The sequence below is a fragment of the Callospermophilus lateralis genome, chromosome 19, assembly GCF_048772815.1.
Source record: "Callospermophilus lateralis isolate mCalLat2 chromosome 19, mCalLat2.hap1, whole genome shotgun sequence".
Taxonomy (NCBI): domain Eukaryota; kingdom Metazoa; phylum Chordata; class Mammalia; order Rodentia; family Sciuridae; genus Callospermophilus; species Callospermophilus lateralis.
Window position 1 is genome coordinate 12899364 of NC_135323.1, and position 144179 is coordinate 13043542.

Consider the following 144179-nt stretch of genomic DNA (forward strand, 5'->3'; position numbering starts at 1 on the left):
CACCCCCTTTTGACTGAGATAGGGTCTTGCTGTGTTGCCCAAAACAGCTCTATTAACATTGATCAAGAGCTTAAAGGGGCCAGGCATAGTGGTACACTCCTGAAATCCCTGTGGTTTGGGAAGCTGAAGAAGAAGGATCACAAATTTGAGGGCAGCCTCAGCAATTTAGTGAGACTGTCTCAAAATAATAAATTGGGCTGAGACTGGGCGTGGTGGCTCATGCCTGTAATCCCAGTGGCTCAGGAGACTGAGACAGTAGGATCACAAATTCAAAGCTAGCCTCAGCAAAAGCGAGGTGCTACGCAACTGAGTGACCTCTGTCTAAATAAAATGCAAAATATGCCTGGGGGTGTGGCTCAGTGTTTGAGTGCCCCTGAGGTCAATCCGGGTACAACCCCACCCAAAAGAATTGCAAGGTGAAGGCCAGCCTCAATAACTTAGTGAGACCTTGTCTCAAAGTAAAATAAATAAACAAAAGAATGCTATATAAACTTCCCTACAAGTTTGTGATTTTTTTTTGACAGTCCTCCTGGTATGGCCTAGAACTTTCGATCCTCCGGCCTCAGCTTCCCCAGTAGCTTGGATGACAGGGGTGCGTCCTCATGCCCAGCAGGTTTATGGTTTTTGTTGTAGGCAAACTGGGACCTGCTGAGGTCTTGGAACAGGACTGATCATGATCAGAGTGAAATAAACGGTAATATACTGAAGATGAACTGCTGGTATGAAATTCCCCCTTTAAAACTTCCAAGCCATACAGGGTGGAGGGAAGCTCAGGGGGCCATGAACCAAGAATAAACCAAAAACAAAAACCTAGGAAAACCTCCCTCTTGGGAGGTTCATTCCAAGTCTCCTCCCATGTGAACTGGGAATCATAGGACCCCAGCACCAGGGCTCAAGGCCAGCATTTCGAAGCATCAAGCGACCATTGGAACCCCTGTGGTGACCTTGGGTTGGGGTGTCCCTTACTGCACATCACCAAACCCTCAGAAGGCTACAAAGAAGATCTATACACTTGCTCAGGGGTAGAGGAGCTCAGAACTTAACTTGTTACCAAACTGGTTCTCAGAACCCACCAAGTGTAGCCAGTGAGACCCAAAGGTAAAACATTTGATTTGAGGTCCAGTTCTAAAGTGTTTCATGAGAAGACAGGTCAGGCCTGGTGGTGTACAGCCGTAATCCAGGCTACTTCGTTAGCTGAGGTAAGAGGATTTCAAGTTCAAGGCCAGCCTCACAACTTGGCAATACCCTGTTTCAAAATAAAAATATTAAAAGGACTGGGGGTATAGCTTAGTGACAAAGCACTCTTGGGTTCAATCCCCAGTACCAAAAAATTACAGAAGTCACCCAACCATAATTTACCAAGCACCTCTTATATGTCAAGCAGTGAGCCAGGTCCCAGGCCTTATTCCTGCCCCTTCCTCCAGCTGGCCCCTCACACTCTGCCCCTCTTACTGTATTTCCTCTTCCACCTAACACAGCATGGTGCCTGGATGTAAGCCTTTTATTTTATTTTTAAAGAGTATCTTAGAGCCATGTAATGATCACATGGAGTGGATTCAGAAATCCATCCCCCTGAACACTTAAGTTGGTTCAGTTAAAAACAAAGTAAGCCAGGCCTGGTAGCACATGCCTGTAATCCCTGTGGCGAGGGGGGCCCGAGGCAGGAGGATCACGAGTTCAAATCCAGCCTCAGCAACTTAGCAAGACCCTAAGCAACTCAGTGAGACCCTCTCTCTACATAAAATACAGTAAAGGACTGGGGATGTGGCTTGGTGGTTAAGTGCCCTTGGGTTCAATCCCCGGTACAAAAACAAACAACAAAAGAAAAAAATGAGGCTATGGAAGAGGTTCCAGCTTTTTAAAACTTTTATTCTTCCCCTTTACACAAAACAAAGTAGAAGAAATAATACAGGATTAAAACTGCTAAAGTAGTTAATTGGTAGAACATTTATTCACACAAAAAAAATCCAGATAAGAAAACAGGCTTATTTACAATGAGGAAACACGTGTAAAATTAAGGTAGTTGTCATATGAAACATTAAAAAAGAAAATCAAACATACACTACAACGGGTGCCACTGTTTACAACGAGAAAGATGGGAGAGAACAACACTTACTCAGGAGCAGATGCACCAGAAGGTACAGGGTTACAGCATCAGTGCAATAAATTCACAAACTATCTTACAGCTAGTTCATCAGCTTAAGAATTGTTCCCAAATATGTCACATTTTTTGGCCCTCAAAGGTTTATTCCTACAGGTGTTAACTACTCTAAATTGCTAGCTACTGAGAAGGAAAGAATGATAAGCTTTCCAAAGAGTCACAAGGTCCACATAGACCAGAGACCAGCCATCACTACATGTCTGCTGTCACCAAGAGCCCTTGAATTTTTCAAAGAAATATTGAGGGAAAAAAAAGTCATCAGAGTAGAACTCTCTTCAATGCCAAACTGAGGGGGACCAAGTAATGGCCATTATTACCAAAGAAGGGAATTTTGAGGTTTACCCTTGAAGACTTTCTCTGGTCTTAAGAATCAGATTATTTTTTTCTCTACTGCAATGAATTTTCATTCAACACCGGCAGACTTGTCTTTGTTTAGCTGGTCATGGAGTAAACGTCACAGACACAGGTCTTGACCTACTGTGTACTTCAGGTCAGCTGAAAACCTGAAATGCTAAGTATGTGAAAATCCTAAATACAGTCTTTTAGAAGTCTGCTGTTAAAAAGGCTTAAGGGTTTACTAACTTGAAGTAGTGCAGAGAACAAGAGCTCTAAGCCTGTCAGATTCCCTGTGGAACAAAGAATCAATGTTTCCTAGAAATGGTTAAGTTTTGCACAAGGGAGTTTGAAACCTATACAAACTAGGGCATGGAATTAATTTCATTTTATTCCATGGGGATTCTTTTCCCATGGTAAAAAACAAACAAACAAAAAACCAGCACAAGGAACGAATCTTAATTGGTCTCTTCATCAGAAGTAGTAAACTTGGTCTCTATATATATTCATGAAGCCAGACAGTTTTTTAAAGCAGACTGTGGAAGCAGACAGTAGATTCAGCTTTTTATAGCCACAGACCACTACCTTGCAGTAGCTAGAACAAATGTCAACACTGTTAATCATACTAAAAAGTAAAAATCACCACTGTTATTTTAAAGGAAGTCGTCAAAAGTAAAAATTCAATTAACCCTGGGTGAGAAAAATCAAGACGAGTCATACTCACTAATGAGTTGTCCACTTAAGGTCAACTGATGAAAATGTGCCCAGCTATACCTGACTCAAAGACACTGTGCGCAAAGCCTTACCTGGCAAGTGTGAATTTCTATCAACTAAGGGCAGAGTGAGGCGGAGCTAGAGCTACTTCTGTAACATTTTAGTATCCAGACAGCATAGTAGCAACTGTTCCCAGGGGTGATGCAGACTCCATTAACACAGGAATAAAGCAGATAGATGCATTATTCATTTTTCTTTTCTTTTTGTTTGAGAAGCTTGTTTATCTCCCTTTTGGCCATTCCAATGTACTTCGAAATGATTCCATGTTGGTTTAGTCCAGGAAGCAACAATAAGAAAGTCACTTAAAATAAATAAGCAAACAAAATTAAGGAGGCAGCAATTACTTTCCCTAAATATTTTAAAGAAGGCAGATCCCCAGACTGTCAGACCCCCTGAACAGGAAGAAGCAATACGAAATCCATTACTTCCATTGGGATTTAACCCAGAAACTTCTGCCATGATGTTCTCCCCACCTCAGTTTATTTTTATCTTTTGTACACTACTTTCTTCTTCTTTTGCTTTTATTTTGTACACTACTTTCTACCTTGGTAATTAAGATTTTGTCTTTACTTCCCCTGATGATAAATTCCCTGAGAGGGAGGACCTGAATCTTGGTCACTTGTTGTTGTTTTCTTACTGGAGACTGGATGCAGGTCCTCTACCTTTGAGATCCAGCCTCCTCCTTTCATTTTTGCTAAGTACCCAGTCTGGCCTTGAACTTGGAATTCTCCTACCCTAGCCTCCCAAGTAGCTAGGACTACAGGTGTACCCAATGGGCCCAGCTTATCACCTTTCTGTATACCCACAGTCCTTTGGTCAGTGCCTTAAACTTAGATAAGCATCCACGTGTCTGTTTATTGACTAAGCTACAGGTAGACTTCCCTGACCAGGATGTGCCCCTCTAGTTTTTCTATGAAGACTTACCTATCAGGTAGGTGAGAAATAGATTGTGGACTTGCTGTCCAATCCAAGCAACCGCAGCAAGAGAAATGATCATGGTCATGAAGTACTAGCAATGAAAACAACAAGTATTGATCAACTCCAAAGTCTGACTCTTAAGAGTATGTTTCACCATTCCACAATATGCACATGTATCAAAACTTAACACTTTGTGAACATACATGTAACTTTTATCAAGTAAGTTTCTTTCAAAGATTAGAAAAAGAATTTTAGCCTTAAGCTGACAGAGGTAAGCAAACAGATGTTTTCTAGGTATATTTCTTTTACTTTGATAAAAGAAAGAAAAATTTTGCCCTATTAGAATAAAAAATTAAGTGCAAAATATACTTTTTAACTCTCACTGATTCAGCCTAATACACACACACATTGATGAATGTACTAAGGAGTTATCCAAATGGGAGTAATATTCAACTATAACTATTAAAACCAAAGGCCATCTCTATCATTAGATTGCAAAGATATCAAAATTAACTCAATCTTGAAAAGACAAAGTAAAAAAAAAAAAAAAAAAAAAAAATCACCATTTTAGGCTTTTCTTCCTTTAATGTAAAGAGGCGCTTCCACCATCCCACAACTCTGCGTCGGGTCTTCACTAGATTGCTGCAAATTTCATGGAATCTTTGTTGTTGTTCAGTGGTCCTAGAAAAACAATTTTCCTTTTTGTTATAAGCAAATCTCTACAGCAGACAGAAATACACTGTCCTTTTACGTGTAAAGAGTTATCTTCTAAAGAAGGCTGAAATAGTTCGGCACAGGGGCATATGCCTTGTAATCTTGGGAGGCTGAAGAAAGAGGATCACAAATTTGAGGCCAATCTGGGGAACTCAGCAAATGCCTGTCTCAAAATTAAAAACACAATCAAGGCTGTGGATGTATATAGCTCCACAGTAGAGTGACCTTGGATTCAGTCCTTGGTATCATAAAAAAAAAGTCAGTCCAAAATAAAACAAAAATATAATGGTTTACTATTATCTTATGAAGTTTAAAAAGTTACTGCACCTATCTTTAAGACACCTTTTATAGTATAGGAATAAATTTTATATAAAGAAGCTTGTGTGTGTGTGTGTGTGTGTGTGTGTGTGTAGATTAACAGCAATCTACACTTTCTAAAGCCTCATTTGGTTAATGACGGTAACAAAAGACTCATGATGCCAGGTGCCACCTGGCACATGCCTGTCATTCCAGTAGCTCGAGAGGCTGAGGCAGGAGGATCGTGAGTTCAAAGCCACCCTCAGCAAAAGCGAGGTACTAAGCAACTCAGTGGGACCCTGTGTCTAAATAAAATACAAAATAGGGCTGGGGATGTGGCTCAGTGGTCGAGTGCCCCTGAGTTCAATCCCTGTTACCAAAAAAAAAAAAAAAAAAAAAAAAAATCATGACTTATACAAGGCCATGTAGACTTCAGTAAAAATTTGACTCTAGTCCTATATTATTTTTCAGGTCCTAATACATTCTGCATTGTAGCCCATCACACTCCCACCAAATAGCTGTATTTGAGCACTCTGCAGCAAGATGGTAAATATTCAAGGCTCAATAACCCCAACTGGGCTTCATACATTTGATGCCAAGATAGCAATAAACAGTTCAATCCTTTTTTTTTGGGGGGTGGGGGGCGGTGAGCACAGTTAACCCTAGGGATGCTCTGCCACTAAGCTACATCTGCAGCCCTTTTCACTTTATTTTTGAGACAGGGTCTTATATTGACTACCCTGGCCTTGCACTTAGGGATCTTCCTGTCTCAGACTCCTAAGTGAGATCATAGGCATATGCTACCATGCCTAGCTCAAATCCAAATTCTTTATACTTTAATTTCAGTAAGGACAATTCAAGCATCAAAATAGTAGTAAAAATTCAAAAACACGGGGCTGGGGCTCAGTGTCAAAGTGCTCGATAGCACATGTGAGGCACTGGATTCGATCCTCAACACCACATAAAAATAAACATGTAAAATCAAGGTATTCTGTCCCTCTACAACTACAAAAAATTTTTTTTTTAAAAATTAAAAAAGACCCTCTGAGACAGTCCCATTTATCTTGTTTCTGATAAAAAATAAACAATTGTCTCTGGACTGTCTTTGCTACATGACACAGTGACAACTATTAAGGCCTGCACTGAGGAGTGCACTGCCTTCTCTCCTCTACTCCTCATCCCAGGAAAACTGCAGTGTCAGATAAAGCAGGAGGATTCCTACTGAGCCTAGGACTTCTTGTATACAAGTAGACCTTGTATGTTGCTCCTGGTCTAGATTAGATTGTGACTATGCAACAGTGTTTTTTCCCCATAAGATCATTCTGGTAAAATCAAAAACTAACATTTGCTATCAACAATTGAGTTCCAGCTGGATGTGGTGGCACAACCCTATAATCCCAGAGACTTGATAGGGTGAGGCAGGAGGGTGGCAAGTTCAAGGTCAGTCTCAGCAACTTAACAAACCCTGTCTCAAAATAAAATAAAATAAAAAAGACTGGGGATATAGCTTGGTGGTGGTGGTGGTGGTGGTGGCGGGGGAAGAGACCATGAGACTATCAGTGTTTATATTTGAAAGCTTTCCTCTGGGAATCATGAATTTGCAGATTAGAATGTCATTTAGCTAATAAAGTCAAGGTCAGTGATTGATTGCCTTTGTAAAGTCTGTTATACTGTATGATTACCAAGTTGTCTCAAAACCAACAGTACTAATTCAGGTAAAAATTAATTCAAGGGACAGTTCCAAAGCTAATCCATTCTGTAAGGAAAACATCTTCAGAGAAATATGCAACATACTCATCCCAGAATTTAAGCAAACTCCCCAAAATTCTCAGCTATTAAAAATTCCTAAGGCACATACTTAAAATTCTCATTTTTATAAATTTTTGTAGATTACTAATTACATTAAAATAAACAACTAAGAAGGAATGGTAACTGGTTAAAAAATCTATTAAAAATGTAATTTGGCTCATTATTTGGATCAAAAGTGAGAAATTCAACATTCTAAAGGGAAGTTAAAATAGTTTCAATACTAGTCTTGGCTATTGATATAACCGTACCTATTTGCAGATATAGCTTAAATCTATCCTGAAGTCCTTGTGCATTTAGCTAACTACCACTGCACTGCCTCAATGCCCCTCCAGTGTCCCAATATCTCAGCCTTAAGCACAAGATCAAAATATCTCACAGCACTTAAAACAGTGCGTAACATAGTAGACAATTAAATGTTGCTAAATCAATGTGGATAGAAATCTCCCATTTACTGCTTTTGTATTGATTTGAATATAGTTTGTGAAATTATATTAAATATTAATGTAAATATAAATGTGACTTTTATATAAACCTCAAGTTTTATAATCCTTTGTTAAAATATTATCCATTTAAAAACAAAAAAACTCACTTCAATAAAGTCTAGAATGGGAAAAAAGAAAAAGTCAGAACAAATAATAAGAACTACAGAACTACTGGGTGCAGTGGCGCTTACCTGTGATTCCCAGCTACTTAAAAGGGTGAAGCAGGAGGATCCTAAGTTTGAGGCTAGCCTGGGTAACTTAGGGAGACCCTGTCTCAAAAATTTAAAAAAGGGATGGGGATGTGGCTCAATGGTAGAGAATTTGCCTAGCTTGTCAAGGTCCTGTGTTCAATCCTTAGTACCCACCCCAAAACACATGAATAGAAACAAAAAACCCCAAACCCACAGAGCTATGTCCTGGAAATTCATGATTTATATCTAAAATTGGCTAAGAGATTCTTCACATAAAAGCAATAAATCTAACCCCTTGGTGTCTGATGGTTAGAGAACTGTCTGTACTTAGTTACAGCATACTAATCACAGGCATCAGGTTCAGTAGCTCCTCAGAAATGAGACTGCCAAATTATGCCACCTACCATTTATTGGAGCCAAAAATTCTAGGTGCTAGAATGGGAACAAGGTAGTCAGCCAAGCACAAATACATAACAAAACAGGAAACACCGGAGAGAACAGATGGATCTAGATAATAGATAATCCTGTTAAAAAAGGAAAAATATTAATCAAAATTAGAAATAACAGTCACCATTATTTCTAGCTGAAAATGTTTAACTATGCATTTAGTCCATAAGTTCTCAAAGATCATATTTGCTGTTTTCTCTTTAGTATTCTCACAGGTGGTTTTTCCAGAGGCTTCTTGGCATATCATAGGAAAAATGATTAATGTAAACATAAAAAGTCTAAAGCTCTTTGGGGTTCACAATACTTTTTAAGAGGGAAAGGGGGTTGAGTGTCACTGATTTATTTAGCTGTGTTAAGTTACCAAGTTTACATAAGTACGACAAATTCTGGAAAGTACATGAACTGCTTATAAGCAAAGGCATTCTTTGCGGATTATATATTACAAAAGCTTCCATAAGTGGAAGCTATGTGCTACTTGAGCCTTTATTACTAAAAGCACAACCCTTAGTAATCTAATAGCTCACTTACAGGAACACCAAGGAAACCACACCCATGATGGCAGGTGGGAACCAGGCTCTCTCCCATCGGAGAATTTTATCGGCCATCAGCATCATTTCTCCCCATCCTTGCAGCTGCTCTTCCAGATTCGCAGTCTCTGCAGCCTACACACAACCAACATTTAAAGTGGTTCACAAAAGTGGTTCATTTCTTTTAAGGCACCAGACATGTAAAAGACTTCTTAACCAGATCACTATCTTAAACAAGCTTCTGAAGTTTCTGAAAAACTGCAGTTTTGGCACTAAAGATGGAAGCCAGTAGGAGGAAAAGAACCCTATCCTTTAAAGTTCAAGCACTGGGCTACCTACTCTTTACAACCATAATGGGACATAATCCTTATAGTGCTTCACAAAGAGAGACAATTACTTGTTTTGAAATTAAAGAATGTGAGCTCTGAATGGTTAACTAATTTCACCGAAGTCATAAACTGAATCATGTGGCAGTGCCTAGTATTAATGTTAGATCCTTTAAGTTTGTTCATTTCAGGTGATTAAAATTGATCTGTTGTTTCTGTCATTTCATTGATTTAAACTCCTTATTTCTAAATCCATTAGGAAAGCCTTTCCCTGAACAGCATTCAATCTCTAAAATAGCTCTTTGTGTAATGGAATCACTTAGATGTTGGCATTCATTGCACAATTAAGGAAAACTACTTCCACTAAATTACGTGTGGCACTTCAAGCTCAAAAGCTACTCAGTACTGTTTCTCTTATCATGTATGAGGTCATTTTGGTTAGACTTCAGATTGCTCTGCAAATCTGATAGCCAAAAGCAGACCTCTAGGATGAGCTAATGTGACAAAAGCCCTTACACTGACTTTGGTAAAGGAAGAAAAAAAAGACAAGAAACCAAAGTGCCAGCTGGGGAAGTGGCAAATGCCTATAATCCCAGCTACTCACATGGGGGTACTGAGGCAGGAGGATCTGAAGCTGGAGGTCAGCCTGGGTAACTTAGTGAGACCCTGTCTCAAGGCAATAAATGAAAAGGGCTGGGATGTAGTGGTAGAGTGCCCCTGGGTTCAATTTCCAGTGTCAAAATAAAAACAAAAACCACACTCCCAGGAGTCCCTACATATTTACCACTGAAAAATACATAAATAGGATAATGTCGGTTAATTTTAATAAAAACACTTATCAGTGCCACAATCACCAAGGTGACCCCAGAATTTCTGTATATCCAACACTTAATAAAAGTTAAATAGATTACTAAGAAATAGAAACTAAGCATTTTATAGCTTATACTCCAGTTAACCCCCAAAAATTCTAAAAGGAAGGTGTTGCTAACAATCCCTATTTTATAGAAGGGGAAACCAAGATGCCTAGAGATTAGCAGATCTGAATCTAGGAGATCAAGAACCAAGGCCTTGCCCTTTTTAAAATTAAACTGCTTTGTTGAAAGGAGTGGTTGAGTTCCAGAATCCCATTTCAATAGAACTTGGGTGATTTCCTTGCGCCTCAATTAATCCTCTTAAAAGGAACCATGCTGGTGACTAACCATACAGAAGGGGTGTGTGTGTGTGTGTGTGTGTGTAAGAGTGGGGGAAGGGTGTGGGGGCTGTCCATGTCTTTCAAAAAACCGAATGCAAAATGAAAATCATGCACAACCAAGATGACCCTGTTAAGTCACTTAATCTGTCGGCATTTGGGTTCTTTAAGTACAAAGTCAAACTGTTTCCTCTTCATTTCTGGCGTGTGGCCTGCCTTTCCTTGGGGAAGGGCAATGGAGATAACGTAAGGCTGTCTCTCTTGTTTTTGCCGAGATAGTGCAAATTCATTAAATTAGTAATGAATTAAATTTGTCACTACCTCACGCAGTTTTTTCGCATCCCTGGTTACTATTCTAAAATCGTCTCCAGTCGTTCAGTGCCCCCGCACCCCAGACTTCCAACCTCCGGGAAAACGCCGAGACCTGCCATTGTCCTTTCGGCTGGACCCCACTTGGAGCTCTCTGCAGCGAGCTCGCAGCCTCTCTGCCGTTTGAAGTTATGCCAGCTCCAACAAATTCTCGGCAGCAGCCCTTTCACCCTCTACCCTTGCCCAAGTTTTAGGGGGAACAGAACATTGGGTTACGGCCCAACAGGAGGAAGGAACCGGACATGGCTGGGGCCCGGTCCCGACAGCGCTCCCAGGCCCCTGGCGGCCCTCCGCCCCCCGGCACCCCAGGCTTCTCCGCCACAGCCCCTTTCTCCACTTCCTCCTCAAACCCCATTCGCGGTGGCTAATCACGCGCCCTTCCCGCCCGGTCCCGCACCTCCCCAGGGAAGACTGGGAGTCCACACGACTGCGGACCGCCAAGCAGGAGCTCCCGAAGCAGCCCGGGGGTCCGGCGTCGTCGCCTGTCCTGGGAACTGGGGGCCGAGGGCTGGGCCCGCCCCGCTGAGCCCCGCGATAATCCGGAAGCCCGGCTCGGTTCCCTCGGGACAGGCCGCGGGGACTCACCAGCAGGTTAGTGCTGCGATTATCTCCCTCCGCCATCGTCCCTGAGGTGCAGTCTCAACGAGCGCAAGGCACCCTCCCGCTACCTTCCCCGGACACCCGCACCGCGACTGGAGCGCGAGGGAACGCCCCGTAGGCCCCCTTATATAGGTCGGGCTCTTTTCCCGACAGCCTTCGCGAGGCTCGCTCCTCATTGGACGAATCAAGCTCAGGCTCAAAGGAAGACAGACCAACCGCTGCTCAGCGCATGGCTTGAAATCAGGGTCAAAGGAGAGAGAGGCCGTGCCGGGTTGAGGGGGTGGGGACACGGGCTGACCAATCAGCGTGCCCGCTCAGGGCTGCCGGAAGCCGTTCAACTGTCGCTGCGGTCTCCGTCTCTCCAGGGTTGGCGGCCGCGGTAACTCTCAGCACCTGTTTTTGTTGGATCCCAATGCAGCTAAGTTTCCTCTATAGAAAACCGATAAGTCGAAGAATTGTGCTGCTGCGCAGTGTCAGTCGCAAGAGAAATGAACACGTGACAACCCTCCCCTGGGCTGGGGTCCCCATCAACCGGGTGTCCCTCGTCCTCCCTGCACTGACCGGCCTGGCCAAGCCCTTAGCCTGTATTTGTGACTCAAGAAGACTCTCATGCCCACCTCATGAAATTTCGAGTAAAAGGAAAAAAGAGCTACTTTCTGTGAATTTTGCTGCCTTGTATTCCTCTTACCCAGCAGGAATAAGGCTTAACTTGGGGGCGGGGCAAAAACATAGTTGGAGAACTTGGTTATAACAGGGCTTTCTTCCCATGGGTTATTTAGGGAAATTCTTTATGGGGCATTTCGGTTAAACAAGCTCCTTCTCCAAAAAGGGATGGCCTTGACAGGACCTTCTTGCATTAGAGGTCATATTAAGATGTAAACCTCAGGCAGTAGAACGCATAAGCAACGTTAGGACTATGTTAAGAAACTACCTTCTCTATCCAGAATTTCAAAATGCAACTGCTTTTCATTATTCGGTGCAAACTTTTGTCAAACACTACCTGGTCAGCCTTTTGCTTTGGCTCAATTAAGCATCGTTTTTAACTACCAATCTCATTCATTCATAGTCACCTATATTATACATTGGATTTATTTTGAATGCATTTACCAGATTCTTTAAAAACTCAGGGAATTCAGAAAGAAACATGAGAGAACATAGGCGCAGACCACATACTCCCCTACATAAACTGGCAAGGGCAGGAGTTGTGGAATTCAGGAAATTGTGTGCAGTTTGCCTTGGAGCTTTGGATGGTTGGGAGCAGTCTGGATCACGTTGAAATACAACACACCTTTTGCAAAGGAATACTACTCTTCCATGAAGTCACACTTTCGGGAATGTTGGGAGAAAAGAGCAGGAGATTTTATACACACACACACACACACAAAAGATGCAGTAGAGTGACAGAGCCTATTTGGGGAGACTTAAAAGCTGTGGAATTTGAGCAGCAACCCCTGCTTCAAACTTTTAAAAGGACTCAAGTAATCATCCCCCACATTACCATGAGCATTGAGGTGCCAGTTTTGCTGTAGGCACAGTAATATCCACTTCCAAAGGAAAGGACAGAGTTCCTAACAGTGTTTAAGGTAGGTTAAAAAAGTTCAGCGATTCCCCTGGAATTTATTATTCCCAGAATGTGTTCCCAGATCATTTCCAAATGCATATCCTAGAACTTCAATAGGTCTCTCAATAAATGTCCAAGTGTTTCAACTATTAAAAATAACTACCCTCAATGGAGCTTTCTTCTGAGCACTATTTTTGTACCACAAAGATAGGAAGTAATCTTTTATTCAGATGATTACGCAGTTAGCATAAATCCCCTTTAACAGAACCTATAGGCAACACACATCATTTTCAATGAACAGCAGGACGGACAATTTGGACAATTTCTATCTTTCATCGGGGTTTTCATGCCCCAGGGAACATACACATTTGCCAAAAGTGGTCTGCTGAAGTTTTATTTGGTAAATACTGAAAGAAATTAAGTTTAATAAATTGACCCTTAATACCAAGAACTTTCCCACTGAAATGCAAAATTTCCATTGCTGTTCAAAAACAGAACATTAATTATTTTTCTTGAGAATTAAGGTTTTAATTTTTTAAGGTAATTAGTGTTTTAAAGAGGGGGGGAAAAAAAAAAAGCTACCCATGTTCCAAAATGAATTTTTCTGGAATCTACTTCAATAAATTCAAAGCTTAAATGCTGTATCTTTTAAGAATGAACCTTTATTTTTTGAAAAACAGATATCTCATATAATCTTTGCCATGTTAATGCAAATATGCAAAGTAGGCCATGTATTTTTGTTTTCCAAAAGATGCATTATGAACATTTTCAGGAAGCTGGTGTGATTTATTCAACTTTAATCTTAAATACAATCACAAAATTATATCCATCAGGAGGCATTACAACCTTCTGTACAGAGAAGCCACTATTTATACAATGTTACTAGGACAAGGAAGATTCATTCAACTCAACTTGCTCTTATAAGGGTTAAAAACTAAATTAACAAATGAAATATGGTGTCATTGCCACTGACATTACAGGTGGAAATACAAGGAAAATTTAAACCAGAAAAATAAGTGATGCATTTACTTTAAACAGGAGCCGAAACTTTGTCAAGAAAACAAAAACAAACTATATTTAATCAGCCTGTTTTGAAAGAAAAACATTCTAAAAGTATGCATTTCAGAACAACAAGCTATTTAAGTTTACCATCTTCAAAATTCGAGCTAATTGTATATCAATTTTTATATCAGCACAACAAAGGGTTTTTTCCTAGTAAGCCCAGCCAAATTCCCATGGAAAGCAAGGGACCCTACCTAAGTGGTTGCTTTACAACTAACCCTTGAACCAAAAGCTTCTCACAATAAGAGTCAGTCTGCCATCATGTAAATAAGGATAGTGACATAGTTACCCAGGCCAAAAAGCAGGCAAAGTGCAGCAAACCCTTAGGGTTTCATAAGACAATGAATATCCCCCTTTCCCAACATTTGAAAAGTTCTGTGATGTTTGCTAGTATTTCCCCAAAGGAGGAATCTTTCTAATGCTACCCAAATAATTGAAAACAAAATCTACCTCATTGACGTGACCTTTGCATTAATATTTCTACCTCCTTGATTTAAGGGGGGGAACATCCTAATTCTAAATTATTGGCATTTTTTACAAGCTCAACAAGATATAAAATGGAACACTGGTTTTCATACTCATCTAAATTTTTGTAAAACAAAAGATGCTTAAATGTGCTAATAGTAACACATTCACTGAGATCTGATGTATATGAACAGGAGTAACAGGCTAAGAGTAATAGGCTAGTTGTAGGCGTTTTCATTAATATGAAAAGAATTGGGAGAAAAGAAGAACCAGCTCCTTTGATTTTAGTACTGCCAAACAAGTAAGCCCCCAGAGTAATTACAAAAAGGTGGAGGAAAATAGGCCAGGAAGACTTTGATTGAAAGTACTGCCTATAATACCCCAGATTAAAAAGGACCTAAGATTGCACATCAACTCTAATATTTGGCTGTACTTGCATTGCCCTGCGCGGCATTTTTTAAATGGCTCTTTCCTTAAATTTCACACATCAGAATAACCACAATTAAAAACAAAACAAAAGGAAACCACAAACATTGGACAATATTTAAAACTACTTAGGAAGCTTAAGTAATAGAAACAAGTGTCAAGGGAAAAAGTGTCAGTTTTCCTTTGTATTAGAAATCCTCACCCTGAACCTGGGGTTTGAGCTCTAAAAGAGCAATTCAGGGAAGCAGATCAAGAGCCTAATGATCAGTTCTCACAGAAATCTCTCATATCTCAAAAACAAAAACAAACAAAAAACAACTCAGCACAAGCAACAGACACAAAAGAATCTTAATAATCATCCAGTAAACTGTGGGAACTTATAACCAGAAATGGAGAAATCACAAGACACGCCAAAGAATCAATAAAAGAGAAATACCTCCATGAACTTCTAGGCCTCCACAGCTTTGTAGAGAAATAAACTAAAAAAAATAGATGATTCTATCAAATTAAAGACAAAACACTTAAAACTTCAGATTTCCAAGGGTACTTTGAATAGAAGAGGTTGTTTGTAGATTATTCTGTACCCACTGACTTGGACAGGGGAAGACAGAGGGAGAAATAGAAGGAAGAGACAGAACGACAGACGGATAGAAAAAGATCCCTGGTTTTCCACAGGTAATTCATCATCAAAAATGTGTGACTTCAAAATCATAGCACTCTAACTTTACAGTATTTTACAAGATAATCCCCAAAATATGGCCCTGTCTTCTCAATCTGATGAGGACTTTTACAAAAGTTCCAAAGGGGCAGGGCTATTTGCAGAATGACGTCACAGAGGAAGCCAAACCTTACAGACTAGGGTCTTGTCCCGAGTGCAGTGAAAAAGCAAGTGCTGAAGTCATCAGCTACTCCTGTCTGCCCTAAGACTGCATATGCCACTAGGGGACCATTTTTAAATAAAAGTGATGGACAATTTACCAGAGGCACATGTTTTTTGTTTTTTTTTTTTTAAAAAGAAATAAAGCTGTCTTGTTTTTTGCTTGGATAAGGTGCCAGGTAGTACCTCTGAAGCCTGAAAACTCACAGGCAATAAAATTCACCTATTTAATTTATCTTCGTTACCAAAGTGGAAGCAATTTCTGAACATTATCAGGACAATCAAGTGTGAACTGGTTTTATCATCATGATAAGTTTTTCCTGGTGACAATAAAGAATGTTGCTGAAGAGACTATGTAATTTTGAGAGAGCAGAGGTAATCAAGTGTTGAATGCAGTAACTCCCAAAGCTTCCAGGAAATTAAGCAGTGTGCAAAATACAATATGGCATTCTTATTCCAGCTAGGCTGTTTTGAGTGTGAAAGTAAGGTTCAAAAATCAATAAGGAAAAGAAAACTGGATGTGCTAGTTTCCTTAGCTTGCTATTGGACAGTTGGGTATTTAAAAATACCAGCTCTCTTGCAATACTTATTAAAGTATAAAGAAAGTACTGGCACTGAAATGCATTCTCTCACAGGTATTTAAGGATCATAGGTTAATGTGGCAATCAGAACACTAGAAAAGGCCCAGAGCTAGGTGCGATTTTTCCCTACTACCTTTCGTCTATGAAGACTGCCAAGTAGAGTGAAGACTGTCCGTCCTAATTTCTCAAATGCAAGAAAAATGTACTCAAATAAAGATTTAAATTGTGTTCTATTTTGTTGATACGTGATTTTAAGAATCCTAGACTGGATTTTTATTTGGATCAATAATTTAGCTCACACAGTCAGTCAGTACTGAAATGCAATGCTAAATTTAAGGAAACCTTAATCATGAATTCATTATATCACTGAACAACAAGCTATTAAAATTATGCAAAAAGTAAAGCACTTCACAGACTATTTTAATAACTGAACTTAATAAAAGATGTTGGTGGTTCTCACTTTGTCTGATGTTTCATGTACATGTCCTGAAATACCAGATAAACTAAAGCACTTTTAATTTACAAGATGTAAATTAAAAGTATCAAATAAGAAAACTGAATTAAACATTTCACTCTACCTCCACCAGAACATCACTTTATTGTTAATCTGTCATCAACAATGTAAAACTCTAATAGGTACTCTATCCTGGTTTTTAAAAAGGTAAAAGATTACATTGGATTAGCTACTTTCTATGAAAGAAACTACAGCAATCACAGAAGAAGGAAAATCTGAATGACCTCCAAAAATGCACACTATAAGCAGAGGGGAGTGTACATAAAAATCAAATGTCTGTTAGATTCATTACTTTTGAATGCACAGTGACAATTCTGGAAACTGTACATGATAGAATCACAGAAATGACTTAAATAACCAGAATTACATTTTGTATGTGATCATCAGACCTTTAAACAATCCTTGAATTTTCCATGTTATCAGTGGTTTTGGAGAAATTCCTGTTTATCTCTCCAAATATAAGTTAACAGCATGGAGATGGAGTATATGAAACATGAGGATTGAAATAAAAGTGAGTCTGAAAGATGGCTAATCTACTAGATCAGGTTAAAGGGGACCGGGTAGGTGGTGGGGAGGAGTGGGATCAGTGGGGTGGTTTTTCCCTTCATTTCAGAAGTAAGTTCTTCCAATGTAGTGTATCTGTTACATAGCTCTCCATTTTCAGTCCATTTCTGAAATTCATATCGCATAGCCTTTTTTGTACCTACTGGTCAACCCAACCAGTACTGTTGCCAAGCAACAAGTGTTTCACGAGAATCTGAATGCATCAAATCTTCCTTGGCTGTGATTTCTTCGCGGCCCCAGTTTTCTCTGTTTCTGAGCGGGGTTTTGTTTTTCCTGGATTGTACACACAGGGTCAGGTGGAATGGAGTTCCAAATCACTCTGTGCTCCGCGGTATCCCGATTTCTTTCTCAGCTAACCTCCTGACACGTTTGCAGCTGTTCTGTGGCAGAAAGACAATCTCCGTGTTCAGGCGGTGAGCTTGCTTTCTTCACCCTTGACCCTGGGGTTGCAGGCCATGGTGTTGGGCGTATCCCTGAGTGCAGCTGTCCTGCAGGATTCACTTCCTAGTGCACCGAGATTTCCTAGGTTTCCTCAGAGTAAGCCCCCAGTTGCATCACCACCGACTGTGGTGTGGCTTTGGATGCCTGAGGCTGAGTTGATTCTGGTGGATGTCTGACCTCACTTAACCAGACTCATCTACTGGCTTGCCACTCACACCCAGGCTGTCCAACCTTCATACAGCTGAGCCAAGTTATCTAGATTAGTTGCTTCCTTAATGACATAGTCAACCTGTAAAAATATGCAGGATGGTATTTAAAACCACTGAGAACTTGACATGATTCACATACAAGTTATATGAATTCAGAATAAGTATCTAATCACAAAGGACATGTAGCTGTGATGATAAAAAAGGAGATTAAGTTCTCCCATAACACCATAGATTACAAAATGTGTGTCCTGGAAAAGTCAGAACCCCTTTGAGCATTATGGATCCTTAGATGAAGAAAGCCCTACCAATCCCACTCATTCTCTTGAAATTACATGTGTGAAATACATGTTGTATATACATAAAGACTGATGAAGCAAATATGAAAAAATGCTAAAAATATTAAGAACTAGTGAGTCTAGGCAAAAAAAGTATAAAAAAAAAGTATTCCTAATATTTTTCTGTAGGCTTAAATTAAAAAAAAAAAATAACAGTAGGGTTTCAAGAAATCATCCTCAGATTTATATACACAATAACACCAATGAGTATGATGACATCAGGCAAGCACCCACTAATCCTCATGGAGGTTTATGGATACTCCTATACCTGAAACAACATCAGTTTTTCATCTGAAACCTTCAGATGGTTCTCTTTAAAATGCAGCTGAATGCCCTGCATGGTAGTACATACCTACAACCACAGTAATTAGGTAGACTAAGGCAGAAGGATCACAAATTCAAGGCTAGCCCTAGGAACTTGCCAAGACCCTGTTTTCAATAAAAAGGCCTAGGGATGTAACTCAGTGATAAATAAATAAATCTAATACAAAAATAGGTAAGTTAGAAATGAATTGGAGTTTGAAGGATGTCAAGGTTGGGTTACATCTTAAAAGAAAAATATGCTACGAGAGAAAAGTCAGAGTAACATGGTGAATATCTGACAACTCTAGAATTATTACCCCAAATCTCTGAAAACCTGTTAAGTTCTTCATTTCCTGGTGAAACACCAAAGAAATGGGCAAGAGGAACAATTAAACTTACTTTTCCAGCAGCACTAAAATGTTAAAAACTAGTCACCTGTTCAGCAACAGACATCCTCCTGTTCGGATCAACATCTCGGCCCTCTAACTTGGCTTTCACTCTCTTCCACACACTCACTGCATATGAGTTTCTCTCTTGCACAGCTACAAAGCAATAAAAACATACAATAAGACAAAACACAATTCCATATAAAATTTTAAGGCATCCTTATTTCAACTAATTACCTTTCCCAGTTTTAGGGTCTCTCACAGCCTTTTTAGGACTACAAGCAACACTCTTGCCAGTTCCTGGGACGGTGCTTGGTGGAGTATCTGCTGATGTGGCAAGATTTTTCTGAATCAGCTTTTTAGCATTCTGTGACATGACATCTGGCTGAGTCTTCTGGCCAGTGTTGCTCCGGACTGCTGTAGAGGAAGAATTGGTGGCTCAATTTATATGCAAAAAGAAAATATAGGAGAGACAAAGAAGAGAGCAGAAAATAGGTAATGATAAATATCCCAAGTTAAATACTTAACTACCACCTTGAAAATAAACTGACTTTACAACTTCTAAGTCATTCACTGACATAGACATTGTCCTAGAAAGCCTCAATGGTAGGAAATTCAGATATGAATTTATGCAATGATGTTCACTATTCACCAGATTGTGGTATCAAAAACCATAAATAGCTTTGCAATAATGGAAGATTAATATGACACAGACACGGAATGCCATGTGAAATGTGGCCATTAAGTCATTTTTAAGATTTTAATGACAGGGAACAGGGAGTAGTGGTACACACCTGTAATCTTAGCAACCTGGGAGGCTGAAAAAGGAGGATCACAAGTTGTAGGCCAGCCTGAGCATCTTAATGAGACTCTGTCTCAAAATTTAAAAAAAAAAAAAAAAATTTAAAGTGCTAGGAATGGACTGGGCATGGAGAATCACAATTAGAGGCCCCCTTCAGCAACTTAGCAAGGCCCTAAGTATCTCAAACTCTCATCTCAAAATTATTTTAAGTTTTTAAAAAATGCTGGGGATGTAGCTCAAGCTGCGCTTGCCTGGCATGCACATGGCGCTGGGTTTGATCCTCAGCACCACATACAAATAAAATAAAGATGTTGTGTCCGCTGAAAACTAAAAAATATTAAAAAATTCTCTCTCTCTCTCTCCCCCACCCCTTTAAAAAAAAAAAAAAAAAAAAGGACCGTGGATGTTGCTCAGAGGTTAAGTTCCTTTGAATTCAATTCCCTTCCCAGTACCTCCCCCGAAAAGGGAGAGAGGTTGGAGATATAGCTCAGAAATAAAGTACTCCTGGCTAAGTAGCAGATGACCACCAAAACATACAGGAAGGTTTCATGTAATATTAAATGGGGGTGGGAGGGGAATAAAAATTAAGTTTGCAAAATGATGCCAATGCATGTACACATACGCACACACGTGAACACAGAACAGTAAATCAAACACACAGTGGGTTTTACCTTTAGTTTCGTCAAAGTTGCCTAGGCTGTCCTCAAACTTTGTCTTCCTGCCTCAGCCTCCCAAATAGCTTGGATTATAAGTGTGTGCTAACCGTTCTAGCCTCAAAAGGCATGTTTTAAAATAATTTACATACTTGTTTTTATATATATAAAGTCACTTTATATGTGTGTGTGTGTGTATAATTTTGGGGGTGGGGGACAATACAAGGGATTGAATCCAAAGCCTCACACAGCAAGGCAAATGCTCTACCACTGAGCTACACCCCTAGTCCTTTTTAAATTTTAAGACAAGTTATCAATAAATTGGTCAAGCTGGCCTCAACCTTGTAATTCTCCTACCATCACCTCCAGAGTAGCTGGTATTAGAAGCATGCACCACTGCATCTGGTTCATAAAATAAATGTTGAGAGAGAATTTGAATAGAAGGTATTTTCACTCTCTCACAAGTCGTTTTAGAGACAAGTCAAAGTTTTTTGAGTTTGATATATGACAGGATTGTAGTGACTAAAAATATAGTAGACACTTATGTATAACTAAACAGCACAGCATCTATGCACAGATCATTGACAGATCTTACCTGCAGCAAAGGATGGCTGATAAGTAGCAGATGACGTTGGACTTGAACATTCATTTGTTGCATCGGTGACTAAGGGTGATGCAAAACTCACTAAATTATTATAGATACTGAAATACAAAATTCATGAAATGTTTATGAAATGTTATACCAGATAACTATTTTCAATATTTTGCTTACATTTTATAAATCTTGGCTAAAAGGCATGCTTACCTCTGACTTTGTGTTTTCAATTCCTTCAGGGTGGGAGTGATTTCCTGGAGCATTTCAACATGTTCTTGACTGCGAACCTGACCCATAGCCTGGACTAATGTAAACAGAACTGTCTGAATGTTGTCCTGCCACGATTTATATTCACCCAAGAACTGCCTAACACTGTTCTCATAGGGAACATCTTCACCATCTGCCAGAGCAGCTTCTTCATCCTATAGTCAATATACCAATGATTAGTAAAAATGGTTTTTGTCTGAGTAATTACTCTTAAAAGACAGTCATCTAAGAGAGAAAAGATATTTCATACAGTGGTATGTTTTATATTCTTAATATAGTCTAACTTCTTTTCTAAAGAATCTTGTTTCCAGCATCAAATATAAACTCAAAATGATTAAAAATAAATTCTAAAATTGAATTACAGTTTTGTAAAGATGAAAGTGAAATTTAGCCTTTTCTGTGGACTCAAGTTTCCTTACTAACTAGACTGTATAAGATACTAAAGGGAATAAACAATATTTTATTCATTTTGGCAGCAAACGAGAAGGGTTTGGGGGTATAGGTGGGGAAGAGAAAGAGAAGTTGAAAACACTCAGACTAAGTTTAATTCTCAGTTCCATTATAAATCATATGACATTCAGTGTATCAATTTAAGCCTCAGGTTTTCTATGTACAAAAATCAGAAAAGTACTCTCTACTTTTTTTAAAAAAAAAAGTAGTTGATGAAACCACAACTCAGTTACAAACAAGTTGGAAAGCATGACTCAAATTGTTTTTGTTTACAAAAGATCACTTTTTCTGTTAACCAAAATACTTGTAACTCAGAGAGAGAGAGCAAGAGAGAGAATATAAACTATGTCAGTGGTAGGGAGTCTTACCTTAGCCATTGCTTTTAGGAGATGTTTGACATCTCCAAGCTGTCGGTTATGACCGGTGAGCACAGTCTTTATATTATCAACAAGATTCTGGATGGTTTCACAGACTGTCTCTATCTGTTGCTCTTTCTCTGTCTGAATTGCCCTTTGAGAAGACATATCCTGGGTCAACTGTTTGTGAGCTGACAGAAGCCATTCAGAGCTACCAATGGGATGTTCAAGACTTGTGTCCTAAAAGAACAAGCATTTTTTTTTTTAAGAGAGAGAGAGAAAGAATTTTAATATTTATTTTTTAGTTTTCAGTGGACACAATATCTTTGTTTGTATGTGGTGCTGAGGATCGAACCCAGGCCACACGCATGCCAGGCGAGTGCACTACCGCTAGAGCCACATCCCAGCCCGCTAGAACAAGCATTTGATTTTAAGTATCAGGTGGAATAATGAGTCCAATCATCTATTGCCATTACTGCCACATGCCCTCACCAAAAGATCCACTATCAGTAACTCAAACTGATACAAGAACCTCAGTTGCTGTGTCTTGAATTAATTATGTACATAGGAGTATGTAACAATTTCAACAGTCTAGGAAATATAAAGATTTCTCACTTTCTGCATAATTGTTCAGTATATACATTTCTAAAGTTTAAGACCTGAGAAATACACTTGGAACAACAAAGATGATCTATTTCAAGGTCCCTAAACTAACTATAAATAATTCTTTGAAATGAAACCAGAACTTTCTAATGGATTACCTAAAGCCTTTCCACAAAACACGAGCACTAAACTTTTCAACTTGAAATTTCTAGATCCAACTCACCTTTCTAGCATTCATTTCCCAAAGCGCTTTTCCCACTATTCTGTGTTCAGTGAGTCTGAATCACTGCTATACACTATCTTTCTCCTTCCTTCCAAACTTACACAGTATGCTGTAGCTGAGAAGCCTTTTCACTTCTTCATTCATTACACTATTGAATACATAAGTTCCATGAGGGCTAAGAGCAAGATTTAATCACCACTGTGTCCTGCATAAGAACATCTTATATGTTTCACATGCTCAATAAATGTGAACTGAGTGAATATACTAAATTGATAGTGTGACGTGAGCTTTATCATTTTCATTACCAACTCTCTACTTCCAGCAAGACTCACCACTCTCTGTAATAAACGAAGCTCCAACTCTGAGACTGAACTGTTGAACTGTGATGCAAATGAACACATTTGTTGACACCGTTTGATGAGTTCAAATAACGCAGCATCCAGGTTTAAGGCTTCTGCAGTTCTTGTTCGTAAACTTTCAAAATGAATGATATTGCTGCAGAGAAAAGTGACCTGTGAAGACAGAAAGGGAACCACCACCACCAGGTGTGGGGGGAGGAGGCAATCAATGAAATAAAATACTGCATACTCATTTCCAGAATTCAGACTATAATTGGTTCTAAAAATGTAACTCTTTTGGAAAATAGATTAGATCCTCATAAAGTTTGAAAATTAATGTACAATTTTTGTGAATACTGTTAGGTCTGAGATGGTCAAAAGCACCTAACTACAATTAAGTAAATCTACCTCCTACATGATTGTCTTTACATAGAAAATTTACATCATAACAAAACTGCCCTCAACACTGAGCTATAACTTGTGTTATATCCAAATTTCAGGAAACCCATCTACCAGAACATTTCTCCTTTGCTTCTACTTCTGCCTCATTTTAAAATATTAAGTGGATATTTGACAGTATTAAGCATATTTTAAAAGGTGTGATTAGCAGTATTGTTGCATTCTTAAATAGTTTTTATCTGAAAAGGTACACACTGAAATACTTACAAAATAAAGGAATATATATTGGGGATTTACATATGGAATGGGAGGAAGAGTAGGGAATACAGATGAAATAAGACTTAAAATTATTATTAAATTTTGTTGATATGGACGAGGTCATCACTTTATTAGTCTAATTTCGTACCTGACTGAAAATTTCCATAATAATTTTCTGGGTTTGTGTATATGTGTGTATGTTCCCAAATATAACAAAGTTAATCCACAAATGTCTAGCAGGATACAAAGTCCTGGCACTTATAAGACATTTTACTGCCAGGTAGAAAAACTTCCTAATCTTTGAATCACTACAGTTATACATAAAAAAAAAAAGCTTAAAAAATATGGAATTAAAATCATGTTTAATTTCCAACAGAAGCTGTATCTATTTAATATTTAAATGGGAAACAATAAGGGCCTAGGGAAATAACCAGCTATGAGTTCACACCTGAGGGATGCCCAGAAAGACCTACTGATCTGGCTCTGTGAACTGGAGGAGGACTCTCCCCCTCCTTTCTCAAGGGGCATCACATGGAATTTCCAATCAGTTCTATAATCCTGAAACTGAGCACAACGAGGGTTCACATGATCATGGTACCTGACTTGCTCTTTGGCTCTCTTTGAGGACGAGATTTCTTCTTTCAGCTATTGTTGCTTCAAAATCTTGTAGTACAGGAGCCAATGCAGGGTTGGCACCACCTGCCCACTTAAGTCGCTGCTCAATACTTGCTTCAAGTGCTGCTAGTTTTTCCTATAAAAGCCAGTAGAATCTCCATGAATGTTCAGGACATTCTCCACTTCCTATCTGTCAAGCATTTTATATAATACAAGAGAAATTCAAAATAAAGAGGGTGGGACATGTGTAATTTTGAAAATATCTTTTATCAGCTTCACTTTGGGATTCATCTTGACTTCACTCTGACCAGGAGGCTAAGGCAGGAGGGTTGCAAGTTTTAGGCCAGCCTCAGCAACTTAATAAGACCCTGTCTAAAAATGAAAAAATAAAAAAGGGCTGGGGATGAAGCTCAATGGTAGAGTGTCCCCAGATTCAATTCTCAGTACTGCAAAAGGAGGTGGAGGAAATTTGGGAGTGTTGCTCAGTGGTAGAGATCATGCTCAGCTTCTAATACATGTACTATCTCTAAAGAAAATCTATTCTTACTTTGGTTGTGAAAGATACAAATCTTATTCCCATAAATGCAAAAGTTTATAAATAATGGTGAAAATCATGGCAAGGAAGGTTTTCTTTATCAAAGTTATTACATTATTTATTCAAAATTTCAGGTGGAGGCAAAGACCCCCCTTCGAGTACACATACCTCTAAAATCAGAAGGAAAGGGCAAGAGTTAAATCCTTTAAGTTGAAAAGATACCTTTTTCCTGATGAATATGCTGTAAAGAAAAGTTATTGCCTTTCTTTGTTTTGTTTTTGCAGTACACAGGGCTTTATGCAAGCTAGACTAGCATTCTGCCACTGAGCTACACCCCCAGTGTGAGAAAGATTATTTCAATCTCCAAAAGACTGAGTTCCAAAAACGTTTCATTACAAAAATATTATATAAGTGCCAGGCACCATGGTGCACACCTATAATCCCATGTACTTGGGAAGCTAAGACAGGAGGATTCAAGTTTGAGGCCATTCTTGGCAACTTAATGCTCTTGGCAACTATCTCAAGATAAAAACTAGAAGGGGCTAGAGATGTAGCTCAGTGGTAGAGTAACCCTGGGTTCAATACTTAGTACCCCGAAATTATGTAAATAATTACACTTGGTTTTACACTACTATTAACTTATATAAAACAGAAAACAAGTCAATACTGAGCACATGAGGCATAAAACATGAACACATATTTTATAACCTTCATCAAGACTAGTTTCTGACATTTAAAAAACTGACCTAAGTACTTAGCTAAAGAAAGATAGTTAATGATAATCATTTAAGAATGTTCTGTTGCCTTGGACACCACCCAATTCCATTATTCTATATGACAGAAGAAATGCCCAAGGTTCTTAGATAGTAATAATAACCAGTTGTAAATGCTTAAGTTTATTTCAGTAAACAAATATCCAAAGTTTTTCCAATCATCAAGGTCCCCCTTCATATATTAATTAATTATCAAATTCATTAAAAACCTGAAGTATTTAGTATATTTCTACTCCTGATTCAAAATATAATTACTATTTAAGCAAATGAAATATGATTGCTTTGAGATTTGGTTATCTTTGGGGGTAAGAACTTTAAAAATATAAATGAAAGGGGCTGGGGTTATGGCTCAGTGGTAGAGCACTCCCCTCGCACGTGCAAGGCCCTGGGTTGATCCTCAGCACCACATATAAGTAAATAAAATAAAGTTATTGTGTCCAACTACAACTACAAAAAATAAATATTTAGGGCTGGGGATGTGGCTCAAGCGGTAACGCGCTCGCCTGGCATGCTGGTTCGATCCTCAGCACCACATAAAAATAAAGATGTTGTGTCTGCCAAAAACTGAAAAATATTAAAAAAATTCTCTCTCTCTTAAAATTAAAAAATAAAAAAATAAAAATTTAAATATATATATATATATGGCTGAGGCTGTAGCTCAGTGGTGAAGTGTCTGCCTTGCATGTGTGAGGCACTAGGTTCAATCCTCAGAACCACATAAAAAATAAAGAAAGATACTGTGTGTTCATCTACAACTAAATAAATATATATATATAAATGAAATATGAAAGTAAAAGAAAATGATTGTGCTCCTTGGCTTAGAAACCAAGGATAAACATAGAGATACATCCGTGCGAATTATTTCTAAAAGAAAGCAGCATTGGAAGGAAGATCTGTCAAACACACCTGAACAGTTGCAATTGAAGTTTCAATTTGACTCAGAGTATGTAGCTTCTTTTTCATACTGGTTAGGATAGCAGACCGAGGGGGAGGCGTAACAGACATGGCTTGAGGTCTATTGATAAGTAGATCTTCATGTTGCCACTGTTCAAAGAAAAAGAAATGTAATCATGGGCTGGGGATGTGGCTCATGCGGTAGCGTGCTCGCCTGGCATGCGTGCGGCCCGGGTTTGATCCTCAGTACCACATGCAAACAAAGATGTTGTGTCCGCCGATAACTAAAAAAATAAATTAAAATAATAATAATAAAAAAATGAATAAGATAAAAAAATAAGTATGTGAGGTAATTCATATTAAAAAAAAAAAAAAAAGAAATGTAATCATACCAAGGGGGGAGATAGATAGACACACACCACTTAGAAAGGGAAGTGTGAATTAGAACTGGGGAAAGAGAAACAAAACCCAGCTGAAAGCTGGATGTGATAGCCCATGCCTGAGGAGGCTGAGGCAGGAGTCTGAGGCTAATCTGGGAAATTTAGCAAGACCCTGTCTCAAAATAAGAAATAAAAGAGATTGAGGATATAGCTCACTGGTGGAGGACTTGTCCAGCTAGTGTGAAGCCCCGAGTTGGATACTCGATACCTCAAAGCACAATCAAATAAGCCTCAGCTGCAGCAATGTGACTGAATGCAGGGAGAGGGAATAAAGAAACACCATAGAAGAATGGATTCCTCAGGTGGAAGAGGACGGATACATTTCTTGGCTCACTAACATGCAATATTTAAATGGTAGTTCTGAAGATTTTAGTAATCTGCATAAAAGTCTAGTTTACAATCACCCCAAAAGACAATCTCTAGGGCTGGGGATATAGCTCAGCTAGTAGAGTGCTTTCCTTGCATGCACAAGGCCCTGGGTTCAATTCCCAGCACACACACACAAAAAAGACAATCTCTAATTATAAAGAGAATACAAGGGGAGGGGAGGTTGGGGTTGTGGATCAGTGGTGAAACACTTGCCTAGCACGTGTGAGGTACTGGGTATGATCCTTAGCACCACAGATAGACAGACAGATGGATGGATGAATGAAGGTATTATGACCATCTACAACTAAAAAAAAGAGAAGGCATCGGGCTTGGTGGAAGCAGTGCCCGGGTGAAGGAAGGACGTGCAGGAGACTGGAAGAAAGTGGAAGCAGCAGTCACAAAAAAAAGGAACTCTCCAAATACAGAAGCTAGAAGAAAGGGAAGGGACAGGCACTGGCTGCCAGGCGATCAAGCCATTCTATATGTTCCAGCAGGGATACCAGATGCCCCAAGGGATAGTCGGCTACAATTTAAAACAGGGGTCAGAGACGTGTAGCTCAGTGCTGAAGAGTGTGAGCTGTGCATGCGTGCTCAAGGCCATGGGCCCAACCCTCAAAATCAAATGAAAAAAAGAGTAAAAGGCAATGTGTTCAGTTTTTTAAAAAAAAACTGAAAGAATTTTTGTCATATTTTCTATAACAATTGTCTTTTTTTTTTTTTAATTTTGGTGGCGTGAGGGGAGTGGGTACTGGGGATTGAACCCAGAGTGCTTAACCACTGAACCATATCCCAAGCCCTTTTTATTTTGAGACAGGGCCTTACTAAGTTGCTTAGGGCCACAATAAATTGCTGAGTCTGATTTTGAACTTTTGATCCTCCTGCCTCAGCCTCTCAAGCTACTGGGATTACAGGCATGTACCACTGTGCCCAGCTAACTGTCCAATTTTAAGGGAATAAACTATAAAACATTTAAAGCTTCACAGCATTAAACATTTTTTTAGAAATAGTAAAATATACCCACCCAAAAGACCCCAAATGATGTGTAGTAAATGCAATTTGAGAAGTTTGAATAAATTATTTTCATTTCTTTATGAGGTAAGAAAATAGCTAATGATAAAATCATATAGAGAAGGACAAATACTGGTTCCATTCACTTAGCTCAAATCAGCAATTCTTTGGGGGCACGCGATTAATATAAAGATACAAAATAATCATTGCTTGTGCCAAAAAAGATTCCAGAAATTTTAACTTCCCAATTATCCCAAACTTTACACAACTTGTTTGAAGCTATAGAAAATATTGACGCCTATAAATTTAAAAATCAAGAAGAAAAACAGGGGCATTTATATTGTGCTTAACATCTTACATTCATCATATTTAACCCTCACAGTCATCCAATGATTCTGCAGATAAGGATAGCAGAGCTTAGGGAAGTTAACATAACTTATATACCTAAGTCCGATTTGAATCCAAATCCATCTCACATCAAAGCCTGTACTGTTATATTGCCCCTAAATATGCAAGCACAAAAATAGCTTCTAAAAACAGCTCCCAGATCCCAGCTACTTAAGAGGCTGAGGCAGGAAAATCATCAACTTCAAGGCCAGCCAGGGCAAATTAAGTAAGACCCTGTCTCAAAAAAATGAAATAAAAATATGAGGTGTGACGATGCTGCACAGGTTGCAGCTCAGTAGAAAAATGTCCTCGGGTTCAATTCCCAGTTCCACAAAAACTCACTTCAATGAATAAAACTGAGAAATTTCCGAAATAAAGACAGATTGTTAGACCCAAAGCTATTCTGTCACATTATCAGAGCCATCAGTGAAACAAAAACTGCTTTAGATAGAATCGTAATTATATGTTCAATAACACAGGATGCATGTCTACATAATGAACAAATTAAATCATTAAAAATAAACAATTCTGGCTGAGGTTGTGGCTCAGTGGTAGAGCGCTTGCCTAGCATGTGTGAGGCACTGGGTTTGATCCTCAGCACCTCATAAAGTCCATCAATATCTAAAAAATAAATATATTTTAAAAAAAAGAATAATTCTCCCATAAAAATGGCTTCCTAATTAGAATAATTTATATTCCATATCATGTCAAAATATTCTCTACTACCAAGAATATCTAAAAAGAAGAACTTTTTAAAAAATATATCTATTTATTTATTTAGTTAGTTATAGATGGACATATATCTTTATTTTCTTTTTACGTGGTTCTGAGGATCGAACCCAGTGTCTCATGCGTGCTAGGGGAGCATTCTACCTCTGAGCCACAATCCCAGCCCTGAAAGAACAACTTAAAAAAAAAAAAGAAAAGAAAAAGAAACAATCCTATTGACACAGATGATGCTTATCACACAACCCTGATGGAACAAATGCAAAGAAGTGTCAATGTGGGCTGGGGCTGTAGCTCAGTGGTAGAGTGCCTGCCTTGCATGTGTGAGGTACTGGGTTCAATCCTCAGCACCACATAAAAATAAATAAAGATATTATGGCCATCTACAATTAAAAATTAAAAAAAAAAAAAAAAAAAAAAGAAGTGTCAATGTGAAATGGTCTCAACCACATAAAAGACAAAGAAGGAATAATTTGAAAGAAAGCACCAAAATGCTAAAGGTGGGTTTGTTCTGGGTTGGCACATCTGTAATCCCAGCTACTCAGGAGGCTGAGGCAGGTTTGAGGCCAGCTTGGGCAACTTGGCAAGACCCTATCAAAATATAAAGGGCTGGGTACACAACCCAGTGGTAGAGCATTCCTAGGTTTAATCCCCAGTACTTAGAATAAAAAACAATAGTAACAAACTGTTCACCTGAAACATGGCAATATGCAGCTGAACCCGTTGCAGGCTTGTCTTACAGGAAGAAATGCTGGTTTCCAGTCTCCGCACCAGGTCATGCTTCTTCCAGGCAGTGTCATAAGAACTTGCTAATACGGTTGCCCTGTTCATGACTAATTGAGAGAACTTCCCGACCTGGATATTGTGCTCCACTGCTTTCTTACACAGATCATCAACAGAAACTTTGCTTTCAGCACCAAAGTCCTTTGCCTCTACTTGAGCTATGATGTCTACACCGAGGGCACTGATAAAACTGCACAGCGTAAGTCCAAGGGCTTGATTTGGTAGTCCTATCAAGAGCTGCCTCACAAAGTCAGCTGTGAAGGCCTTTATAGGCTTGGCCATTTGGTCTTCACTGAAGCAAGAGTTTCTGAAAAGGGTTTTCACATTGACAATCTGTACAGGCCCATTCACAGTATTCTGATCTTCAAGTGAACTTGATCCTAAAAAAGGAAATGTTCTTAAAGTATTTCATGCAAAAATAAGATATAATAATAACACTACTTATTTAATGCACCTAAGCTTTTACAAATGCACAATTAAGTGTGCTCCCATCATGTCCCCACTGAAGTACTACCACAACTAAACCAGTCATGTTTAAAAAATATTACCTGACAATGTTTTAGAAAAGGTACCACAGAGCCTAAAAAACTCCTTGATTGTCTGTAGTCTTTTTAGAAAGAAAATCTCTTCTAGCACCTGACGGTGATTATCATCATCAAAAAAATTAACTTGGGTACTCCTGGCTTCCCGTATGATGTCAATCTTTCGCCACGCTACAGGAATTTCCATCTTGTTTAACTATATAAATTGGGGGGGAAAAAAGTTAATTTCTCTACTGTGCACACAATGAATTGAATAACTCTTGCACTATAATACTCACTCATAAAACCAAATCAGCATTTACCTTTTCAACTAATAGACCAAAAGCAGTTTCAACTTGGGCAAACATGCCATCAAATGCTACCAAAAGCATCTGACCAGCTGACATTTTTGGTGTTTCATCAACTGAGCCATTTCTTGGTTGGATTAATTCACCATATTGAGCATGCAATATTCTAGGGAAAGAGAAAGAGGATTTAAACCTTTGCTGAAGAGCCGTGCATTTGGGAGAACATAAAAGATCAACACTCTCAGAACTAGTAAGCAAAGCATACGAAGTCCTGTGGCATTTAGAAAGAAGGCTGTGATTTAAAATAGTATTCTGAGTCGATTACAATAATGAAATCAATATTTCCTAGAGAGTAACTGTTCATGAGACTAAATTGTATGCAAACTCATTATTTTTTTAAATCTTTATTTTTTAAGGTGCAGCTGGACACATACCTTTTATTTTATTTATTTTTATGTGGTGTTGGGGATCAAACCCAAGGCCTTGCACATGCTAGGCAAGTGCTCTACCGCTAAGCCACAACCCCAGCTCGCAAACTTAAATTATAACAATAAAAATTATCACATAAAATATTAATCTCACTTGATGCTCAGAATATGCAATATGAATTCCAATAATAAAAAAGAATGTCAAAAATGACACAATTCTAAGGCTGGCAGATGCAGAAAATTGGTAGGTATGTTGTAATGATAGCCACATGGTAGAACCAACTACACACAGCAAATTGAGACTTACCATGTTTTGGCATGTTCCATTTTGAATCAGGCACATTTTTAATGTAAGGTCTTTTTAAGTTTACCTTCACACTTCACGTTATTTAAGACTTATACAATATTTATGTATCCAGGCACTATCTCTAAATATTTTATATTATAGGAAATGTATAATTTCTAGTATTTAACTGTTACTATCAGGTGAAAACTAAGATTAACCAGATATTCACCTATATTTCTCACACATGAAGAAATCATTATTCCAGGGCTGGAGTCATAGCTCAGTGGCAGAGTGCTCGCCTAGCAAGTGCAAGACCCTGGGTTCGATCTTCAGCACCACATAAAAATAAATAAGTAAAATAAAAGGTACTGTGTCCATCTACAACTAAAAAAGTATTTTTTTAAAAAATCATTCCAAATAGCTGGAACCAGTAAAAAAAAAATTTTAAGATAATTAAAAATGTTAATGAGACACATTTCTATCAGAAAAAGTACAAGATGATATGAAATTTTCCTTGAGATTATTTTAAAAAACCATTTCTCTGAAACAAGGCACAGATGGGCTGACACAAAACCAGTTATGAAGTTTGGTGTCCAAAGCACATTAAATGTTATCCTATATGAGGATAGAGGAACCTGGATATTAAAATCTAAAACTGAGCATAAAAGAAAAGTGTATCAATTTAGCACCTTTTAAAATTAAAAAAAAGCATTTCGATTCATTGTACACAAATTGAGCCCAACTTTTTCATTTCTCTGATTGCACAAAGGGTGTGACTACATTGTGTACAATCAATCATACCTGTACCCAGGGTAATAAGGTCTATCTCATTCCACCATCTTTCCTATCCCCATACCCCTTCCCCTTCGCCCAATCCAGAGAGAACATTTGGCCTTTGGTTTTTTGGGATTGGCTCACTTAGCGTGATATTCTCCACCTCCATCCATTTGCCTGCAAATGCCATAATTTTATTTTCTTTTAATGTGGAGTAATATTCCATTGTGTATATATACCAGTTTCTTTATCCATTCATCTACTGAAGGGCGTGTAGGTTGGTTCCACAGTTTAGCTATTGTGAATTGAACTACTATAAACATTGATGTAGCACCTAACTTTTTAAGTATTGCTAGAAATTATGAAAAAGCTATTATGTGAATAATCCAAAAACTATTCAGCTGATAACTATGCTATTGGTCTTTTATTGCATGACGAAAACAATTAAAAAGAAGCATGAGAAAGCAGGAAATTTATAAATGTGAAATAATTGACAACATTAAGGAACTATGGCAAGTAAGTTTACACTTCATATTTCCCATATTACTAAAGAATTTTTTAAAATTCTTTTAATTGGGCAAAGTAAAATGTAAACAAGACTGAGCAAATGCACATAATTCACAGGTGGCAGAATGGGGTTCATTATGCTACTATTCTCTCTAGTTTCTTGCATCTTTGAAATTTCCCATTTGAGTAAACATGGTGGGACAGTTATTTTTACTCTCTTAATTATACTTTTTGTAATGAATCAGACACTGGAATGACAAAGAAATAAAGAGTTCCTAAGTCACTAGGGACAAAGTTAGGGCTTGGCTGTGGGGACATGCATGCCTGGAGAAATCACTCAACCTCCTCAAGTTTGAAAGTCAAACTGCTTTTCTGGATTAAAGAGATAGGAAACACAATATTCAAGATCTCATACAAACTTGTAAAAGGTAACTCATTTAAAAGCATTCACCTGAAGTGAAGTGTGTATTCTATTAGCCATGTAAACTATCCCAGATGCCTTCATGGGATTCCTGGAGATGGCCTAAAAAAAATACCATCCTGAACTCTGTGCCTGTGCATGCACTTGTACAACTATAGCAGAAAAATGATATATGTATGTAAGTGAAAGAACTGCACAGAACTACATAAGCAAAACACAAAAACAACTGCATGTATAACCAGTGAAATCCAAGTACATTCTGTGACTACACCACTGTCCATTTCATGGTATTGCTACACTACTGTAAATCTGCAGAATAGTAACACTGGATAAGGGATAAGGCATGCATGAGATCTTTCTACACTTTTTTAAAGACAACTTCTTCCAGTAAATCTATCATAAAAAAAATAAAGCATATGTATGCACGACATTTATAAGTAATTATATCTGCTCTAAAAATTAGTCAGAGCTCAGAATCCTTTCACCTGGTTGCCTCATCTTGTTCATGAGGAAACAAGATGCAGCCAGCATTCACTTGCCTGGCAACATCGATGTAATGAGCATGTGTTTCTTCTTCGAGTCCCATAGCCGCATTTCTTAAATAAGCTTGAAGAGATTCAACTAGAGTCTGCAGAGGAACACCATCAGTTGTTTGCTCAATGAGACTGTCCAGTTCATGAAGCATACTTTCTAAGGTGTACTCCCCTTTCATCAAACATCTAAGTGCTTCTGGAAATATGATTTGGCGGAAATTTGAATTCAATTCCTATAAATATATGAGAAACATATTTTAATGTAGTCTGACTATAGGTGAATTACACACTTTGAAACCTAGTGCCATAAATTAAAAAACAACTCACACAACTATAACCAAGTTATGGCTACAAACTTCACGTTCATCTTTATTTTAAATGACTGCTTAAAAACACTCAAAGCAGGGAGTCAAGTTGTTTTTCTGGATTAAAGAGAAAGACAACATACAATATCTAAAATAAAAAATTTAAGATGAACTAGACACATTTACCTGCAATGAGGTGTATACCCCATTGGCTAAATGTACTGCCTCAGATGCTTCTACAGGGTTTGGGATGTCTAAGTCCTGTGGTACCAGGTGGCACTGCTTCAGTAACTGAACCAAGCAGGTGACATTTCCACTCATACTGCACAGCTCCTCTAAGAACCAGGCTCCGTCTCGAGAAGTCAAATCAACCAGCTGCTCCCCAGCACTTGAGGCTGCACCTTCCATCATCAGGTTACGTCTAAATGAGAGACACACTTGCACAGTAAAGCTGACTCAGGTACACACGTAAGAGAAAAGACTTCAAAATCAGAAAAGAAAGGAGGCAACTCTAACATAGGGTAAGATTAAGGAAAGGAAAACAGTACATTTAAGGTGTGAGATTAAAAATTAAGACCTCACAAAATCTCGATAAGCATCTTTTTTTTTTTTTTACCTTTTTAGTTGTAGATGGGCACAGTACCTTTTTAAAATTTGTTTTTATGTGGGGCTGACGATCAAACCCAGTGCCGCACGCATACTAGGCAAGCATTCTACCACAGAGCAATACCTGCAGTCCAGCATCAATGTATTTAGGACAATGAAATGGTCCAGGATAAGGTTAGCTAACTCACCTTGTAAGGGTACAGAGGGCAGAAATAATGACACTGGCTAGACTCAAAGATCCTTCTTCTCCGTTCTCATGAAGGAAAACTTTAATGCAACGTTCAATTTCTTTCAACTGATCTTCACAAACTGGCACAGTGACCGCTTCTTGTTTCAAGCGTTCCACTTGTCGAATAAGTCTGCTGTTTATGTCTGCTGCATACCGCTGCAGGGTCATTTCAGTGGCAGTAATGAATTGACATACTGTGGGGGGTGGCTGGGGAGCATACTGCATTTCATATCTATAAAATAAAAAAAAGGAGGCACTTGCTTGTAACATTAGCACCCAGTTTGCAAATAATGTTCCCACTTTACAAAAATACCGTACAAGAGAAAATTGCATTCTATCCTCAAAGAGACAAGAGTCATTAGTTCCATTTCACAGTCTCAAGAGCTTAAACAACTTTCTAAATGACTCATTGAGTCAAACAATCCATGTCTGAACCTCACTCTCTTTAAACCAATCCTACCATGCTTAAACTAGAATATATTTTAATTGAAAAGGAAAAACACTTATGTGGGGAAACCATGAGCATGAATCTTTTTGCTGGGTGCAGTGGTGCATGCCTGTAATCCCAGCAACTCGGGAGGCTAAGGCAGGAGGATTGCGAGTTCAAAGCCAGCCTCAGCAACAGCAAGGTGCTAACCCAACTCGGTGAGACCCTATTTCTAAATAAAATACTAAATAGGGCTGGGATGTGACTCAGTGGTTGAGTGCCCCTGAGCTCAATCCCCAGTACCCACTGCCCACCCCACCCCCCATGCCAAAAAAAAAAAAATCTTAAAAGTAACTCCATTCAAATTCCTTCCACTGTGCTCACTTTAGAGAAATACAAATATTAGCATGGCCCTGCTCAGAGATGAAACGCAAGTTAGTGAAGTAACCTGTGGTTTTTTATAACCACTACAGAAAGAAGCATGGCAATGCTTAAAAAAAAAATTAGGAAAGGAATCACCCAATGACCCAGATATTCTACTCCTTGATACTTATCCTAAAAGAACTGAAATCAACATAGTACAATCATAAAGCACATCAAAGTTTGTAGCAGTGCAATTAACATTCTAGCTAAGTTCTAGAATAAGTCTAGGAATCCAGCAATAGATGAATGGATAAATAATTAGTGGTATAAATACTCAGTTATTTAGAATAATGAAATTATGTTATCTGCTGGTAATTGAATGGAACTAGAGAGCATCATGTTAAGTGAAATAAGTCAGACCCTGGAAAGTCTAGGGTCCAGTGCTTACTCTCCTATGTAGAAGCTAGAGAGGAAATAGGAATTAAAAAAACAGGGTTTCTCATAAAAATAGAAGGCAGAACAGTAGAGTAGAAGGGATCAACATGAAGAGGTGGGAGGGAGGAGAGAAAGGAAAGGGGAGGAACTTCAAAATAAAACTAATCAAATTATTCTAAGTACATGTAAAAATATATCACAATAAAGCTCATTTTATGAATAATGCATCAATTAAAAAAAAACAAATATAAACATGAAAGGCCAGTAAAGGAAGTGGGGGGAAGGGGAGGGAAGGGAGAAGTAATGGGGAATTAAATGCAGCAAATTATGTTTTATGTATGTATGTCACAATCAACCCCACTATTATAATTAAAATGCAATAACAAAAAAATTAAAAGAAAAAAAAATTCCATCTATTAACCATTTCTTTCAGAACAATAAAACACAAATGCAATTTAAATATCAAACACAACTTGCTTGTACCCTCAATGGAACCCCCAATAAGAAATGAATAAAATCAAATACTTTAAACATACTTCCTATAGAGTTCTTGACAGCGCTCTACTGTGGTGTTACAGATGAGTTCTTCCATCCAAGTTTTCCACTGTTCAATTCGATGTTTCTGAAATATGGCTTTTGGATACTGCAGAGCGACAGTTGCATAGTGATGCAGCTGTTCCAGACAGCCGCGGAGCACAGAGCGCCTCTGCTGCAGAAGAGCACCAACTTCCCCCTCCAGCTGCTCACACTGGCTAATCAAGTGGGCCTGGCCCGCATTCTGCAGAAAGGCGGTTGCTGGCACATAACTTGGGGGACCTTTTGGTAAAAGATAATATTAATCACAGTAAAGCCATTTCAGTCATCAGTCATTGAAAGGGAGCATAAACCAGACCCCCCACACACACACACAGAACTACAGGACTTGCATGCTCATACTCTATCTAAAATAAGTCAACCCATACCAAGGTCCATTTGTGTGCTTATCTCCTGAAGCAAACTTGCAAGCTGTGTTGCTTCTAAATTATTGAATGCAGCCTGATAATGTGTTATCCACTGTTCAAATTCATTCAGCTTCACCTGGATTGCTTCTTGAACAGCTCTTTGCTGAGTTTGTAGTTGAGTGTGTTCAGAATACCTAATCAAGGGAAAACAAATAAATCCAAAGATCACTTGCTGCTCTTCTACCTATTTTAATAACTTGGACTTTGCTCAGACTTGGACTGCCTGATTAGCTCCTTTGCAATCTTAAGGGCCCTGAATAAATATACCTTACTCCTGCGATCTCATTCGTGACCCCCTAATTCCCTCAACTAGGCTCCTAATATTTTTTTTTTAAAGAGAGAGTGAGAGAGAGAATTTTTTAATATTTATTTTTTAGTTTTCGGCGGACACAACATCTTTGTTTGTATGTGGTGTGAGGATCGAACCTGGGCCGCACGCATGCCAGGCGAGCGCGCTACCGCTTGAGCCACATCCCCAGCCCATGGCTCCTAATATTTTAAATAAAACTCCCAGGTTTTGAGTTCCTTTAAGGTTAAACTCGGTAAGTCTGAGAGTCTCAAGCAATGCTTGGTACTTGCATATTCAACCACCTTTTCCTGAGCACCTGCTATGTAAAGTTCATTTGTTTAGATCACTCTATTCAATTAAATGGTTTTTAAAAAACTCAGCAAAGTAGATGAAATAACTGCCACTGTACAAATGAACAGGACCCAAGATACAATCACTGAGAGAAACTAAATCCCAGAGTTTCTAAATCCAAGTATTCTTACCACTATGCCCACCTATCTTCCATAACTGGCCACACATTTAAATATAAGAGAGCAGAAAATTATTGCTTCTGCTGCTATTTTTTGGTACTGGAGACTAAACTCAAGGATGCTTTCCCATTGAGCTCTATCCCCAGCCCTTTTTTGAGACCAGATCTTGCTAAGTTGCTGAGATGGCCTCAACCTTAAGATCCTCCTGCCTCAGTCTCCTAAATTGCTGGGATTACAAACATGTGTCACCACACCTGGCAGTAAATTGCTACTTAATAATTCTAATTCAAAATGACAAGGTTTACACAAAATGAAAATTCTCCTTAATGACATGTACTGAGTAGAATTCAATGCTGTTTCAAACCTGTGTTGGAGTGTGTGAGATGGATGATCTACTCCTTCAGCTCCTTCTAGAAACTCTATTTCCTCCAGGAGTTTGCCTTGGAGTTTTTCCACATCTGTCAGCTGCTCTTGCAAACTTAGGTATTCATCTAAGCTGCTATCAAGTTTGGGAAGCACAACCAGCATCTCATCCCTATTCTTAAACCAGTTCACCTGTAAAAAGGTATTCTGATTAGGAAGATGCTTACAGGGTCACCTGTGTGACATGATGACATGTATCAGAAGAATCACTGAAGGACATTTTGAACATATTATCCTATCTAAAGCCCATCAAAGCCAGAAAAGGATGATGGTGTCACTCCCATTTTACAGACAAAGATAACATTTGCACTAACGTATGCAGAAACATAAACTGACAAACTCAATCCCATAACTACACCACCCAGAACAGGATCAGCATCACTGGCTACAGATGGGGAGGGAAGACTGTGCAATTAAAAAACATTTAGTACTGTCAGTGCTAAAACACATTTCAATATATTTTAAAAGTAAAATTTTTTTCAAATCACTAACCTACCTCCTAGGAGGTAACTATGTCTTTGTGTGGGAGCACTGCCTAATTAAAAATTAACACCAAATTCCCATATTTAACTCCATTTCAACATTATATATTACAATCTTGCCCCCCCAAAAAAATTCGTTTTTTTTTTTTAAAGAAAAACTGATTTACTCAACTTTTTTATGGACATATTCACTCTATTAACAAAAAATGAGGATGACTATGACATCACTGGGCTTTACCTTAATTTCAGCTACTCTGGAAGAAAAGAGGCTGCGGGTGATCTCTCGCTCCATCTCTCGCTTGCTCTGCTTGCTCTCAGCCTGCTGCCCCCCTCCACCATAGACAGCGCCAGCAAACCCAGCCTCACCCCCAGCAGTCCAGTCCACCAGGGGGTCATACACAAAAGCCTCCAGTAATGTCAGCAGCGTCTCCCTGCCACGCCGCATGATGTGGAGCACCTGTGTTCAGGAGAATTCTGAATAAGTCTTGCCACAAGTCTCCTCATATATATATACAGCATATATGTGTGTGTATATATATATATATATGTATATACATATATTCATTCCACAGGTTTTTATTCATTTAACATTACACTAGAGGTAGAAAACAGCATACCTGCTCACAGGAAAGCCTAAAAACACCTTCTACTCCAGTTACACCCAATGCTGTTTCAATGTTTTGTGTCATTCGAAAAGGTACTTTCTCAGGAACTCTAAGGCTTTTACCTTGAAAAGACAAATCGTTATATTTTTGCCCTTTCACCAAAAAATATTTGACCCTCATACAAATGCAAAAGTTCATATTTATTTTACCTTTTTCAAAGCAAACATTGTAGTCTATGTGCACCACTTCTCCAGTTGTCATATCTATGAGAACATTATCCAGATGTCTGTCTCCAAGGCCAATTATGTATCCAACCATGGACATGACTGCAGTAGACCTTGCATAAGACTAGAGAGGAGAAGAGGGGAGAAAGTTAAGGATTATGAGCAAATTTTCCCAACATGAACTTAATGCTCTAACATTCACAAAACTTCACAACCCTACTTCCTTATTTTAAAATAAACAAACAACAAGTCCTCCTGGGGTTTGCTGCATGTGGTCAGGCAGGCTCTGTACTGTGCAACCACATTCAACACTATGTCCCTGGTTGGGACTAGTCGACCATTATCAGAATGCTGGATTTCTTTTTTTTTTTAATATTTATTTTTTAGTTTTTGGCGGACACACATCTTTGTTTTGTATGTGGTGCTGAGGATTGAACCCGGGCCACACACATGCCAGGCGAGCACGCTACCGCTTGAGCCACATCCCCAGCCCCAAGAATGCCGGATTTCAAAACAAACTTTCCTTCGCCTAGTTCTTCCCTTTCTAAATTTTTAATTCTTTTTTCCATTTCATTCTTACCGCCTTCCCAGTCATGGCTGCACCTTTATAACTGTACATGAGATTCAAATGCAGGTCTCAGACTACCAAGCTCGAAGAGCCACAGGAAGGAAGAGAAGGAAAATGAGTAAGAAAGACAGGTGAGAAGGAGATGGCCAAAGAAATAACTTAGATCAGGGATGGTGCTGTAGGTCATGGCAGAGTGCTTTCCTACCATTGAGAGGCACTGGTTTCAATCCTTAGCATTACATAAAAATAAATAAAATAAAGACATTCTGTCCATTTACAATTATAAAAAATAAGAAGAAAGAAAGAAAGATCATTTTCCTTACCTGTGTGACTCTCCACCACTCGTCAGGTGTTGTGCAGGACGACCACAGCTCTTTGGCCAGGAGATTTGGGGGTGTGGCCTCCATTAACTCCTCTAGCACTGCCTTCATCACATGGAGGGGCCAGTCCCGACGGGATACATCCAGACTGAGCCCAACTGTTTTCAAAGCAGGGCCAATTTTACTATAATAAAGCTCACTAGGACGGGGTACAATTCCAGGATTCTGAGGAGTCTGGTAGGAATCTTGGGCCTTCAAAAAATATTTTTTTAAAAAAGAAAGATCAAAATAAGTATAAAAATTACTTTGAATATAAACTAGTATTTTAAAACTGATTTATCAGTAACATTATCCACTTAGCTTAATTTCATGTATAAACAGTCAATTCTTCTGGACTATGTATCTTTGTTATAATTTCCACCTTTCTTCTATTTAGATATTCCTTCTTTATTGAAAAAGTTTGCCTGTTACATTTTCTTGATTCGAAACTCAATGCCCAGGTTATTTTATTTTGGGTAATCAAGATGGAAATCAGGATCATTCGATCTCTGAGCTATAGTCCCATCCCTATTTTTATAATTCTGTTTTTAGATAAGGTCTTGCTAAGTTGCCCAGGCTGGCCCTGAATTTGTGATCCTTCTGCCTTAAGTCTATGAGTGGCTGGGATTATAGGCACGTGCCAACCCATCCATCATTATATTCTTCTTTGTACCGCATAATTCATTTTTTAAATTATAATTTACATTCATTTGTTATATTTCGCTCTTCACTTATGACTTAACCATCAATATGAAATCCACAACAGATACTGAGGAGCATGCTGCATGAAAATTTAGTCAGCCCTCTCTAGTTCCTATCTTTTTGCTCCCCCAACTGCTCCTTTTCCTTCCGGTGCTGGGTACAGAACCTAGGGGCTTGTGCATGCTAAGCGCACTGTCTACCGCTGCATTCACACCATTGGCTCTAACTCCTACCTTTAATTTACCCTTCAATAATTGTTCTGCAGGCTCCTACGCCTACTCTTAAAACTTGACTCTTGGGGCCAGGTGCATAGTCCAGTGGTATAGCACATGCTTAGCGTGCAAGCGGTTCTGGATTTGATCCTTAGCATTAAAAAATTTAAAAATAAAGAAAAGAAAATATGACTCCTTTCTATATCTCCCACTAATTTAGAAGCATTTTTATTTAGCTAGATTTGAGATCTTAAGGTTGAGATTACATAAAATTCATATTAGTATCTGCTTCTTAGAACTTTTAGTTTTATGTACCTCAAAAACACTTTCCTAAGGACTTCAAGTCTTGCAAAACTGTTCAAATGTAAGTCTACAAATATTTTACACAACCAGAGAATAAGCTGGTCCACTTGTTTATGAACATTAAAAAACATTAAAAAAAAAAAAACACACATTTTAATTTTACTCAACCTTTTGTGCTTGCAAGGCAGCTTCCCGCTGTTGCCATCGTTTGTAAAGACCAAATAAGGGTGTGGCTCCATCCACCCACTGGATTAGTCCTGACCTCGTTCCTAGTGGTGTTACAGAATAGTGTCGTGCATGGAAACGGGGCGTTTCCTGTCGATTAATTGTAGCAAACATGGTATTCACAATAGATAAGAATTGCATTATCCTCTCATCCAGATGTAAGTCCTCCAGCCCTATGAAAACAAATTTAAGTTTGAGGATGGGTGACCAAATGGGGTTCCAAGAATACCACTTTCTTTGTATTAGTTAGCAAAAGCATGAGGCACACTTGAGAGCATTAGAGAATTCCATTCAGGGGCAAGTTGTCAATACTAAATGTTAACATTATATTACTATATCTCAATTCTTTCTGCTCATACAAGTTCATACATAAAGAGGATGGAAATCTTCCTACACAAACCTTTGAAAAGGTAAGGATAGCTCTTCCCATCTGATCCGAGAAAGAGAAGTTTCTTGGGCTTAGTTTTAGTCGGTAAGATTGTGATGGTTCCGCCCACACTGTGGATTGTGACAGTGTCTCTGGCTGAGACTTCCCCAGGAAGAGCAATTTCAGTGTTAGTCATAGCAGCCAACCATGGACTGATTTCTTCAAGACGTAAGATATAACTTGCACGTTTCTGTGCTCTCTGTTGCAAACTCAGCATTATCTATATTCATAAAATGGGAAAAACAATCCTACATTATGATTACAATTTTGTTCCACATTAAACTTGGCATAAAAGTAAAGTTAACCCTCCTTCCCATCACACTCTCACACACACACACACACACACACACACCCCACACACACAAATACCTGCTGCTCTAGTTCCTACGTTTAATTTGGTGTGAGGGCTTTGGACCACCCTGGGAGGGAAACAATGGCGGGCTGAATAGGATTCCTACTTTGTTAAGGCCCCACCTCCTCTTCTCTGTCCAAATTAGTAGTTAAATCACAGGAAACAGAAAGAAAAGGTACTGATGTGGTCACCATATTCAGGGCTTTTCAAAAACTATTTTCCCACTGTTGAACTATGCCTGAACAATGCCAACACAAATCAAGTCTGTCCTTACAAAATAGCAAAAGAGAAAGACAGAGTTAGCTGTCAGACAGACACAGCCTTAAGGAAGTCTTCTGCAAAGTAACTGACATTATATTACTAGGAAAAAAAATGAGATTCTATCTAGAGAAGAATTTAATGGATATATAAGAGACTTAATAAAACTTAAGAGTGCACAAAAAGAAGACTTTTTTCCCCCCTTTTTGGTGTTACTGTGGATTGAACCCAGGAGCACTCTACCACTGAGCTACATCCCAGCCTTATTATTTATTATTTTGAAACAAAAGTGCTGCTAAGGTGCCCAGGCTGGCCTCAAACTTGCGAGTCTCCTGCCTTTGCCTCCCGAGTAGCTGGAAATTACAGGGGTACAACACTGGACCCAGAGGTTAAAAAAATATTTTTGGGTGGGTGGGTACCGGGGATTGAACTCGGGCACTCAAAAACTGGGCCACATCCCCAGCCTTATTTTGTATTTTATTTAGAGACAGGGTCTCACTGAGTTGCTTAGGGTTTCGTTTTTGCTGATGCTGGCTTTAAACTTGTCATCCTCCTACCTCAGCCTCCCAAGCCAGTGGAATTACAGGCGTGCATCACAAGAAAATTTTTAACAAAGAAGTTAACAGTTTAGAGCTCCATTGGTTGATGTACAGAGTAAAACACCATACTCCTTTCCAATAATCAGAGGGGACAACTGATTGTAGGTACAGTTGTTTCTCCATGTATATCTAATTCAGTAATCTGCACCTGAATTAAGAAACCATGGGGTCTATTTTCCTGTGAACAATTTTAAAGCAGTCTTCAGCAAGTTTTAATGGTTAATAAAAAGAAAAAAAAGAAAAAAAAAAAAGAAACACCTCAAGTATTAACTAACAGAATAATGGATAAACAACTGTATTTTCACATTGTTATCCATTACACATAAAACATGGAAGAATCAGGAAAAAAAAGATCTAAAGAACTAAAGGAACTAAAGAATAGATCATTTAGAGTTGAAGCTATAAGCAAAACAATTTTCCAAAAAGTAGGTAAGGATTAAATATTTAGAGAACAATTATTGTAGAGAGGGTGATATTTAGGAAATCAGGAAAAAAAAGATCTAAAGAACTAAAGGAACTAAAGAATAGATCATTTAGAGTCGAAGCTATAAGCAAAACAATTTTCCAAAAAGTAGGTAAGGATTAAATATTTAGAGAACAATTATTGTAGAGAGGGTGATATTTAGGAAACAACAAGTAAGACCTTAAAGTTCAATTTCATTGGCTAATTTAAAATTTTGTATTTTTAGCTGAATGATAGTTTTTTAAAAAAAGGGAAGGGGAACACAGGAATTTAAATTTTTTAAAAATTATACTTTAAAATGTATAAAATGTATGTAGTTATAAAAATTGTTGAAGAGCTTATTTCAAACAACACCCTCCCCCACAAACACACAGGGGCTTTAAAAAGTATTCTATCTTCTCTTCCAGATAGATGGATATATCTATCTATCTCTCTCTCTCTCTCTCTAACTTTATATCTGCAGTGCTGAATACTAAACTCAGGGCTTTGTAAACACTGGGTAAGCATTATGTCCCTGAGTTATATTCCCATTCCTTTTCCAGTAGACAAAGAAGTAAGAAACTGGTTTAAGAGCATGGGAAACCAGAGTTTGGGCAAGGGCACACATAATAAATGTCATCTTTCACACTAGTTTTGTTTTGTGCTTCTAGCTATTTCCTCTAAATCTAGAAGTTTGCATTTACTAAAGTTTTTACATTTGTTTTGGTACATGTTTTAATATTTTTCTCATTTCCAAACCCAGTAAAGAAAACAGTTAAAAAGCAATAAAAGAGAAGGTAGGGATAAGGAAACACAAGAAAAAGTTACAAACTTTTAAAGAGACTACCTCAACTAACGGTACTAATACTGTAACAGAAGACCAAAAAGAATACAGAATTAACAGGACCAAAATAAACATGATAAGAATTCTCAAATGTTTGAAGACACAACTGCATGTGCAGAATTGACTTCAAAATAATTAGATAATGTATACCTTATCTAAAATGCTTGCAACCAAAAATGTTTCAGGTTGTAGAGTTTTTCAGATTTTGGAATATCTACATTAACTTTACCTACTTATGTAAGCCTACTCCAAAAATGTGAACACTACTCAAGAAGTTTCAGATTTTGAAGCATTCCAGATTTTGCACTAGGAATGCTCAACGTATACTGGTTAACCATCCTGGGTAACTCAGCAACACCCTGCCTCAAAATAAATAATAAAAAGGGCTGGGGGGTATAGCTCAGTTGGTAAAGGGTCCCTGGGCTCAATTCCCAATACTTCAAAATGATAATAATAATACCACCAAATGCTCCCTCAATAAACATGTAGGCACAAGATTTAGTTTCTTTTTCTTGACTAATTACTTACTGTATATTCTTCCCTGGTGTGAACCCTCCAAACATGAATGAGTAGGGGTTTTTGCCACCCCTTCTGTCTGCCAGCCCTCAATTCTCAAAATAAACAATATCCTTTTTTCTGTATTATAAGCAACTGGTCATAGGTGGCCTTCCATGGTCTTAAAAAATCTTCTCTTGTGTTCTGAGTAAGGAGAGTCCACTTACTTAAATTTTGTATCCCATATGGAATTTTCTGTTTAGTAGCATTCTTTGAGAATATTCTGTACCTCTTTAAATGGAATCCAGCTGCTTCCAGGCTTTGCAGGATTCGATGGGGTCTTCAGTTTTTCAAGGGCGTTTTCAATCGCATCACCGTAGTTATCCTGAAACCACTTTTCATGAGGTGTTTCTGCAGGGGCCGCTGTGATGCTCCTCACATGCTCCAGAGCAAACACAATGGGCTTCATTAAAGCCGTGTGTTTCTCTCGCATGATGGCAATTTTCTCTTCTCTGATTAGGAAAACATTGTATTTCGTAAGCTTCAATGTTCAAAAGTTTTATAAAAACACAGGACAATTTAAATGTTTAAACTGTGAGTAAATAGTATAAAAGAATGAATTTAAATAGAGTAATAAAACATTGGCAAAATAAACAGGTGCATGCCTTTTAATCCCAGCAATTTAGGGAGGCTGAGGCAGGAGGACTGAAGGTTTGAGGCCAGTCTCAGCAACTTAGGGAGACCCTATCTCAAAATAAACAAATGTAAAGGACTAGGGATGTCACTCAGTATTAAGAGTGTCCTGGGTTAAATACAGAGCCCCCCCCCCACCTTTCCAATAAATAAATGAATAAATAGGCAAAGTAATTTTATAACATAAAACAAAATTTAGCACATAAAACAGGAAGCTTTTCTTTTCAATAATGTGGGGCAAATGGGATAAGCACATACAAAAACTTCATTTGTATCCTTATCATACACGATGCAAAAAAAAACCAAACTAACTCAAAATGGAGCAAAGACTTCAACTTAAGAGCTAAGACTATAAAATTCATAGATGAACACATACAGAAAAGCCTTCTTGAAAGTTTGGCAATGACTCCTCAGATATGGAAAGATAGATCAATGTAAAATGTTAGAAGTTTCATTCACTGAAAGATACTATTCAGAGAGCAAAATGACAACCCACAGAAAGGTAGAAAATATTTGCAAATTATGTATCCAGTAAGGAGTCAATATCCAGAATGTATAAAAAAACTCCTATAACTCAACAACAAATACATACAGCCCAATTCAAAAATAGGCAAAGGACTTGAATTGACTTTTTTCTGAAGATAAACAAATGTCCAATAAGCAAATGAAAAAATGCTTCACATCATTTGTCATCAGGGAAATACAAATTCAAACCATAATAAGATACCACTTCATATCTAATATGTTGGCTAATAGAAAAAAGAGAAAATTAACAAATGTTGGCAAAGACTTAAAAAAAAAAAAGAACACTCATGCACTGCTGGTGGGAATATGAAATGATACAGCCACTGTGGACCTCAGCTTTTCAGATCCTGAACAAGTTAAACACAGATAAGTCACAAGATCCATTGCAAACCTACTACATCATAAACAAAATAATTCAAAAAGCAAGGACTCAATCAGATATTTGTACACCAATGTTCAAAGTAGTATTACTCACACAGCCCTAAAGAAGAAGCAATCCAACCATCTACTAACAGATGAATGGAAATAACATGTGGTACACCTATACCAAGGAATATTCTTCAGTCATAAAAAGGAATGGAATTGGGACTGGGGCTGTAGCTCACTGTCAGAGCACTTGCCTAGCATGTGTGAGGAACTGGGTTTGATCACCAGCAGCACCACATAAAAACAAATAAATGAAATAGAAGCATTTTAAAAAAACAGTACAGCGGTAGTGTTTCAGAGCCTAGGAAGAAATAAAAAACAGAAAAGCAGCGGGGAGGGGAGGGCTGAAATCTAATACAAGTTACAACTCAGACAAACCTTGAAGTCTATACAGATTATGCTTTTTCTTTCTTCCCTGTTTTCTAAAGGTAGTTTCTTTTGTGAGCAAAAGTGAATAAAAACATACTTGCGTAAAGTGTTGTTGTTTTGGACTCTCTTCACTTCATCTTCCAGCTGCTGAATTCGTCTCAAGACATACATGTGCTGCTGTAACAAAACTCCCAGCCAGAGCTCGTCCCAGAGCACAGTGACCCTGCGCAGCTCAGCCACGAGCATCTGAACCTGCATACACATATCCAAATAGGTCACCGACACATCTGCACATAGTACCCACTCTTCTTTAAACCCCAAACATCACAAGTTGTATGGGTGCAATTTTTTTCATTTAATAATTAAAGAATCCTAATTAGTGACACTTATTGACAACAGGCTAGCAAACTCATTTGATTATCCTTAAAGCTTTGGTTCTCAAATAATAACTTCCATGAGTTACATTTGTAGGGTGTTTTGGTGAGGGATGCTGTAATAAAAATTTCTATTAAAAAATTGAGCTGAGCGTCTTTGTACCTGTAACACCATAGTTGGGTTTGCAGAGGACAGCTTGTCTACAATTTTGCTGTAGCAATCCTTCATCATGGCTTGGTCTTCATTTAATCCACTTTTTGGTTCATCCTTATTGCTATCCTGAGAGGTAGGAGGACTTCCTCCTTCACATTCAGAAACCAGCAGTTCTTCTCCTTGAATGTTTCCAAGTAAAGTTGGAATTGCAGAGGAAAATTTATTTCCTACCGTGAAATGGGAAAATGAAATACTTTAAAGAAATTTCTCTTATATACTTACACTGAATTAGGGGAAACATGGATAATCTAATGAACCCCAGAGTGCTTAACTAACTTGCCTTTTGTACATTAAGTTGACTATAAAGATTTCCTGCCTTTTTATAAGCTGAGCTTATAAAATTCATTAATATTTATTAATATTATAAACTAATAGGAGAATCACAGGAGAAAGATAATGAGTCTCTAACAGATAAAGTATCCTCCTAGTCGGAGTCAAGAACTTGGTCTAATCCCTATTTGGCAGTTAAAGCTCTATAATCTGAGTTACTTCAAAAATAACTCATCTTGGTTCTGGGGACTGAACCTACATTCTTTTTTGCTACTGGGGATTGAACACTGAGGCCCTTTACCACTGAGCTACATCCCAGCTCTTTTTATTTTTTTATTTGAGACAGCATCTCCCTGAGTTGAGTAGGGCCTTACTAAATTGCTGGGTCTGGCCTTGAACTTGCAATCTCCCCACCTCAACTTTCCAAATCATTAGGATTACAGGTGTGTAATCTTTCATCTTTAACCCAGCCTTGGTGGGTTAAAGATGAAAGAAAAAATGCAAAGCACATGTCCTAGTACCAGATACACAGTAGTTACTCCTGCAATAAATAACAATTATTACTATTGAAAAAACTACAAACTTTATCAACTCTAGAAGGCAAAAAATTGAACAAAATTATTATGAAAACTAATTTATATATAAATTAGCAGAATTTATTTATTTCTTTTCTGTGGTGCTGGGGATGTGCCAGGATCTTGCAAATGTTAGGCAAATGCTCTGCCACTGAGCAACATCATCAGCCCAAAGTAGCAGTACCTTAACATAGCATACCTGAAGCCTGGGATTCACTGCTGAGCGATATGGTTCCCACTATTGCAGGATACAATATGAGATGTGGGGAGTCTTGAGCCACACGACAGAGAAGGTTACAAATACTTTGGCGCACATACACTTCAGGGTGGTTTAAGCGAGAAAAAAGCTGCGGAATAATTCCTTCAGGATAAGAACAAAAAGATACTTCAAAGTTATTACAAACTGTCCACCTTGTAAAGTAAAAAGATAAAATCTGAAACGTGTCAGCATCAGCAAAAATTTTAAGGACTTCAAAGTTCTCCCAGGGTAACAAGGAATCATATACAACTACTGTTGATGTCCAAGTCTGATTAGGGCTATAAATCAAAGTCCAAACCAATTAAAAAATACTTCTAGACTTTTTGTTTTATAGTGCTGGGGATTGGATTCAAGGATGCTCCATTACTGAGCTATACTTCAGTCTTTTTAATTTTTATTTTAAGACAGGGTCTACGTTTCCTAGGTGGCCCTAAACTTGCAAAACTCCTGCATCAGCCTCCCAAATGGTGGGATCATAGGTGTGCAACCAGGGCAACCAGTGATAAATGTGTAAGAAGTTTACAAAGAAGGGAACCACAATTTTTTATAAAGGGAGTATAAGATCTTTTGAAACTTATTTTTGCTGCTCTCTCCAAAATTAGTATTGTATATAAAAAGTTCCTACCATTCAGCTTCTCACTCCTCTGAAAGGTAGGAGAAAGGATCTTTGTGGTGTAACAAACAGCCTGGAACGTCCTATGAACTAACGTGGCTATCAAACACATTCAAACAACAAACATAAAGGAAACACTTTTAAAAAAACTGTTTTATGTATCCTGCTAAAAACAATATTGACTGATAGATTTAATTCAGGCCTTCACCTCTCCATGGAGCAGTAGGTGTTGTCTCCAAGCCATGTTCCAGATACTGCCGGAGTTCGCCCGCATGCTTCACCAGCAACCGGAGCAGTCGCAGAGTGGCCATCACAATCACGTCATCGGTGCTCTGCTCCGCTCTATGACTTAAATGTAGCCTAGGGTCATCCTCTTCTAAAGGAATCTATAAAATGGGAGATTAAAGGTAGAAATAAGAAAAATTTCAGTCTCTTGCTTTTGTTTTCTAGAAAAGAAATCTCAAATAACTTTTCTTAGAACACTATGCCACCTACTTGACCAGCGTTGAGTTTAAGGAAAGTAAAATATGCACTGCAAGACAGTTTGTACAGGCTGAAGATTCTATCTACAACTTTCCTCCACACTTTAATAACTCCTTCTGTTGCACTTTCATCAAGCTCCGAAAGCCACGGGCAGTTTGATATTAACTGGCGCCAGATAACATCGACCATGTCATCTTCCTCATTGTCTTCATTCTCTGTTATCTGAAGGGTTATATCTTCATCCTGAAGGAAGATTGGGTATAAAACGCTAATTTTTTAACATAAAGTGAAGAGAGAAAGGTAAGTGATTTGACATAAGAAAACATTTTTCTCCCTTATGAGGCTAAATTATTCCATATTATTGATATTATATACACTAACTCAATGTCAACAGAATTCTCTTTATGGTGAATTATTTATGCAGCCAATAAAAAGGGATTTAAGCATTTAAGCAAAGAATAAAAACATGTTATTCTTTGTACTTTAAATGTTTCCAAACTACAATATTCTGCCTGCAGAAAAATAAATATGATCTGTTCAAAAGCCTGAGGCTGAACATACACAGAACACATCCAACAGACCTCACTCCCTTTGTAATACTACACATAACGCCTAATACCAGCTTTGTCAGAGACTTATTCGTATTGTTGTTTAGAGCAAGAACTCGGTCAGCAGAGTTTAGTCTGGCAAATAAAATACATGGCTTTGAAGACTGCAACTAATTACTCATAGTGATATAATTCTAGAACACACAGGACTTTGAGGGGGGAAGGAGTGAAGGCTATAGCTCATCTCGCCCACTGTTTTCCATCCTGAATAGGTACCAGAAAGACCTGGTGAGCTTAAGGGTGCCCACGGGTCTGGTTCGAAATCCCTAGGGATAGGGTTCATGAATTAGCATATTTTAAAGGTCCCAGCCTAGGGATAAAAATAATTCTGTCCTTTTCCCAATACTAGGGATTAAGCCCAATGCTACAAACATGCAGAGCACAGGCTGAGCTACATCTCAGCTTAAGAACCACCTTTTTTTTAGGGGGATGGGTGCACTTCCACTATGCTATATGCCTGCCTCTTTTTATTTTGAGACAGCCACTTTAAGTTACCCAGGCTGGCTTTGAACTTGCAATCCTCTTGCCTCAGCTTCAGAGTTGCTGGCATTACAGAGGTATGCCACTGCACACAGTCCTCAAAAACTTAACTTCTGATCAGAAGATCAATTTAAACAAATTTAGTTTTATACCAAAAGAACTTCACTTTTAACTAGAATTCTAAGGAAATTAGTGATTTCAAGAAATTAAGTCTTTCTTAGAAAAGTACAACTTACTTTATTTCACCTTAAAACTCAAAAAAGTTTTATTTGCAAAATAAGTGCCTAAGTGGCCTAAGTGCATTCAATATTTAATGATGTATATGTGACCAGTTCCCTCAAAATAAAGAAGTTGAAATAACAATCTTGTCACTACCTCCCCCAAACACTGTACCATGTTTTCCTTACCTGAATTCCTGCTGGTCGACAGACTGCCTGTCCAAGAATACCATATATTCTCTCTTTCTCTTCTTCCGTTATAGTGTCTGGAAGCAGATTTTGAACTTCAGATTTTTCTCTAGGCAACAGACGAACACCTTCTCCCTGACTATAAAAAGGAACGATTTGTCAAGTATTTGAGCTACCAAGGTTTTACCAAATCAAGAATTATTTTATTTTGTTGTTGCTGCTTTGCAGTACTGGGGGTCAAATCCAGGTCCTCACCATTAAGCCATATTCCAAGTCCTTTAGCATTTTAAATTTCTATTTTGTAATGCATTAAACAAATTACACATTGAAGTATACATACCTGGCATTGTCAACCACCTTTCTGCCCCACCTGTATGCCCAACTAGCCAGTGCTGCCCAGGATTTGGCTACTTCAGGTGCCTGTACTGAAGACAGGTGATACAATTGTCCCAAAATGAAATCAGGTTCTCCAACTCCAATATGTACTGCAACGATGAGGAAAAAATAAAAGAACCTGGCATTACATTCATAAATTTTAAATGGAAGCCCCATTAACATCTTATATCTTTATTGTCCACAAGCAATTCCTATGTTCCAAATTACTGTCATAATTTGGTAAGGCACAAATATGGATTATGCTTCTCTAAAGTTTTAGCAGAGATTAGGACCTGTGGTACACATCAAAGTCTTCCATGACACTGAACTCTATAATCAGTTCAGGTGTTAGATGCTGTAAAATGTCTTGCAGTCTGCATCTGATTGGCTATTTCATCAAGACTAGATTAATTTCAAATTCTAACAAAAAATAATGCACAGGAGGTAAGTACGCCATCTCATTCAATTGCAGAGACTCATGAGGCAAAGATCTTTATTCCCATCTTAAAGGGAATAAATGTCACAGGGCATTTGCCACAATTTATAATGATAAGACATATCCCAAATGAATAAAGATCTGCTAATATGTGTATATTAGAATTACTTCATAAAACCAATGTACATAATTAAAATCCTGGACTTCAGCAAAATGAGGCGGAACAGTTCCCAAAGTTTAAAAGTAGCACACTCAAATTTTTTTTTAATTTTTTGATTGAATGAATCTACTGTGATTAGCAGTAGGGTCAGAATGTGAAGCCTGAGTCTTTCTGTAGTTTCTAAGCTCTATCAATCAAGAGGAACACAGCTACTCCTTTATATCTCTGTTGCTCCTTCTGGTGTGAAGTTAAGCTTTAGATATCAGGGGCAGGACCATACTAGTGGTAAAAACATCTATGGCATAAAAACAACTTGAATATGGAAAGTTGGAAGGTACTGGATTGTAAAGAAATATGTATTAGTTACTTCCAGGCAATATAATAGATTGCACAGACACACTTTTGTGACAAATGATCACCAACAGAACACTATAAACTTTAGGCTTCTAAAATAATGTTTTTAAAGCTAATGAAAGAAATCCTACCTGTAGACTCACTCTCAATCCGAGGATACTCTTCTTCCACTGTATTAACAGATGGGAGTTCTATTAGAGTAAGTATGTTTTTAGACAAAGTGGAAAGACCTGAGAAGCTCTGCTGTTGCTGAGCTCTGTACACCTGCTTCAGCTGTCCTGAGATCTCTTTCCATTCTGCCTGGATCCACTTAGCCAGAGTCAGAATTGATTTTGCAACTGCATATTCAGCTTTTGCAGACTTGCAAAAAGATATGGCACAAGAACTCAACATTTCCATTGCATGTGTTGACTGGCCTAAAGAAAACCAAAAACTCAATCAGCACTTACCCTTAAAAGCAAATGACTGAAATTATTTCAAGGTAAAATAATATTTTTCTTTTAAAAACATGTAAATTCAATGACAATCAATGATTTTTGAAAAATCTTTTTTTAAAAAACTTTAATACTTCGCAGCCAAGTTACTTCTTTTAAAAATTCTGATTTATAGAGATAAGTCAATTACAAACAACTTATTCAGGAATCCAATGTTCAGCAACAGCTGGAAATAATCTTCTCTTTTATTACCTTACCCCATACACAACGACATTCACAAATGTTCTTTTTATTATATTCATGTACTAACCATGATTCATTTTACTAACCTGCTGTATATAGCAATTTGGTTTTTTCAATATCAAGTTCAGGCCCCCATTTTTCATCCACTTGACCTTGTGTTGACAGTTTTTTAAAATGCTGGACTAAATCCTGGGCAGTGGTGGTCTTCCCCAGTTGAACCTCACTGCATTGTGCCAAAAGTCTTGTTGCAAGTGACACATTCCCCCGTTTTCTAGCAAATTTTGCTGCTGTTAGACCTAATTCCATGAGATGGCTTCTAATTGGGACTGTTTGTTCTGAACAGAAGAAAATGTTTTATTAGTCCCCTATTCATCTAACCCCAGACCACATTCCCTGACTATCCCCCCTTCCTTATCACCTCCCCAAAGATAACATCTTCAGTATTTGTTTAATCAAATGTATATGATGAAGTGAAAAACATTTACTATAAAAAATTTTATTTCTGAAGAGTCTAAGCCAAAGGGAGGGGAAAGAGTATAAGGTTAAATAAACCATCCCAGGACTCTTCTGAACGTACCTGCTGCCTTTTTACTCTGCTATTCTCTTCTGGATTTCCTCTTGCCTCACACAAGAATCCTCCAGGCTCCTTGCCTTCCATTATCCATCCCCTCCTCCCACTCTGCACTCACTTTCTTTGGACAAGATACCTGCTCCTCTGACTTCCAACTAATCATACAAAAGCTGATCACTTGAGAATTTTTAGCCCAGATCTGACAGCTGAGTCCCCTATCACCCACATTCTAGGTACTTGAAAGGTCCTACAACCCGTGTCAAGTGGAGTTCATTATCTACCATCCTAAAAACCTTTAACCTTTCTCAAGGAAAGGCACAGGAACACCTGAGCAGAGCCCTGGCAATTACCTTAAGACTTTACTTTCAATCTTCATATCTGATTTGCTTTCTGCTGTCCCTACTGCCATCCCTAGTATCTTGTTTAGCAATAGAAACTTCATCCTACCTGGTCCCTTGCCTCATTCTCTTTGTACTCTAATACATTCTCCAATCTCAACTGAAGTAATTAATACACAAAGTAAATGTGAACATTTAATTTCTTTGCTTAAAACCATTGGATGGCTTCCTACTGCACTTCTGAACAAGCCCACCCTCCTGGCTTGGGCTCTAAGGCTCGATGCCTTGCATTCATCCCACTCCAACCTCACCCAGCTGTCTCTTTCTACACTACAATAGGCACCCTACTAAGTCATGGAAGAATCTTTCATAATTTTCTCTGTCCTTCACACACAATGTTCTTTCTAAGCAAATCAGCCTGCCTCTTTCTCATCTCTACCAGCCTCAAGTCTCAGCTTAAACATTACAAGTCCTTTCCTGATCCCTAGTCCTAAATCAGGTGTCTCCTTTTATGTTCTTTTAACACATCTGCACATATACATTCAACATACTGTACTACCACTCCCTGCCTGATGTCAACTGTCCCTGCTGGACTCTAGAATCCCCTAGGATCTAAGAATGAAGAGATAAGGTTCTCTTGTTCCTCACCACTAGATGCAACATCCAACACACAACCTAGCCCAAAGCACACTTGATCAAGACATGTTGAATAAGGAAACAAAAACAAGGCAGAATACAGATCCATTTCTGAATAGAACCATTGGGTTAATGAGTCTCTCCTCCAATTTTAAACCTTGTTTGACATGGAAGGATGGGAAAGGCAATGCAGGTATTTGCTGCCTTATTCTATGCCATACTCTATACTAGGGCTTTCATATACCATCACATCTCACAGAAACCCTATAAGAAACTCATAAGTGTGGTAACTCCCATAATAATTGAAATGGAAAGAAGTTCAGAAGTTCAATGATTTGTCCAAAGGCCCCTCAATTTGCAAATGCTGGCCCAATGATCCAAATTTTGGTCTGTTTGGCATGGGGGGTTGGGAGGCACGCTGAGTCAATTGCCCCAGTGATTACCCTGCAGTGCATGGTTTTTTTTTGTTTTTTTTTTTTGGAAGCTGGCATCTTACAATTTAACACAGAAATTTACTAACTCCAGCTACCACATTTTCAGCTAAAACACTATAAAATTCTGGCACTGTTCTATTGTACAGCCACCATATAAAAATCTAGCATTTCTTAAACGTCACATATTTCTTTCTTAAAATTTTGATGCATATAAATATGTATATAAATAGTAATTCTCTAGCCATTAATTTGGGGCATTTATAACAACAATTGTGCTGGGGATGTACCTCAGTGGTAGAGTGCTTGCCTAGCATGCTTGAAGCCCTGGGTTCAATCCCCAGCACCAGAAAAAAGTAAAAACACAAACTGTATAAATAAAAACACTTGTGATACATTTCATCTGCCAAAAAACTTGTGCCCAGAACACATAAATAAGTCTTAGCTCATTAAAACTTGAGTAAAAGATGAACAAACGTTCAAAAAATAAAACAATGGCTTCTATGCATATGAAATGATGCTAAAGATTGTCAATCATCAGGAAAATACAAATAAAGCCATGAGATAATACTACACTCATAGCAATGATTAACTCCAGTGATTAAAATTAAAAAGACAAGCCAGGCATAGTGGCAAATGGCTGTAATCCCAGCAGCTTGGGAGGCTGGGGCAGGAGAATCACAAGTTCAAAATGAGTTTCAGCAACTTAGTGAGGCACTTAGCAACTCAGTAAGACCCTGCCTTTAATAAAATATTTTAAAAAGAGCTGGAGATGTGGTTCAGTGGTTAATTACCTCTCAGTTCAATCACCAGTACCCAAATAAATAAATAGACCAACAATTCCAATGATGTAGAACAAATGGAACTTTTTTTTAAGATACCAAAAGAATATAAAATATACAACCACTTTCTAAGAAACTGGTACGCTATAAAGTCACAAGACCCAAGAATCTCACTCCTAGGCATCTTCTCAAGAGAAACACAAATATATGTCCACCCAAAGACTTGTACATGACTGTTCATAGTTGTTCCATTCTTAACTGCCCAATTAGGAAAAAAAGAAAACAAATTTCCATCAAAGGATGTAGAGATAAGCAAATGGTGATACATTTATACAATGTAATACTACTCCAAAAAAAAGGGAGGGGTACCTTATTATTGATACATTTAACATGATTGAAGAGAAGTCAGACACAGGAGAGCACATTCTATGATTACATTATACAAAATAGCAACAAAGACAAATCTATTTTATAGTGACAGAAAGCAAATCAGTAACTGCTCGGGACCACGTGAATGATGAGAAGACTGAAGAAATAAGGGTACTTTCTAGGGGGAGGTAACTGTTTTGAATCTTGTATTGGTAGACATAAGAAAGACAGGCCCAAATTCATCAAACTGTACACTTTAAATGAATGAGTTATATGTCAATAAATCTAATTTTCAGAAAAAGAAGACAACTTACCTTTAATTTTCTCCAATAACTGATTCTGGTACATAGTGTATCTTAAGGCCTGCATCCATGGCCTCACGTCGTGCTGTTTGCATGAACGCAAAGCTTCACTGAAGAGGGGAATAAGACAGTCCTGCCAGAGAAAAGCCAAGATTGCTTAATGTAAAACATTGCTCCCTGCATATTTGTGGACACACTGCTAATAAGTCCAAGTCTCCAACACAATCAGCTGCTTCAGACTTATTTCAGTTTCATCCACTAAACTATCCTCTTCCATCACCAGAACAAGAGGCAAGTACATGCTAATAGAAACTTTTATTAAAAAAAAAAAAAAAACATATTAACGAGTTCAACTTATCAATATATTTGCCAATAAAGTAAGTACATTTCTATATAAAGCAGAAGTTAAATTACAGGAACATTAAAACTACTGCTTTATAACAGATTCTCATAAATTATAATTCTTGTGGAAAAGGCCCCTGTATTTGAGTGAACTTTCCCCTATTTGGGAGGAGGGGTTTTATCCTTGATTCACATGCAAATAATAATTTGCCTCCAGGAAATATCTTTAGTATACTACCCTCCACCTGAGGGGAGGGCAGGGGAGGAGAAAAAGGAAAAATAAACCAATTAGCCATTCCTGAGATTAGTATCTTAGGTTCTTCTTCTCAAATGAAAATCTGCCTTAAAATGGCATTTTAAATTTCTGAATTTACTAGTTTGCCTAACTATAAATGCTATTTTAAAAACTCAAAAATAAAGTTTTGTTCTAAACTAATACCTATTATTATTCATAAAATTAAAAAAAAATAGACTTCTACACACCTCTGTTGAAAGTCTATTAGAAACTGTGTTCTCCAAAGCAGATGAGCAGTAGAGCTGTAAGGTACTCAGAACGGGCAAGGACTGGGAAACGGTTAATGTAGAAAGTCTCAGTGGTCCAATAGCTATGCGAGAGGTTTGCTTCAAGTACTTTACCACATTTCTGAAAGAAAATATTTACTGTCAATTAATTAATGAAATTCTTCAACTTGTAACCACTGAAGTAATAATGCAGTTGTTAAGATGCTATCATTTGGCATCAAAAATTGGAAAGAGTAAGATGAGTAGCCTGCTCCATAGTAAAAGAGATAAATAAGTCAAGACATTTGCTTTTGGGAATTTTAATTTAGTTTCAGCATAAGTATGTATTGATGCATGATATGTATTGGTGCATGACATTCACATATGGTATGACTTCCACCACTAAAATTAACCTATCAGGACTGGTATTTAGCAATCCAGCAACTGTCTCCTCCTGATTGACTGCCTCAGTCCCAAGTAGGCACACTCATCATATGATACTTACAATGCACAGTTACCTCCTTCAGAATGAACTTACTCGGTTATAGACTGCCACTTCTGATCCTGTTCTATGTGGTTTAAAGCAGTTGCCAAACAAACAGAGCTTCTCAACAACTGAACTTCAATGGATTTCTGAAGTTCCCTTGGATCTGGGCTTAACATGTTAGGAAGTAGTTTTTTCATATCTAAAGAAATCAAACAAATTTCATTAACTTGCTTTAAGTACACAAGAGTGATAATGGGGCTCGGGTGGCTCAGCATAGAGCGCTCGCCTCACACGTGAGAGGCCCTGGGTTCGATCCTCAGCACCACATAAATAAATAAAATGGAGATACTGTGTTCAAATACAACTAAAAAACAAATATTTAGGAAGAAAAAAAAGAGTGATAATGTATTTTGGTAGTACTTTAAAAAAATCACTAATGAATACTTTCTTTCATTTTTCCGTTCAGGTGGCTGAACACTGTAATTAAGCATTTCTGATGGTTATATGAACATTTTTACTTCCTATAAAATTATACCTCACAGGGCTGAGTATGTAGCTCAGCAGCAGGGCACTCATCTAGCACATGTGAGGCCCTGGGTTTCATTCCCAGTACCTCAAAATATATAAATAAAAATAAATAAAAAGGAATTAAACATCACTCCCCTAAAAACTCTGTAAGTCAGGGGCTGGGATTATAGCTCAGTGGTAGAGTGCTTGGCCAGCATGCGTGATGCATTAGGTTCAATCCTCAGGACCACAAATAAATTTAAAAAATATAGTTCCATCAACAACTAAAAAGTATTTCAAAAAAATCTCTAACTCAACCTACTATTTAAAGATGCAAATCTAGATCTAATCAACAAATGACTACCTAATATTAACACATGAAACTAATATTTTACAAAATGTTCCACTTGTAACAAAGGTCTTAGTGTACCACTAAGACAAAAATCAAGAAAAATATTTACCTTACACACTGCTTTGTACCTTTTCCAATAAAATGTCTACATAAACTTCAAAGTATCTCTAAACAAATCTCAAAATATATAGCTTCTTTTACTTTATACAATTTTAACTGTTTTTCATTTACCAAATCAAATGTTAAATAGAACCCTAAAATTTATAGTTTCACTCACATGGGTTACTACAATAAATTCCAAATTGTCTAGTAAAATATAGTAAACCAAACATTTTGAGCAACTTAAAAATATTAATATAAAATTATTTTCTCAAATACCTATTTTTTCTTTAGATCCTCCAGCGAGCAGATTGATATTTTCTCCTGGTAACAATTCTAATTGCTCAGTGCATTCAACAAATTCTCCAGACTCAAAGCTGCTTAGTGATCTGTAATTAAGATATTGGTCAGCTTGTGTTATACCCCATCCAGCCCACAGACCCACTTGAAAAAAGAACAAGTTCTAGAAAAAAGCCTGGTGCACAGCATTATTCTGAAGAAAGGTCTTTCAAAAAAGTATGTTAACATTTTTATTTTGAAGATGTGACTACCATCTTAATTACCACTGAAATGAGAGTGACAAACAGAAAAAATCACAAAACATTCAGTTGACGTGCTCATCCCTCTGTGTCTCCTCCCTCTTTCCCTGTGTTGCAGACTATTCTCCTAGGAAGCCTACTCAACACACTGTGCACGGTGGCTTCAACACACCTTGTCTCCAACTTGTCCCCTGGAGCCCCACAGGCCTCATCTCCCATCTAAAGCCTGAGGCCCTGGAGGTCTCTCATCTCAGCCTGTGCCTCATTTAATTTCCTGCCTTCTTTTACCTCTGGCGTCCCTTCCCCGCCCCCCGCCCTCTTCTTTTCACTGTTCTTCCTCAAACCCATATCTTCTTTGAAGAGTTCTTCCTTCCCATTTCCTCACTCTATCTGGGAAATGAGGACACCTCTGAAACTTTCCTATGCCCTGCAGCATCAAGGCCAAGATTAGAGCCTCACCCTCCAGGCTCCACCATGTGATGTACTTTGTCCCTGCTGCTACGGACATCAGTACAACCACTGGCCTCAGGTGAGCTTGACTACTGAGCATGGTGACCTGTTAAGATTTGGTGACCAACACACGTATCATTCCTGCCACTACAGGGGCTGGGATCTTCTCTAGGGCAGGTGCCTCATGTCCCCACTATGTATGATTCTATGCTGTCAGCTAATGACTGACTCCATAGGCTTTAGTTTTCTCTACCATTAATATAATCTTCCACATGCACATACAAACTATGTCTGTGTTCAAGCTTAACTGTTCTCCTTGAGGCAGAGAGGTGAGGTCTAATCAATCCCTCTGTCAATGTACTTTCTCTGTTTTCTTAAACCTCTGTTTTAAAAGGTTAGGATGCATGTCTGTTTTATGTCCTACTGTATCCCACTGCTCAGTGAAGAATTACCCATTAACCTGTTTACCAGGGGAAGGCAAGGATAGCATACAAAGTCCAGTGAACTTTATCCTTCCAGCCATGTGCCTGGATACTCTCAGAGATACAGTGAGTACTTAATTTTGAATCACAGGATTAATCAGTGAACAGAGGAATGAGAAGAAAACAAAGAGTTTAATTTACAGATGTTCACAAACATTTCATTAAAACAAATGCTTCTATGTATTCAAAACTAATTTAGAAAAAAGGCATCATATGTGATCCTTTCTAAAGCAGTGATAAATTTCTAAAGCAGTGATAAAATATAGTAAACCAAACATTTTGAGCAACTTGTCCATTAAAAATATTAATTTAATATTTACTGGTCTACTTCCCATTGCACAAATACCTTCCCCTCCTCCAGTGTTGGGTTCCCACTGTTGTTAGTTTACAATGATAGTATTATCAGAAATATAATCATGTATGAGTAGTTATGACCAATTTTAATATTTCTCTGCTGCAAAATAAGATTTTACAGTTGTTTGAAAATTCATTTTAACAAGGTTAAGTATTATAATTAATAAATGAAAAGAAAAAGTCCTTACTTTATATAGTTGAAATCAGCTTTCAGGTTGAGGGAAGTACTACTAGTGCTCTTCTTCAAGTCATGGATTGCATTCTGCCACTCCTGTACAGCCGCCCAATCAGCAATTGAAATGTAGCATTCACATGCTTTATTTCCTAAATAATTTATAACCTCAGGGGAAGAGTCAGTTGGTTTGGACAGCACAGTTTTCCTGGATTCACCTGAGTGAAATATTTCATAAAATTAGGAGAGAACCAGAACATTGTGAATATATCAAAGAGCACAGAACCCGAAAACATATACTAAGACTATCAACACAAAATACATGACTATAACTTTTGCTCACCATTCAGAGAATGTTTGGGACTGGCACTGTTGCGTCCAACATTGGCCAATGTGAGAACAGATTTGTCAAAGCTGGAAATGCAGCAATCGACACCTGTCATGGCACAGAGGTGCTCCTGGTATTCCACAGAGGCTTTTTCAAACCTTAAATGCAAATTGAAGCAGTCTTATTATAAATGCCCTCCTTCACTTCCTCCCAAAAAGGTGAAATAACAAATTACTTACTGAATTGAACTAAGATGAATTAACAGCTGGGAAAAAGGGATAATTAGGATCTCTCCCTCTCAACAAATGAAAATGAATTCAGAGACAGTGAAATATTGAAAAAATATGAGTGTAAAATACTATTGTAAAATATGAGTGTAGAGTACACCGAGAAATAACCGGTATCTCTGTGTATAAAGTCTACAAAGAAGAAAAAAATGCAAAAGAAGAATCCATGAAGTAACAAATCTATACGTAATGACATTCTGGGTATCCAAAATACAATGTGTATTACAAACAAATTTACAAATCAAGAAACTGGATAGCATCAACAATCTTAGTGTATAATAAAATCTCACAAATAAAGAGTAAAAATGCCCATGAAGACATACTCCATGCTCTGAAATACCACAAATGCTCAATGGAAAAAGTTCTACCACTATACATTAATGAAGTACAAGTATTTTCATTCTTGGTGGCAGGAATCTTGTTTCTCAGTGACCCTTAGTATTCATAAAGATGAAAGGAAATGGGATACTATATGGTTAAGGACATAAATCAGAGTCATCTTTTCTGTGAAGTAACTTAGCAATATTCTGATTCATAAGTCATCTGGTCTATAGCCTTCCTTCTAGTAAACACCTTGTCGGAATGAATTCAAAGAAAGTAATCAGAAATATGTGCCTGGGCTGTTTCTGTGAAGAGGAAAATACTAGACATGAAAGTCTTACAAAGAAAATCAAAGTTAATGGGAAAATGATGAGCAATTATTTCTTTATTTTCCCAAATTTTCAAGATTTATTTGAATTAACATAAATAGACAGGGATTACTATGCTATATGTTCCTTTACCTAGGAAATCAAATGAGTTTAAATGTACAGTTCACAGTACTAATGAGAAATACTCGAGCAATACAGGGTAAATTGTACCAGGCTCTGATTTAAAAGCATTTATAAAACAAATGACTGCAGACTTTGTTTTCCAGCAAGGTCTCTCACTAATTCCTAAATAAGAATGGCATTCCAGTAATGCTGCTAATTAAAGAACAGACTGAGTTGCCTTCTAGTGAAATGATTTTATCAGAAGCTTCAACTGCTGAAATTGAACAAAGCTGCTTCAACATTTAACTAACAATGCTAGCTAGCAATACAAAGGATTTAAACACAAAGCAATCCTATTATCAATTTCTTTTCTTCCAACTTACCTCCCTTCAGCCTGCTGGGCCACCGAGTTAATCCAGAGAAGATTTTTCCCAACAATGGAAGATGACCAGACAGCAATTCCCTGTATAGCTTCAGGACAATGAAGTTCACACAGTGCTTCTACCACCATCATAATCGTTACTTCCAATTCATTCCCCTGAAAATAGCATTTAGAAAAACTTATCACAGACCTCAATACCATCAAAATTCAAATTCCAGCTGGGGGTGTAACTCAGTGGTATAGTGCTTGCCTAGTGTGCACAAGGCCCTGCGGAACATAACAAAGCAAAACCCTACTAAATTTACAACTAATCATCACAAACTAAGCCTAAGGTCAAATGTTTTTAGCAAATATTTTCACATTATTTAACTTATAGTTCTTAAAAGTCACAACAAAAGCGACAAGTGGGTAAAGAGCAGAGAGGGAGGACAGAAGGATGGGGAATGATATTGATCAAGTTATATTGTTATATTGTGTGCATGTATAAATATGTAACAACCAATCCCATCATTATGTATAACTTTAACGCACCCACTTCAAAAAATGTGAAGAGGGGAAAAAACATAACAAATGGTGAATGATAGGGCTGGGGTTGTGGCTCAGTGGTAGAACACTTGCCTAGCATGTGTGAGGCACTGGGTTTGATTCTCAGCACCACATATAAAAATAAAGGTATTGTGTCCATCTACGACCTTAAAAAAAAAAAAGATTTATGACAGAACTTTAGCAGCACATGGGTATTAGCTTTTACATTCTCACCTCAAAAAAGTTGCCTAAATTTTTAAAGTAAACAAAAACATATTTGTAGTTACTTGAAGAGTTTCTAGTTTTTTAAAGTATAATTTATGTCAAAATAATTTTTATTAATTTAGAAAAGAAAATCAATATCTCTAAAAGAGAGACTCTCTTTTGGGTTTCTTCTTGTGGTCACCATGAGTGATTGATTGCTTTTTTATTTCCTCTTCTTAGTTTCACATTCTTCTTTGTTCTAAAACTTAGACCTACATCTACCTTTGACAATCATGGTATGTTTTATTTTTCCTGATGGGGCAATAACTTATATAATGCTGTTTAGTTTTGTACTATTGATGTGTTGGTGAATTTTTAAATTGTGTCCTAACTGCAATAAATTATATGAACTAAGAAAACAAAAGTTGGGGCTGGGGATGTGGCTCAAGTGGTAGCGTGCTCGCCTGGCATGCATGCGGCCCGGGTTCGATTCTCAGCACCACGTACAAACAAAGATGTTGTGTCTGCCGATAACTAAAAAATAAATATCAAAAAATTCTCTCTCTCTCTCTCTCTCTCTCTCTTCCTCTCTCACTCACTCTTTAAAAAAGAAAAAAAAAGATTTTAAAAAAAGAAAACAAAAGTTGCTAAATATTTAACCTGTGGCTTCTCTAGCAGTTATACTTTGAGTAAACAAAAAGTAGACATTAAAAAGAAACAAATGTGAATTAATGAATGATAAACTTTGTGTCTTTGAATACTGACATTAGATTAGTAAATATTTCATTAGTTTTGGATTGCAGTTATTGTAAACATACATGTAACAAAATTACTCAAGCATTTTTACCTACATTATAAAATTATTTTTTCCATAGAAAAATTTCTTATAATTACCCTTAAAGCCCCAGCCCTTAAGCATACGATGTACACATTTTCAGTATGTTTTATATGGAAAACATAAATAGGTGACTTTGGCAGTTTTCCCTTTTGCAAGCTTTGGAAATAAGTTTTAGCTTATTTTACCTAAAATTTAAATCATAGCAAATAAATTAAACCCAACTTTCTCCAATGAAGATTTAAAATGAATCCCCAACACATCCTTTACCTGAGACAGACTATTTGTCTTCATTTCTGTAAGCAAATCAAAGCCGTGTCTTACTGTCACAGCAGGCTGGCCTGCCAACAATCCAACCCTCATAATGGACAGGCGGATCCTGGTTAGCCAGTCCTGACAAGTCTGACGATTGGTATAGAAAAAAGTCCTTATGACCTTAATAATGAAAGGAAAGAAGAGTTCAGCACTGGTTCAAATTACAGGCATAGATCTCACAAATACACACACACACACACACACACGCACACAAATCTATAGTGATTTCAGCTTTGTATATAGTATCATGTTTACAGTGCAGCTGCTACAAGGCAACACTATCCCACTGAAACCAACCTTAGGTGGTGATGTTAAGGCATTAGCACACCCTTCATATGCATTATACATTAATTTCTCCAAATTTTCCAGATACTGGAGAAGAAGAACAAGTCTAAGCTGGTTGCTACTGTGCCCCTCATCATTGTCAGCAGTTGTCCACTGGCTAACATCTTGATCAGGGTTTAATGTATGAGCTGCAAGACTTCTAATGATACCTAAAAGCAAAAACAACATTCTAAAGTAAAATTATTCTTTTAAGGTTTTATCTATAAGTAAGTGGGAACCCTCTCTGCTTGTCTAGCCATCATTTAAGAAATTAAAAATCTCAACATAAAGATGATTTTTAATTTTAGGGGAAAAAGATAGTTTCTCCATATAAATCCTCTAAGGTTTTGAACAAAAAGAGAAACTCCAGTACCCAATATAGTTATTCAATGAAAGCTGATCCTTTTCTCTGCCCCCGCCCCCCAAACCGGTGATTGAACCAAGGGCGCTCTACTACTTAGCTACAACGGCATCCCTTTTTCACTTATTGAGACAGGATGTCTCCAAATTGCCAAGGCTGGTCTCGAACTTGCTGCCTCAGCCTCCTACATAGCTGGGATTATAGGCGTGATCCACTTTGTCCAGCTCAATGAAATCTTATTCTAACAAATTTACCTAAAAATTAGTTACAATATGCAAAGAAAAAAAACATATACTCTCCAATCTTTATTTTAACAGATAAATTCATCATATCTGATTAGAAATCTTTGAAAGTTATCTGCATTGCAAAGTTCCATGAGCAAGAAGAGCTGGTTACCTTCAATTGTCTGGAAGGTATCCTGAGCTCTGCCTAATGGAGTTCTCAACTTAGAAAGGACGGTGAACTGTGCTGCTTCCCAAATAGCCCACTGCCAAAGCACAGCATCAGTCTTTAGAAGGTTGCGGGGAATTGTTGATTGGTCACGTTTATCCAGTCTCTGGCAGCTATAGAACAATCTTTCTAACCAATTGTCCTTCCTGGGAAAAATAGTTTCATATTTAACAAACAATAACAACTTCATTTTAAAACATCCAAAACAATTACAAGGGGAATGGAATGAAGGAACTACAATTTTTTCTATGAAAATAAGACAAAACCTATGAAATTAGGGGGCACTATATTCTCATCTCTCATTTTAAAATCTTTGTTAAAGCAGATGGGGTTTGGTATGGGTGAATTATCAGGGTAAATGGCTCATGACAATTTGGTGGACAAGATTAAACTCATCCAATGAAACCAAGCATCTTCATAGTATCTCTGCCCCCACCCATTCCCCAAAGTGTTGAGGACAATCGTATCACTTACTGTCAATTTCACCACTGTATTTCAAGGGCCATTTTTGTTTCTACAGATGCTATCTTCAAAGCAAATTTCCTATTGATGAAAACTAAAATGACCCACTTGAGAAGACTGTTACTTTCTATCTTGCCACATTGGACCCATTTTCTCCTCAAACCTTGGTGTAAGATCAAGATATTCCTAAAAAAAATCACTTTTTCCAGAAGAAAGAGTCAAAGAAATGTCTTACCCTGTTCTATGAGAGTTCCCATACAAAATAAAACTAATAACATCAGAGAAATCTTGTGGATGGAATGTATTACTTGGTGCTTTACTCATGTGACTTCTTAATGCTAAAGAAATTTCTTGGATTTCTGTATGATTGTTATTGCTGTAGACAGAAAATGAAACCATTGTCAAGCCAAATATTTTGGATAAAAGATCAACACATCCGGTAAATGGCTATCTCCTAAGTTGAACTAAAAAAGATAAAACTGACTTTAAAATGAACACAGAGATGTTGGAACCTCTTAAACAATGAGAAGAGGCACTATGTGAGCAGTGGTACTAATACACTAATATGGCAATTTGCCTTTTCCTAAACTACATGATTTTTAGGTAGTAAAATTAGAGTGCTCCAAGAAATATTGTTTTACCTTAGAACAACATCTAAAGGAATTGACTTCAACAGCTTTCCAAAGGCTTGTCGAATGCGAGTTCCACTATGGACTAGTTGAACACGGCAAACATCAACACACCTATGAAAAAGGAAAAGGACAAAGCAGATGTGGTAACAGTCCTATGTCATTAGGGCAGAGTCAGAAGACACAGTCTCTAGTTCATACCTTTGCAAGAGATCGTCTGGCAAGGAGGAGGACAGAGCATGCAGACTGCTGCATGCCTGTAGACAGATATTCACATCTTCAACAAGGGCTATGAAAAATGAAAAGACAACTTACTTTCAGTGCACCACAGAAATCACACACCCAATGTCTTAATTTTCTGAATCCATTCATGGAGTCAACAAACAGGGAACACCTGCTATAGACTATAGGCACTGTTGCCTGGAATTCTCATTGTGGTAATATTTAGGAAAATGATACATTGAACAAAATTCACTTAAGCTAACCCATCTTCATACAAAACTTTTTCTGGGGGAAAATTGAAAACTACATGGAATGTATTAACATTCACATAAGCTTAAAAATGTATCACTTAAAACAATTTTGTTTTCAAGTACTTACAAATAAAAAAAAAAAAAAAATCAAGCCTGACTGTATAAATGTCATTAAAATGAAGATTATAAACCTTTAGGTCAGGGGAAGTGCTCAACTGTCTACTTCCATCATCAACTATTTCTTTTTAAGGGCTGATAAAAAGTAAAACATCCGAGTCTCTTACTGTTGGCTAAAAGGCCTTTGGAAAATTTATGAAAAGATGGAAGAGAGAACAACGGTGCATATGTTTCCGATTTCTTCATTAAAACAGCCACTTCCAAAGCCCAAGTCATTAACAGTTTCCTGAAACAAAATAAACACTTGATTTCATATTAAAAAAAAGAAAAAAGAACTCTCTTTTTCTTAATGTTGGTTTTTCTAAAGATGTCAATAACAAAAGTTCAAATTACAAACCTTGCTTTTACAAAATAGTGGGGTGCCTTTTAAGAAAACCTCCCCAAAGTAGCTTAAATTGTAGCAAAGAATATAAAGTAATAAAACCAAATTATAAAGTGTTTTACAATGAAGACACTGCTCTCTCACCTCTGTAATCAACATTTCTAATTTCCAAATTATAAAGATGAATGAAAATAGTCTGGAAGAGTTAACATTAAAAATTTTTAATTAGTTACCTTGTATCCTGGTTAAGGTTATCTTTCTTCAGCAATATTCCCAGAAGATTTAATATAATTGAGAAATGTTTCTTTGTAGCTGTAGTTACAGTACTAATCACAGCTCCATCAAACAAAGACGGGGACGAAGAACTAAGGCTACTAGATATAAAGTGATCATGCCTGAAAGACAAAAGTATGGCTCACCATTTCATCTTCAATTAAAAAAGAAACAAGCAAGTTCAAAAAAATAATTTTTTTTTCTTATGAAAGGTTTGTCGGTACAGTACCTGGTACAATGCGAATACAACGTGTAGAGGACTGCATACTGAATGGCAGGGAAGTGAACAGCCAGGTCACTGTGCACAATCATCAGATTCTTACTCAGAAGTGCAAAGACAGTTGGAGACAGTGCCCACATCTGACAGTATACGAAAGAAAGTATATTTATTCTCCGTCCAAGACACACACAAGCATACAATGAGTTTATCCTTCAAAATAAGTCTGGACACTATTTTTTGAGATGGGGTCTCGCTATGTTGCCCAGTCTGGTCTTGAACTCCTGGGCTCAAGCAATCTTAACTCAGCTTTCCAAGTAGATGAAACTACAGGTGCCCATTACTGCACCCAGTTGTAGACATTTCTAAAACAAAAATAAAATTTAGATCTGGAAATAATCGCACTAAACCTGGGGTCTCTACAAACAGTTTTTCTAAAGATTAAGACAGCAAATGTTAGGCTTTGCAGGCTGTAGAGCATCTGTTATAAGGTGACAACTCCTCAACTCTGCCACCACACTGAGGAACAGCTACAGACAATACATAGGAATGAGAACTGATGTATCCTGATACAACTTTACAAAACAGATGCAGAGTGGTGATGATCACACAATTCCTAACACACTAAAATTCACTCAATTGTACATTTTAAATGAGAACTGCATAATATGTAAAATAAACCTTAGTAGAGATTTAAAAAAAAAAAACAGGAGCTGGACTGCATTTGGCCCACAGTCCAAAATCTAAGCAAAGCCCTTTCTACCTTTTGGTATGGTAGCCTGCACTTCCTTAATTTTTTGACACACTTCAAATAGCAAAGTACCCTGTCAAAAACAAAACAAGGCACATCTCTGAACTCTATGCCTTTTCCATCCTTTCCTTTTCTGCTGCTAAGAAACTCCATTCCACCTGATTGCACTCTTCTCATCCTTTCTCCCCTTGTTTCCAGAATAAGGGACACAAACCTCCTCTAATCTGGACACAATATGAATTCCTCAAAGATCAAGCTTTTGTATGTAAAGAAGGAAAAAGTCTAATAAAGCACCCAAACATAATCTGACACTGGCTATGAGAGAAGCAGCAGCTGTGAGATGGTACAAGGCAACCTGGTCACACAATATGGGGAGCAAACACAAAAAGATGAGATTATGACTTTGCTGTCTTCTCTTAGAAAACATTCCTTAATTATATCACATTACTTTCTATTAAAATTAATGTTTTCAACTCTGCAAGGTTCAAAAGGAGGAAGAAATATATACACCACAGGCAATAATTATAAATCAAAAGCAGGGCTACTTTAAATTTCTTAAAGGAAAAAACAAACCTTTATTGTTATTCTAAAAAAGAATACATAAATATTCCTAGAGAAAAACAGGCAATCAAAATATAAGACCACAGGTAAGTACTATCTTTGGTGGAGGAAAAGGAAAGGAAAAAAGTATCAGAGCAAGAAAGAGACTGTACATTAGAAGAATTAAACAATAAATAAATTTAAAAAAAAACACAGATTTGAGCTATGGAAAATGCTGACAAATTTTTCCTAAGCTGCTATTGTTATAGGAGAAATTCATGAAAAAATATTTTGAATATAAAATATTTTTTTTAAAGGAAAACAGCTATATCCAATGGCACGAAAACATTCCTGCCAATTTCATTTATTCATGCATGTCCTAAGTATGGCCATTTGCTACAGACTGTTTCTGCTGACATAACAACATGATATTAAATAAAATAGGTAAATATGCAAGAAGGCTTAACCAGGCATAAAAACAGTCCTTACAATTAGGAACTCACCCCGATTAATGAGTTTTTAGCATTTCCAATTGTAGTCAGGGCACTAAGGTCAAATATGACCACAAATTTTGCATTGTCTACATTGAATACATGATTCTTAAAAGCTTCATGTTTTATTTCTGAACAAGCATCAGGAAGTTGTAGACTATGTAGCAGGTTGTTTAGGGCACAAGTCATTTCTCCCAAAATTAATTTATAGGCAGTCTCCAAAACAGGAATATTCTTCAAGCTGAGCACTGCTTGATAAACAGCATGAGCTACAGCGACAACCTGAGAAAGAAAAATTCAGGGAAGTGATAACAGAAAATAAATCTCGTAAAATTATATGGGAAACAAATCACTATCTGCATAGTGCTGGTGATACACCTCAATTTAAGACTGATACAATCAAGATCACCTAAAAATGTTAGCTGTTGGATTTTTTTTTTTTTTTTAAACCTACCTCTAGGGAACTTAACACATTAGTGATCAGCCAAAAAAAAAAAAAAAAAATTTTTTTTTTTTTTTTTTTTGCTTTGATTTTGTAGTACTAGGGATTAAACCCAAGGTGCTCTACCACTCTGAATGCTCTACATTCTCAATCCTTTTTATTTTGAGATAGAGCCTTGCTAAGTTGTTGAGGCTGGCCTTGAAGTTGCACTCCTCCGGCCTCAGCTTCCCAAGTTGCTGGGATTACAGGCATTCACGACCATACCTGGCTTAATGAGCTTTTTTTGTCCTTAAACAGGTTATAAAGCTTTATTACAAATAGAGGACACTCTGAATCAAAACTGCCAATATCAAATTTCTTAAATAGCCATGTTTAAAACAAGGTCAACATCAAAAGACATGCACAAATGGCAGTTTAAGATTGATATCCCCCCCCTTGGATGGTGGGTAATATTACTGAGGTTTAAACCCAAAGATGCTCTACCACTGAGCTATATCCCCAGTCTGTTTTCTTAATGGTACTGGGGATTTAACTGAGGGCTATTAACTAGTCAGTCACATCCTTAGGTCTTTTTATTTTGAGACAGGGTCTCACTAAGGATGGTCTCAAACTTATGACATTCCTATCTCAGCTTCCCCAGTTGCTGGGATTACAGCCATCAGACACCACACCCAACTTGATTTTCCTGCCTCTACTTGGAAAGTCTGTAGTGAATATGAATAGGGGTTAGCTGAGAAGCTAATAACTTTTGTTTTCAAAACACACAGTACTTCTGAAATTATAACTTTATAAATACATCTACTGTTTTTATCTTCAAGAAAATTTACTAAAACAATGTGAAGATTATCTGGCACATCATTAAGGTATATATTACAATAATAAATATTAAAGTAATCATTGCAATCACTGTATTCTAAATGAAATATTTCACTCAGTTTCACTTATGTAGCATACTAAGCAACGTAAGTCCAACTCTTCAATGATGGAAGTTATTTTAAGTCATTGTCAAGGTATCACTTACCTCTTTTTCTTTATGATATCGTAAAAACAGGAGTTTAGATGATGGTATAAACAGCTTTTCTACAAATGATGATGGAAGTTTTGTATTTATCTGTTCAACAATCTAAAAGAATAAAATTTTTCAAATGAGCTTATCAGGTCACAAAAAGACATGGAGAAATTTTAAGTGCATATTGCTAAGTGAAAGAAGGCAACCTTAAAAAGGCTATTACTAGGTGTATGAGTTCTGGATGGTGTCGAGCCTGGTTCTGGAGGATAGGTCACCGCAACTATCACACCTTTGAACTCCCAGGACCTAAACTTCCAGCCCCGTCTCATGTACTTTTCTGGGGGACTATGCTGATCAGGAGTGAACTCAGAGTTGGCCCACCATAAAGTGGAAGAAAGTTCTTTAATACATGTCCCTGCTGCTATATATCTTGGCAGCAAAGACACTAATTCTCTGGCATTTGCAGGAGTGAAATGTACCAATAGAAAATACTGGAAGCAAAATAGCAAAATCTAAAGGCTGAAAAGAAGAAGCAATCAGAGAAGAAAGATAACCAAAGGGAAATTGAAGGTTCTGCCATTTAGGTGTCAGCTTGGGTGGACTCCAGCAGAGGAGGAAGAGAAGACAGACAATTACTGAATGATAAATCAGAAGATAAATTCCTAGCCTATACCTTTAATTTCAAGTAGTATGAATTTTTAAATGCTTTTGAAAGAATCAAAATTTTGTTTATTAAAATGCCTTTGTAAAAATGGAGGGTAGGCTATTACTGCATGATTCCAACTACATGACCTTCTAAAAAAGCAAAACTATGGAGAAAGTAAAAAGGTCAGGGACTGTCAAGAGTCTGAGGTGAAGAAAGTAAGAGATATGAGTAGTTGGAACACCAGGGATTTCTAGAGTAGTGAAACTACTATGTATGGTAATGTAATAGTGAATATTTGTCATTATACATCTGTTAAAACTCATAAAATGGCCAGAAGCACTGGCATGTGCCTATAATCCCAGCTACTAGGGAGGCTGAGAAGACAGGAGGACTAATAAATTCAAGGCCAGAATGGGCCACACAGTAAGACCCTGTCTCAAAGTAAAACAGAATAGGGCTGGGAATGTAGCTCAGTGATAAAGCACTGGCCTAGCATGTGTGATGCCCTATATTTCACCCCCAGAATGGCACAGGGGGAGGGACCCCCTAAAATGTACAACAGAGTGAACACAATGTATAATACTGCTCATCAATTTTAACAAACATACCACTCTAACACAAGATGTTAATAAAGGATGACACTGCTGGAGGAGAGGATATATAAAAAAAACCTATACTTCCTGCACAATTTTTTTGTAACCCTAAAAACTGCTCTAAAAAATAAAGTCTATTGATTTAAAAAAGAGTTAACAAAACTAAGCTATATTTCAAGGGCTTTTCATAGTGACATTAAAGTGTTTAGACATCCAAATAGGAAACATGCATTTTACAGTAAAACATAAGGATATTTTTTTTTTTTTTTAGAATTTTATTATTTATTTTTTAGTCGGCGGACACAACATCTTTGTTTGTATGTGGTGCTGAGGATCGAACCCAGGCCGCACACATGCCAGGCGAGCGCGCTACCACTTGAGCCACATCCCCAGCCCATCTTTTTTTTTTTAACACTAGCAAAACTAGTATAACTTTGGCAGAAATGGTCTGCCGAATGTCATCTAGAATTTTCTTTAAAATAATAAACACAATTGGATGTCAGTTGTGGTGGAACATGCCTGCAATCCCAGTGGCTCAGGAGGCTGAGACAGGAGAAATGAAAGCTCAAGGCCAGCCCCAGTAACTCAGAGAGGCCCTAGACAACTTAGTGAGACCCTGTCGCAAAGTTAAAAACCAAAAGGCCTCAACTTAGTGAGACCCTGTCGCAAAGTAAAAAACCAAAAAGCTCAGTAGTGAAGAGTCCCTGGGTTAAATCTTTGTTCTGCAAAAAAATTAAGCATAACTTTGGTATAAATATTCAGCAGAATGTCATCTAGAATTTTCTTAAAAATAACAAATACAGTTGGAGATGAAGGGCCGCAATGAGGGGGCAGGGTTAGCAGCCTAGATGAAACCAGATGGGCCATGTGTTTCTAATTATAGAAACTGAGTACCAAGTATGCAGCAATCCAATATGCTATTCCATTTTTTAGTGTTTTAGAATGATCATAATGAAAGGTGGGAGTTATTTATGGTTAAGAAATTAAAGGAATAAAAACTATCAAAGAAGTTTTATATGGAAAACAAAACAACAGTCTTTCAAAATAGCTATCAAGTACTTTCTCTCATATAGTACTTATTAGGGGTACTGAAGAGGCTGAGATGGGGAAAAAAAAAAGGTAAAGCTATGCTGAGATAAGCTATTTCTATAAGTAAACAGATACTAGAAAAAAAGCCTAAAAGATTATAAAAATAAGACTTTTCAATGCACTAAAAAAAAAAGTCATTAATAAATTTTTTAAAGCCCATAATTTCTTCCACACATATTTAAATTTAAGGGCCTAAATAAACATATTAAAAGCAGTAAACAATAATTCACATACCAATGTGAGTAAATTCAAGACTGAGATGATATAATCAGTACCACAAGTCTGGCAATTCTCCAGTTGGTCTAATCCATATGTAATGACCATGTCACAATGTATAGTCATGCTAGGATCCAAGCTGCCGAGCAAAACACCAACACACTCATTAGCAGCTGTCAACACAGCCTCAGAAAAAAACACTTGGTTTGCAGCCGTCACACATCTCATTACTCTGTACAGAACCTGCAAATGGGGAAAACAAGCAGCTTTTTAAAAAAACTCACATGCTTCCACAAAGCAAGAAAATATTTTCTATTTAACTCAGCTTCAACTGAAAATTAACTTCTTTTCTTGCCAGGAGTCTCTCAACCTCCTAGATCTCAGTAGCTGAGTAATAAGAGTATCTTTACTACTTAATGCAAAAAGTGAAAAATCCCCAAAGTATTGTTGTGACAGAAAATGGAATCTGCCATCTGTATATTACCCTTCTTCATCTCTCCCCAAAGTCACAGCATGGCTAATGCTCAGAGTCTTCATAATATTAACATGGGATAACCTGCTCACACTTACTGAAATGTAGCTCTTCAACTTTTGGTCATCAATCTTTTAAAACTAGACACCCAGTTCTCCTTAAGCTAGCAGTGATGTTCACATGCTGATGCTCGCTAGGCAAGTGCTCTCCCACTGAGTTATGCCCCCAGCCCCTGATGATCTCTTCTGAAAAGTAAGCATTTCTATGCTTGCCACATAATACCTATTAAGGATTATAAAAATCAGGTAATTTCTGATACACACACACACACACACACGCAAATCTCTGAATTGTAACGGTTAACACTTATGTACCAAATTTCCAATAAAAATAACTTAGGAAAGAAAACAACAGAACAAACTGATATTGAAAAATACTTCTGTAATAGTCAATAGCAACTACATACAAGATTTTTTAAAAACCTATACAAAGATTCTGTTAAAATCATTCACAAATGCCTAAAAGACTCTCATAAAATAATATATTTAATATGTCCCCTTCCTTTCGTTTTACATCTGAGTTAAATGCGCTAACTTCAACTCCAACAGTCTTCAAACAACCACCTTTTAAACAGTAAAGGGGAAACAAATATTAAAACCATGTTGATCAGATTTTAAACCGTTTAATATATAACATGAAGGTTTAACTATTTTTAGCCTCTAACATTTCTGCTCCAATATACAATTAACTCACCAAGAACTATACATAATTAATATCCCATTTTATTTAGCATATATATATAAGTAAATACTCCTAAAAGCTAATGTTATATCCAAACAGTAAAGTTTTAATCATTTAGATTGAATCTTTTCTGACTATATGACATATTGGTCTACTTTGATATTCACTGGGGTTCCTTTCTCCTCTATTAAAAACTGAACCACTCACTGGACTGCAGTGCAACTAAGACTTGGGATCACTGTGTGAGAAACTGGCTTTTTTCTACCGCCAGCCTCAGACTACCATGTATTTTAAATTTATGTATCTTTAGACTTTAATGTCAGGCTATCAAAAGATACAATGAGTTTCATCCTGTAAGCTCAAATAAAATACATTTGAGGCTCTCTTTTTAATATTTTTTAATTTTTGATGGACCCTTTTTTTTAATATGTGTAGCTGAGAATCGAATCCAGTGCCTCACACATGCTAAGCAAGCATTCCACCACTGAACCACAAACCCACCCCCAAATTTGAGGCTGTTTATAGTACACTATTCTTAATATGTTGAAAAGCTAAAAAAAAAAAAAAACACTCAATAATTTTAAAACAAAATAATTGGTACATTTTTAAAAAAGAATAAACAGATCTTTCATAGATCAATTTATTTATTTGTGAAAGATCTCCTAAAAGAAAACTTTGTGAACATTTAAAATTCCAGAGTGGTACTTTTTTATGGTGTGGGAAGTGGGCTAGAGTGGGTTTCCTTGCTTTTCTGGCTTACAAAGTAACCAGGCACATATATCATACATGATAAACAAATGCAAGGTTAGTAACAGTTCACTAGGTATGAGAAGCATTCACAACACAAAACAGTTTTGCTTTGAACAACACCTGAAATTCTTAAAGATACTTACATCTGTTACATATGCCTCAGTAATTGGAGGACCCCGAATTGGGCTGAATCGTTCCCCAATGCTCCTCACCACAGTGCTAAATACTCGGAGAAGCGCTGCCAGCTTTGGTAATGATACTGATGGGGGAGGAACGTCTTCATCCACTGATTCCCCAGAGGCCACATGGCTGAGATCCTAGATATGAATTAACAACATTCTTATTTAACCAGTATTTTTAATTTTTAAAAAACCTCCCATTTGTTAGTTAATTAACTTCACAATAGATTTTCACAAATTAAGAGAAAAGAATACTTATGACTCCAGATATAAAAATGGGTTTGTTTTATTTAAATAAACCCAGGTGAAACCAAATAGATTAAGGAAATACTCCCTACACCAACACATAGGCATTGAGAAAGATAATAGAAAATATACTATAGTTAAATATAAATGGAACTAGGAATCTTTGTCATTTCTAAATTGGTTTTCTGCTAATATCTTATTTTAGGTACTCCTTTAAACCATGTACCAAAACCTAGGTATTCCACACCAATATTATGCCCAGGAAAACTAAAGAGAGAGCCTTAAAAATTATAAGACTAGTCTACAGTTGTACCACCTACCTGGGGAAATAAGATACACTCAAAGGAAAAGATTATCTAAGGAAATATTAGAACCAATATGTTATCTACACATAATTTAGCACTAAAAAAAAACAACAGAGAATTAAATGTTATGGAACCCCCCAAAAAATGTCTTTACAAACTACACAGGTGTCTTTTGAAAGGCAGACCAGGAATAAATACATTCATTCTACATGTTGGAGGCAAAGAAAAAAATGTGGAAGCAAAATATTCCCTTGCTTTGCTCTGAAAGAAAGGAAACATCAGCACAGGTAAAAAGCAGTGAAATCCTATTGGCTAGAAGTAGTAAAGGCATTTAAAAAAAAAAAAAAAAAAAAGATGAGGCTGTTTTGATGGGAGCACTTATACAGCCGCACAACCTGGCTGAAGCCAAGGCTTAGATCCCCTAATGCGTGAGAGCAAAGTCTTTAGGGATCCCCCACCACCACCCGCAAAAGCATCATTTGCCTTACTTTTAAGATTCTTTTGGTAACAAAAATAAGAATGAACTTCAGAAAATATATTATGAAAAATACTAGCTATCGAGTTTTTCAAGTTTTGCAAAATATGACGTCTATAATTTTTCTTATAACCTTTCTGATAGCTCGAAAACACTATTGCAATGGTCTTGTAATTTCTGCTTAAATGTCAGGTGGCTTACATTATTTTCAAGTAAGTCTAGCACTGTTTTGAGACTTTTTGTTTTTCATTTTTATTTATTTTTCCTTAACTGGCATTTTAAGAATTAACTTTCCAGATACTCACCTCAGCATATGCCTCCATGTCTTCTAGAAACTGACCAAGAAGAGTGGTAGAAAATGCAAGATCAGCTACCCAAAATGGCTCCAAACTCTGCAACCACCCTTGGAATCATATAAGAAATGTTAAAGAGTAGGCAAAATCAAAATTTAAAAGCGATTCAAGAACCTTGTTTTAAAGGTATCTAGTTTCCTTTCTTTCTGGCAGTACTGGAGATTGAATTAGAATCTCACACATACTAGGCAAGTGTTATACCACAGAGCCAAATTCCCAGTCCTCTTTGAGAACCAGGCTGGCTAAGTTGCAGAGGCTGAAATCAAACTTATAATCCTCCATCTCAACCTCCAGGATTATACAAATGTGCCACTGTGCCCAGCAAGGTATTCGATTTTTAAGTTGCCTACCCTTAAAAACACGCCTTATGTCATAAAATTAGAACAGCTAACTATTAAACACGCTGTTCTGATCATGATTAAAGGCATTTTTCAGTGCTGCAGAAATAAACAATCTTCAGAAATTAAAATATAAATCTCATGCTCTTTTTTAAAGCAGATTTAACATCTATATTGTCACTACACACTTGATTCAGACTTAAATACCAATATGTACCATAAACCTGGCTTTCTTTTATTTATTCATTTAGTTTTAGTTTTAGGTGGACACAATGTCTGTATTTTGCATTTTTATGTGGTGTTGAGGATCCAACCCATCGCCCTGCGCATGATAGGCGAGCACGCTACCGCTTGAGCCACATCCCCAGCCCTCAACCTGGCTTTCTAACCCAGGGCCATGTCTAGCTATCAAAAGTGTGAAAATGAGATCAGCCATTCCCACTAGCAAGTCCTATTTTCAGCACTTTACGGCACCAAGTAAGCTAAGAGGAACTATAGCACATGGCTGACATGTGAAAATCAGTAGTGCTATCATTCATGGAAGTCGAAAATAAACAAGCAAAACCATAAACATTTCTTTATCATTTATGACAATTCTCCACACTCATCCTTTCTTTTTTTTTCACCTCTGAAGAAAAGAAAAAAAGAATCACAAATAACCAAGACAGTCCATCTTAAATTTCAGGATATTGTCACCACCTATCTTTTCCTCCATGCTACAAATGATTCATGGTTAGCCCTTTAAATTTCTCATAGATACAACATTACACTCTGTTCTCTTACCCACTACTAACTACACAATTTTACTTTGAAAAACATCAATTTAACTAACATACAATGCTCAATTCTGATAACCACAAAATTCCCTCAAGCCATGATTTTTCTTGAATTAGTGAAGAAATGATCTAACAGCTGGTCTTTGGAAGACCCTAAATCCTTCCCACAGTATTTAAATGACTAATATATGCGAAAAGACTTACCAGACACCTGCTGTGTGAGTGAAGGTTTCTGAGTATGATCTATGTGCCATCCAACTAATATATCAACCGTATCCTTGATGAAGACAAAAAAGGAAAAAGCAAATTATTTGAAGGTGAACCAAATCATGATTTTAAAAAAAACTCTGTTCCATCTACTTCTTCTATCTGTGAACCAAATCATGATAAAAAACTCTGTTCCATCTACTTGACATTACAGAAACTTAGGGGAAGAGAGAGATGGAAAAATAAAGGAACGCAGCTATGACAGTGATAAAATTTTTATCTTCTTTGAATATATTTAGGCATCAATGTCAGAAAAAAAATACAGTTGGTACTTTTTATAAAAGTAATACTATTACACCACTCAACCCTGGACTCAAATCTCTGTTTATAGTTAAGGGAGGCAGAAGCATCATTTTCTATCTGATTCCCCAATTCCTCACACACAAACATCCCCTCAGCCCAACCTAAGAGAAGGAAAGTGGGGAACTCACCCTAAAATTAGTGCTGAAAATATGAGGGTAACATCGAGCCACCAAAAGAATGCACTTAACACATTTGCAAAGTAATTCTGGTGTATCCACATTTTCAAGAATGGACTGCAGGCTGGTCATTACAAGCTTAAAAATAAAAGTCACAAACCATGAACATTCAATAAAGTAGGAAGAAAACATGGAAATTAGATTCATTATTTACTGGGGCTATATCTAAAATTGATTATGATACTGAAGAAAATTAATTCTATGGTCTTACTTAAAAAAAAAAAAAAAAAAAAAAAAACCATCTTATCCCACAGACATAAGGTTGAAAAAAAAAATACTGTTCTCTATTTTAATATCAATTAACATTATGCCTTTAATATCAATTCAAGTTAGTTCTAAGTAACGTTACTCATAAGTGCTTCATTTATTACACTGGCTGTGACTATTCCAAAGTACAAAAAGTTAAGATGTACTTGGGAACTGCAGAAAGAATCACAATTATGTCCCAATTTAAAATGTAGGTCAAATTTTATGCAATTAATGCTTTACAGCAAAGTGAATACCATTGGCTTCCAATAAGAATCAATCAGAGGCTTCGCATGGCCATCACCATAAAAGACATGCAGGTTCATGTTACCACTCTAAAGGTTATCAAAATAACTACAGAGAATATCACTGACAGAATATTTTACAGCTTTTAAAACCTGTTCCCCAAAATGAAGATGTATATATGTTTACAGCACTTTCATAAAAGAAAGCTACAAATAAATATGTAAGAAATGCTAGAATTAGAAAACCACCATTTTGCAATAGCCAATGTTACACTCCAAAACCTAAAAGAATATCAGTAGATGATAAAAGTTATTGAGTGAAACACTACTAAAAAACAGGATATTCAGAAGGTCTCAAGGAATCCCGTCCATACTGCTAATTCCAAAAGAAAAATAAACTTTCACAATAGGAAGATGTTGTGGTCATTCCGTCAATCAGGTGATCAAACTCTGCATGTGTGACTAATATCTATGTGCTACCCAACTAACATATCAACTGTATACTATTTGCCATCTGGTGTGATGCAACAATCAGAATGAAACTTTGACTTGAATCATTAAAAAATAAGATGACAAACTTAAAAAGTAAATCATACTGCTCCATACAAAAAGATGTGGAGAACATAAATCAAGAATAAAAAGGCATATCACCAAAGATAACACTTGTCTTTTGAATTGGTCTTGGATCAGATAGCTCTAAAAGGCATCTTATGAGCAATTGTAGCCAAACACTGCAGTGCACATCTATAATCCCAATGACTTAGGAGGCCAAAGCAGAGGGATCTCAAGTACAAGGTCAGCCTCAGCAACTTAACAAGGTCCTAAGCAACTTAGCAAGAAAGACCTTTTCTCAAAAACTAAATAAGAAGAGGTGGGTCTATAACTCAGGGTAGAATCTCCTGGTGCTCAATCCCCAGTACATCCCTTCACACATAAAAAGAAGAATTATAGAAATCTGAATTATAGACTATGTATGTAATAAAAACTCATTTTCTTATATAATATTGCTGTTACACAGACTGCCTAATTCATAGGAGATGCATACTGAAAGAAACATGGTGTGAATTGTCATGAGTAGAATTTATCTTCAAATGGTTCAACTAAAAAGTGTTGTGTATTTGCGTGCCTGTATATCACATGTGTTTATAAGTGTCAGAGCACCAGGAGCTGTGGCGCATGCGTATAATCCCAGCTAGTACAGAAGCTGAGGCAGGAGAATTGCAAATTTGAGGTCAACCTAGACAATTTAAAGAGAACCTATCTCAAAATAAAGATAGAAAGGACCAGAGATGTAGCTCAGTAATAGGGTGCTTGCCTAGCATGCACAGCACCCTGGGTTCAATCAACCCCCCCCCCCAAAAAAAAATTGTAGAAATAAAACAACTATAGCATTAATATGTGAGGGCTGGGGAATGTAGCTTAGTGGTAGGATTAGTAGCATGGATAAGATTCTGAGTTTAATCTCCAGTACCCAAAAAAAAAAAAAAAAAGCTAATACATGAAAAATCTAGAGGAAGTATATATGGGTATTTACTGGTCTAAATGCTCTCCTGAAGATTTGAAAATTTTCAAAATACATAGTTAGGAAATATTCATAATATAAAAGCTGCATGTAAAATAAGCTCAACTTTATGTTATACTCTTTAGTTACAGATAATTATTTGAAACATTCCTAAAATTGTGCTAAAAACTTCTATAACTAGGGAAAAAGATAATTTTCAAAAAGCAGAATTATTCCTTATATCTGATTTTTTATAAAAAGGAAAATAAACTAAAAAAGAAATAAAAAAAGTCATACTCTAAAAACCAAAACTCTAATTATAAAAACATTACCTCAACAAAAATTTAATTAAAAACCTACTGAAAACTAAATTGAGGCCAGGCTTGGTGGCACACGCCTATAATCCCAACTACTCAGGAGGCTGAGGCAGGAAGATCACAAGTTCCAGGATAGCATGGTCAACCTGGTGAGACTCTGTCTCAGAAAATAAAAGGGACAGGGACAGATCTCAGTGATAGAGCACATCCCTTGGGTTCGATCCCTGGTACTGCCTTTAAAAAACCAGATAAATTGAGAACTAGCTTTTATATATATATATATATATTTTTTTATATTTATGTATATATTTTAGTTGTAGGTGGACACACAATATCTTTCTTTCTTTCTAATGTGGTGCTGAGGATCAAGCCCAGTGTCTCACATGTGCTAAGTGAGCACTCTACCACTGAGCTACAGCCCCAGCCCAGAACAACCTTTAATACGTTCAGATACACAAAAGTAAAATAAAACTAAGTAAAGCTAGTATTCTTTTATATAAAAAAGTTTCTAAATCATTTGGATTAAGAATTTTTGACATTTTACCAAGCCTAAAAAGCCTTAGAAACAAGGTGTAATGTTTAGCTTCTGTCTCCCTCAAAAAATGTGAGGCCCACTGCTTCCAACTCTCCTGGTTGGAGTTCATACTTTCGAATCTGTAGATCATTCTAGCATTAAGTAACTTCAAAGGAAAGTTTCTAAAAAGCAAAAAGACAAAATTTTTTAAAACTTACTTTAACTATCTTTACTATGTACCCTTTACCCAAACTCAGAAAGAAAAATCTCATTTACATCCTGTTTACAACCAGTAGATAAGTCCCATTCTGTTTCCTTTCCTTATGCTCCCCTTCAAGGACATTTTAAGGTCAATTTTTTTCCCAAGCACATCACTTGTTTTCTCCCCTCATCCTTACCTGCATTACAGATGAAAAGGCTTTCTTTTCTCCTACAGTCTCTAGTGCTTTGTAGGTGGCACATAAGTAGAGGAGTTTAACTTCATCTTTTGCAGATGAGCTAAATTTACTAAAAATCCATTTGAAGATCTTCTCAGCCTCATAGCTTAAAGAAGCACAAAGAAGGCCAAGACAGCAAGCTCCCTCCTGTCTCAATTCCTGAAGCAATTTGCTACTGTTGATTTTAAAGCAAACGAAATAAAACACATACAAAAGGCATAAGACTTCAAAGATGACAAGAATGACACATCTTACAAAGAATGTCTCAGATATTTTTTAAAATTTAAATTTTTTCATTAAAGTTCAAATTACATAAAAGGCTGAAATTTTACAAATCTAAATACTGTATTCTTTTTATTCTTTAGTGCTCAAAAGTATCTTTGTCAGACATTACATTTTCTTTTACAAAATCAATTATTAACAAACTGTAAGTAAAGGCTCAGAAGTGCTAAAATTCAGGCTTCAAATTCCATTTCAAACTAAATGATTCACAGAAAACAGCAGTAACAAATGAAAAAACACAATGTAAGTAACTCCATTACTTATATTATTCAATATGTAAGGACTATAAAAATAGGAAATGGTAAGCTAAGTATATAATATCTAAAAAATTAAAAATAAATTTAAAAGGACAATATCATTAACTTGCCCATAATATAGATAAGCAACTACATAAAATAAAACTATGAAAAGGTAAGCAAGGTCTATGACCTCCTACGTTCTGGGTGCTTTCCAATACTGCCTATTTTGCTCATAGAAGGAATCTCCTTTTTACCTCCATTCTCTAAGCAGTTACAAAATTCCCTAGTTTATAAAATGTAATCCCATTCATTCATGCCTGTGTTAAGAGTGTGCACCATTCCACAAATCGATGTTCACTCCAATTGCCAAATTAGAAAATATTCCCTTTTAGGTGGATTCCTTTGGTACAACAGTAACATATAAATACCACAGATAAAGATGACACGAGGACTCCATAAAACATCAAATATGTTTATTATAAATAAAGTCAGTGGATGTATCCTGTGTATATTTTTTAAAGTCAATTAAATGTAACCATATTGACTTACCTTTCATTAAGCACATCATGTACAGCAGCCAAGATATTATCCAATTGCTTCACTAGTACCTTTAAAAAAATAATAATAAACTTTTAATTCCTATGCTTTAAAGAATAACATTTGTAGTTTGTTTTCACTTATCTTCCACTGCAAATTATAATTAGAAGTACCTTAGTTTCCTTATTATTCCCAGATCCCAATAAGCATATAGCAGCAATGGCGTGTTTCCCTTCAGATTATGAAAGAATTTATCCATTGGAAACAATCATAATCATCAATGGAGGGAGGAAAAACAAAGTCAATAAAGTAATAAGGTCAAATGTCAATGGCAACATGGTGGGTGTAAGAAGTCCACTACAAAATTCTTTGCTGTACATCTAAAACTTTTCATAATAAAATGTGCAGGAAGGAAGAACCTGCTGTGAACCAAATGTTGTTTTGCCTCTCTATACTATTTTTTTATTAGTTTTCTCATGCCCTATATCAATTTAACTTTAGAAAATTACTTAAATGGATAAAATTTTCTAATTGTACTGAACTTTGTTTTTGAAAGGGTTTTTCCATTTCCTTAATCCTGGTCACAAACCAAACTAACAAGAACAAAATATGTACGCTGTTCCTTCATTTCACATATGAAAAACAGATATTCTGTTCTGGAATAGCAAAAGAAAAACGGAGGACAACAGAATTATGCAAGAAAACAAATGTGCTAAAAATTAAAGCACTACTGGGCACAGTGGCACACACTTGTAACCCCAGCGGCTCTCGAGACTGAGGAAGGAGGATCATGAGTTCAAAGCTAGCCTTAGGAACTTAGTGAGGCCCTAAGCAGCTCAGTGAGACCCTTCTTTAAATAAAATACAAAAAAGGGCTGGGGATATGGCTAAGTGGTTAAGCACCTCTGAGTTCAAACTATAGTAACCACCATCCCAAATTAAAGCACTTTATTGCAGAAGGCATCATTATGGATCCAACAATTGTCAGAAGCAGATAAATTACACATTAGGGGTCATTAGGTTCTATAACAGAAGCCAGATAAGTGTGAGATAGAAATCTGCATTTTTTTTTTCCCTCAGAAACAAACCCTTTCCCTTCTGAAACTGCTCCGGATAGTAATAACCAGTTTATTACACAAACATAGAAATGATCAACAATTCCAAACATACTGCACTCACCAGCTTATTTTCTGGCTGCTGAATAAATTCTTTCAACTGCTTTACAGTAGCCAGTCTTCGGTCTCTGTCGTCTTCCCGGGTGATCCTCCGAAGAAGATTCGACAGTCGAGACTCATCAGAATAAGACATCGATCGCTCTGAATACAAAAACATTTTGTTGCCTACTAAATATAAATAAACATACTAAGTATATAGCCCAAATATTTTAAAGTACCTCAAAAACCGTCATCTCCAGATTTTTCATTCAGAAACAACAAATGCAGTTCCTGTCACTATTCTGTTCATTTCTATCCATCAAGCTATATCAAGAGTGCCTAGAGACAGATCCATGAACCCTCAATAAAGATTGCTAAAGGAAAGACGAATGAAAACTCTTAAGCAAACCAAACACCTCATTCCAAAGGTCCAAAGAAAGGTTCCGAAAAAATTTTCTTTAGGTCCATGCCAAGCTGTTTTCAACATTCTGATAAAAAAGAGTGGGTAGCCAGGCATGCTGGTGCACTACAGTTCAAGACCAGCTGAGGTAACTCAGTGAGACCTATCTCAAAAAATAAAATACAACAACAAAAAAAGAGAAAGGGGATAAAGGATTTCTACAAGTTAGGGATGATGACCCGATCAAGTAAATAGGTTGTATACTTTATTGTCTCATCTAGATAAACCTTGGAAGAAACCTCTTATTCACACCTATCATTTTTCTAAGGCAAGGCCTTGGCAAATTGCAACCACACATGGAGTTCAACAAATGTCCAATTACCACCAACCATATGCAAGACATGCTATCACTAGAAAAGTGACAAAACAGAATCTTTCTTCTCTTATTTTTTCATGATAAAAAAAAGCACAAACACTCAAATAGTGCTAATATAATAAAAATACATATAAGGACAAATTTTTAAAAGAAAATTTTTAGTTGTGCTATTTACCATGACTAGCCATGTAGCCTAAACAACAAACAACATCAAACCATGTGACAGTTTCATTTTTCTGCAAAGTGTATAAAGAAATTGGTAATCCCTCTCAAAGGGGGAACCTACCATCTGGGAAAAGAAACAAGATTTTTACAAATCTCTAGCTCATACAATAATTCAATAAAAATGGACATTGAAGTGTCATTAGGTTATCATCTGGGACATCTACTCTATTTATAATGCTATAACCATCAAACTGTATATCGGTGAGCCTGTGGGGAAGAAGAATTGAACCAAATTAACTTTTTAAAACAAACTCTGTTTTGTTGTTGTAGTTAACTGTTTTTATTTGAGATAGGTCTCACTGTGTTACTTAGGCTGGTCTTGAACTAGTGTACCACCATGCCTGGCTACCCACTCTTTTTATCAGAATGTTGAAAACAGCTTGGCATGAACCTAAAGAAAATTGTTTCTGAACCTTTCTTTGGACCTCTGGAATGAGGTATTCTGTTTGCTTAGGATTTTTCATTCATCTGTCCTTCAGAATCACATTCTAGCTTCTAGGATATTTTAAATCAAAACCTGCACTCTACTAACAATATAGCCTTTAGCTCAGCCACTCTACTTCTGAAATTGTACCAAGAGAAATCATTTTTTAAAAAGCTATATGCTGGCCAGGCATGATACCACACACCTTTAATCCCAGGTACTCAAAGGCTAAGGCAGGAAGAATGCAAGCTCAATGCCAGACTGAGCAATGTAGAGTAGCTCAAAGGTAGAATGTTGCTGGGTTCCACCCCCAGTGCCATAAAAAAAGAAAGAAAAAATTTAAAGTATACAAAAAAAAATAACAGGGCTGGGGCTATAGCTCTGTGACAGAGCACTTGCCTAGCATGTGTGAGGTACTGGATTCGATCCTTAGTAACACATAAAAATAAATAAAATCATTCTGTCAATCTACAACTATAAAAATAAATAAATAAAATAAAGAACAAAAAGTTATGTGTACAAAGATGTTCACCAAGATACACACCCACAAACTAGGGAGAAAAAAGTGATATAAATGTCCAAAGAGTGATTCCAATAAAGAATAAATCTCAATTTATTCTAGCACGTGCAAGGCCCTGGGTTTGATCCTCAGCACCACATAAAAATAAATAAAATAAAGGTATTGTGTCCAACTACAACTAAAAAAATAAATATTAAAAAAAAGAAAAGGCCCACTCTCTATTTGAGACTTGCTATATAAAATACCCATTCAGTACTCATAAAAAGCAAGGAAACCCTGTAAGATCTTTATCCAGTCTTCTAAACTTTTTTGTAGGAAATGAATAGTTCACAGGAAACAAACATAAACAAGTGCCACCTGCATGTTTTACAACTTACAGTAAACTAATCAGCTTACACTCGTGCTTGGGGTGAGAAATGAGGCATCCCTGTTAGAGATGTCAGTCTTTAATGATATATAAGTGTTTATCCCCAGCTTTCCCCACCTTACCCTGTGATTTCCTCATGTCTTTGGTGGCTAATGCACGACTGCCATGCTGAACACTGGTGAACTCAGGGCTGGTCACATTGTTAACTCTCAGCTCTTGCCCCAACGACTTCCGACCATAAGTATTTTCCCCAGATCCTCCATTGACACTGTAGCCACCTTGAAAAACAGCAGAGTAACTTATTATTTTATTTTAACAGAGTGCTTTGTTTCACTCTGTCCCAGACAGTTCAGGATCTTCTTATCCATCCACAATTCAACCAACCTTTGTTTCTCCCAAGTATTCCCTATGCTGCTTGCTTTGAAACCATTTTAATTCCTTCAATGAAAGATAAGCAAAGAAATGAAAACTAAATTAAGTCAAATTATGCACATTGTTTAAAAACATTTTAAAAGTCTAGAGGAGAAACTATGTGGAAGAACTTCAGTCTTAATAATAATATTGTATATTTTGGCAAATATGCAATGCATTTATGGTATTAAAATATTTAAATCTTAAAAATAATGAAGTGGATAAACTTATGAAGTTTTTAAAAATAAGACTGTATTTTAAACATAGCAAAACAAACAGAGCTGAGAAGAACAAAGAAGGAAAGGGAAGGCAGGTAGGTTAAAAAAAGAAAGAAAGAAAAGAATAGAAACTAAAAATATGCCTCTAGAAGTAAGAAAATTTATATACCCTTTTCGTCATTCTGTATGTCAGCATGGACTCTGGTATCATCGTGCCTTTGCCGAGACACCACAGCTGAATTTGAAGGTTGCAGTCCATAAGAGGAAGAACCACCCCTATCTCTGGCTGAAGAATATTTTAAATTATCCGGGTCGGCTGATGCACTATCAGTTCTGTAAAAACAGAAAAGAATAAGATTAGAACTTTAAATAAATATTTTAATAACCAAAACCATAAATTTTTCTTTTATACAAGCCACTCTTTTTTCCCTACCTTTTATATTCAACCAGTAATATTATATTATATACATTTATTCATTTGACTAGTAAGTCTTTCTACTGGAAAGAGATTAATTGTTGATGATGAATTGCCAGTTATTAAGTCTTTTATTCTAAAAATCCATTCAGAAACATGAATGACTACCAGAATTAGGGTGAGCAATTCATCCTAGTTTTCTCTAGACTTTACTGGTTTTAGCACTGTAAGTCTCCTGTCCCAGGTAAAACAGGATGTGGTCACCCTGGTCCAGGATTTTTTTCTCATACTGTGATTTTAAAAAGTAATTCTTCCTAAAGGCTGGGGTTGTGGCTGGTCTTGCATGTGTGAGGCACTGGGTTCGATCCTCAGCACCATGTAAAAATATATAAAGGTATTGTGTCCATCTATAATTAAAAATTTTTTTTTAAAAAAGTAATTCTTCCTAAACTGGGTGTGGTGGTACCTGCCTGTAATTACAGCAACTGGGAAGATCGAGGCAGGAGGATCCCAAGTTAGAGACCAATCTAGGCAACTTAGTAAGTAATACTTGGTCTAAAAAATAAAAAAAAAAAAAAAAAAAAAACACAATTCTTCCTAAACTGATTAAGAGTTAATCAGTAAAACAACAACAACAAAAAAATTCAGTCTTTTTCAATCATACAAATAAAAAACACTGGAAGCACATGAGGCAGGAACAATGTGTTGACTAACTACTACATATTTAAAAGTATTCTATCAATGTGTCCTAAAATCTCAACTGAATCCTTAATTATGTGGTGGGAAAACACAGAATGATATTTGAAAGCAAGCTCAAATAGGACAAAGAACAGATTAGCTGCAAAATAAGATTATGTTTATGCACTGCAATATCAAAGACCTCATTGAAGATGTCTTAACTGTAAAGAATACCAATTAAATTACAAAAAGGGAGAAAACAAAGTTTTAAGAAAATGAAGAGTATATGGAATCCAATAAAGCTGAATCTGAATGCTGACATCCATAACCTACAGAAGCATTATTTAAAATAATACTTGATCCTTAGATATTAACAAACAAGTGGTATAGCCCAGGGTAAAATTAGCATCCTTATGCACAAGTATCTGCTCTTGTCTGCTCTATGCCTTAATTGCCTCATCAGCAAAAAAGAGAACAAAGCTAACAAAATTTCTCATGAATCTTAATTCTTCCAACCATCAATCACAAAAATGTCAGGAAAGAAAACAAATTTTTTTTTTTTTTTGGTAGCATGTGAAAAAAATACAAATAAGTAGTTGCTCTCCTACTGATTTTCTCCTGGAAGAAAAAGAAAAATCACTTCTGGCTGGGCATGGTTGCGCACACCTATAATCCCAGCAACTCAGGAGGCTGAGGCAACAGGATCATAAGTTCAAAGCCAGCCTCAGCAACTTAGTGATGAGGCCCTCGGCAACTTCAAGAGATCCTGTCTCAAAATAAAATATAAAAAGGGCTGGGGATGTAGCTCAATGAGTGCCCCTGAGTACAATCCCAATATTGAGGGAGGGGAGGTCACTTCTATATTTATTTAAAACATCTTCTGAATCTACAATCATTTTGGGAAAGTTTAGGATACTGGAAAGGGCAGAAACTATTCTAATACTCCTATGTGTAAAAATGATAGCTTGTACACGTATTTCATTTAGTTTATTATCCCTTCCTTGCTCCCATCCGAAAAAATACTTAATATGAAACTGCATAAGCTCAATCAGCTGGACACCTTAGCCTGTATTATTACAATCACTGTTGATATAGCACACAGACCACTGGTGCACCCTGGTACAAGTCTAAAAGCATTGTAAAGGCTTTTAACCTGAAACTTACTAAAATTCTACAGCCTAGCTAATTAAAATACAGCTCTAATTAATAGATATATTTTTCAAATATTCAAAGTTCACTTGTTGATAGACAAAGCTAAGTATCAAAACATGGGAAAATAAAATCTATGGAATTTCAAGAAAAAATATATGAGGATATTTTCTAAGTATACTAAATCAGTAAACATTAACACTCAATGGCACCTAAGAACTTTTTTCAACTAATGAAAAGACATTCTCCATGTATCTAAAAATAGCATAATCAACATACAGTTATAAGACCAGGCCTGGTGGCACATGCTTGTAATCATCCCAGCTACTCAAGAGGCTGAAGCAGGAGAATCTCAAGCTCAAGGCCAGACCAGGAAACTTAGCAAGACTCTGTCTCAAAATTTAAAAAAAAAAAAAAAATTACTTTAAAAGGACTGCAGATGCAGCTCTAGTAGAATGCTCCTGGGTTCAGTTCTCAGTACTGGGGGCATCAAAAAAAAAAAAAAAAAAAAGGCACATCTATAATAAACCATAATACACCATATCATTACTTTCTGAAATAAAAAGGGAGGGGCTGGGGTTGTGGCTCAGCACTAGAGTGCTGGCCTAACACATGCAAGGCCCTGGGTTCAATCCTCAGCACCATGTAAAAATAAATAAATAAAATAAAGGTATTGTGTTCAACTACAACTAAAAAAATATATATTTTTAAAAAAAGAATAAAAAGGGAGCTCATAAGTTTTTATGACAGGTTTTGAATTCTATATAAATGACACCTATTACAACCTAGAAAAGCTATTAATAAATGAACAAATAAAATAACAAGATTAATTCTGAAATACAAAGATAACTGAAGTCTACCAATATTTAAACATGACTTCACTTCCTGTTTTCATCATCACCTACACTAACCTAACTATTAAGAGTTAAATATCTGTATCATTTTTGGTGACATAGTAGTAACATAAGGCAGCAGAGAACACAAGTTAAAAAAAGACATGGGCTCAAATCCCAGCTCCAACACTAAAAAGGTACATGTGCCTCTGCACAAATTACTTCCATCTCTAGGCCTTGGTTGCCTCTTGCATAAAATGGGGACTAACAGCTACTAAGTTTATTGTGAGGCTTAAACAAGATAATGAATTCTTAAATACTTTAGCTTGTAGAGTACATTAAGAGTTACTATAATAACAATAAAAAATAAACTCAAGGTTAGCTGTATTTAATAGACAATGTACAAGCAATTCATGAGTGTGTGAACAGAAGCAAAAGTTTTTACACTATTCAAAAACTTATTTTAAAATTTTCACTGAAGAAATTAAGCAATTTACCACTATCAACAAATTTCTAACTACTATGAATCTGATTTCAAACTAAACGTATAAAACCAAGAGCATCTTCCCAATTTGCTAGAAATATTAGGTTTTAAAATCCCATGAGTGGGCTGGGGTTGTGGCTCAGTGGTAGAGCGCTCACCTAGCACGTTTGAGACCCTGGGTTAGATCCTCAGCACCACATATAAATAAATACAATAAAGGTATTGCGTCCACCTACAATTTAAAAATTATTTTTTTTAAAATCCTATGAGTTATAAGAAGATTTTTTTTGACCCAACAATTAGAGTTTTCAAAAATACAACAACAACAACAAAATTCACTATAATCACTGACTCAGAACTGTCTAAAAACTCCCTAGACGCCAAGTTCTTTTAATACAAATCGATCAAAACATTTCCAACCAGAATTTAGGTCATAAATATTCTGAACCCCAAAGCACAGCATTATATGAAATCTCTATTTTTATAATATTTAGACTGCTTGGGTCTCAAAAACTGTCAATGTTAGGCTGTTAGACCAATAAGATCATCCCAGTCCAATAAACAGAAAACTGTTAAAAAACGGAAAATGAGACAATAAAAGACACAAAATAGAAAATGCAGATTTGAACTCCAAGAGGCAGGAATAAATGTTAAGCTAGTTAGTTAGAAGGGCTGAAAAAGCTATCATCTGCCAGAATTAGTGTCTCAAATTAGTGGAAAAAGAAAATTTATCTATTAGGGCTAAGAATCCAAGCAAGGATCCAAAAATGTGCCCACAGTCCCTTTAATACTCTAAAAATATTATGAAGAGGGAAAAAAAAGAAGAAATGCATAAATTTCCCCAAAATGATAAAACTGAAGTTAAAGCCTGATGTACATGCCACATGAGAGGTAAGTTTCTAAAGCTCATACCTCAAAAATCGCATACTGTATAATATGGAGCCTTTGTGATGTTTTGCATCAAGTCAATCTGTAAGACAGTAGTTACAATATTAGTGAAGACAGTGGGTTAAAACATTTGTTGTTCAAACATGAAGCAAATATCATTCATGAGTTAGGTGATTTTAGTTGAACTATGGTCCCCTTAGGTTCATATGTTGAAGCAAAAATTGAGAGGAAAAGCCACTCTGGGCCCTAGAGGATAAAGAGGCTTAAGGTGGCAACCAAAAATTTTGGTACATAAAGGAATTTAAATGTTAACTCTAGCATACAAATCACATGCAAATATACAGTTACCACTCATTTTAGTTATATTCAATATACAGAAACGTAATGAATCTAGGAAGTCATTCATTTTAAATGACCCAAATACTCAGACCTCACATCAAGTATTTAGGTATAGTATCTCCTGGCTAAATGGTCGTGTGGCCCAGCACTAGAAAGAACAAACCCCACCCTCCCAAGAAAGCCATCTCTGAAACATGGAAGTCAGGGAATTTCCTATCAGGAAGCATTTCTGTAAAGCACCCCAAAATGACTTGATGCAAACACCACACCAGTGGTGCCACTGGAATAAGCATCATGTTACTTCAAGTTGTTTTTACCTGGGCTTATTAAGGGTTTTCACACTTGAAGTGACTTCTAATTTGTAACAGATATAAACCAGGAAATGAGATTTGCACTAAAGCTAAAGAGGTAGGAATGCGTTTATTCTCTAAAGCAATGATACTCAAAGATAGTATCACTGTCACAGAGCAGCTGTAGGACACACTGGAAATTTATATACTAACAGTTGATACTACTTGAAAATTATTTACATTGTAAAAATAAATCCAGTGTTATCTTTATAATGTCTCTTACTCACCTGGATTCAGACATGTTTTCAGGAGGTATAAGAGGAAAGGCCAAACTATGCATAACCTTGGGCCTTGTATCACTTTTACATTGAAAAGCTGCACTATAGGAGTTTATGACTAAAAATTCATTTGGGAGGCTCAGAGTCTTCGTTATACAAAACACTTCTCATTGAAAATTTTAGGCTCAAATATAATAATTTAGATCATGTCAAAATTTTAATTGTAAATTTGTTTGCATCACAGTTTTGCAATATTAAAATATTAAGTTAATATAATTTTTTGGTTAAACTTCCTCAGCTACCTAAGTCTTAAGTGAGTATAACACCAAATCTTAAATTATCCATTTATGAACTGTTGACAATTTTTAATCAGAATAAAACTCATAAATAACCACTGCAGAGAGATAAGAAAGTTCTGGCTTTTTACCTATGACTTCTAGAAGGTAATCTCTAAACTCTTAAAATGCCAAGCCTATTACAGGGGACCTTGTCCACCTGAGGGCTTTGAGCCACACCAAAAAGTCTAACAATGCAATTTATGGTGGTAGCTTTGAGTCACAAGGATCAACTAAACCTTCAGAGGGGCTAAAGACTAAGGTTAGCTGTAGGGCAGTCAGCCATGAAGCCTCCAAAAAACTCTGGACACAAAGGTTGAGCAAGCTTGCCAGAGGACAATACTCCATTAGTATGGTCACACATCAGTAGCAACAGGAAAGTAACACTGTTCCCAGTTCCACAGGGAAAGGCTAATGGCAAACTTCATACCCGGAAGGCCTATGTGCCCTTTAGTCAGGTCTGATTTTAATATGAATCTTTCAGTAGCAATAAACTGTATCCATGAGATAATATCTATGAGTCCTTCTAGCAGTCCTGGTGAAATATTCAACCCAACAGTGGTCTTTGGAACCCCCAAACTATTTCTGCCAAGGTCGAAACAGCTGCTTGTGGTCTTCTTATCTCTAAAATTCCATGGGCTTTTTTTTTCAGTTTGCCTTACTCACTCTCTCTCAATATCATTCTCAATGAATCTGGACTTTCATTCCAGTGAATTGGACTTTCTTCCAGTCTCAGTAGTTTTTTGGTTCTTCATCAGGTTATTAGATTTTGTAGTCCTATCATTTCAATAACACCCAATTAATTTAATTCTCTTTATGACTGTTCTCATACCAATCTTGCAAAACTCAACCCTGAATAAGCCCAATTCTGTGATTTGCTGGTAAGTACCACATTCCTGGGCCCTCCAATGCATGCTCCACATACTCTGTTCAGACCTTCCCCATTCTCTCTTAGTTCCAAAATATCCACCTAACATCCACATTCCCACACCCACAAACTCCCTCACATTCTACTTCACCAAGGGGGAAAAAAAAGATAACATATCTGCACCCAATTCTAGGTCTCAATTAGGACTCCATCTGCTTCCACCTTCTCTCAAATACTTGCTCCTAAGGAGTCCACTTTTCCTACAGAGCTAAATCCTCTCCTTAAATGTAAAATTTCCTAATCTCTCTCATTAAAAACCACAGAAGTATGTAAGAAGCAAAAACAGAAAAACTCCATCAAGCCCACATGTCCCTCCATCTCAACAACCTGCCTTAGTTCTTTGGGTCAAGGTAATAGAGTTGTCTATACTCCATACAGTTGTCTATACTCCACATGCGCATTTCTTCACCTCTTCTAGCTTCTTAACCCACACTGGTCCAACTTCTGCATCACTGATCTTTGGCAAATCCCACTTGACTTCCAAGTTGCTAAATCCAAGATATATTTCCGGCCTCAATCTATTCATCCTCTCGGCAGCCTTCTCAGAGCCGCTGAGTAGGGTTGAGCAGTTTGGCCATTGCACAAAGGTGACTTGTGGAAGGACACAGGCAGAATGAAAAACCTACTTTTAAATTTTTTTCCCAATAACCTGTCAGATCCTAACAGTGTGAGACAAATGGATTCTTCCCTTTCTGGTGCTACTTTTTCAGGCCCCTTTAGTCTCTTCTATCAAGCCAGCAAATCTTGGAGTCTTTTAAAGCCTATTCTCTAGCCCTCTAGAGATCCTTTCCATTTGTATCCGCCCCTGCAATACATGCTGACGGTAGTATGTACCCCACCGGCACATCATGTCTGGCCCATCTTTCTAGCACACTGCACAAAAATAATTCTCCCACTGGCCCTTACCATCCTATATACTTTGCTTCACTTTTCAGCTAAATCTCTACCAATCATTTCTTGTAATTCTATACCCCATGCATTCTAACTTTTCAATGCCTAGACTCACCTTGCTCTGTCTCTGCCAGCCTCAAATAGCACTGCCATGGCCCCTCACCAACCCTAGCTTTCTTTTTATCCCTCATGCCTCAACTTTTTTGGGAAATCTTCTGATTCCTGAGGTTGACTCAGAGTATCTGCTACATATGCTCCATCAGAGAGCCTAACAGTTTCCCTTACCTCTTACATCATTTGAAACATTCATTTAACTGTGTTCTTTTATAATACTGTAAACACTGCAAGGGCAGGGGGGCCTGTTAGCTTTGCTTATTATTGTTCCCCACTGCCTAGGCGGCACACAAAATTATTTACTGACTAAACAATTGCCCATTTTCATTGAGACCTTTCTCTCCACTCGAATTCAGTTATGAGCCTAACATGCCACTAACTTTTCTATAAAATTCAACTTGCAACCACATTTCCTCTTCAAAACCTTCTATCAAAATCAACAACAATTTTGGGCTTGGGGTATATTTCAGTGCTATAGCACTTGCCTTAGTATGCACAAGACCTTTGATTCCCCAGGATTAGAAAAAAATAAAATCCAAAAGATGAACTAAGATGGTTCCAACCCTCAAAGAACATAAAAATAAGTTAGCTTGCATAAGCTGTTAATTAAATAAGGGATATAAAATGCTCTGCAGTTTCAGAAGAAATCTCATCACTTAATTCATTCACCAAACTCAGAGCACACAAAATGTGTCCCATACTGGCTCAGAGTCTTGTAGTTGCACACTAGTTTCAATTTGCTCTCTTGCTTGACACCTTACTACTGAAGGCAGAAAGTACTACTTTATGCCAATCACCTTTCAGGAGAATTGAACATAAAAGCTGCTGTATGGAAAGCAGAGGAAAGGGTAGGAAAGTAGACGATTGGTGGTAGTTCCAAAGCCATTATGACTGTTTAAGTAAAAGTTTTCTCTTTTAAGTTAAAAAAGAGGTCAGAAATATAAAGGGGCAGCCCTATCAATATATTTAAATGCATTTTTAAAGCTTACTTTTGTACAAAGGATACTATCAAGGGAGTAAAAAGACAACTCACAAAAATCAAAGAAAATATGTGCATCAGACATCTTATACAGGCCTAGTATCCAAAATATATGAAGAAGTCAGAGCTCAACAAAAAGATTAAAAAAAAAATTTAAAAGAGAAAAAACACTTGAATTATTATTTCTCCAAAAAAAAAAAAAAGATATACAAGTGGCCAATAAGCACATAAAAAGTTGTTCAACGTATTAGTGATTTGGGGAATGCGAATCAAAACCACTAGGAGAAAACACTTCACATCCACCAATATACTCATAGCTTAAAACAAAATAGAAAATAACAGGTTTTTGTGAAGATGTGGAAGAACTAGCGCCTTCAGACATTGCTGGTTGGTATGTAAAATCATAAAGTCACTTTAGAAATCAGGTTGGCCATCTTTCAAAAAGCTCAACAGAGAATTATCATGTAACCCAACAAATTCAGTCCTAGTTATATGCCCAAAAGGACTGAAAACAAGTGTTCAAATAGAAATTTGAAGACAAATCTCCACTGCATTAGTCAAGAGGGAGAAAACACGTGTCCCTTAAAGGAAGAATAGTAAACAAATGTAGTATATCTATACAATGGATTATTATTTAGCTATAAAAAGAGTGAAGTACTGACACATTCTACAACATGGGTGAACCTGAAACATTAGACTAAGTGAAACAAGCTAGAAACAAAAGAACATACATTATATGCTTCCATTTACATGAATAAGAAAATAGATAAAGTAGGACTATGAGGAGTGAATTCTTAATGGGTACAGGGTTTTCATTTGGGAACAACAGAAGTTCTGGAACTAGACTGTATTGAAGATTGTGCAACATCATGAATGTACTTAATACCAATAAATTTAAGAGTAGTAAATTTATGTACATTTACAATAATAAAAAAAAAAAACATGACCTTTTTGGAAAGGGGGTGTTACTGGGAATTGAACTCAGGGACACTCAACCACTAAGCTACACCCACAGCCCTTTTATTTTTTTATTTTAAGACAGGGTCTCCCTAATTTAATTAGGGCCTTGCTAATTTGCTGAAGCTGATCTTGAACTTGCAATCCTCCTGCTTCAGGCTCAGGAGTGTGCACCAGAGCTACCTACCCGCTTCCCCCATCTGTGACTATCTTGAAAAGAAAAAAAATGACCTGGGATAGGTAGGAACTGACTACAAAAGGACACAAGGAAATTTGGGGGGAATGGCTATAGTTTGGTTGTGGCGGTAGTAGTTACACTACTATATGCATTTGTCAAAACTGAAAGAACTATACAGCATTTAAATTACACCTCAAAAACCTGACTAAAAGAAATGCCTTTCTTGGGCTGGGGAGGTACCTCAGTGGTAGAGCCCCTACCTAACATGCAGGATTCCCTGGGTCTAATTCCCAGCACCACACACACACACACAAAAAAAAGCTTTCTGTACAGTTAAAGATATAAAATATAAGTAAAATACATCATTTACTTTTAATAATTCAGCATTTCATGTCTTATATTTATTTTTTTTAAAGAGAGAGAGAGAATTTTAATATTTATTTTTAGTTATCGGCGGACACAACATCTTTGTTTTGTATGTGATGCTGAGGATCGAACCCGGGCCGCATGCATGCCAGGCGAGCGCGCTACCACTTGAGCCACATCCCCAGCCCCTCATGTCTTATATTGCCTACCATATTTAGTCACTCTAAATGGAAAAGCAAAAATGTAGCACTAGCTTAAAATTACTGTTTTCGATGAATCCAGATTACTGGGATCTGAATTAATCAAGTACATAAACAGCTGGAAGCTAAGACTCAAAAAAGGACTAACCTAGCTAAGGTACAAAAAGAAACATATTACTAAAAGACAACTGTCATCTATACTAATATATCATAAAAAGTTCTAAATTTCTAGCACAACAGTAATTTTATTCTGTCAATGAGTGAAAAATGCCTAAGATCGTCCATACAGCATTTTGTCTTTTTTTTAAAGAATAAACTATAAATTCTAATATTTATTGCCTATTTTTTAATACTGGTTTTTAGTTGCAGTTGGACACAATACCTTTATTTTATTTATTTATTTTTATGTGGCGATGAGGAACAAACAAACCCAAGGCCTCGCACGGACTAGGCGAATGCTCTACCGCTGAGCCACAACCCCAGACCCCTTATTGCCTATTTTGATAGCTTCTAAAACTCTGGCTAAATTCTCAGTAACTAACCATGGAAAGATAATGCAAAAAATTTAAACAGAGTCAAAGCATTAAGCTGGTAAAATTAGAAAATCATGAGCTGTGACGGAGACATGAAATCCACTGCTAATTTAGGTATTTAAGTATTCTGACACTCTGTACCTCAACTGCATAAATTCATCTTACTAGGTACTGAGAATATTATTGCTAGTTATAAAACCTGGTATATATCTAATCTACAATATAAATATGAATCCAGTGTTCCTTTCACAAAAATAAGTTTATGCTAAGTAATTATTCACCTAAAGTCAACCAAATGGATTTGACTTTCTCCCCGCCTTTATTTTTAACCCCAAAGAGACCCTGCTTTGGCTTTCATTTGAATTGCTTATCTTACTCTTTTGTCAGCAAATCCTGGAAGTATTCTAGAAACATCCCTTTTAGCCTGGGAAATTGCCAAGGTTGAAAGGAAATCTTTTACTCTATGACCTCTCCACTACAAGGAGGACAAAAAAGACTGAAAATCTACAAAGAAAGCCCCCCCCCCACACACACACACACCCCCAAGGTTTGCCAGTTAAATGCCAAACAGCCTTTCAGGACAGAGAAGTTATGAATCACTAAGAATTACACTGTGGGAATCTTAAAAGAGGAGTCTCTAAAACAGACTGGGCCTCAATAACCAGGGAAAAGGCAGAGTACTTTTATTAACAAACAAAAAGCATGTAACCATCTTCAAAGGCGTAAAAATATGCAAATAATGACTATAAATTATTCTTATAAAATTCCTCTAGCAAACAAATTCAAGCACACCCCAAGGGACTGACATGTTTAAAAGATTTTCTAATTACTACATATTTTAAATCTTCTCTTTAAAAAAAAATCCTAAAATGTACAAAGGGCTCTTAAAATTAAATGTGCTAGTCAAGTGCAGTGGCACAGGCTTGTTAAGACAGCAACTCAGGAGGCTGGGGCAAGAGGATCATTAAGTTAAAGACCAACATTGACAACTTAGTGAAACCCTGTATTAAAATTTAAAAAAAAAAAGTTGGGGGGGCGCGCTAGGGATGTAGCTCAGTGGTACAGTGCCTGTGGGTTCCCCAATTCCATAAACAAATAAATAGTAAATGTGTTTTGTAACAGGTAACATTACTTTTTTCACAGTTCAATATGGTCAAGAAAAATGATAGGGTCACCAAAAAACACTTCTAACATTTTAAGAAAAACAAATATCATGTAATTTGGACATATATGCTTTTAAAGAAAACTACAGTCAAGTGAGTTGTTATGGTCACAATATGGGATTGGGATACCCCACAGATGGTGGCGCCAAGAGAGCAATATTCTAGCCTGCAACTGCAGTTGCATCCTTTCACACGCAACATCGTTAAAAGCCACGGCAGACATGAAAAGGCACTTACGGAATTTTATATTCCACATCACTAATTCTCTACAAAGAGGAAGACATTACTAGAAATATCTAGAGGATGTTTTCAAAGTATGAATGACCCCAGTCCTCTTAAAATATAAATACTTCTGAGAGAAGAATCCAAAATACCTTGGGGTTCTATTTCCAACTTCACCATTGGAATTATAGTAAAATAGCAAGCAAATTTTTAAATGGACTCTGATTTCTTTCAACATCCTCAATAACTAATACCAGACACCTCTTACATATTCTGGGGAGAAAACAGGCTTAGAACACCGTTAAACAATAAACTGGTCAAGAAACATGCTACTTTCAATCAGATTAAATATTTGAGGTAAACTGGTCTACTTAAGCATCAGCATCTTTTTTTCAGGGATGTTCCTGAAATAGGCATTTCCCACTGTTTAAAACTAAATAAGGTTGGGCCAGGGTTTTAGCTCAGTGGTAGAGCACTTGCCCAGCATTGTGAGAGGCACTGGGTTTAATCCTCAGCAGCACATAAAAATAAATATTATAAAGGTATTGTGTCCATATAAGACTTAAAATAGATAAATAAGGTCTCGACTAAATTTCCAAAGATATGTCAGTTAAGACAAAGGGATGCCCATCTATAATCCCAATCACTCAGGAGGCTGAGGCAGGAGAATTGCAAGTTTAAAGCCAACCTCAGCAACTTAGCAAAGCTTTGTCTCAAAATAAAAAATAAAAAGGGCTGGGATGTAGCTCAGTGGTTAAGCACCCCTGGGTTCAATCCCTGGTACCAAACAAAACAAAAAGATATGATATCATAAATCAACTTTTGAGAAAGAAAGATACTTTTCAAATAATCACTATTTTTCTAACTTTAACAAAATAATGAAGACATTTTTGGTAACTACTGAAAAATACTAGTAAGCAGCAATCAGAGCCAGAGAAATAATGTTCTCACTGTTCTCAGCAGTAGCCAAAAATTTACTGAGGTATTTTTACTTAGCCTGAAGTTTAAGAAAACTATGAAACACTTTAAAAATCACGTACACCTAGAAGGTATTATGTGCCCCATCCTTTTTTTGGTTATTGTTCATAATTCTTCAATCAGACTGATTTAGGAGGTTTAAAATAAGTAACTTTTATAACTCCTTTTACAACAAGAGAAAAATCAATTTTTCTAGAAATGAAGTTTCACAGAAGACACCAATCCTTTACTCATTTTAAGTAAATTTATAATATTACAATTTAAAATAGAACCAAAATCTTATGATTGCTTAATCCTGTATATACATTCTTATATTAATACAAAGTTTCATTAGTCTAGAGATACATGTGGGTTCTCCCTCTTCCCCCAAAATACTTAAAACTATTACAGGACACAGTACAATCTTTCCATGATTTTGGCATCCTTTCTACTCTAACAAAATTAAATTAAAATACGTATATATACACTAGACAAGAAAAAATAATTCAACATTTAGCTGATATTCTCAGAATTAGTTCTTTTTTTTTTTTTAAATATTTATTTTTTAGTTATCGGCGGACACAACATCTTTGTTTGTATGTGGTGCTAAGGATCGAACCCGGGCCGCACACATGCCAGGCGAGCGCGCTACCACTTGAGCCACATCCCCAGCCCAGAATTAGTTCTTTTTTTTTTTTTTTTTTTTAATTAATTTTTATTGTAGGTTGTTCAAAACATTACATAGTTCTTGATGTATCATATTTCACACTTTGATTCAAGTGGGATATGCGCTCCCATTTTTACCCCATATACAGATTGCAGAATCACATCATTTGCACAACAATTGATTTACATATTGCCAGAATTAGTTCTTAAATTCTAACCATATAGCAAAAGTTAGCAAAGTACAACCTACCCTTTCTTTTTTTTTACGTTGTGACAATTTTATTTTTAAAAAATCTCTAAGAAATAATATTGCATTAGGAAAAAAAATATTTACAATAAAACAAAAATCCATAACAGAAAGCAATTATAAAAAGATAAAGATATGGGCACACTTGAAGAAGCAGGAATGATTTATACCATTTCAAATGACTATACTTTTCCAAAAATTAAGATAATTTAATACTATTATTTATCTTTCAAATATGTTTACCCATTATTTTTCTTAGTCTAGAATCCACTTATGTTCAGGTATTTTGGTGAGTTTCACTGGTCTTAAATGGGTCTTAAGTGAATTGGGAATAACTTATTCATTTACTTTTTTCTTTTTTTTTTTTTTTTTTTTTGTGGGAATTGAATCCAAGGGTATTCTACTGCTAAGCTATATCCCCAGCACTTTTTAGTTTCTATTTTGAGACAGAATCTGGCTAAGTTTCCTCAGCTGGCTTCAAACTCTGGATCCTCCTGCCTCAACCTCCCAAGTAGCTTGGATTACAGGCAGCAGTCTTGTGCCCTGCTACCCTTTCTCTATTTAATATCACCTGTACTTGCTCCTCAAAATATCCAAATAGTCACAGAAATGAGATTATTTTTGCCGCTTATGATTTCGGTTGGCAATAAATTCTTAAAGTAAGAATAGTAAAAGAAGAAAAAAAAGGATCATGAAGATCTACGAAGACAATCCTCACTAGCCAACTTGAAATAGGAGTAGTTTATGGATGCACACTAGGAAATGACGACAGAGAACCACCATACTAGGGCACAATTAATTCTATACCCACCACATTTTTTCAAAGTATGCATATAAGTCATATTTAACAAGAAATTTAACAATTATGAGATTCCATTCCATGTGTCCTCTAAAAAACTTGACACAAATTTTGTAAAATTTGTATAAGTTACATTCACATATACTTTTTTTAATATTTATTTTTTTAGTTGTAGTTGGGACACATTACCTTTATTTTATTTATTTTTATGTGGTGCTGAGGACCGAACCCAGGACCTTGGACTTGCCAGGCAAGCGCTCTACTGCTGAGCCACAACCCCAGCCCCATATTCACATATACTTTTATACTGAGAGGAGAAAAATGAAATCTGAACTTGTGCATGTGTGTGCATGTGTATGCGTGTGTGCATGTGTATGCGTGTGTGCATATGTGTAGTAACTTTTGAAATCTTCGTAGGAAAGATAATTCAGGAAGGTTTTGCTGCTGCTGTTGTGTTCCCCCTGTGGTGTTAGGGATGGAAGGTGGTTCTCATACATGCTAGGAAAACACTCTACCAGGAAAAGATTCTGATCCAGACACAGCAACTTATGTAGCAATGGCACAGCTCCTTAATAATTTTGAAAGTAATTTCCCAAACATTATTTTTAACCCTCAAACTTGCACCTTCAGATCTCAAGAATTACCTCCTCAGAGGTACATGTTCTAGTGCCAATTCAAAAAATCTTTGTCTTCCCATTTTTTAAAAAACATTTACTTTTTAATTGTAGGTAGATACAATACCTTTATTTTATTTTTATATGGTACTGAGGATCCACCCCAATGCCTCACCCATGCTAGGCGAGCACCCTACCTCTGAGCCACAACCCCAGCCCTGTCTTCCCATTCTTAATCTACTATTATTTTCATGACACCAACTGCTCCTAAGATAAATATTTGTGAAGAATCGATGCAAATATATGGACACATTCTTAAAAATAAAGACACTTATGCTAGGCATGGTGGTGCATGCCTGTAACTACAATGGCTTAGGAGGCTGAGGCAATAAGACAACAAGTTCCAGGCCAACTTCCCCCAACTTAATGGAGGCATTTTTTTTTTTAACTGTCTTGGAATTTATACATACATACATACATACATAGAGCTAGGGGTGAAGTTCAGCAGTAGAGTGCCCTTGGGTTCGATCCCCAGCACTGTTAAACAAATCTGAGTGAGGATCTAAAACACCTAGGTTCTATTTGTAATTTCTCCAATATTAAAACAGCAAGCTTTTAAATAGACTTTTAAATAGACTAAGAGGGATGGGAAAGTGTTGGTCAAAGGATACAAAGTTTCAAAATGCAGTAGTTTCAAAATATATTGCACAGCAGGGTAGTTATACTCAATGTATATTTCAAAATAACTAGGAATACATTTCAAATATTTAAGAATTTTAAGTGAGGGGTGACAGATATATTAATTAGCTTAATTTGATCAGCCCACATTATATGCATTGTATACATATATTCAAATACTGTACTGTTCTCCATAAATGTGTACAGTTAGAATGCCAATTAAAAATAATATTAACTTACAACAGGGAAATAGTAATAATGATGCAATTTTTATATCCTCAAAGATTACAGTAAAAACAAAGGGAATACTAACATTATAGTAACTACACAACAAAGACCACTTTAAATAAAAGGCTTCTTTTACAAAACTTTGGTTTTATCTGTTTGTTTATTTTTGGTACTGGGAACTGAACAGGAATTTAATCTCCTTTTTCTAAAGGGAATGAAAATTAATACAAAGAAATAACTATGTTTAGAAATCTGTTGATTCTGGGAAATTTGGGTCTCAATCCCCCAATCTGCAGGTGCACAACTGTCAAGAAGTTTTTTCCCCACAGGCATTCTAATAGAATGCCAGAAGCCTCAACCCAGAACTTGTCTTTTAGTGATTAAACTCTTTAAATAATGTTCACACAGATAAAATAGATAGGAGAGGCCAATGTGCAAAGGAACTTTAAATATATGAGCAAGATGTTTTTCAAGATGGATAAAACCTATGAATCTTAAATTACTATATTCTTTCTTCTGTAAAATATCTGGCCACCCCAGTCCTTTAGACCAAGGTCCCTTTGAACCTGCTCAATCAGCTATAAGTTGCTGCCTCAGGCTAATCAGCCTGCTACAAGAGGAACAGTTTCCCTCAAAATGCCCCCTATAGTAACTGTGTTGTAAACTCTGGAGCCAGCTGAAAATAAGAAACAAACTTGCATATTCCACATTCTGATTCTACCAATCCACTGACCAAAAAGATATGAGGAAAAAACCTGCATCTGTACAGTTTTTTCTTGTCACTATTCCCTAAACAATATAGTAGAACATTTACAGCATTTACATTATATGAGGTATTATAAGTAATCTAGTAATGATTTAAAGTATACAAGAAGATGTGTCTAAGTTATATGTAAATACTATCCCATTTTTACATAAGGGACTTAAGCATCTGAGGATTTGGGTATCCCAGACCAGTCCTGGAACTAGTCCCTCTGCAGATACCAAGGGAAAACTGTATTTACTTGAGGAAAGACACTCAAATAAATATGGACTCCATACTTATGCATGAGTAAGGTAGGAGGGGATATAGAAGTAAAACAATTATATAAGATCCATACACATATCAAGGTTATGTTTTGTAGAAGAAGAATAGCATGTGCAAAGGCCCTATGGCAGGAATGAGCCCATTGGGGAGTGCATTAGAGCAAGTAAGACATGAAAGCAGGGGGAAATTACTCAGCCTCAGATCCCAGGACCTAAACTAATTGGGGAAACAAAATGGATAACTTAAATGCTAAATACATGTTCACTTCCATTGTAGATCTGTTGCAAGATTTGGAAAGAAAGGAGATCACAGAAGACAAAGGTAGCATGGTAAAAAAAAAAAAAAAAAAAAAAAAAAAAAAAACAAAGGTAGCAGGGTAGGGCTCAAAGAAGCACAAGTTTAGATGCCAGAGAACATGAAAAGCAGAGCAAAGCCACAATGAGTACCTACAGAATGCAGAGGGGTCCAAAAACCTGTAGCTCATAGGAATAAACTCAGCCAAGTAGAGGAGCTCCTTTGTATTCCAGGACTCACATACCTTAAAGTGCTAATGGTGAGTCTACCATCTGAAACCACAGAAATCTTCAGAAACCCCAAGTAAATTAGCAATGTTTACAGTAAAAGAGGAACAACAGAAATATATCTGAAGCTGGGCACGGTAGCACATGATTATAATTCCAGTGACTTAGAGAAGTCTGTCTCTCTATCTCTCCCCACCCCTCAGTGCTAGAGGTAAAATTCAGGACCCTGTGCATGCTACCCAAGCACTCTATCACTGAGCTACATCCCCAGTCCCTGTATCTCTATTGACTGGGGTAAAGGTTACAAAAGTATATATCTGTCAAACTTACTAGATTTAATTAAGACCTGTATGTGTGAGTGTGTGTGTGTGTGTGTAAATTTTATATACAAGATGCAGAACTAACCATAGAAAACCAAATATTTCTGGTTGATGTACACCTGTAATCCCAGTGGCTCGGAAAGCTGAGGCAGAAGGTTCAACAGTTCAAAGCCAGCCTCAGCAAGACCGTGTCTCTAAATAAACTATATATATTTTAAGGCTGGGGATATGGCTCAGTGGTAAAGCACCCCAGGGTTAATTCTTCAGTACCAAAATAAAACAACAACAACAAAAAGAAAACCAAATATCACTGTGTAAGCAAATTCTATGAATAGGTTACACTCTACATTTAAAAAAATAGATACATATAATAAACTGGACCATTTCATATAGGACTTAAATCACAATATTTCTGCACTCTTTGCTCTTAAGCCGCTATAAGAAGAGGTACATTTTATTATCCAAAAAATAAAATGGGTGGTCAGAGGATGTAGCTCAGTGGTAGAGTACTTGCCAAGTACACACAAGGCAATCCCCAGCACCATAAAAATAAATAAGGCTCTGAGGAAACTAAGATAGCCAAAGACAGGTAACCAAAATAACAATACGAAAAGACAGGAAACTGTGGAAATCCATACGGATGGTTCAGTGAATGAAATTTCAGGGATTTATTTTAGGTAATTAGGGTAAGGAAAGAAAAGGAAAGTAAACAAGTGCCTACTGTACAGGAGGGAGTGAAGGCAGAAAATCCTAGAGTTGTGAGAATTTAGTATTTCCAAAAGAATCGTAGACCACACACACTCCACTTCACAGGTATGACATTTCATATAAGTGTCCTAAGGCAAAGTGAAGAGTAAGCAGATAAAAAGGATCACTTTAGTAATCATTCTCAACCAATACCAGGTAACAAATGAAAAGCTTTTGCTTACAGAAATTCGCATATATTGAATTGAATACTTTCGTCTAAAATTTAAATTGTGAATTATAAAACATAGGACTTAGCAGCAACCTCTTGTCTAGACTGTACAACTGTCTCCAACTGTGTGGAATGTGTGTAGATACACATACACATACACACACACACACACACACACACACACACACACACTCTCACTCTTCCCCTCCCTTGCCCCTGCCAAGAAGCAACTAGATTTAATCTTCCTAAATTATGCCACGTCCCTGCTGGTAAAACTTCATTGTTCCCTAAAGTCATTGCAAACATCCTTAAAACCATGATTCCAGACCTACATGGTTCCACTGTAACTTCATTCTTTATTTAGCTTCATTCTTTATTTGCACCACTCCTCACAAGTACCCCAAACCTCTAGCCAAACAATTTTTTTACCAAGGTCAACTTGCAGTTTGCCATATTTTTACCGTCTTCTATTATAAAATTTACTCTCAAAATCGTACAGGCCCACTACTCAACTATATAGCTTTCCCTCCTCTAACACTCCAGGTTTTAAACTCTATTCATCATATACATGACAAATAAAAACAAGTATACCAAAAATCACAATATAATATTCCTATGCTGGGCTGGGGATGTGGCTCAAGTGGTAGCGCGCTCGCCTGTCATGCGTGCGGCCCGGGTTCGATCCTCAGCACCACATACAAACAAAGATGTTATGTCTGCCAAAACCTAAAAAATAAATGTTAAAAAATTCTCTCTCTCTCTTAAAAAAAAAAAGTATCCTTTCTTTGAAAAAAAAAATATTCATATGCTTTGCCATTTTAAAACTTTTTCATTTTTCCAAAACTAACCTATAATGTCTTTGAAGACAGCAGTTTTAAAAGTAATATTTACTAATTAGAACATTTTTTTTACTGATTAGTATTTCATAATCTCCTGCCATTTAAAAAAAGAAAATAAACTTTCAATTATACTCCCATTTTTAAAAGGAACTGAAACAGACTGAGGAAAAAAGGATTAAAGCTATAACTGCCAGGGGCTGGGGTTGTGGCTCAGTGGTAGAGCACTTGCCTAGTACCCATGAGGCACTAGGTTCGATCCTCAGCACCACATAAAAAAACAAAAAAGTATTGTGTCCATCTACAACTTTAAAAATATATTTTAAAAAAAGATAAACTGCCAAAATGTTTCACGAGGAATGTTGATTTGTAATAAAAATATACCATCCCCCATTCAACACTCATACACAATAGCCTGGGCAACATAGAGAAACCATATCTCACCAGAGGGGGGGTGTAATCATGAAATTCTATTTAAAGTTCACACTTTTCTATAAAATATGTAACTCTATTATCTTTATCCTTTATGTATTTCATTATATTATGTACCTAAGGATATCAGACTTAGTACAAATGCATAAAAGATAGTGTGACAACTATGGTTTCAAAAACCCAGGTTCTCACATCAAACATACAAGTAACTGACTCTTCTAATTTCACAACACTTCCATTTTTTTATCTGTTGGGTGGAAAATAAAGATATTTGTACTTTTGAGAACTATGATCTGTCTCCATTCTACCAAAAACAGAACATATGTCTAACATGAGGTTTCATCCATTTGGAAGTCTAGAAATAGCTGAGCATAGTTATATGCCCCTGTAATCTGTTACGCAGAAGGCTGATGCAGGAGAATCTAGAATTTGAGACCAGCCTAAACAATGTAACAAGAACTCCTCTTAAAAAAAAAAAAAAATAGAAAGTTCACAAACTTGAGTACCACAAGACATCCAATATACCCGCTAAATGAATAAAATGCTAAGACTCCCAAGTACAGAAGTAAAGTCTACTTATTTTATTTTTTTAAATTTTTATTGTTGGTTGTTCAAAACATTACATAGTTCTTGATATATCATATTTCACACTTTGATTCAAGTGGGATATGAACTCCCATTTTTACCCTGTATACAGATTGCAGAATCACATCGGTTACACATCCATTAATTTACATATTGCCATACTAGTGTCTGTTGTATTCTGCTGCCTTTCCTATCCTCTACTATCCCCCTTCCCCCCCTCCCCTCCCCTCTTCTCTCTCTACCCCCTCTACTGTAATTCATTTCTCCCCCTTATATTTTTTTCCCTTTCCCCTCACTTCCTCTTGTATATAATTTTGTATACCCCTGAGGGTCTCCTTCCATTTACATGCAATTTCCCTTCTCTCTCTTTCCCTCCCCCTTCTCATCCCTGTTAAATGTTAATCTTCTTCTCAAGCTCTTCGCCCCTACTCTGTTCTTAGTTACTCTCCTTATATCAAAGAAGACATTTGGCATTTGTTTTTAAGGGACTGGCTAGCTTCACTTAGCATAATCTGCTCTAATGCCATCCATTTCCCTGCAAATTCTATGATTTTGTCATTTTTTAATGCAGAGTAATACTCCATTGTGTATAAATGCCACATTTTTTTTATCCATTCGTCTACTGAAGGGCATCTAGGTTGGTTCCACAGTCTTGCTACTGTGAATTGTGCTGCTATGAACATCGATGTAGCCATGTCCCTGTAGTATGCTCTTTTTAGGTCTGTAGGGAATAGACCGAGAAGGGGAATAGCTGGGTCAAATGGTGGTTCCATTCCCAGCTTTCCAAGAAATCTCCATACTGCTTTCCAAATTGGCCACACCAATTTGCAGTCCCACCAGCAATGTACAAGTGAACCCTTTTCCCCACATCCTCGCCAGCACTTGTTGTTTGACTTCCTAATGGCTGCCAATCTTACTGGAGTGAGATGGTATCTTAGGGTGGTTTTGATTTGCATTTCTCTGACTGCTAGAGATGGTGAGCATTTTTTCATGTACTTGATGATGAAGTCTACTTATTTTCTGATGACCCACATGCTATCTTGTGCTTTTTTTAACTTATATAGCTCTAATGTCAAATCAACCAATGTCATTTAAGAATATTAAAATATACAACCAGTTACATATTTAATTTTAAAACATATCACTCTGATCTCTATTTTGACTGTTCAAAATAAATCCAGGAAAATGACAGAGTTTGGCTACTGGCAGTGATGGAAGGAAAAAGGCAAACCATCTTCACAGGTCGGGCATTTCTTTGTGATAAAAAGCCACCTTTCCTGTTCCTCCATATTAAAAAAAAAAAACAGAGGCATCCAAGTGATTTCAAAACCACCTCAATTTTACATGTGCAGAACCACAGATTTCAAATAATAAAAATGACCTAATACCACTCATTTGCCTAACTACTCTTAAATGTTGAGTACAGTGAATAAAAAGGAAAACAGACTTTAAGCCAGTCTATAAAGACATGTTCCTAGTGGGCTTGCTCTGTTACCACACAACATTAGTGTAGTCTGCCATCTAGAACATTTCCTGTCAAAATGTGTGAAGAATTCTGTATGGCCATGATAGACTCACTTGCCAGACTAACTGGCAAACTAGTTCTAAAAGAAGCTGACAATAGTTTTTTAGACCCACTTGCTCAAAAGCCTAAATTGAAGAAACAGAACCAAAGTTAAAAAAAAAAAAATCAGAAAAGAAAGGGCACAGAAAAGACAAACAATTTTTTTTTAAGTCTAAATAGTTAAACAAGTGGGAAGAGCAGCCTCCATTCTGTCAGTTACCTAGAGCCTGTCATCTTTCTGAAGAGAAGGTATAGAAAAACCTCATTTAACTTATGAAAATCTATGACTTGGCAAACATCTAAGTTTTTTTTTTTTTTTAAATTGGCTATTTAACAAATCTACTATGGTGACCTTGCAAATAAATCACATTATGGGATGTGTCCATTTGTCTCTTTCCCTCAACAAGGAGAGAAAATCAAGTATTTCCAATATCCTAAACTGTTACTCCATGTAACCAAGTGCATCTCACAGTATCATCCACCTAGGCATTAAGTTCTGAGACTGTTACATCACACAGCTCCAAAGAAAGCTTTCATCCTCTCCCATCCCCACATCACTACACACTCCAAGAAATAAAGTGCATGAAAGAAACAACAGAGGACACCAGTATGTGGGTGCAACTCTACTACTCCATTTATTTAGAACTACAAGCTACATCTGATTTTCCAAAAGCTCTGCAACTATTTGGGAAGTGCATTTTAGACCCTCTAAAGAATTACTAATTTCTCCTATATGTACCAATCACAATACTGAAAAGCCATGGAAAACCCCACTGTTAAAGGAGAGCTCTGAAATGTCAAACTCAAGTTCATTTATCACCTAATACACTGAACACCTAAAATCAAATTGCACACATTTAGATAAAAATGAAAACCAAGCATGTCAATTACAGAATACTAGACAACCGATTTTATTTAACTTACTCACAAATCAAAGCTGTTTTTTAAACAAAAAAAAATTTAATTAACATCTCAATTCTAGATTCAAGCATTAATTTTTTTAAGTCACCTAGTTATATACACCAGTTCTCACCTGAAAAAGTATCTAGGAAAGCATATTAATAAAAACAAGGTGTATCACCCCTGAGCCAAAGATTATTTTGATTTTTCTATCAAGTCTTAAAATTCCAACACCTTACCAAATTCTTTACTTCTCAACACTCCTGAAATAGGTGTGATTATCAGGAAGCAAAAGGACATCCCAGCAACGTGTGCACTTTACATTTATCTGTCCAATTTCTGGACAATTGAAATGCAAGTGTGCTCCAACGTATGAAAGCTCCATGAATCGACTAATGCTCAAATGCACGTATATAAATTTAGGGAGTTCTTCTAGGCACTGGGTTAAATCCCAGTCTCTGAATGTTAGACACAAAAACTAAATTTATTTTTTTTAAAAAAGTCAATGGTCCCAATATATTCAAAGCCAACGAAGTCCCAAAGCACCTGAGATCAAATCCTCCACACAGAGGAAAAGAATTTCTCTGCTCCTAAGTAGCCACGAAGTTCATTCTCAGGTAGGAATTGCTGTTCACCAGTTAACTGTCCCTGCATTCACGGAAAAAAAACTTTATTTCACAGAACAAGAGTAGGCTGATCCCATTAGCACGACCTCATCTCCAGCCCCACTAACGCCCAGCCAAAGTCGGACCTTAGTTGTACTTCGGGGTTTTTCAAAAATAATAACACGTGGGAGTCACTGGAGAGAGCAGTCTAAGGAGGTCTTTCACGTGGGGCTGGCAGAGCGAGAGACCCAGGAAGTTAATGGGGAGCACAGAGGGTCCTGGACTCCCAGGACACCCCGACTGGAGAGGTGGTGCTATTGGAAACCGTCCCCACCCCGCCCCAGGCCTCCTCCTTAACCCTCCCGGACCCAAGCCCTAAGCCCGAGCCTCCTCCGGGCGCGCCGGGTCAGGGCTCCCGCCCCAGGCAGAAGTCGGAGGCTGGGGGGCACTTAGGCCGCGCCTCTCCGCGGCCTTCCTCCCCAGCCCGGGCGGGAGGAGACCCAGGAAGCCGCGCCCGGCTCCCGGGGGGTGGAGGGCCTAGGCCGCGCCTCCGGCCCCGCGGCCCTAGGCCTCGGCCCGCCCCAGGCGGGGCCGGGAGGTCGGGCGGCGGGCTCGGCGCCGGTCACCCACCTGGGTTGCCAGTCATTCCAGCTCCGCGGGTACTTGGTGCTGCCGCCGCCGCCGCCGCTGCTCAGCCGAGACCCCGGGGCTCTGCGGCTCATTACCTTCCCCGACACGACATGGCCAAGCGCCGCCGCCCGAAGAAGCGCGAGTCGCCGCCCGAACCGGCCGCCGCCGACACTCCGCTCCGGCCCGGGGCTGAGGAGGAAGCCGAGGAGGAGGAGGAGGAGGAGGCGGCGGAGGGCGGGGGAGGCGGACGGCCGTTCCGGGTTCCGCCTGAGCCCGCAGCGCAGGACGAGGAGGCGGGAGCGGCGCGGCGAGAGGGAGGCGGAGGAAGGGGAGGCGACGTCTCTTCCAGGGCCGTGCGCAGCCCGCGACGCCGGGGCCCAGGAGGACTAGGACGGTGAGGAGGCGGTGGCGGCGGCTCCTCACGCTCACACGGCCACGGCTTCCCCGCCTCCCGGCTCCGCCCGCCGCGCCGCCGCTGCCGCACGGCATGCTGGGAACGAGGGGCGGCGCCGGCGCCCGCCAGGCCTGGGGAGAGGGGCGGGGCCTGGGAGGTGGGCGGGGCGCGTCGGGGGCGGGGCCGCGAGCGGACCGCCTTCCCGCGCCTCGGGGCTCCCCGCCTACCACGCAGAGGTCGGGGCTCCGCCGCAGCGGGTCGCAGAAAAGGAACTTTTCGCCACCGGTCGTACCCACGCCTCCTCTCAAACGCTCCCCGGGAAGCACCTGACCCTCTGGGAGCCGGGCAGTCAGGTGAAAGCGGACGTCCAATCGCTGACCTGCCTGCGGTGGGGGCACTGGTGCCTCTGCGGGCGCGCTCACCCAGGCGTGTCCTTGGAGTTCTCGTGCGCCCACCTGCCCAGGGTCCACCCGGGTGGAGAGTGAAAATAGTAAGCTGGAGAGCTGGTGGGTGTGCCCCTTCCCAGCCCCCACGTGACAAGTGCTTACCGAGTCCTAACACCTAGGACCCCAGACCCTTGTCTCCTGCAAAATCAAATATGCTTTGAAATCCTCCCACCCTAACACTTGCCCACCTTCCCCAGCAGAAAGAGGCTGGCTAAAGGGAGCGAACCTGAACGCTGTCTCCCCCATGTCCCCCCCGCCAGAAAGAATTCATTAAAGCATCTGATAGATTATGTAGATGCCAGTACATATTTTTGTTTTGTTTTTGGTGCCAGGGATTGAATATCCAGGGGCACTTAACCACTGAGCAACATCCCCAGCCCCTTTTTATTTTTATTTTGAGGAAAGGTCTTGTTAAAATTGCTTAAGGCCTCGCTAAATTGCTGACCTGGAACTTGCGATCCTCCCTCCTGCCTCAGCCTTGCAATCCTGAGCCAGGAGTGCGCCAACCTCCAGGTTCCCATACATGTTTTTAAAGGTGGGCAAGATGCACTTCGAAGAAGTGTCATATCCTTACCTGCCTAAGGGGTCTTGACTTATCATTTTATGTTGCAAGGAAAAGGTCTTTATACATTAATTAAAAAATCGTTCCCAAAAATACTTCATTATGTGAAGTTGGTATTTCCACACGTGTACATACCCCTTCAATTTCAGGCTTCTTGCCTATGCCCAGGAACCCCCTCACTAAGAGAGGATCTTGCAAGTTCTAAAGGAAGGAAAGGCAAAATTTCAAATGAATTTTCCTTTCTCCCCTCCTCTCCCTGCCCTTCCCCCCATAGGGGGATTCCTCTGAAATGACCCTGATGTTTGACTCAGCACAGAAATCCCCTCTGCCAATCAGACCCACGCCTGGTCACCTACCTATGCAAAAGTAAATTAAATGGGGCTGGGGAAGTAGCTCAGTAGTATAGAATTTGTCTACCATGTGCAAGGGCCTGAGTTTGACCCCAGCATTGCAAAACAATAATAACGATGAATGAATTCAATAAAACGGAATGAATTTGTTGAATCAAGAAGAATATATCCCCACAGGCGCACACACTCCACCCTGAAATTGCCCTAGATACCCTCACATTGGCTCACCTCCCTCTTGCTGAAGGAAGGATAGGAAGAAGTGTCTTCCAGTTGTTAAAAAAAAAGGGGGGGGGGGAGATGGGGGAGGGAGGGACCTACAAGAGTGTCCTTTCCTCCTGGTTCATCATTTCTTCTACCCTATTCTCTTAGGAAGGGAAAAATTTCCACAGAATCCAGTCCCAAGATTAGGGTACCTTCCTTAGTATGGTCCCCTGTGGGAGACTGGTATTCCTTCAACAAGGTATTCTTGTTTGGTTTGTAACCCAAGTTTAATTAAGACATACATCCTTATCTTATCCACCCCCATTACTGGGGATTGAACCCAAGGATATTTTACCACTGAGCTACATTCTAAGCCTTTTTTTTTTTTTTTTTCCCTGAGAGAGGGTCTCACTAAGTTGCTGAGACTAGCCTCAAACTTGCAAACCTCCTGCCTCAGCCTCCCATGTAGCTGGGATCACAGATGTGCACCACCACATTCAGCCCTTATGTATTATTTTAGTGTACAGTCTAATCATGATTTATCCTTTTATTTAACACTGAGCAAAATTTACCAAGCACCTGCCAACCAAGCATTTAAGGACAGTTCAGTCGTCAACCCAAATTCCTGCCAGATACAGTGAAACACATATCAGCATGGGAGGCTGAGGCAGGAGGATCACAAGTTTAAAGCCAGCCTCAGCATTTTAGGGAGGCCCTAAGCAATTTAGCAAGCCTGCATCTCAAAATAGAAAATAAAAAAAAAAGACTGGGGATGTGGCTCAGTGGTTAAGTGCCCCTGGGTTCAATCCCTGGCACCAGGTAAAAAAAACAATCCCTGCCCTCAAGGGATCCAGGGAGTAAGGAATAGGGATTAGGGAGTGGGATCAATTACAAGAAATGATGAAATGCTTATGATTGCTCAATCTCCTCTCTCCCACCCTGCAATCCTGTCTTTCAATCTGACCAGAAATGTCCCTTCTCTTACAGCCTTTCCATAGATGTAAATTCTGAGCTTCCTTGGATCCTCTCCTCAAATTTTTTGCTTTTTATTCACCCAGGTAAATTGATGCTCTCTCTTCTCTGGGACCCTCAGACCAACAAGCAAATGGCTGATGTGGCTAATTAATCATTATGACTTGTTTACAGAGTTGATCACAATGATGCTGCAGAGACTAAATCATGCCAGTTATTCCAGTAGAAAATGACCACCAGAGTAACCAGACCCTTAGATCCTTGAGAAAATTTTTCAAATTATAAATGGCAACGGATTAATTTGAGGAAGGGTTCTGGGTTCAAATTCTGATGCCCCCACTCAGAAGAGGAGGTAATGTTGGCAAGTTCCTGATTCATACTTTAAAACGGATATGATGATAATCGTACCGGGCTGGAGCTGGGGCTCAGTGGTAGAGCACTTGCCTAGCAGGCACAAGGGCCTGGATTCCATCCCTACAATACACCCACAAATGAAAATAGCACGGATTTCTTAAGGATATTAGAAGGTTAATAGAAATTCTGCATGTAAAGTGCTTTGCACAGTGCCTGTCACACAGTAAGAAATCCATAAACATTAGTTAACAGTCAGATCTACAATTTGCTCTTTGTCTATTTTGACCAATGAGGAAGGAGAAAAATGAAGGTTGCTGGAGGAGATTGTATCCAATTGCTCAATTTCTTATTTATCCTGTGTGTGTGTGGTTTTTGCATGGAAATAATTAATCCTCAAAAACAGTGTTGGCAAAGGGGTAACATGAGGACAGAGAAGGTGGGAGACTGTCATTTGGCACAGACTTCCTGGAAAGCAGTTTAGCAGTGTGTATCCAAAATCGTTAATACCCTTTCCCCCAGTAATTCCACTTCTTGGAATCTCTCCTAAGGAAACCTGTCACACACAACCAAAGTGATTTTCTTAAAATAAAAAAATCAGATCATGATACTAGCCTACCTAGAGATCACCAATGGCTTCCTATTTTTCTTAGAATAAAATCCAGATTCAGCATTGCAAAGGACCTACCAGAGGATATAAAATCTGGTAGGTATAAAATCTATGCCTGGGATGGAGCTTGGTGGTAGAGTTCTTGTCAGCATGATCCCTAGAACTGCAAAAATTTAATAAATAAATAAAACCTGGCTTATCCTACATTGCAAATATCCTACAACAGTTTATATCCAGAACAAGATCATAACAGGTGTTCTCAATTTTTGTCTTTGCAATAGAATCCCTACATCTAGGCCTCATCCCAGAATCAGAATCCCTCAGCGTAGGCCCCGGCATCAGTATTTTTTAAACCTCCCTATAGCATTCAAACCTGTGGTCAAGGTTAAACACCAACACTTGAGAGCCCTTAAAGGGCTCCGTGCCCTCCAACACCCACCTTCCTAATATATGTGGGGAAAATTGGAAGCCTAGTTTTTCCCACTACCTCGATATTTAAAACTACATGTGTCAAATAGGAAGAATCTCCAAACTTTTCAAAAATTTTCAACATTTCTTTCTCTGGTTCTGCCTTTCTGATTCCATCAGAACCAGAGAGTGGTTTCTCCACTCTGTTTCTGTTATGGGAACTGAGTCTCTTTCCCTAGAACACAACAAGCCTCTGAGTTTTGCACCTGCTGGTCTCTCTGCCTGGAATCCCTCTTCCACATTTATTCCCTGCAAACGGTAGTTAAGTGACTGGCACCTGGGGAGAAAAATTTAAGGCAACACCCACACTCAGGGCCTTGTGTGTGCCCAAGGTTAAGAGTAGATCTATCCTTACATTTGGAACCCTGAGACCTCATTTGCCTAACTCTGGCCCCTGTCATGTTTTCCAAGGCCTGTGGCATCTTCATCAGAGAGGTATGCTGTGACTTCCCTGCCCCCAAAAGGTGGGCAGTGCCCTTTCCAGATAGTCTTTGTCCACCACCATCTGCAAGTATTGGGTTTCTTTGCACATTTATCATCTGCTGCCCCTTAGGATACCAGCCTTGTGAAAGCCAAGGTCACACCTGTCCCAGCCCTACCCGCTCTATCCCCAGCACCCAGCACAGAACTTGAGCCATAGTAAGTACTCCAGAAATAGGAGTGGTGAAGTAGAAATTCATTATGAAACAAGATGGACAAAAGTATTCATCTCAGTTTGACTAACCCCAGGTCTTGTGCATGCTGACCATACACTCCCACTGGACTACATCCACAGCTTTCAGTTCAACCTGTACATCTATCTATCTGTCTGTCTGTCTATCTATCTGTCTATCTGTCTATCTCTCTATCTCTGCTAGGTATTGAACCCCGGGATGCTCTACCACTAAGCTACAACCCCACCCCTTTTGAATTTGTGTTTTGAGACAGTGTCTACATTTCCCAGACTGGACACAAACTTGTGATCCTCCTGCTTCAACCTCCCAAAAAATGGGGGCTACAGGTATGCACCACTGTGTTTGACCAGTTTGATATCTTTTTTTTTTTTTTCAGTTGTAGTTGGACACAATGCCTTTATTTAATTTATTTACTTTTATGTGGTGCTGAGGATCAAACCCAGGGTCTCGAACATGCTAGGCAAGTGCTCTACCACTGACCCACAGCCACAGCCCTAGTTGGATATCTTAATAGCAAAAAAAAAAAAAAAAAAAAGGAAAGAAAAGGAAAAAATTGGAAATTATCCCACTGTCCAACAATAGAAACTGATTAGGAACCGGTACATTCAGAGTTGATCTTTTCTGCAACTATTAAAAATTATATTTATAAGCTGGGCGGGGTGATTCTTGCCTGTAGTCTAAGCTACTCAGGAAGCTGAGGCAGGAGGATCACTTGAGCCCAGGAGTTTGAAGGCAGCCTGAGCAATATAGTAACACCCTATCTCAAAAAAAAATTATATTTATAAAGTCAGGAAAGCATTACATTAACATGTTAAATGGAAACCAAAATGTTTTTAAAGCATGAGATTCAAAAGTGAGAAACATTATGGCCTTAACTAGGTTTAAAAGGGAGTGGGGGGTTTGGGAGGAGGGGCTCAGAGAATAAAGAAGGAAATTTGAAGGGTTGTGATAAGTGGATTATGTGATTACCTTTCTTTCTTGCTAGTTTCCTAATTAGAATAAAGAAATGTCATTTGTCAAACAAACTTTTAAAAACTAAATAATCCTTTGATAAATATGTGTTAAATAAACAAAGAATGAATTCTCTTTGGGCGAGGCAGTTTCCCACACAGACCGACTGAGCCAACTTGGGCCACGGCATTGAGTCTTTGCTCTAATAATAGTGACTGACTCCAGCTAATATTTATTGAGCATTTACTAAACCTCAGCTGAGGCAAGTGGTCAATGTAGGTTACTCCCTGGAATTCTCCAAAATCACACTCTGAGGTGGGGACCCAGGGGGCCCTTTACAGATTAGCACTTGGATGCCAAGAGGCTGAGCAGCCAGCCCAAGGTCAGCCCGTTGGTGGCAGGAACCACCAGGCAGGGAATGTCACAGGCAGGGACAGAAGGGACATTTGGCCCCAACTTCACATTCGTCAAAGGCCTCAGATTTAGAGCTTTGACGTTATTGCCTAGTGTGGCCATCCATACACAGAGTCCTAGATACACACAGACAGGAAGGCATCCAGATATTAAAATTGTGTGCCACCACCCGGCCACATACCTGCAGAGCTGGGCATCAGTCCTGCATAATAAATTAGATTATTACCTGGTGAATACATAACTACATTGCAGCGTAGTTTTTTTTTTCCCCTTTACGTAGAAAGTGTTCAGTTGCAACAAAAAAAAAAATCCAAATATAGGTCAGGGGCTGAAAGTGGGGGTAGCTTAGTGACAGAGCACTTGCCTAGTACATATGAGGCCTTTGGTTCCATCCCCAGCATTTAAAAAAAATTATATATATATATATATATATATATTTTGTGAGATATATATATATCTCACAAAATTTTGTACCCTGTTTGTTTTTTTTTATTTCTGAATTATTTATTTATTTTATTTATTTTTTATTTTTTGGTGGAGGGAATGTGTGCTAGAGATCAAACCAGAAACGCCATCACCCATGCTAAGTATGTAGTCTACCATGAAGCTAACCTCCAGGCCCCTTGCATTTTTAATTTTTATTTATTTATTCTTCTCAAAGGCATAGACAGAGGTTTATTTAGATACACGTTCAAGGGAGAATGCAGGATGTGTCCAGAGGGAGAGAGAGCCGTGAATTTTTTATTTACTTGTATTTTCAGTCAATGAATAATATCCTTAAAATTTTAAGACATTTGGAGTCTCAAAAATTGTGAGTTATCAGATCTCCTGAAAGACCCTGGAGCCAGGGTCTGTCCCAGGCCCAACCCTTAACCACCAGGATTTTCTTAGAGATCTTCCAAATTCATAGTTAGATACAAAAAATTGATTCCTGATTAAACCAAGAGATAAAGCTCTGTCTTTGGTTTTCTTTAAACCCTGTATCTGGCCTAGGAGTCACTCCAATTAGGTACCAAGAATCGAAGAAGACCACTCTCAAACAGGAGACTCAAGTCCAAGGGCGATTTTAAAAACACACTCTGAAAAGCAAATCCACGTCAGAGAGACATGAAAGCAGACTTTAAAAAAAGAAAAGAAACCCAGCAGCTCCCAGGAGGGCGTCTTTGTCACAGGTCAGGCTCCCTCAGCAAGGGCTATTTTTATAGCCAGTTTTCGAGTTGGTACAGGAGGAATTTGGCTGGGAAACCTCATGACACATTTGAAACCTCCACCAGGGCTGCCCCAGCGTGCTGCAGAGGCCAAGCTTCTGTGATCAGGGCACAGGATGTGCTCCCAGTGGCCCAGGCACTCTGCAAAGAACAAATAACATGGGGATGCTCATTTGAAGCTACGTGTAACAAATAAAGTGGAGAAAACAGGAGGTAGCAGTCCCCCTAGTTGGCCCTGACCTGCCCAAGGGTTAGAACATGAAGATTTATTTATTTGTTTGTTTATTTATTTATTTTGGTGGTACTGGGGATTAAACCCAGCGGCACTGTACCACTGAACTATATCCCCAGCTCTCTCTCGCTCTCTGTCTCTCTCTCTCTCTCTCTCTCTTTCTCTCTCTTTGGTGGGGTATTGGGGATTGAACTCAGGGGCACTTAATCAATCACTAAGCCACATCCGAAGTCCTGTTTTGTATTTAATTTAGAGACAGGATCTCACTGAGTTGCTTAGCACCTCACTTTTGCTGAGGCTGGCTTTGAACTCGTGATCCTCCTGCCTCAGCCTCCGGAGCCACTGGGATTACAGGCATGCGCCACCATGCCTGGCTTCCAGCTCTCTTTATTTTTTATTTTCAGACATGGTCTCACTAAGTGGCTTCAAACTTGGTGATTCTCCTGCTTCGGAGTCCTGGAATATTAAGTGTGTGTCACCACGCCCGGCTGGCATGGGGATTCTAATGAAGCTAGCTCCTGTGCTTCCCGTGACTGAACCAGTATCAGGAATCTACATACATGAGATGCAAAATATGTAAATAAAACTTCCAGCAGCAAGTCATTGCCATCTCTTGTTTATACAGTTATCATTCAACATTCTTTTAAAACGTATTCGACAACTATCTCTTTCCCTTACCTAGTAAATCTACTTCTGAAGAACTGGATTCCATGCAGGTGGTCTTTCTATTCTGTGTAACTCTTGCAATGCTGCAGCCTCAGCCTCCCCAGCAAGCAGTACTACAGGTGCATGCCACCATGCCCAGCAACCCTTGGCTTCTGAGGTCTTTCCCTGGATTCTTCTCCAACTACAGGCCCCCTATGCATCTAGCCTAAGGTCAGGGCCACCAGGATTGGGTTGAAGAGAAGGGACCTCGGCATGGGGCAGGGAGTAGGAAGTTAAGCTGGGCAAAGTGCTGCCTTCAGCATTTACTGGCGCTGCTTGGAAGTCACCTGTCTGGTGATGATGACATAATAATAATACAACGCACAATTACAATACTTAACATTTATTGGGCCCTTACTACCAGCCAGGCAAGGTGCTAAGGACCTTAAATAAGAGGCTCAGCTTATTGAATCCTCAAGATGACCACATAATAAAGTCAGCTTCTCTCTCTCTCTCTCTTTCACATTTTACAAGACAACAAAGCAAAGGCTTAGACAAGACCCACTCATCCAAGGTGACTGTACAGCTAGTAACAGAAAAGATGAGACTTAAATCCACGTGCAATTGTTTGCGCCTGCAACTACCCTATAATTTACTTTAACCAATAATCAACCTATTGTTTGAGTGGTCCATCTTCTTCTACAAAGCAATCAGAAGATACAATCTTAACTCTATCTATTAAGAGCTAAACAGGTGGGGCGCAGTTGCACACACCTGTCATCCCAGCAAGCTGGGAGGCTGAGGCAGGAAGGTTGCAAGTTCGAAGCCAGCCTGGGCAACTCAGCAATTAGCAAGACCCTAAGCAACTTAACAAGACCCTGCCTTAAAATAAAAATAAAAAGGGTCGGGTGTATAGTTCAGTGGTAAAGCGCCCCTGTGTTCAATCCCCAATAAAAAAAAAAAAAAAAAAAAAAAAAAAAAGAGTTAAAGAGTCTACCAAGTTAGGAAGGTAAATAGTTCCCTTCAGGGCATCTTGCTGAAATAGGGATGCGTAGCCTCCTTGGTGGCCAGCTGTATCTATTCTAACCAAAATGATCCCTGCATTCCATGCCAAGGAGGCAAACGAAGGTTTGTTCTGTTCGGTCTTTTGTGAGCAAATGATTTGAAGGTCACACTGCTGGGCATGTGTCTGGACTGTCCCCAGGCATGTCACCACCTCCCAGGGGATCCTCCCTGCAGGGCCCTGGAAGAGGTTCTCAGAAAAAAAGCATGGCTTGTGGTGGCTTTTAGATGAGGGGGAAGCAGATGGCTGGGTATGACATCACCTCGGGTAAGGGAAACAGGAATATGAAAATAATAGGATTGTTTAAAAAAAAAAAAAATAGTCTCATCTCCAAATCATCAGCAAGCATTTGGGAAATGCAGAGAGCCCCAGGGACCAGGGAAGGAAGAGTACTGCTAATGAAAGCCTGGCCCCGGGCTCCCAAATCAAAGCCATATTATTCAAATGATAACGGCCTCTTATTAAGAATTGTGATTAGATTTATTTTGTTTCTTACCATCCACATTCCTCAAACCCTGGGAGGTAAATATCATCAAATCCCCATTTTTACATAGGAAGAAATTGCACTCAGAGAGTGGAGTGAGTAACTGACCCCAGGCCACACAGCTGGCAATAGAACTTGGATTTGAACTCTGAGTTATCTGATACCAAAGACACCCCCTACCTAAAAACCACATGAGGAGCCTATAAGGAGAACATATTTCTTTCTCATTTTGGGGGTAGGGATGCTGGGGATTCAATTCAGCGTGTGCTGAGTATGTGTTCTACCATGAAGCTGCCTCATGTACGCAGCCCCAAATTATTATTTTCTTTCCTTTCCACATTTTTTTATTGGTGCATTATAGTTGCACATAATGGTGAGACTTGTCACCTATTCATACATGCCTACAATATAGCAATACAATTCTTAATTATCATTCTTATTAGCACTCTAATAAGTGAGAGGTCAGGGAGCTTAAGTTCTGAGCATACAGCCCTGACCCTATTTCTTCCATTGTCCCTGTGAATAATATCATATGTGATTTTGTAGAATGTAAGTCACTGGAGGATTCATAGAATATGAATATGTGGCAGAAACTTGTACTTACCTCTGGGGAACTAGTTGTTTGGGGTGCCGAGAGTTGATGGTCAAGGTAATATTGGTAACCTCTAACCTGCAATGTATTGAAAAAAGGCTCTAACTTAGTATTTGCCAAACGTATTACAAAAATTTCTTTTCTTTTTATTTTTTGTAGTTGTAGATGGACAGATGCTTTTATTTTTTTGTTTATTTTTATGTGATGTTGAGGATCAAACCCAGTGCCTCATGCATGCTAGGCAAGCCCTCTGCCACTGAGCTACAGCCCCAGCCCACAAACAAACACACACACAAAAAAAAAAATAAAATAAAATTGTAACATATTGACAGAATTGTACAGGAAGAGGCATGTCTCACACCTGCAATAGAGTACATGGCAAAGATAGAACTCTTAAAAAGCGAAGAGGGCTGGAGATGTAGCTCAGGGGCAGAGCACTTGCCGGGCAGGATGAGTCCCTGGGTTCTAACCCCGCACCACATAAAAGAAAGAAAAGAAAAAGAAAAGAGGAACAGAGCAACTGTTGCAAGATTGTCAACTTTATTCCTGTCACAGATACACACTGAAATGTAAGACAAGACATATTATAGACTATCCGTCCCTGGATTGAGGACTCACAAAAGCACACCAACTAATTGATTCTCACTGCCCACATATGCCATGCCCAGAGCACCTATGTCCCTGCACTGTGCAATCTCTCAGGAGCCTTCCCTGGCATCTGGGCAGCTTGCAAATGTGTGGCATGTGCCATCTCACTTGTCCTTCTCTTAGAAGGTCCTTAACTCTGGCTGAGTGTTCAGTTGCTGCCATCTTGAAATGCTCGTGAATTTAGAACCAGGAGCTCCACACTTGAATTTGAAATAAGACCCCTAATTATACAGCTGATCCTGCCCCAGCACAGGGGTCAGCAAACTTTATAAAAGACCAGAGAGAGAATATTTTAGGCTTTTTTGGGCAATGGGATCACTGTTGTAACTACTCTGCCATGGTGGTGCTAAAGCAGCCACAGATGATGTCAATGAATGAGTGGGCCGTGTCTCAATAAAACTTTATTGACAATAGTAGGCAGCTAGTTGTGTTTGGTACACCCATAATGTGCCCATCCTGGATAGAACATAATCCTTCTTAAAGGAATATTGCAGCAAAGTAATAAGAAACAACAATCATCATGACATGGTCTATTTTCTGCATATGGAAAGATTTCATAATAGTCCTTCAAACATACTCCAATGGTGTCCCTGGCTGCTGGGAAGCCAAAGGGGACAGCCTGTGAGCATGTATACTTGCTGCCCTCCATTGGTCCTTCCAGACCTACTCTCCACACAGCTCTGGGCCCCAGCAAGGCGTCTGGTTTTCTGCCTTCTGGTTGAGTTCTACCAACAGGGAGCCACAGTGGACAGACAGCAGCGGAAGAGGGATGTCTGGGAAATTATTCCTACTGCTTCCCTCCTGAGGCCACCTGGAGGTGGCTGCATCCTCTGCTGAAGGTGACAGGTGATGGTTCCAGAGGCCAGAGTCCTGATCCGACCTGGTCCCAGGCATGGCTGGGTCTTATCCCAGAGAGCTGGACCCATCACAGTGACCCGACTATTTGAGGTGAACACACAGGAGGAGGAACGCGGTGGCTCTTCCCTCCGTCCCTGGACACTGTGAGAGAGTACAAGTGGATGTGTGGCCTTGACCCCCAGCTCCTGGCAAAGGGATTAAAACCGTGGCATTTCCTTAGCGATAGGGTGAGAGGATTGTCTTTTGGTATTCCTGAGCTCTTTTCAAGTCCACAGAGTTTATGTCAATGAGGCGACTCTTGGTGGTCCCTTGGATAGACAGCTTCAGGCTGGAGCTTGATTGGGGTGGAACCAACCACGTGAGAAGGTTGGAACTTTGAGCCCCACTCTGGACCTCCAAGGAGGGAAGAAAGGCTGGAGGTTGAATTCAATGACCAAAGGCTAATGATGAAGTCAATCGTGCCTATGTGATAAAGCCTCAATAAAAGCCCTAATAGCTGGGTGTGATGGCATCCAGCTGGCCTGGAGGCTGAGGCAAGATGATCACAAGTTTGAGGCCAGCCTTCACAACTTAGCAAGACCCTGTCTCAAAATAATTTTTTTTTTTTTTTTTAATGCTGGGGATGTGGCTCCATGGTAGAGTACTTGCTAAGTATGTGCAAGGTCTGGCTTCCATTTACAGTAACACACACACACACACACACACACACACACACACAGAGAAGTGCAGGCAATAAAAGAAAAACAAATTGAATTACATCAAAGTTTTAAACTTCTGGTTATCAAAATAAACTATAAATAAAGTGAAAAGACAAATACTTTCGAATAGATTGTATATCTGCCAAGGAATATATAAAAAACTCCTACACTTCCACAAAACAAACAAAACCGGTTTTAAAATAGGGCAAAGAACTTGAATAGACCCATCTCCAAAGAGGATATATAAATGGCCAATAAGTACGCAAAGACACTCAATATCACCAGTTATCAGGAAAAAATGCCAATTGAAACTACAGTGAGAGCCCGGTATGGTGGTACATGACCGAAATCTCAGCTACTCAAGAGGCTGGGGCAGGAGGATCGCAAGTTCAAGGACAGCCTCAGCAACATGACAAGACTTGGTCTGAAAAAAACAACAACATTAAGAACAAACTGCAGTGAGATACAATAGCCAGTGGGGTGGCCATACCTGGCTAGATGGCTATTACAAACAAAAGCCAAAAAATAACGAGTGTTGGCTAGGGTATACAGAAACTAAACACAGGAGCATTGGGAGCGGGAACACATCACTACGGTACAACTGTTTAGTATGGATGTTCTTCCCAACACAAAACTAGTTAGCATATGATCCAGAAATTCCAAGTGTGGATATATACCCCACAGAAGTTGAAAGCAAGGACTCATAAATTTGTACCAGGTTCATAGCAGGAAAAAAAAAAAAAATGGAAGCAAACCAAATACCTGCCAACCGATGAGCAGAATACAGATATTATGTAGGCTATAATACTCAGCTTTAAAAAAATGAAGGAAATTCTGGCATATGCTAAATTGTAGATGTACCCCAAGGACATTAAGCTAAAGGAAATTGTCTAGTCTCAAAAAGACAGATACTACACGATTCAATGAGGTGCCTAAAGTAGTCAATTTCATAGATAGAAAGTAGAATGGTGTGGGCTGGGGTTGTGGGCTCAGCGGTAGAGCGCTTGCCTAGCATGTGTGAGGCCCTGGGTTCGATCCTCAGCACCACATAAAAATAAATAAATAAAGATATTTAAAAAAAGAAAGAAAGAAAAGAAAGTAAAATGGTGGTGGCCAGAGGCTGCGGGTAGGATGGGGAATTGTTGTTTAATGAGGGCAGAGTTTCAGGTTGAGATGATGAAAATGTTCTAGCAATGGGGGCTGGGCACGTGGCTCAGTGGTAGAGGCCTTGCCTAGCATGCTCAGGGGGCTGGGTTTGATCCTCAGTAACCCTCACATACAAACAGTTCTCGCAATGGATGGTAATTAATGTACTTAATGCTATTGAACGGCACACTCCAAAATGGTTTCAATGGTAAATCTTATGTTATGTATATTTGACCACAATTAAGAAAACAAAATCTAGGGCTGCAAATGTAGCTCAATGGTAGAGCACTTGCCCAGCATGTCTGAGACCCTGGGTTCAATCCCCAGCTCCACCACTACTAAGAAAAAAATCTGGAAAAAAAAGAACAAGACATAGGAACTGTTATTGCTCTGTACTTAATAACTCTGCCTTCCTGATTTTAAAATGAAATAAAGTAACATAATATTTAAAAAAAAAAAAAACAGATTCAATTTTTTAAAAAAAATATGATTTTTTTTTAAAGTAATGAATTACTGAATTTTTTTATGTGGTATAAATTATTTTTAGATTTAAATTGGGGTTGTGGCTCGGTGGTAGAGCACTCACCTGGCACATGTGAGGCACTGGGTTCAATCCTTAGTACCACATATACAATAAATAAATAAAATAAAGGTATTATGTCCACTTACAACTAAAAAAAAATTTTTAAAAAGTATTGCTAGCACAAGCCCAGCCTGGTGTTTCATACCTATAATCCCAGAGACTTGGAAGGCTGAGGTAGGAGGACTGCAAATTTGAGGCCAGCCTCAGCAACTTAGCAAGACCCTGTCTCAAAAATAAAGAGGACTGGGGATCTATTCAGTGGCAAAGTGTCCCTGGGTACTTCCCCAAATACATACATATACATCTATAGCACAAATTATGTGCATCAGAATAGAGTCTGGGAAAACTGCTGAAACATAATTAACTGTTTTTAAACTTTGGGGAAGAAATGAATGTATTAATAAAGGTAGTGGTGGAGCTGGACCCTGTCCAAGATGGCAGCCGTGAACCACGTGTGGCTACTGAGCACTTGAAAAGTGGCCAGTTTACACTGAAATGCGCTGTAAGTAAAATACACACCATTTGTGTATTTTAAAGATTCCTTGGGAGAAACAGAGTGGAAAAGGTCTCACAAATAATCCTATATTGATTAAATGCAGTGATAACATTTGGGATGTCTTGGGTTACATAAAATCCGTTATTAAAATTGATTTCACCTATTTTCCTTAATTTTATCAGGTGTTTATAATTATCTGTCGCCATGCTGGGGATTCAACCCAGGGCTTCATGGCAAGCACTTTACCACTGGGCTATACCCTCAGCCTCTCTTTCTTACATGGGACACGGGACAGTTTAAAATTAAATACATGGCTCAAGTGACTCTGAGAGATAAAGGGTGGGAATGTGTCCTCTATTGACATTAACAGATGCACATATGCAACGGGGCAGGTCCAGGGGGTGTAAGTCCTGCTGGGCACTATGGGTCCCCAGCAGTGTCCTCTGAGAATGGTCTGTCTGACCTTGCCCTCCAAGGCCCAACTCAACTCCTGCCGGCAGGTTACCCTTTTGGGCAGCATCTCGTCTGTCTCGGACCCTACAGAACCTCTCCTTTTATCAGTTGGAAGCCTTCTGTCCCGATTCCCCAACGAAACCAGCAAGGGTGCTCTCTTTTCTGCTTTCTGTAAGGACACACACAGGCATCCTGCGCCTCCCATGAATCTACACCCACCACAGACATCAGCAATCAACCACAGCACTGCACCCACCACAGACATTCCGAATCCATCACAGAGTATTTTTCCTCCAATCCTATGGAATGTCTTACAGTCTTTATCAATCAATGAAGTGCTTCAGGTAGCCACTACCCATTGGTCAAAGTTGTCCTGAGAGGAAAAAAAAAAGAACAAAAAAACAAACCCTATTTGCCACACCCTCTAACAAGGCACTTGGTGAACAGGAAATTCAGCAAAGAGGTACAACTTGACATTGCTCTTATTTATTTATGTCTTTATTTTTACAGTACTGGGGATGGAACCCAGGGGTTCTCTATCACTGAACTACATTGCTAGTCCTTTTTTTTATTTTTATTTTTATTTATTTATTTTTAGTCATACATGACAGTAGAATGCATTTTGATATATAATACATACATGGAATGTACATACATCAATCATATTGTCTATTATATTTTTAAAAAATATTTTCAGTTGTTGATGGACCTTTATTTTATTTATTTATATGCGATACTAAGAATAGAACCCAGTGCCTCACCCCTGCTAGGCAAGTGCTCCACCACTGAGCCACAGCTACTGTTTCTTTTAATTCTATTTTCAGATAGGGTCTTGCTGAGTTGGGCAGGCCGGCCTTGAAATTGTGATCCTCCTGCCTCAGCCTCCTGAATAGCTAGGATCACTGCTAAATTTATCTCTTTTCTGTATCACAAGCTATATTGCTCTAAAATAAGACTGATAAATGGATTTTTATTAATAATGCACCATATGTTACTGTTGCTCGATACTGTGAATATGGGCAGTTCCCACAATAAGGTCAGAGATGTTACAGAACATGTTGTCTGTCTCCTTGGGATTTTTTTTTTTTTTTTCAATCTCCGGTTCCAAAATTTCCTAAGTAGTTACAAAACAAAAGGGAGATGTCATCGTCTATCAAAGCAGGATTCCCAAAATGAGTTTCAAGGAATATTATGGTTCCATAAGATGTTAATAAATACCCAATGAGAGATGGACTCTTGGGTCAAATAAGTGAGAAGCATTGAGTCTACATGGAGTTAAAATGACTTACTGTTCCTCTCCGGGAAAATCCAACATGATTCTCCAATTTTTTAACACAGTCCCATTTCACATCCTATCGGGCTGTGCTCTAAGAAATATGTTTTGGGAAACACTGTTCCGAAGATTAATGCTGATGTTTTAGTTTTGAAAGTGGGGAGGGTTGAACATTGAGGGGAAGAATCAGGTGGTCTTCCCTTTATTTTCCAATTTATTTCTTGGAACCCAGGTCCTTGTCACCATCTGTTATCTGGTGGAGGCAGGTGATAAATGAGTCATCGTTATGGTTATTTAGAACTGGAAGACAGCTCACCTGTGGCCTGGCCCAACCCCTTGCATTAGAAGATGAGAAAAGTAAGGGTCAGGGTGATTCAGTACCTGCACCAAGGTCACTGAACACATCGGTGTCTAAGAAATGGGAAAGCTGATACATTTTTTTAAATAAAAATAGATAGTTAAAACATAAAAGTGGCTCAGAAATTATCACCTCTATTATCTCCAGTCCCTTGGACTTTCCTCATCTATTATTTGTGGACCTGTAGGAGAAAATTGCTTTTTCCCAGAGCTCCATGGATGTAGAGGTACTCCTGTCACCTCTACGGAAACAGAGGGGAGATCTATCTTGGCAGTCGGCAGTAGAGACTCTCAACTTTCCAGAAGAAAATGGCAAAGTGAAAATCCACACTGGAGGTCTCTATAGTAAGGACAATGCCATTTAAAGAGTTCCTTAGCCAGTTTCTAGAGTCTGGGATGTGACTCTGTGTGTGTGTGTGTTTTTCTGCGGTGCTGGGGGTGGGAACCAGCACCCTGCACAGGCTGAGCAAGCCCTCCACCACGGAGGCACACCGCCCGCCCATGATCTTACCTCTTCTGAATCCACCTTGTCCTCAGAACATGGGCCCTGTGACAAGAAAATACGGGCGATGGCTGGGATTGGCCTCTCCATGGTATGTTTTGCAGGATCTGACCACCCAGCTGACCTTTACCTGGGATGAAACTCCACACTCTCACCCTTAAGACCAAAGAGGCCACAAGACATCATCTCCTGCGCTCCATGACCTCTACGCGGGTGCAGCTCAAACAGCTTCCTCTCTGGGAAATCGAATGGACTAGGGGTGGGCTTCTCAGTCTGGCCTTATTGGCATTGGGGGCCGGATAGCTCTGCGTTGAGGAGCTGTCCTGTGCAGGATGCTCCTGTTCCAGAAGCATCCTCGGATCCTGCATCCCTCGGGTGTCAGTAGCACCTCCCCACGGGAACAATCAAGAGTATTCCCAAGCCAGGTGTGGTGGCCCATCTGTAGTCCCAACTACTCAGGAGGTTGAAGTAGGAGGATCAGTTGATCCCAGGAGTTAAACATCAGCTTGGGTGACACAGAAGAGCCTGTCTTAGAAAAAAAAAACAAAAAACATAGTAGGTATTCATTCACCAACTCATGCCACAAGTCTTTATCAGCACCCAGTATGTGGAAGACACTCTTCCAGGGATAGAGACACAGCAGTGAACAAAACACATAATACCCGGCCCTGGGGACGTTGCCTTTGAGAGGGAGGAGGGTAAATAAAGACCTACAGAAAGATATAAATAAACCTGTACAGCAATTTTGTCTCCACATGCTCCGAAGAAAAAAACAAATACAAATAAATACCAAAGAGGGCTGCCCCAGCCTGAAGAGTTTATTAATAGGAATCAAAAGGGTAATTGGATCCAAAATAACAGCGGTATAAACAAGATAGAAAGTTTGTTTCTTGCTCAAGTAATATTCAGAGAGCAAATGGATTGGGGTTAGAATGGCATTTGGCTCTATGAAGTCCTTAGTAACCTGAGCTCTTTCTATTTTTTTTTTTTTTTTTTTGCTTGTGAAGCACATCTCCATTTCCAGAGTTACCTCATGATGCTAGATGATTATTCCAGATCCAGCCATCACATCAGGCACAAGTCAGCAGAATGAATAAAAGATAACAAAGACACAAGGTAGGCTAGCTCTCATTCTCCCTTGAATGCATATTCCTTGCTTTACCCTGAAAGCTTCTCACGCTCAAGATGGCTTGCCCTCTCCCTTGACTGTATATTTTTTTACTCCAGAAGAAATCTTCCCTGATAGAGCCCACATCCTCCCTTGAATGTGTGTTTGCTTTCCTAAATAAATCTGTCTCTGAAAAAAAGAAAAGAAAAACTAAGGGGGGCTGGGGATGTGGCTCAAGCGGTAGTGCGCTCGCCTGGCATGCGTGCGGCCCGGGTTCAATCCTCAGCACCACATACAAACAAAGATGTGTCCGCCGAAAACTAAAAAATAAACATTAAAATTCTCTCTTCTCTCTCTCTCTCTCTCTCTCTCTCTCTCTCTCTTTAAAAATAAATAAATAAATAAATAAATATTTTTAAAAAAGAAGACAAACGCTATGTATGTTTTAATGGTCTTTTAAGAATGGCTCCTGAAAGCCGGATGCAGTAGCACAGGCCTGTAATCCCAGCAGCTCAGGAGGTTGAGACAGGAGGATCACAAATTCAAGGCCAGCCTCTCTACCATGCGTCCAGCGCAATGGTTTCATTAATGAGGTTCTTGGCATAAAAGTTAGCTAGTGAGATCGAAATAAACACACAGACTCAGTTACCTTTTTCTATGACCAGGTCCGAGACGGCTCCCCTCTCTGGTTCCCTCCTCTAACCGCCCGGCAGGGCAGCAAGGATTACTCAGGGCTAGCAGGAGAGAGAGAGAGAGAGTGAGCACGCCAGGGAGTAGCCTTTTATTAGGGAGCAAGAAATTCAGGGGAGAATTCCATCCAATGAAGGTTGAAGGGGGGCCGCACTCCAAGGTCAGGGTCAGTGATTGGGCCTCCGGGGTCAGTGGTCAGTCACACCCCCACACGGACAGGTTCTCTCATCAGGAGAGGGCCGGGAAAGCTCCGACACAGCCAGAGCGCCTCAGACCCTAACCGGGAGTCACCCAGTCACGTGTGAGAATGGCTCCCGACAAGCCTCGGTAACTTAGTGGGACCGTGTCTCAAAAAATAAAGAGTTGGCAATGTGGCTCTGTGGTTAAACACCGCTGAGCTCAATCCCTAGTAACAACAACAACAACAACAACAAAAATGGCTCCTGAAATTTCTAGCTTACATGTCTGCTTATATTGTTATTAACTGGAATTTAGCCATGTGGCCACCATCAGCAAAGGGAGGTTAGTGATGAAGGATGCACTGAAATCAGATTTTAATTCTAGGAGAAGGGGAAGACTGGACACAGGGGGGACACCTAGAAGTCTCGGCCACATACAGGCATGCACCTAACCTCTTCTGAGGAAGAGCCAGTAGGTGTGAGATGTAAATGATGAGAAGCTGGGTGTCAGGATGAGCCTCCTGGCAGGGAGATGAACAAGTGCAAGCCCTGAGTTGCAACAGGACTGGCTCATTCCCAGGGCGGAGGTGAGGCTGGTCTCAGGGAAGACGCTTTGGCACCGGAGCACACAGAGCTTCGTGAGGCCTGGTAACAAGGCTGGGTTTCCCCACCTGCAGAGGAGCCCTTTCCATTTTGAGCAAGGAGGACATGTCATTCATGCCTTCAAAACGCTACCCTTAGCCCGGCTCGGTGTGCGCACGCCGTCATCTCAGGGGCTCAGGAGGCTGAGGCAGGAGGATCTCAGGTTCAAAGCCAGCCTCAGCAAAGGGAGGTGCTAAGCAACTCAGGGAGACCCTGTCTCTAAATAAAATGCAAAAATGGGCTGGGGATGGGGCTCAGTGGTCGAGTGACCCTGAGTTCAACAACAACAAAAATAAAACCCCCCCAAACCCTCACCCCTGCTGCTGTGTAAGGACAGAAGTGGGCGAGGCAGAGAACTCAGGTAGGAATCAGGTGGGACGGAGAGGATGGTGGCTTAGGTCGACATCATACGGTGCAGACGGCAGGATGTGATCACTTGTCACGTACAAGGCAGTGGCAAGTACCCAGGGCTACTCGAGGGGTTGAATGCGGAATGGGATGGAAACAAGAAAAAATACAGCTATTTTACAGGTTTGGGCGTGAAGAGTCCCCGTAGGTCAGTGCCATTTATCGAGGTAGGGGAGTGGAGGGAGGAGGCACACGGGGGTCCAGAGCTCCGTTGTGACCCTGTTAAATCTGAGAGGTGCCCGAGATGCCCAAGGGTGGATGTGGGGCCGGGAGCCGGGTATGTAAGGATGTGGCCTCAAGATGCAAATTTGAAAGATTTCAAGTACCTAACAGATGGTGCTTGAAGGGCCATGGTGAAAACCGTGTTAGAGATAATTGACTCGAGGAAAAAGGGAAGTTATACATTCTAAGTGCAATTGAAGAAAATTTTAAAAACTGAGCATCGTCTGTGCTAAAGGCCCTTCAACATCTCCAGAAGCCCGCTTCACGATCTTCAAGTGTGAACTCGGGTTTTTGGTGTTCTAATTAATCCCGCCTTGGAGTCTCGAGGGCCATTCACAGAGAGCAGAAAGCCTTTTATGATCATTTGTTAAAAAAAAAAAAAAAAAAAAGAGCCGTTGCTGCTTCTACTGTATTTGATGGGGCCAAACCTGTTTTCAGAGTTTTTTTTTTTTTTTTTTTTTTTTTTTTTTTTAACTCACAATTGTGCAATATTTAGGCCACTCTCTAGCTTAAATAGGCACTTCTAGATTTGCTTGGGGGAAGTCACCAATTGATAACCATCTCTGTGGGAAATTAAGCTCCAAGGTACACACTTTGGGAACACAACCTGCTACTTACAAGTCAGCAACCACCACTGCATTCATCAGACCTGACCTGACTCCAGAGAGTTCATGATGTCATAATAAAAATAGCCTTGCTAGACAGCACTTAGGGACCCAGCTAGGATCTGCACACGTCCCCCCCCACCCCCCCGCACCCAATTCACCTGCTTTCAGGTGAGCCAGTGGGAATGAGATTGGAAACCCCGTCTCGTTATTGTTCCAGTCAAATATGGTTTCCAGCTCAGAATGGATACTCAATTATTTCTTAAGGGAATAAACGAGCTCTAACCCCAATGGGATGGTTTTAGGAGGTGAGACCTCTGGGAGGTGAGTAGGTCTTGAGGGTGGATCTCTCACGAACAGGATGGGTTCCCTTATGAAGAGACCCCAGAGGGGCTCACTGGTGGAGCATGTGTGAGGCCGTGGGTTCGATCCTCAGCACCCCAGAAAATTAAATAAGTAACATAAAGACATTGTGTCCATCCAAAACTAAAAGATATTTTAAAAAGAGAGAGAGAAAGAGACCCCAAAGGAGCTGCCTGGTCCCCTTACTATGAGAGGACACCAGAAGAAGGCCGGGTTGCGGATTATAAATCTGCTGAGCACTTTGATCTTTGACATCCCAACTTCCACAACTGTGAGAAGGAAAGTCCTGTGGTTGGGCTGAGGGTGTATCTCGGTGGTAGAGCACTTGCCTGGTATGCACAAGGCCCCGGGTTCCAGCTCCAGCGTCATTCTAAAAAAAAAATCCTGTTGTTAACCCGGCGCAGTTAGGGTTAGGGTTTTAGGGGTTAGGGTTAGGGTTAGGGTTAGGGTCAGGTGCATGCCTGTAATTCCAGCAGCTCAGGAGGTTGAAGCAGGAGGATTCGAAAGTTTGAGGCCAGCTTCAGCAACTTAGTGAGGCCCTAAGCAACTTAGTGAGTGCTTGTCTTAAAATAAATAAATGAATCTAAAAAGGGCTGGGGGTGTGGCTCAGTGGTAGAGTGACGTGGGTTCAATCCCTGATACCAAAAATAAATAAATAAATAAATAAAATCCTGTAAGTCACCCAGTCTGTTTTGTTCCAGGTTCTTAAAATAGCTTTCATGTTTTTAAAGTTTCCAGTCTATTTTTTTTTAAATAGCAGCCCAAACAGACTCTGACCAGAATCCACTGTGCACCAGGCAAGACGTCTCCTAGTGCTTTGTGAATGAGCGTTCCAACCTTCACGCGGCCTTAATGGGGAGGTGCTGTCATCCCCATTTTGCAGATGAAAACCCTAACCTCAGAAGGCCTGGGTCTCGCCGAGCCGCCGGATCTGCCCTCCCTTAGACTTTTCTGCGAGTCTAATTACCCAGGCAGCCTTATTATTCATCACAGGCCTCTCCCACTGGCCCCCCGAAGGCAGAAACCTCATCTCGTTATTCTTCGTATTAACCATGGTTTCCAGCTCAGAATGGATACTCAAATATTTATTGAGAGAATAAAACAAGCGACACGGTTATGACGACGCCAAACACATTGTGCATTGAAAGGGCTGGAACGGTGTTCTAATGGAGCCTGGGACATCTATCAGCCTAGCGGTCACCGCCCAGCCTGGCTTCGGGGGACCCTGGCCTCATGCAGGAAAAAAAAAAAAAAAAAAAAAAGTACCATTAGTTTCCAAATTTATAAAGGGATAAATTACAAATGAAAAGTCAGAGTTTTAAAAAAATATTTATTTTTTTTAGTTATAGTGGACACAATATCTATTTTATTTTTATGTGGTGCTGAGGATGGAACCCAGTGCCTCACGCATTCGAGACAAAGACTCCACCTCTGAGCCACAACCCCAGCCCCAAGATTTTTTAATTATTATTTTTTGTTGTCCTTGAAATCCGCCAACACTGGACCCACATTCCCACAGGTTATCGAGAAGAGAAGTGCCAAGCCTGAGCCACCCTTCCCTCCTGCTGCAGGATTTCCACCTGGTACCTGTTGGCATTTGAATTTGTACCTTCCAGCTGTCAAACTCCCTCTTTTTTTTTTTTGGAACCGGAGATTGAACCCAGAGGCTCCTTACCACTGAGCCATATCCCCAGACCTTCTTATTTTTCATTTGGAGACAGAGCCTCACTTTCAATTGCTTAGGGCCTCACTAAATTGCTGAGGCTGGCCTCAAACTTGCAATCCTCCTGTCTGAGCCTCTTAAACTGCTGAGATTATAGACATTACCACCGTAGCTGGCTTGTTTTACAAGTGAGAAAACTGAGACCCAGCACAGCAAAGGGACTTGTTCTGAGGGATCAAGGTGTCTTCACCTCCTGCCCCTGCACTCTTCCTACACACCACTGCCCGGGGCACAAAGTCAATCCTAAAAATCCACGTTTGTTACAACGACCCATAAACATGCATATGTGTATACATATGTACACACACACACACACACACACACACACACTTAAAATGATTGTGGGCTTAAAGACTCCACAACAGGGTAGGCGCCACACATCACTTTTAAACTAAAGAAAAAGAACTAGGACGAAATATCTGGATTGGAGTATCACAAAAGATCCTCGTCAGTTAAAAAATCTTCAGAGCAATGAGGTTTCTCTTGCTGCAGTCACAAGAGCAGCCTGTTCCATTCCGGGGTTCTTTCTGCTTCTTTAAGGAAATACGAAATCAAGATGAATGTTTCAGTTCTGAGTCAGCCCTGGTTTCGCTTTCTAAATCACTCCGTAGTGATCTGGTAAGATGTTAAGAAATGAGTAAAAAGGGGAAAAAAAAAATTTTTAAAGACTGGGGTGACGGGGTAAGCACCAGCAGGAGGTCACCTGGGAGTGACCGCGGTGAGGCTGTAATGAATAACATGGCGGCAGGGCAGCTCCAAAGGTTAATTACAGCCTCTCCTCCGGGCCGACTCCTCTCTGGGGCCCCCTGGAGGTGCTCACTGAATTTAATTAGGCTCCCAGAGGAGGCCTGCCTCCACCCCGCAGCCAGATCTTCACTGATGAGGGGCAGGAAGGCTGTCCGTGTCCCCAGAGAATCAGAAAAACCACCACCACCTCTGGACTGGGTTCAGCTAGTCATTGATCTGCACGTCAGAAAGTTCCAGATGTAGGACTAGGACAAGGACTGTTTTGCAGCCCGGGCCAGGGCTTCTCACGTTTCACTGCGCTCAGTAGGGTCACGGGGGCTGGGGGTGGGGTGGGGTGGGGGGAGATCTTGTTAAAGGGCAGAGTCCACACTGGCAGGTCTGGGGCGGGGCCCGGGGTTCTGCATTTCTTCCAAGCACCCAGGTGATCCCGAGGCTGCAGATCCAGAGGCCACAGGCAGCGTGGAGAGTCTAAGGTAGATCCCTGGTTCCCAAACTTGTCTGCCCATCGAAACCCCCCAGGGCGACCTCCAAGAACTCCTGATGCCTGGGTCTTATCATCAGATCCCGGCTTGGATGAAGCCTGACCTTTAGGGTCCTACAAAGCTTCCAAGGAGATTCCAGTAGCAGGTCTGAGACACATGGCCTTAGGCTACAGCGGTGGCTTTTCAGACTTTGGCAGGCACAGTGTCACCCGGAGACTTGGTTGAAAACAGATCATGGGGCCAGGGATGTGGCTCCGTGGTAGATGGATGGCTTAGCCTGCACCAGGTTCTGTGTTCCGCCCCTGCACTGCAACCCAGAAACCAACCCAGGTCCCTGGGCCCCACCCTCCTGAGTTTGTGATTCAGTAGATCTGGGTGGGGCCTGGGGATTTGCATTTCTAACAAAGTGTTGCCCAATCGCCTGGTCTAGGGGTCCCACTTTGTAAACCACTTCCTGCAGGCTGGGGGAACAGGAAGGGGCTTCGCTGAAGCAAGTATGAGTTTGCAGGGGCTGGGGATGTAGCTCAGTGGAAAAGTCTGTTTGGGAACCAGGGATCTTCCCAGGGCCTTGCCCAAGCTGAGCGCACACTCTTCCACTGAGCTATACCCCCAGCCCCTGCAAACCTATTCTTGAAGCCATATAATAATCGACTCAGATAAGGCATCCCCACAGAGAAAACCATGCAAAAGACAGACCCTCAGGGCTGAGAAGTAGGTAGGCCATTAAGTCCTAGAAACTTGGGCCCTTAAAGCCCGGGGAACTTTCTGGACCTCTCAGGCTGGATGTTCCAACTCCTGCCCGAGACCTGGTTATTTAATTATGCCACAAGCAAAGTTTTAGAAATTGCTTCTAAATGTTTTTTCTAGGCCTATAGGGGACCGGGGCTGGGCTGGTGTGTGGTGTGTGGTAAGACGAATTTTTGCCTGCTAACAGGGATTTTTTTTTTTTATTTTATTTTTTCTTTTTTTTAATAAAGAGAGAGAGAGAGAGAGAGAGAGAGAGAGAGAGAGAGAGAATTTTTAATATTTATTTTTTAGTTTTCGGCGGACACAACATCTTTGTTTGTATGTGGTGCTGAGGATTGAACCCAGACCGCACGCATGCCAGGCGAGCTTGCTACCGCTTGAGCCACATCCCTGGCCCCTAACAGGGATTTTAAATATTGCTCTTTTGTTTTCCTCCTATTACCTGTACACTAAGAATTATACAGCCAAGCCAAACCACCGTACAACAAGGGATCAATTCTATTTTTCCTCTCCCAAATACCATATCCAACAATGACCCGGGAAATGACTGTGAAATTGACCTTGGAAATGAGTCCATTGTTTAGGTGTGATTCTAGGCCCACAGTGGGGAACCAAACAGACAGCACCTGCCCTCAGAGCTTCAGAGTGGGCGGAGAAAGAGAAGCCACCGGTAAATGTCCAGCCCCAAGCTGGAGATGGAGACCCGTCCCCTTTTGTGTCCACACAACACCAATGCATGACAGGGCCACTCCTCTGGCGCTGTCCATCACGTCCCCTCTCCTTTGCTCCTCAGTCCCAACTGGATCTTTTTTTTTCTTTGTTTTGGATACTGGGGACGGAACCCAGGGATGCTCTACCACTGAGCCACATTTCCAACCCTTTTTATTTTTATTTATTATTTGTTATATATAACAGCAGAATGCATTATAATTCTTCTTACACATATAGAGCACAACTTTTCATATTTCTGGTTGTATACAAAGTATATTCACACCAACTCGTATCTTCATACATGTACTTTGGATATTAATGGCCATCACATTCCACCATCATTTCTAACTCCATGCCCCATCCCTCCCCCTCCCACCCCTCTGCCCTATCTAGAGTTCCTTTATTCCTTCTATGCTCCCCCTCCATTCCCCACTATGAATCAGCCTCCTGATATCAGAGAAAACATTCAGTATTTGTTTTTTTGGGACTGGCTAACTTTACTTAGCATTATCTTCTCTAACGCCATCCATTTACCTGCAAATACCATGATTTTAGTCTATTTTATTGCTGAGTAATATTCCATTGTGTAGATATGCCACATTTTTTTTTTTTTATCCATTCATCTACTGAAGGGCATCTAGGTTGCTCCACAGTTTAGCTATTGGGAATTGTGCTGCTATCAACATTGATGTGGCTGTGTCCCTGTGGTATGCTGTTTTCAAGTCCTTTGGGTATAGACCAAGGAGGGAGATAGCTGGGTCATATGGTGGTTCCATTCCCAGTTTTCCAAGGCCAACCCTTTTTATTTTGAGACAGGGTCTACCAGCTTTCCCTGGCTGACCCTGAACTCACCATCCTCCTGCCTCAGCACCTCTGGGTGGCTGAGATTACAGGTGCACACTTCTGGCTTTATATCCCCTTCCTTTTGTCTGGCATTATAAGTTCAATCTAAGTGGTTCTGAATCACCTTTATATTTACAGAACCAGGAACTTCTGATGACCTTTGTTAACACCCCTCTTTAGGCTTCGGTATTAACACAAAGCCATCTAGAAGGAACTATGGCGAGACTCCAGTGTTCTGGCCGGAGGCAAAAGGAGACTCACACAGTGCATGAGAAGACCCTGCTCAGCATGCGTCCATCCTGACCCCTCTCCTTCCCTATGAAAGCCCCTTTGCACCTGAGCTCCCCCAAGATGGAACTGAGAGGTTGGGACCCCCATCTTCTCGAGATTGCTTGCCCTTGAATAATCCTGGTTTCTTTTCTTCCAACTCTCAGCGGCTGGGTATTGGCTTTTGAGCGGTGGGCAGGCCTGACCTTCACCCGGTAACCTGAGAGAAACGTAATGGAGGTATCATTTATGGCGGAAGTCCAAAGAGCATGACTGTAGCTGGGCCCCAGAGGATGAGGAAAGGGGAACCGGGTGAATAGTTGGTGGGGAGGGAGAACATTTTAGCTAGAAGGAAAAGGTCCCTGAGGTGACCAAGAACTTGGAACTGAGATACACGCTGGGTTAAAAAAAACGATCCATCCAGCCAGGTGAGGTGGCACACACCTGTAATCCCAGAGCTGAAGCAGGAGGGTCCCATGTTCGATGCCAGCCACCAGGGTTGTAGCTCAGTGGTAGAGCACCCCTGGGTTCAATCTGCAGCGCCACACAATCAAAATCTTATTTTCTTCATGTCTCCTCGCCTAGCTGTAGAACTGATTTAAATACTGATCTTTCCTCACGCGGTGCCCACGCCCGGATTATAGGAAAGGTCACAATTAAAAGGTAGTTATCAGGAAAGCGTAAAGCAGAGACCAGCTCTGACAGAAACCAGACACACAGACCGGCAGGCCTCTGAACACGCGTGTTTTCTTTGATGAAACAGGTCTGGGGTGACTCTGTGACCTCTGGACGGAGACAAAAGGCTCACAGTGCCAGCCTGGCGCCCACCTGCCTCAGGACGAGGTGACACCCCCACAGAAGGTGCTAGATAAACCCCCTCTCGGGGGCACCCAGCAAGGTGGACGCAGGCGTGACGTCCACCCTCCTGCAGGCCAGCTTGTTGCTAATGACACCTTTTCTTCTCCTGTCCCTCTGTCCCCGGAGTGACTGGCTGCCTTGGGCAGTAGCAGAACCGGATCTTTCATGGTTAGGGAAGGGGAGAGGGAGCCAGGGGGTTCTCCGCAGAACAGCACCAAAGGAAGAGCGAGAAAGAGAGAGATTGTAAGGACTGGCTCACGTGATCACGGAGGCCGCGACGCTCTGCAACGTGCTCCAGGGAAACCCAGGGCAGCGAGTGAGTGCTGTGTTCTAGTCTAAGCCCAGAGGCCTGGGAACTAGGGGCGCCAGGGGTGGTAAGTCCCAGACAAGCTTAAGTAGACACGTGGGCATCCCGTGGCCCAGCCCACCCACGAGGATGACAGGCAGAGGAGGTGAGGGACGTGGTGGGCCGTCTGGTTTGTACCCTGTCAACCTGGTCAAGTGGGAAATACGTTTCCCAGAATCCTCTTCTGTGCTGCACTTGACTTGAAAAAGGGCAGGCCTAAGTCACGTGGTCAGACCTGGGGAGAGAGCAGAGAAGCCTGCGGGGCCTGGTTTGTCCTCACCTCCTCTGCTCTGAGTCCGGCTCTCCTGACGCCCAGCAGCAGCCCCAGGCCCACCACCAGACGCTGGTTAGCAGGAGCGACGCCAAGGCCCAGCCTGCCGTGGAGGTTTCCCTTGGTTGTCCTGTTTGGGTGCCCCAACGTGCTCCTCTTGTCCAGATGGACTGGCCAGAGCCTCCTCTGATCCTGCAGCTTCCTGCGTGGACCGTCCCTTCCCCCCACTGACTCCTTCAACTCTGAAATTCCCAGTCATGAGTCTCTTGATCGGGAGGATGCATTCTGAGACATGCATCATTAGCCATATAATCTCCAGGGATTCAATGTTATTAGGGGATGCGTGACGGTAGTGTGTGTGTGTGTGTGTGTGTGTGTGTGTGTGTGTTGCTGGGGATTGGATCCAGGGCCTCCCACGTGCTAAGCAAGGACTCTACCACTGATCTGCATCCCCAGACCTTTTTGAAGTTTTTATGTGGAGACTAAATTGCCCAGACTGGCCTCAAACCTGCAATCCTCCTGCTTCAGCCTCCCAACTTGCTAGTATCATAGGCGTGGGCCCAGCTGCACGGCGGTCTTCTAATTCCTAGAATAAATCTGTCATCTCAGAGCTCCCTCCGGACCTGCACCAGGCCAGCCCCTGCCCCAGGAGACCAGCGCAGTCGGCCACCTTCTGTTCCTCAGGGCCTAAGTGCCACCAGAAGGTGGGGATCAAAGGTGCGGGTATCGCTGGCCACGGTGGCTCCTGCCTGTAATCCCAGCAATGCAGGAGGGCTGAGGCAGGAGAATCACGAGATCCAGACTGGTTTGGTCCACTGAGTGAGACCCTGTCTCAAAATTTGAAAAAGTAAAAAAAATTTTAAAAAAAGGAGGGGGGGTGACGTAGCTCAGTGGCAGAGCACTTGCCTAGCATGTGTGAAGCCCTGAGTTGGGTCCCCAGCGCTGGAGAAAGAAAAGAAACACAACATGCAAAGCACATTGTCCCCCACTTCAGAGGAGAGTTGCTCAAGAAGTACCGTCCCCCACCCCACCCCCGCACTGCTTCCTGGGAGGAACTTTGGTAGCGACACAAAACCAAGCACTTCCTCTACCTCCACCTGGGCCAGGTGCCCATTCTTCTCTTCAAATCTGGTTCCAGGCACCGAGCCTACCACGTGGTCCCTGTTCCACCCAAAGACCAGGACTGCAGCCTACAGTCCAAACGCCTGCACTGAAATCTTCAGCCACGCTGCGGGAACACCTGTCTCTATCTTTTTGAACATTCTGCAGACCAGCCTGTTGTGGTTTTGAAACAAAGAGCAAAACAGCTGACATTTGTGTTTCTTTTCCGTTTCGTACTTCTCTGCCCTGTGCTGCACTCTCAATCTATTCCTTTGAAAAATAAATCAGGGTCTGGGGCTGTAGCTCAGTGGTTCCGTGCTTGCCTAGCATGCGCAAGGCCCTGGGTTTCATCTCCAATACAAAAAAAATATCAGCCAGGCACGGTGGCGCATGTCTGTCATCCCAGCGGCTTGGGAGGCTGAGGCAGGAGGATCCCAAGTTCAAAGCCAGCCTCAGCAAAAGTGAGGCCCTAAGCACCTCAGGGAGACCCTGTCTCTAAATAAAATACAAAATAGGGCTGGGGATGGGGCTCAGGGGTTGAGTGCCCCTGAATTCAATTCCTGGTACCAAAAAAAAAAAAAAAAAAGAAAAGAAAAGAAAAAAATATATATCTGTTGAAGATGGGAAAACAGCAACAATCTCTTTTCCCATAGCTCAAAGCATTTCTGCATTGAACCCTGACTGATTCCTGGGGATCGAGCCCCAAAGGCCAAGGTGGAGGTCAAGGGGAGCAATCTGAGGCTCTGAGTCAGGCAACAGGCGTCTGTGGCTCCCCTCCCCACGGCCAGGATCAAGGCCTCGAGGGTGCCGTGAAACCTGCCCTGGGACCGGTTT

At 39.0% G+C, this 144179-nt stretch overlaps 2 protein-coding genes and 1 pseudogene across 8 annotated transcripts; 1 reads left to right on the forward strand and 2 right to left on the reverse strand.

Moving 5' to 3' along the window:
• Positions 1-3322: 3322 nt before the first annotated feature.
• Arl6ip1 (ARL6 interacting reticulophagy regulator 1) lies at positions 3323-11238 on the reverse strand. 2 transcript variants are annotated; one of them, XM_076840012.2, is made up of 6 exons: positions 11123-11238; positions 8655-8788; positions 8084-8203; positions 4750-4867; positions 4193-4277; positions 3323-3569 (listed from the first exon to the last, which is right to left on the reverse strand). In XM_076840012.2, exons 1-6 carry the CDS (start codon positions 11156-11158, stop codon positions 3451-3453), a joined length of 612 nt encoding a protein of 203 aa, XP_076696127.1. In that variant the 5' UTR covers positions 11159-11238; the 3' UTR covers positions 3323-3450. The 2 variants fall into 2 exon arrangements, with proteins under 2 accessions (XP_076696127.1, XP_076696126.1); XM_076840011.2 differs by lacking the exon at positions 8084-8203 and having other exon boundaries at positions 3357-3569; positions 11123-11225.
• A 2102-nt stretch (positions 11239-13340) lies between these two features.
• On the reverse strand, positions 13341-113874 carry Smg1 (SMG1 nonsense mediated mRNA decay associated PI3K related kinase). 6 transcript variants are annotated; one of them, XM_076840724.2, is made up of 63 exons: positions 113402-113873; positions 88826-88989; positions 88150-88305; positions 85741-85901; positions 84575-84633; positions 83466-83679; positions 80197-80322; positions 79703-79775; positions 78337-78434; positions 76970-77143; positions 74882-75106; positions 72332-72433; positions 70881-71150; positions 69099-69229; positions 68830-68991; positions 68382-68500; positions 67826-67913; positions 67637-67738; positions 67231-67371; positions 66480-66679; positions 65696-65892; positions 65354-65518; positions 63521-63675; positions 62114-62256; positions 61787-61988; positions 60053-60162; positions 58867-59014; positions 58311-58470; positions 57498-57618; positions 54143-54391; positions 53511-53795; positions 52395-52539; positions 52055-52193; positions 50572-50802; positions 50285-50462; positions 49404-49565; positions 48309-48526; positions 47869-48023; positions 46048-46270; positions 42742-42988; positions 42285-42514; positions 40864-41112; positions 39958-40096; positions 39761-39870; positions 39382-39600; positions 38603-38793; positions 37441-37613; positions 37015-37294; positions 35213-35485; positions 34605-34839; positions 34120-34346; positions 31180-31330; positions 30884-31073; positions 30246-30715; positions 26635-26772; positions 24404-24556; positions 23143-23322; positions 21997-22224; positions 21122-21333; positions 20912-21018; positions 19099-19278; positions 18911-19017; positions 13341-17917 (listed from the first exon to the last, which is right to left on the reverse strand). In XM_076840724.2, the coding sequence occupies exons 1-63, from the start codon at positions 113491-113493 to the stop codon at positions 17840-17842; spliced, it is 11010 nt and encodes a 3669-aa protein (XP_076696839.1). In that variant the 5' UTR covers positions 113494-113873; the 3' UTR covers positions 13341-17839. The 6 variants fall into 6 exon arrangements, 5 of the variants coding, with proteins under 5 accessions (XP_076696839.1, XP_076696840.1, XP_076696838.1 ...); XM_076840725.2 differs by having other exon boundaries at positions 85741-85877; positions 113402-113872; XM_076840723.2 differs by adding an exon at positions 93128-93185 and having other exon boundaries at positions 39761-40096; positions 113402-113489.
• On the forward strand, positions 72550-72903 carry LOC143385368 (small integral membrane protein 11-like; annotated as a pseudogene).
• Positions 113875-144179: the final 30305 nt, after the last annotated feature.

Bases quoted from the DNA above. Each gene is read 5' to 3' on its own strand.
- Smg1 (XM_076840721.2), bottom strand. From the start codon at position 113,493: ATGAGCCGCAGAGCCCCGGGGTCTCGGCTGAGCAGCGGCGGCGGCGGC. The intron at 61,989-62,113 runs GTGAGCAAAAGT...TATTTCACTCAG, and splicing joins TCCCAAACATTCTCTGAATG to GTGAATCCAGGAAAACTGTG. The intron at 50,463-50,571 runs GTAGGTGGCATA...CCCATTTTATAG, and splicing joins TTAAACTCAACGCTGGTCAA to ATTCCTTTAGAAGAGGATGA.
- Arl6ip1 (XM_076840012.2), bottom strand. From the start codon at position 11,158: ATGGCGGAGGGAGATAATCGCAGCACTAACCTGCTG. The intron at 4,868-8,083 runs GTAGGTGGCATA...TTGTTTTTCTAG, and splicing joins ATTTTTGGCTCCAATAAATG to GACCACTGAACAACAACAAA. The intron at 4,278-4,749 runs GTGATTTTTTTT...TTTCATTGCTAG, and splicing joins AGGAAGAAAAGCCTAAAATG to TACTTCATGACCATGATCAT.